Here is a 144179-nt window from a genome sequence, read left to right as displayed (position 1 = left end):
TGTTGTAAAATAGTCACTCAACCTCATGATTAAATCCCGTATCCCAGTGTTATCATGTTGACTGGTACAGAAACAACAGTAGTTATCTGAATCTACATATTATAACAAAATCTCGCATTACATGGTTTTGTTATGATTGAAGGGTCACAAAATTGAATTCGAGACCAATTTAGGTAATTATTTATAATATGACAGTCTATGAGATATTTTGCATTCGATACATAAACTTGCGCCAGGCTATTCCATATAATATCAACACTACCCATGTGGAAGATTTTGGAAATAGCTGTCACAGGGGAGTATGAAATTCAAATGGAATGAGCACATTAGCAGCTCCATTTAAAACTCATCCTCCTTCTGTTGAAGATTCAGGTTGAATCTTTCTCAGAGGGTGTATGAAATTTAAATGGAGCTGCCCAATGTGCTCATTTTATTTGAATTTCATACTTCCACTGTAGCAGATATTTCCAAAATCTTCCACAGGGGTAGTGTGGATTTTAAATGGAATAGCCCATTGGTACTGATAGAAATATTTTCATGACTATTTATTGAATACATACTTGTGATAAACCTCATTATAATTTTGAGTGCAACTGCATGTGTTCATGGTGATAATAACATTATTTTTGATTTCTCATAAATCGACCGTGGTATATTCTACCGAAACTGGAACAAAAAAAAAAAAATGAGCATCTTGGAATGAAATGCATACCTAAACACGCCTGATTGTTGGAACCAGGGCAACACAACATTTTTCCTTTAATCACTGTGTTGTCGTTTTTAAAGACATTTCTTGTTATATTTAATTTCCTAGGAACATCGAGAATGGATTGGTATTGCCTGAAAAGGACATTTCATTTATACCGTCCCTCAAGGATTAATGTACATCTTCACAAAACATATCATTTCACACTCCGGAGATACCCTACTTTCACCTGGTAGGTGTAACAAGTCGGTGCTAAATACCTCCAAACGTCATAACTAAAGCCGCTATAAAAGTACGTACCTTATGAAATATACACTGAACAAAAATGTGGTGTCATTTTCACACCAAAACTAGTGTAAAAAAGGGTCCTCAGGTGGCCACCCAAAGGTTAAGTTTACTATATTATAGATATAAGAACATCAATCATTTTTGTTTTCAATTTTATTTATCCATTCATCAAGCAAAAAGCAACACTATTCATCAAGCAAAAATATACAATGAGTTGTACAATTATGAAAATTAAGAAGATTAAGCTGAAAACTTAAGTGATTTGTCTTAGATGTGCGTAGGAGGGAATTTGGTATATTGCGAAATTATGTGTATTTAAGTTTATTTTCAGGATTGGGTTTAGCCAAGTATTGTTTATATAAATTTATCTTTAGTGAAAATTGACTTTATTAGGCCAGGTGTTACCCAAGGTGCTTTTTTTTTGGGGGGGGCTTATTAACTTTGCATATTTTTTTTTTATCGGACAATGCGTATTTAGTAACTCTGTTAGTTTAGTATCAAAAATATTATAAGCTATTTCAGTGTTAAATTCCCTAGGAATCCCGTTCCAATACGTTGAATAAGTTCATCAGGTTTGTTGGTTAAATAAACGAACTGCTTGACAAAACCAAGTGAATTATTACTTACTACAAGATTTCGTCCTTCGCATTGGAGGACTTCATCAGGTATGACTGATCTGGTCATCTGATCCACTTGAAACAAAACCGGAAACCAGTGTGTCAAGTGGATCAGATGACCAGATCAGTCATACCTGAAGTCCTCCGATGCGAAGGACGAAATATTGTGAGTAATAGTGAGTAATAATTCATTTGGTTTGGTCAAGCAAAATGTCAGTTCGTAGTTAACAAAAGGTCATAAGACCTTTGATATTATCGGGCTTTAATTCGCCATAGAAGTGACGTAATTAATCGAATTATCTACCATAGCAATAGATGAATGCCATTTTAAATATATCGCCCTGCACTACAACATTCGCGCGGTACCTATGCATTGAACCATAGATGTCAAAGAACGACCGATCACTCGCAACTGTAAAGTGGTGTTCACACGGTCGGGCTTAAGTCCCTTAATACCGGTAATAAGTCACTATTACCGGTTAAAAGTCGCTTATTACCGGTAATAACTCAGTTATATCCGACTGTGTGAACACGACTTAAGATTAGTATAGGTGATTAGTGCAATCTGCTTGTAGTACTTTAATAACAACTTAAATACAAATAAAGAGATTTGAATAGTACAAAGTCAGGAGAGGTTGAATAGAGCTCTCCAAAAATCACACACAATAATTAGATGATTTAAAATGAATATATTTTAAAACAAAATAATATAACTGAATATATCTAGATACAATGAGAATGTACAATTTGTGAAACAAATTGCGCAATGCCAAATGCAAAACCAAAATGACAATGAAAGCCAATGTGATAATTATGACCAACTTAAGTCAAGCTGGTTAAGGGAATGGGATAACTGCAACAGTGTACATCAAATAAGTCCGATAGCCATTGGAAAAAGAGTGGCATCTGATGAGGCGAGCAAGAGATGGAACCGAACCCATTTAGTATACACTGAGGCAATTGATTTCAACAATTTGAGGCAACATGACACCCTTTGGTGTCATGTTCATTTCACTTAGTGGCCACCTGAGGAGCCGTTTTCAAAATAAGGTCATTACACCCAATATGGGGTGTAAAATTGTCTCTCTAAGGTGTCATATTGAGATAATTTTACACCCTAATTCGGGTGTATATTAATTTTTGTTGTTAGTTTTTGTCCATGCTATCAAGCCCGGTAAGTACCAAACTGCTACATTTCCAGACATTTTTTTAAAATAATAATCATGATCTAATCCAAAAAATCACCCGATACTACCATTACATCACTTCTTGTTTTTGTTTTACAAACTATTCATGATTCATTGTAAGCTAACCAGATCAATCATGCAACTAGTGAGTAAGATTACCAAGACAACAGCCCAAAATCCACAAAATTCTGAGTCCCTAACAATGGGCTATTCCAGAAATTAATGGCACCCCCTAAAGAAGTTTGTACCATAAAATTATGAATATTTTTGGGAATCCCATGTCTTCTTGGGGGGGGGGCTTTAACTTCTGGAATAGCCCAGTGAAATTGTAATTTACTTCTTCATTTATGTGCGCAATATTAATCAAAGCTTACACTACGCTAATGTTATCATGATTATTATCAAAAATGTCTGGGAATGTAGCAGTTTGGTACTTACTGGGCTCGATAGTATGGACAAAATGGCGACGAGAAAGTAGAGAATGCGTTAATATGTTGTCAGCCACTCGAACTGTGGCAACTCAAAAAATTGTGCGCTTTTCCCGCCACCTTCTGACTTAAGAGTCATTTTAATTAATGTTACACTGGTTTTGGTGTAAATCACTAAATGATCACTGAAAGGTATCGGTAGGGCACTTACGGTGTAACCGCAAATGAATGTACAACGTATTATCATTGCCGATTACACCAAGTTTAAAGTCACCAAGTTTAATGTCAACGATTACACCAAGTTTAAAGTCACCTTTTTATACCAAGTTTAAAGACACCTTTGCCAGTGTCATTTACAGTTGACTCCTAGAAGGTGTCGCTATGACACCAATTTTTTTCAGTGTATACATAAAGGACATTGTTGTTTGTTGTTGTAACTTCATATCAATTGTGCCAGTGTGCAAAGTGTGGTCCTAGATATATATATCTGGTTTTTGAAAATTAATACAAACAAAATTGCTGAAGAATGGTTTTTATGTTGTCCAAGGGGTCCCAAAACTGTGCATTTTACCAACAGTTGATGTCACAGATTGATTCGCCAATGGTTTGCAGTTCTTATTATAAATACTTTTATATAATTTAGACCAACAATTTAGCCGTTATGAGGCCCAAAGGTTTTCTCAATTTCAGGATTAAGACCAACCTTGCAATATAGGTCAGACGATTCCGACGGCACTGGAAAGATTGTGATTATTATAAGACATTCTTGAAAACTTGCGAAACCTCTTACAATTGCATTGGTTCTTGATAAACATTTAAAAAAAAGTAACTAACCCCCCTTAAATAATGGCCATTATTCTAAAAGGGGCTATTGTATTACAAATCTTTAAAATGAGTTGGAAGCAGAAGTTATTTCTGCGCATTTTGACACCTCATTTGATACGATAGCCCAGAAAACAATAAAACACCGGTTAATTTAATGTAGTGAGGTCCAGAGATGAAAGTTGCACTTACATACAAATTTTTACAATACAAAAACACTCAGATATCATTACAGAGATTTTTTTTCCATTACACTGAATACAAAATCAATACAATTTACTGCAACTTTCAAATCTTGGGCTATGTTTAAATGTACGCTGTGCATGTCAGACGTCAATATTTAGTCAATTGCTACAAATGAAGTGTCAAAATGTGCAGAAATACTGCTTCCAACGCATTTTACAGATTTGTAATACAATCACCCGTTTATGAATAATGGTCATTATTTAAGAGGGGTTAGTTACTTTTTTTGAGATGTTTGTGTAATATGAAAACATGTATGCACGACGGTAAATGACTATCGATAGAGGCTAAAACAATAGTTTATTCTCTAAGCATAAGCGTAGGTATCTGAAGTGTTAACTACTTGAACATTAGACATGTTTTCATCCATTTAACATTTAAATACATGTGTTTAGATGATGATCACAAAAATAAACATTTAGGTAAATATAATGTTCTGCTTGCTGGTCATAGGCTTTCACATGAAAGTTTAAATTTTCGAGAATATCAAGAGCTATTAGAAGAGCCACTGAACCAATACTAGGCGCGTTTGAACTAATTTTTAATGCATTTTCATGCTAATTCCAGATACGGTCATGTAAAATTTTGTAATTGTTGAACTTTGAAAGAAAATTTGTCTGCAGTCGACAGCCATGTGAAAAGGGTTAACGCTGGTGTTACCAATGAGGCGTAGCTACCATCCCCTAATGTTTCGTCACCTGTTGCACTACAAACGCTACAGAAAGTAACCAACGGTCAAGCGGGTTAAGGGAATGGGATAACTGCAAAAGTCAGATGGCCATTGGAAAAAGAATGGCATCTGATGAAGGGAGCAAGAAATGAACCGAACCCATTTAGTATACACTGAGGCAATTTATCTCAACAATTTGAGGCAACATGACACCCTTGGGCATGTTGGGTGTCTTGTTCATTTGGACACCTAGGGTGTCCAAAAAAAAAGAAGGTCATTGCACCCAACATGGGGTGTAAAATTGGCTCTCTAAGGTGTCATATTGAGATAAATTTACACCCTAATTCGGGTGTATATTTTTATTTTTTGTTAGATTTTGTCCATGCTATCGTGCACGGTAAGTACTAAACTGCTACATTTCCAGACATTCTTGATAATAATCATGATAACATAATAACTAATCCAAAACCAACCGATACATCCAATGCATCATTTCATGATTTTTGTTTTACACACTATTCATTTATTCATTGTAAGCTAACCAGATCAATGATCATGCAATTAGTGAATAAGGGTTAATGACTGTCGATAGAGGCTAAAACAATAGTTTATTCTGTAAGCATAAGCGTAGGTATCTGAAGTGTTAACTACTTGAACACTAGACACTAAAAACGCTACAGAAAGAAAGTAACCAACGGCTAGCTAGGACCACCGTACTGACAACCCTACCGTACCAAGGAAGGAGTAGGGTGTGCTATAAAAGTCGAAGAGTAAGGGGGTCATTGTGAACTTATACTAGGCATGCTGCAGTTGATGCTGGTAATGTTTTTGGTATCAATCGAAAGTGGATAACCATACCTATACCTTGGTGCCAAATAAGTATACAACATCTCCCGAATATATCATAGTGCAGTTTTGTCCACGGCAAATTCACCGTGACCTTTTCATCCATAAACCCGCTTAGTGAAGATTAAACCGAAATATGCAGTACTAAACCATTATAGTAATCTATTGTCCAATGCAGATTTCTTACCACGTGATAATATTAATCCAATGAGCGATCGAATTGTCCGCTACGGTCGACTAATCCAATCGATAATGACGCTATTGACATGTATGGGTGGAGCTCCACTGACTGAGTTTTGGGGATTTTTCACTGGTTTGCTATCATTTACTCATCAAGGCGCTCCACCGTTATTATAAAGACTGTGCTAATAATTTAAAGATTGACATGTAGAAAATAAACCATACTTGATTGACAGAAAGTACTAAATTTGTACCTATTACGGTTTGGTGGCACTCATCTTCCAAATGCGACAAAGTCAGGGCGGCCCGGTGACGCAAAATGTGCATTGGATTAACACGGGAGTTTGGATAAGATGGTAGATTTCCTGTCTCATACAAATGCATGCTCCCCCGTTATTAAAGCTTGTACCGGATTAAAAATTCAGATATTTTGAAAAGAATTGAAACATAGAGCAAGTTCATCTCATATACCTACAGCACAGCGCTACTAGTACGTGTCAATTACCTATGTGAGTGCCCCTGTGTTGTGTACATACATGTAGTTAACAATAACTGCATGATGTATTAACTTTTTGGGGAGAATGACGTCACACCGCAATGCACATGGACCGTGCCATATTACTCACACAGCACACTAACTGCTCGTACACTTGAATGGTAAAACTTTTAGAATCCGAGTACAAATGTACTACTAAAACACAAATTTAAGTTGATAATTTTGAAACAGTGGTTAATATTAACATTTTTGAAATTCTACGATGCTTTTTTCTTAATAGATAGAGCTTGAAACTTAAGCTTGTAGTTAGGGGAAAAAGTTCACTTTGGTGACCACTCTCTGGCTAGTAAGGTTTGACGATTGATTCAACTTCTATGGACCATTTAGAAAAAAAATAGCCACCATGTCCCTCGCGAAAATCCCGGCATTTTTTGCTAGAGGCCAAAATCCAAAATGGCCGCCGCCACCATTTTGAAAATCTAAGTTTTGAACCAGAGCACCTATAATCATGCACAAAGACACTTTTTCGGATATGTCGAGTACAAGGATTCCGATTCTGACATTAGTTTGACATTACGGCATCATTTTCACCCAGAAATCCAAGATGGTGGCCGGCACCATCTTTAAAAATTTAGTTTTGAACAAGAGGACCTAAAATCATGTACAAAGACACTTTTTCGGATTAGTCGACCACAAGGATTTCAAATTTGACATTACTTTGACATTACGAACTCATATTTACCCAGAAATCCAAGATGGTGGCCGCCGGCGCCATCTTGAAAAAAATAAGTTTTGAACCAGATTACCTAAAATCATGTACAAAGACACTTTTTCCGGTAAGTCGACCTCAAGAAATCCGAATCTGACATTAATTTGACGTTACAAAATAATTTTTGCCCAGAAATCCAAGATGGCCCCCATTTGGAAGAGCGTAAATGTGATTTTTGAATGAGAGCAGAACCATAAGTGTGTCATTTCCGCCTTATCTGGGGTTCATGTCCCTTATATGGGGTTTAAACTGCCTTATCTTGGGTTTACATCCCTTATCTAGGTATAAGGCGCCTTACCTGTGGTTTAGACGGCCTTATCCTGGGTTTACGTTCCTTACATGTGGCTAAGATGCCTTAACCTTAGCATATCGCAGTCTAAACCCAGATAAGGTATCTAAACCCCAGATAATGCGCCGTAACCCCAGATAAGGGACGTAGACCGCCGACAAAGCAGTCCAAACCCCAAATAAGGCGCTTTAACCCTAAATGAGGAACATAAACCTAAGATAAGGCATCTGAACCCCACATAAGGTGCCTTAACTCTACATGAGGGTCGTTAACCCCAGATAAGGGTCGTTAACCTCAGATAATACATCTAAACCCAAGATAAGGCGCCTTAACCCCAGATAAGAGACGTAAACTCAGATATGGCAGTCTAAACCCCGATAAGGCGCCGTAACCCCAGATAAGGGACGTACACCTCAGATAAACCAGTCCCAACCCCAAATAAGGCGCCTTAACCCTAAATAAGGAACATAAACCTAAGATAAGAGAAGTAAACCCCAGACGGCGCCTTATCTGGGGTTTAGACTGCCATATCTGAGTTTACGTCTCTTATCTGGGGTTAAGGCGCCTTATCTTGGGTTTAGATGCCTTATCTGAGGTTTACGACCCTTATCTGGGGTTAACAACCCTTATCTAGAGTTAAGGCACCTTATGTGGGGTTTAAATGCCTTTTCTGGGGTTTATGTTCCTTATTTAGGGTTAAGGCGCCTTATTTGGGGTTTAGACTGCTTTATCTGGGGTCTACGTCGCTTATCTGGGGTTACGGCGCATTATCTGGGGTTTATATGCCTTATCTGGGTTTAGACTGCGATATGCTAAGGTTAAGGCATCTTAGCCACAGGTAAGGAACGTAAACCCAGGATAAGGCCGTCTAAACCACAGATACATGTAAGGCGCCTTATCCCTAGATAAGGGGTGTAAACCCAAGATAAGGCAGTTTAAACCCCATATAAGAGACATGAACCCCAGATAAGGCGGAAATGACACACTTATGCTTCTACTCTCATTCAAAAATCACATACGCTCTTCCAAATGGGGGCCATCTTGGATTTCTGGGCAAAAATTATTTTGTAACGTCAAATAAATGTCAGATTCGGATTTCTTGAGGTCGACTTACCGGAAAAAGTGTCTTTGTACACGATTTTAGGTAATCTGGTTCAAAACTTTTTTTTTTTTTATTTGACGCCGGCGGCCACCATCTTGGATTTCTGGGTAAATATGAGTTCGTAATGTCAAAGTAATGTCAAATTTGAAATCCTTGTGGTCGACTTATCCAAAAAAGTGTCTTTGTACACGATTTTAGGTCCTCTTGTTCAAAACTAAATTTTTAAAGATGGTGCCGGCCACCATCTTGGATTTCTGGGTGAAAATGATGCCGTAATGTCAAACTAATGTCAGAATCGGAATCCTTGTACTGACATATCCGAAAAAGTGTCTTTGTGCATGATTATAGGTGCTCTGGTTCAAAACTTAGATTTTCAAAATGGTGGCTGCGGCCATTTTGGATTTTGGCCTCTAAAAAAAAATGCCGGGATTTTCGCGAGGGACATGGTGGCTATTTTTTTTCTAAATGGTCCATAGAAGTTGAATCAATCGTCAAACCTTACTAGCCAGAGAGTGGTCACCAAAGTGAACTTTTTCCCCTAACTATTGAGCTAAATTTTAACTCTTAAAACATCAAAAGTTTTGAATATATACAGTCATTGTAATTCTTTAAGATATTTTCCAACATATGCCACCCCATTGAGCTTCTTTAGGGCTCCTTTCAAATATTTTGTATAATTTTGTTTTGTGATTGAAAATACAGCCGTACCAGTCACTGCATGCCATGATCTTGGCTAACAGGCATTGCTCTGCATTGATCATGCTGATGCAGGGAAGTCCCATGATTGATGTATGATGTAATTTTCCCAAAACGGTTTTAGCTATTCTGGAGATGATTGGTAACTGCAATTTTTATGAAGTCCAGATCCAGATAAATCTTTGAAAATCAGAGGGGTGATTACTACCCTCATCATGTTAAACGGCGCAAAAACAAAAGGCTTGGTGACAGGGTGAGATGGTTTTCGCCTTGAGATCTAAAAATGGTACTTTCACATCATCGTAAGGTGAACTTTGTTTTCAATTCATCAGTGCATGTAGATTGTGTACTAAGCAAGAACGGATAGAAAACAAACAAATCAATATCCGAATCTTTAAAGATTCAAGACAGGTCGTTATTTTCAGATTATACGCCTTTCAACGTGTAGTATTACGTTTAACCATTTTGATGCTTGTAATGGTTTTATATTCTATGAATACTCTGGAAAAGTTTTTTAGGGGTGCAAATTTGCCAAACTGCCTAGATTCTTGTTCACAGGGACTGTTCACAAACACTTGTAAGGGGGAGGGGCTGATGCAAAAAGGGGGGACCCTGAAAAGAAGACACAGTGGAATGAAGATACAACTTGAACAAATAAACACTGACAAAGACATGTAAGCTTAAACATGACAGTGCGAGACTTGGACTGCCTAAACCGGCCTACCGTTCATTGGCCCCACGGAGGCCTATCTCGCATAATGGCCTTCGAGTTTACATGTAATCTTTTAACCAATCAATGAACAAAAAATCTATTAATGAAGGATATAAAACAAATATACTGCCTTCATTCAAGGTTCTGGTTAAAACTGTGGTCCCTCGTTGAGATTAATAGTACTATTTTCCTTCGTGGCTGCGTCCCCCGAGGAAAAAGTTTTATTGATCTCACCTCGGGCCCATAGTTTTAACCAGAACCTCTCATGGAGGTATAATCAAAGTATTGGCTAGAATACTTTGGTATAATGTACTTTCATTGATACTGATCATACTTTTCATGACTATTTTACATACTTGTGATAAATATCTTTATAATTTCGAGTTCAACTAAATGCGTTCATCTTAATAATAACAGTATTTCTTTATTTATCAAAAATCGACTGTGGCAGAAATAAATAAAATAATAAATGTAGTTTGATTTAATGTGCGCTTCAGCTGGGCATGACCTAATTATCAGCACACTTCAACAATTCTTCCGCTGCCATTAGGATACATCATAATCATTTCCGCTTCACCAAGTCCGTCCGCAACTGATGCGCAGGTACTCTCAACGACTTAGATTGTGATTACCCCCGGCAGTTCCCCATTTTACACCTGGGTGGAGTGAAGCAATTGGGAATAAAGCAATCTTACTCAAGGACGCAACACACTGGCCGTGGTGGGACTCGAACCCGCAACCTTTCGATTATGAAGCTCGTGCCCTAACCATGGGCCACCGTGCTACCAAAACATACCCAAACACGCCTTATTGTTTGTTGTTGTTTTGTTTTTTTAAATTTTACTAGGAACGTCGTTACCGTTGCAAATTATTCTTAAAAGGAAATTTCGACGATATCAGTTATACCCTCAAGAATTAATGTGCATTTAATGTGCATCTTCCATTCTTTTAAAAACATCATTTCACACTCCGGAGATACCTTAAATTCACCTGGTAGGTATAACCGGTCGGTTCTAGATACCCTGACTGCTTACATCCATAAGTACCAGAATTGAGTCCTGTTTATCAGAGACAGTCTGTGTGACTCATTGCTTAGCGCGTTGGCCACACAAACCAAAGGACTGGGGTTCAAGTCCTCGCAAAGGCAGATGTGTCCTGAGTTTTTCTCTGGTTTATCTGCCAATATAAGGACAACCTTGTAATATTATGTGACCCGTTTCCTACGGCACAGGGAAGATTATAATTATTGTAAACCTAACAATTTTATTGGTTCTTAAGGGAAGGGGTATGAACGTTTGGACAGTATTTATTGTGGGACATTAGAGCACATCAGACATATCGAATTGCATTCTGATTACAAAGAATGTCCTTCTGATATCAAATAATTTTGATTTTTGAAATTCGCAATGTAATACACATTTTATGGCAAATCATTAAAAATTGATATTTTTGATATTTAACAGTACTCGAAGTAAACTTTATAAATCTGATGATTTATACTTAAAGTGTATGTAGGTGGGATGAAAAGCCGATGATCAATTGAAAATTTTGACCTTTCGTATTGAAGATATGAATTTTTTCCCCAAAACACCAAAAAAAAAATCAACATCTTCAATATAAAAGGTCAAAATTTTCAATTGATCGTCGGCTTTTCCTTCCAGCTACATACACTTTAAGAATACTTTGGGATTGAACACTTTATTCAAAAGATAGTCTAACTATGAGTAAAATGTTGTTATTACGCTCCTGTTTTTTGCAGTTGAGCACTTTCTGACTATCTCCGATAGACAGACTGACTCTGAATAGACTTTGGCTGTGTTGACACCATGGAATGTATATTCTTTCACATTCCTAAGAGATGGTAGTCCACCCAAAGCATTTCATCGTGTCGTCTGACGATTGCCTTTTAGGCATGAAACTCAGAGTAACGACTACCTATTCTGGAAGGTCTGTTCTTTGAATTTTTACACTTTAAGAATATATCATTAGATTTATAAAATTTACTTCGAGGACTGTTATATATCAAAAATTTGACATTTTTTAAAAATAATTTGTCATAAAATTTGTATTATATCGTGAATTTAAAAAAAAAATAAAAAAATAAAAATTATTTGATATCAGAAAGACATGCTTCGTATTCAGAATGCAATTCGATACGCCTGAGGTGCTCTCATGACCCACAAAAAATACTGTCGACTAACGCCATAAACGCTCATTCTAGATCCCTTAACCGGCTTATTAATATGTAATATGAAAACATAGATGGATGACGGTCAATGACTGTCCATACGGGCTAAAACCATACTCTGAGCATAAGTGTACGCATGGAGCTATCATATTCGTGGGCGCAAAAGATTACTTAACGCATTGTTCTTTTGTGTCGATTTGATTTACCGACAAGCTATTCATCGAGAGGTACCTTTTGTTCCGGACAAAAGAGTTCCGCCATTAAATCGGTTATTAACCTGACGTATTAACGCTTTATCAGGCAGGCTAATTTTAATAAGTGATCAAAAGAATGTCATGTGAAAGCGGCCCAAGGGTGTGACTGAGTCTTCGCCAGCACACAAAAGCACACTTTACCGTCGATGTACAATTATTTACCACCCACCTTAATTTAGACGCCTCATTTAAATCTTAATAAATTAATAAAAAACTGAGTTGCTGATCGATTACCCGTAACAACGTGGAGTAACTGCCAGATATATAGCTCTATCTGTGTTAATTTCTATAATTAACTATTTCGCAGTATATGTTGTTACCATGGTTATTATAGGCCTATTCAATAAAGTCAAATGGGTTTCTTAAGGCGATATAATACCCCGATTTTCATCAGTACCCCTCTTCTTTTTTTTCTTGCAAATTTATTAAGTACATATATATGTTTATCACCTCATGTCCTGAACTTATAAAATATATCTACATATAAAGTGAATTTCAACAATTTTAGTAAGTCATTTTAGCCCTATATATTTTTTTGTTTACTGTAACCTAGTAACTCAGATCTGTGTTTCATAACAAACCATAATTTATTCTTTTGAAAATGTTCAAGTAGGGTACATGAATAGAATACATTAAATCCTTTGTTATACTCTCTATAGAAAATCTATAGTGGTGCATGCAAAATACCTACCATGATATAACACTGAATAAATTAAATAAACACTTATACAATGGATGCATAGTCATTAGTTGTTAGGAGAAGAAAAGGCTATTAGGTCACCGTATGTCAGGTTATAGGTCAATTGGTTCAGGTCAAATTTAAGCATCAATTTTGAATACATGTGAGAGTCTGTGATATCATATGAGGCATAATTTTGATATTCTGTCTTTAACTGGATATATATCGAGAAGTGCATGGTGGATATACTAATATACCTTGGGATGTAAATGGTGAGTACAATGAGTAGAATGCCTAGTTGAGACGGATTTCACAAATAAATATAAAATAGTTACCAAAATCACAAAACTTAAGCTTACGGAAAACTACCCAATATGGTTGTATAGGTGACAAGAAATACAATTTTTCATCATTGCTGTAGTATGGTTGTAACCTGTTACCTATGGCTTAATTAAGTTTCAGTGCAATAATGTCGCAAGTTAAAAATGCAAAATATAGCTCAACATTGAAAATAGAAGCATTTTAACCAGTTCCTTTTTGATAGTTGTGGAGCACCAAGTTCATGAAGTCATAAAAGAAATCAGGAACCACTTATTCCCATTTTACATATCAACTTTATTTCCCTAATGTGTTAGCAACACATATACAAAATTTTAACGAAATCCGTTGATAGTAAGCTTTCCAAAATGAAGTGAATTTAAATCATCAGTGATGTACCTCCTTTTGGCTTCTATCTGTAAAAGCATGTAAGCTACATTGATACCGATACTACCAATAAAACGAGAAGATTTGCCCCTTCATTTTGCATACCACTTTGTCCAATTTTTTTTTGTAATTTCTTCACAAAATGCAAAAAAAAATCAATGGGTGCAGTACCCCCTTAATATCACGAATATCCATTTTCAAAGCCAAGGGCAAGTGAGGGAGTGAAGGAGGGTCAAGGAGTGAAAAGATGAGAAGTGGATGGGTGATCGAGATTTCAGCGGAAGGGAGGAAGACAAAAAGAAAAAGAAAGGAAGAGGGGGCCGGGAGAGGGGAAGAGGGGGAGAAGGGGAGAGAGGAAGAATGAGAGCGAGGGAGTGACAGATCCCTAAAGTGTAGGCATAAATAAGAGAGTGCAGAGAAAGGAAAAGAAAGGAATGAATAAAGAAAATAATAATTATTTTTTTATAGAAACTAAACATATAACAGCACTAGGCAGCCATTCGATAATGCCAAAACGTTTTGTATTTGCTGGGGTGTTGAGATATTTTCTAGATATATTAAATGCTGTTTCGATTTTTCAAGAACCACTGAATCAGTACAAGGCTTGTTTGTACTCATTTTAATGCATATTCATGCTGATTCCAAATACGGTCGTGTAATGTACAATTACACTTTTCGGCAGGTTATCAATTTTGGGTGTTTTACATATCTTAGACATTTTGCTCCACAACGCCATTTTCCCCATTGAAATCGGACATTCTTAAGCAATGTAAATATTAGCCTTTAAAAATATTATTGACAATGTCTGAAATGCCAAAATGCCAGTTATATTCCAGTCTGAAACTATCAGATACTAAAAACGCTACAGAAAATAACAAACGGCTTCTAGCTAATTGTAGGACCATCGTATGCGCTCATTTTGTGCTCAAATTGACAAACCTACCTTACCTTAGGGTGTGCTATAAAAGTCGAAAGTATTGCTTTTCATAATATCTTTCCAAAACGGGGGCCAGATTTGTTTCAGTTTTTACGGGTCATTTAGCCTCTTTCAGAGACAAAATCCCGATCGACCTTAGTTGGTTTAAAGTCACCGCTCCTACCTAACAAGGAGTTTCACCTTCAAAGTGCTTTATAAATTGTGATGCGATCAAGCAAAATCAGTAAGAACTCGGTAATATTGATTTTGAGATATGGGCAATCAAATGAAATATTTCCTTTTGTTTACTCTTGTTTTGGAAACTCCTTAATTGCTCATATCTTTGGAACTGTTTGTTTAATTATAAGGCGACGAAAAAGTAGGGTCGGTCGGTCGGCTTTTTTTTGTTTGTTTTTTGAAATGACCCAAAAAATCACCAAAATCTGTAAATAATTTGCAATTTGAGAAAATACAACAAAAAAATTGTTCCTGAAATTTCCGAAATTTGGGTCGGCATTATTTGTACAGGAACAGGGTTTTCTTTTTTCGTCGCCTAATGGGGTTTTCTGCAAAATGCAGCTTAGTAAATGCTTTTTTCTATGCTATAAGAAACTGAAAATTTAATATTTCCGAGTTCCAACTGATTTTGCTTGATCGCATCACAATTATGACAGTACCCATTTATTGTTTATACACCTGTTCTAAGCATGCTAAATAAACAACACGGTGGGCCCGTCGGGGTTCGAACACGTAACAGTGAGCTACTGTGTCCACTTTTAATCTTAATAAAAATATTAAAATAAATAACAAAAGTGTACGAAAAAGAACTTTAAGTAACTTACCGTTGATGACGTATCTTAAAACTCAGGATATAAAGTGAGTAGATTCCACTGTTCTTTGCTTGAAAGTTTTAAGAAAATAACTAACATTTTCTCCTGGAGCGTAAGACGATACGGTGCTACTGGTGTCAGTCACGTGGCGAGGTATATGAGTCGTATGTGTTTGTATATCGTGTTAAAAATATCATCCTAATAAAATACCGTATGAATATTATAATGGCATAAATGAAGACACGTGAAAGTAGCTCCTTGAAAGGCGTTTTTTATATTGTTCCCAGGGTAACAATGGTCAAAGTGCGACAATAGAATAGACGTGTGCTAACTTCGTGAATCGCTAGAGCTTAGTGTGCGTTGTAACGGAATAATTTCAGATGTAATTTTAGAATATTGCCAATATCTCAGTTTCTTAAATTGTCAGAAACGCCACGTCATAATTGTGAACGATAATAATAAAGATGAGACGAGATGGCAAGGTAAAATTTGTTAAGCTACCTGCAATCTTGAGACGAAATGTGCTTTGATCTGAAATTAAATTCAGATGATATCTGCGCAAACACAAGTATGTTTTTAAAAAGGGTCTAAAAAAGGTTTATACCAAATTTGATCAAAAAGTTTAAATTTGGGATTATGAAATAATCATTATTATTATTATTATTATTATTAAAGGACATTTCTATAGCGCTCTACAGATAACACAGCGCTTTTGCTCCAAAACAAAATACACAAGAAAAACTAAATAAAAACAACAACAAGAAATTACTGATTTGGAAAAAGATACGTCTTCAGAAGACGTTTAAAAGCAGCCACAGATTCCGCTTCTCTGACATAAACAGGGAGCTTGTTCCAGTGCTGGGGCCCGAAAACGGTGAAACAGCAATCCCCGGCTCTTTTACTGGAGCGAACTGTATAGAGCCTTGTTTTGTCAGATGATGAGCGAAGCCTGCGACTGCTTCTAGATGAATCTGCAACCCAGGAAATTAATAGTTGGCACACCTGCACTAAACAATGGAAATGCGTGCCCTATTAAAATTGGGGAGGCGAGGGAAACATGCATGCAATATATGTGAAGTACAGACTCCCCTATATCTCACCCTTCCCACTCCCCATCATTCAATGTTGGAGGGTCTCACGGACCTGTTGGCAACATTGCTTGGTCCAACATTGAATTGGGGGAGCGGGGGTAGAGATATACCAAAAGACAAGCAAACTGTGCCAACCTTTTTTCCTGGATTGTCCGAGTCAAATCCTAAATATTGCATCTGTTTTCCGTTTTACTCAATAACTTTGCAACGGAATGTTGTATTATCTTCATATTTCACACAAACACATATAAGTGATAGGGCTTTACGATAAATAAAAAATAGAAAAAATGTATTTGTTTATTTAGGGGGTGGTCATTAAAAACATCGCTAATGCCTGGTTTTGCGTCTTGGCTTGGGTCTGAATTACGCGAAAACTCTTTGACAAAAAAAAAAGAAAGAATGATTTTTAAATGCAGTATTACATCGAATTGCTTCTAATTCAAATGATAAATAAAAAGAACTGAATGAGCAATTTCCAATCAGCTATTATTACATCAAATTAATGTAATTGCACCCGTATCATAGATAGGGCAATTTTACGTATATATGTTTATATAAAAACATCAACAGTGCGGAAATTACGATGATATTTGTACAGTGCCGTAAAATATAGGTAGACATACAGAAATAAAAATTCCTTCCAAATGAATTGTCAAGATAAAGGTGTAGTTCCATATTAATAAGTCCAAGTAAAATAAAAAACATGTTTCACGTCCAGGTTTTTGAAAAAAAGGAGTAGGAGGGGCCTTTTTATTTTGTATCGCAGAATCGATGTAAATACCCATATTTAGAGCTATTTTAGCGTGAACAATAATGCCTGCAAAAAGGAGGAGGCCTCTTTTTATTTGTTGTTCTGAGGGGTATGCCCCCTCTAATGATCTCGAAACCTTCCAAATTGTTTCTTGTATATTGAGAAGGCTATAGAAAGCATCTCAACTCCCTAGACATAATTTTTAAAAAGTTATAACTGAATTGCAAAATATAAAAATATAATTGAAGAAACCTCCAAAAAGGAGGGAGGGGACGTGAAACATGTTTATTTTTGTATTTGGCTTAATGCAGTATTACTTCGATTATCACTTGTCATCATTAGCAGAGGAGTGAAATTTGGATTGAAAGAATTAAACTAAGGGACGCACCATTTGATACTGAGAGGGGGGTAGGAAGTTGGGGTCGGGGAAAGTTTTTTTTTTTATAGTTGGTGGGGAAAGTTTTTTTGCTCATGAAGTGGGTGAAGTTTTTTGTTGAAAACTTCCTACCCCACCCTGAGAATCTAATGGTGCATCCCTAAGAAGGTTTGTGTTTGAAGTTATATAAATAACGAACTAAGAGCAATCGAATTAGGACAACAAAATAAAAATATAAAAACCCACACCATAGGACTGTACGGTAAAACATGTACCAACAGGCTACTTTTTAGTCACCCACCTTTGTAGGACTACACAACAAAATAGCCCTCCACCATAGGACTTTGCGGTAAAATATTTAGAGGAGTATGCCAATTAAGGCCAAGTAAAAAAATGTATATGTCCGGACTTTTTCAAAAATTGGTGAGGGAGGTCCTTATTATTTGTTATCGTGTTATTGTTTTACCATTCATTTCTGTGTAAAATTGCAATGGCAAATGTTTGTCAACACATCATAAAATCGGGGAGGCCCCTAATATTTTTGTTATTTCCCCAAAGCCCTACCCCTAGCTTGAAGAAAGTGTTTGCAATGTGTTTATAAATGATAACCAAGAACTTCTAAACATGTCATTTCATCACAACAATTTTATAAACAAAGTAAGGAAGCAAATAGGAAAAATAACTAAAATATTTGAAAATCTCCAAAAATCGGAGAGGGCGGGGACGATATACACGTTATTTATTTTACTTGGCCTAAACAATGAATCACCACTCATGACTCGAGGTCAAAACCATTATGTAAATAAGATAATGTTTGCATGCGATGTCAAACAAGGAAATGTTGACATAAATTAATTGACTGTTTGGTTTCCACGATGCTATTAATTTAGCCCAAAGATTAGGAAAACTAGCAAAACTGGTGAACTGGTACTGTTCAAATAAAAACATCTGCAAATCTTGCTGCAATTTCCAAATAGTATTTCTATTACTTAAATAATAATTTTTGTTATTTCTTTTAATACAAACACATTTCTGCCTATGACGACTTTATCGTATTACTTACATATCAAAATCAAGTAATAATTACAAAACTCGCCGTAAACTATCACCTCTGTGGGTGTTTGGGATATAACCGGCACGAATATTTTCTCAACACTGCGGCATGTGAAAAAGTAGGTCAATAGTCAGAGAATACAGGGTGGGTGCGGCACGCCGCACCCACCCAAAAAGACGGACATTGGCTTATGACAAATATAATATGATGAAGAATATTGTAAAATAAAAATGAAAAACAAATCTAAATACATTCAGGGGCTCGAACCCGTGTTCCACTGCGCCTGAGGCAGATGCCGTATCAATTGCGCCACAGAGCTGTGTAACTTCAACAGGCTTAAACTATAATATAATGCTATTCAAGATGCATGTATATAAATATACGCTCTACAAACGGTATACAGTCCAAACAAGAAGAGTCTTTCAAAAAGACACAGTTCACGGATCAGGTGTATAGAAATTTGTTCTTCCATTTTCATATCTAACCTGCTCTGCACTGATCTTACAATAAATTAGTGATTTGAGGCATAATGACTCCTACATCCTCTGGCTATAACTCTCCATCCAGCAAGAAACTCATTATCACTATCATAGGCTTATTGAAATTCAATTAATATACCATGCAGATAATAACCTTGGCCCAATAATTATTTGGGATCCAATTAAGATAAGCAAACATTACTGGGTAGATAACAGGAATTAAGTTTTGTCAGTTGGCAGGAATTGAGTAAATCGCCTGTATCAAAATAGCAGTGTATTTTTCATATATGCAGTAATATTCTCAGCCTTATCACAAAATAAACAATAGCATTGACCTTACCCACCAATCAGTAAAGCCTATTATAATCATGTGATGGCTCAATCCAATAGTAAACATGCTAAGAAAAAAGGCGAAAAAATATTCCTGGCTGCCATTGTCTCAATACAAGATAACATGTGCTAAAAAGTCCATGTCATGTGGGGCCGGATTAGATAAAGGGATACAAACCTGGGTATGAGGCATTAGGAATTATTTCCTAGCCTCATAATCACAAGGTTGATGGCTACAATAGTTATTCAAGACACAGTGTATGTATGGGATAAACTGTGCATATGAGATATGGGTTCAAGTGAGGGAAATGTTCACTGCCGTGAACAAAAATTACTCTCTTACGGCATTTGTTTCATTAACTGAATATTTATCATATAGCAGGTGTTGGCTGACATTGTGCTTCACATTTAGTTCAGTTTTTGTCCGGGATAAATGACTACGGGACAAAATCGGACGCTATACACGTCTTTAAAGAGTAAAGAATTTAAATATAATATTACTTTCTTTTTTATTTATACAAACGTGTATATCGTTCGTTTTTGTCCCAAAGTCATTTTACCCCGGCCCAAAACTGAAATAAATGTGGAGCACAATGTCAGCCAACACATGCTATATGATAAATATTCAGTTAATGAAACAAATGCCGTAAAAGTGTGATTTGTTTGACTGTATACCGTTTGTAGAGGGTATATTTATATACATGCATCTTGAATAGCATTATATTATAGTTTAAGCATGTTGAAGTAACACAACTCTGTGGTTCAATGGATACGGCATCTGCCACAGGCGCATTGGAACACGGGTTCGAGCCCCTGAATATATTTAGATTTCTTTTTCTTTTCTTTTTGTTATTATTTTACAATATCCTTCATCATATTATATTCATCATTATATTAATTTTTGCCAATGTCCGTCCTTCTTTTTTTCTGTATTTCTACCTTTATTTTACGGCACTGTACAAATATCACCATAATTGCCGCACCGAGTTGTTTGTCAAAATGGAAACTCGGATGGCTTTCAAAACAGAGCATCACGTGTCCACGGCCATGATGACTGAACTGAAAAAAGTTTGAAATTGTCAATCACAATGCCTAATATGGCCATTATATACCATGAGAGATTTTTCAATTCAGAACAAAATATTTAAACCGTTTTTTACGAAAAATGTGAATTTTAAGGTGTTACAATCCAAACCGGAAACAAGTTTCGTTCATTCAGGTTGCAGGATTGAGATATGATGTGCATATAAATGGTAAAAAATGATGCTTTTATAGCACTTAGGAGAAAGTCATATTTTCAAATTACTGCAGATATACAGTTTTGTTGGTTGCGTAGGCCTATACAATTTAAACATTGAATATTGAAAAAGGATTTATTGATTATCGGGGCAGAGATATACCAAAAGACAGGCAAACTGTGCCAACCTTTTTTTCCTGGATTGTGGATGATTATAAAACGGGACAAGATCTTGTAGATATGCCGGAGCCGGAGCAGTACCTGGTATGCAGTTGTATAATGCAACATGATTTTGAAATTAATTCTTTCTTTCACCGGGAGCCAATGGAGGGTATTCAACAAATCGGCAGAGCACCTGTCTCGTCCACATGCAAAGATCAGCCTAGCTGCCTTATATTATATCATCAAGATGCTTAATTCGTACTACACCCCTGATAAATTTTGTGAATAATTAGTTATAGAGGCAAGGAATCCAATTACTTGATTCAAGACGAGTGGATCATTATATATGTTAAGAAATGAGGTACATTCAAGCAGTACCTCTTTTCTTATCATAAATAACGTACCGCTTGTCCTGAGTCACTCAAATTCCAGTGTAGTAACTGGATTCCTTGACCCTATAATCATGATAATAATACATAACAATTGTTACCAGTGTGCTATTATTTTTTGAGAAAAGTACAAAAATAGTCACAATAAATGTTGTCAACATTTAAATAACATAAGTTACAAATATTTTCTTGCAACATTGAAAGATATCTTTAAAATGTTATTAATAGGGATGCCCACTGTCCATACAGTTTCCACTAGAACGATTTTTCATTTACTGTGTGCGTGCACTCACACACGTATTGTCTATGGAGAAACTGATCGATACAAGAAATCCCAGGCCTGTTAAATGGCGTACATACTTGTTTTTGATCCAAATGTAGGCCTATATCAGGGTGTTTCAAGAAATTCCTGATTCCACCGGAAAACATTAACCAAATTTTTTCCTGATTGGTCAGTAAATAGAGAGGACATTCCTCCATGCAGAGATCAACTTTTTTAATGAAAAATTTAATGAGATGAGAACTACAACAGGTTGAAGTGACACCATTCCGCGCATCAGGTGTTCAAACGCAATTATTTCCGAATTTGGAGTGAATCAGACAAGCAAACTTACATAGTCATAAAATGTAACTATTTTTGAAGACAAAATGTACAGGATGTTAAGAAATTTAAGAATGTTTAAGCCTACTGCGGACCATCTCAAATCATGCCCTTCTCACTACCATGTCCATTTCATATGCTATCCATCATGGCTTCCATGCACACACAGTGTATTGCTCAATGTATTAAAGATAACCTTTGAGTTGGAGCAAATTTCTCAAAATTGGTAGTGATTAATATTACCAAACTTATGCCATGATGAAATATAATAATTTTTGAAGATAAAATGTGCTGACCGTAAAAGATTGAACAATGTTTAAGACTACCGCCATTCATTTGAAATAATGCATTTATTGTTCATCTCCTCTATGGAGATATTTTCCATGGCGGCCATCTATGATCATGCTTGCGGTTTCACCAAACAAACCATGGGTTTTGAGGTCTTATATTTTTTGTTGTATGTCAACAAAATCGATTAAATTTTCAGGATGATCTTATTTTCATGTTGTTATAAGCAAATATAATGTTCCAGATAACGCTAGTTAATAAATACATTAAGAAAAAGTACCTTAAAATTGCACTTTCTGTTAGTAATCCTTTTGGACTTTAACTTTTAACATGTTCTAGCAGCCCTATATAAAACCGTAACACTCAAAAGGCCATATCTCTGGAATGAAACGTCCGATTAAGATTATTTAAACGCCAAAATGTTTCTTTCATCAATTCCCAGCCAATAAGTTAGGTCTGAATCAATTTAAAAGTACTTCAATTTTTAGTGGACATGCCTATTATTAACACGTTCTCTAGCCGTTAATTACCCAACTTTTACGCGTGTTTGGCACATTCTCCGCTGAAGTGTTCAAAATGCCAAATCCGTGTCGCCCAAGTTTCATCCAAAAGAAATGACTTATAACTTATACTTAAAGCCATATTATAACATTTTCAAACAAAATAGATTAGCATTTCTTTGCCATAAAATGTTAGCTTTTACTATCAGATATATCCCCTTTTATTTTTAAAATTGGAATTTACTACCAGCGCACATGTCGCCAATACGTACCACTCCTTCGGTCATGTTATGGTACGACCCTTTGTCACCGTCCCGCACGCCGTGTACGTACTGCGTGTTATGAACATCGTGTATGCGTTCGACTAATAATTCCATCGTAATAATAAAGCGCCGGTTCCGTCGTTTTATTCAAAATCTCGGATTTGGACAATTACTACAGCACCTAGAGTCATGATTTTTGCAGGGTATACGGTATTGGAATAATAAAGTACAATTTAATCGTGTAAAAAAGAATTAAAACAATTCAGTAAGGGCGTCCTCCTCAGCAAATGTTATAATATGGCTTTAAGAGTTCGTTCCTGAAATATGCCGTGCAAGAGGGGGTTCTTCCTGGTTAAAGGTATACAGGGATGTGCCATGGTTTTAGGGTACCTTTTCAGCGATTTTGGTATATCGATGGGTGGGTTTTCAATGGAGACCGATGCAATGAAACGTGGTTGCTGTGATCACCACTGAGTAGCAGAAATTTTTCAAGGTCTAGAAAAATGTTATATTGTGTTACATGCTGGTCCTGGATTTTTTCCTGACACCTTTAATTTACAATGGAATTCCTCCCTTGTTCTTGAGAAGACCAGTTTTAATTATAGTCAAGCAGCAGTATATGATGCAGATAGGTGATGATGGAAATTATGTGAAGGTGATGCCCGATTACGTTTTATGCATAACATTATTCCGAGCATTATTTTGTCTTAAAGGGAGTCTCGGCAATCACAACATTATGCCTTATATGTAAGAAAAATAATTATCAAGCACGAATCACAAAGTTTAACAAACTCATAGTGACCATAAAAACGAATAAAAAAACACCCGTCTTTCAACATGCAATATTTAAAATTCCCGGGCGCTGAAATTGTCGAGTGCAATGACGTCCCAGTAATACAATGAAGGCTAACGACAACTGAGCACAAATAACCATTACGTCATTGCACTTAGACAATTTCGGCGCGGGAGTTTTGAATATCGCGTGTTGAGAACCGACTGTTTTAGTCGTTTTTATGGTCAATATGAGTTTGTTTTAAATAAAACCATGTGATACGTATTTTTTTCTAACGTATAAGGCAGAATGTTATGATTGCTGGAGACCCCCTTTAAACAATGACATTAAGGGATCTAAAATGAGCGTTTATTGCGTTTCGACAGTATTTTTTGTGGGACATGAGAGCACCTCAGACCTATCGAATTGCATTCTGAATACGAAGCATGTCTTTCTGATATCCAATAATTTTCATTTTTGAAAATCACAATATAATACAAATTTTATGACAAATTATAAAAATTTGATATTTTTCAAATTTTTGATATATAACAGTCCTCGAAGTAAATTATATAAATCTAATGACATATTCTTAAAGTGTATGTAGCAGGGAGGAAAAGCCGACGGTCAATTGAAAATTTTGACCTTTCATATTGAAGATATGGATTTTTTCCCAAAAAGACCTATTTTTTTTTGTGTTTTGGGAAAAAAATCCATATCTTCAATACGAAAGGTCGAAATTTTCAATTGATCATCGGCTTTTCATCCCACCTACATACACTTTAAGTATAAATCATCAGATTTATAAAGTTTAGTTCAAGTACTGTTAAATATCAAAAATATCAATTTTTAATGATTTGCCATAAAATGTGTATTAAATTGCGAATTTCAAAAAATCAAAATGTTCAAGCAATCGCGAAGACGCCATAGAAAAGATGATGACATGTTTGTTGTTGGTATTTATGAAGTATATGACCTTCGTTTCCGAAATTAGAAGAACTACATAACACAGCTACCGATTGGAGTATTGGGCATGTGCAATTTCAAAAGCTTCACAAATAGACTTTTTAATGAATTAAGGTGGTGCTTCACCATAAAACCCCTTTACAGTACCTGCGGTACCCAAGTGAAAGAAATTATTTTACCCACATGGCATGTTGAGCCATAGAAGCAGCATTGGATTCAAAGCATCTGCAACAACAACCTGGTGGTTTTTTTTCACATTGTGTCAGTTAATTTAGAAAAAAGTTCACATTGTTGAATTAAAAATAAAATGTATTTATCGTTTCGCCAACTATAATCTATGTTGTGGAGCACCTTAACATCACGGCTGAGTGATAAATTCATTTCAATAATTATCATGCGTGTTTTTAATGATTAATTTGCATTTTCTCATCACATATAAAGTTAATCAAAATAATATGCACCTGCGCATGGATTGTTACTTTATACAATTAATTCACCTTTGGAAAGATAGATTATAATTAAAAAAGTTTCGATATTTCGATCATTGAATCAGTTGTTGATGGTGGACACGAGTTTTGTATAATGTTGTATATGCTTATTAAATTCAGAATGCAATTCGATATGTCTGATGTGCTCTAATGTCCCACAATAAATACTGTCCAAACGTTCATACCCCAGCCCTTAAGATTATGGATTTCGTTCTTATTTCAAGTGGTTTCATTGGTACAATGTAAATTGAGTTTTGTTTAATACCATCTGAGAGCATATACTCAGACGATTTCAGAAACGATACAATGGGAGTCATTATACAGGGTGACCCATATAATATACAGGGTGTAACAAGCAAAATAAGGATGAAAATATTAATTCAGTTAGGGGTGTCACCCCTTGACATACATTGATAATGTAAAGTTTTGACACATGTTTAATATAGTTAACTTAATTGCCCACCCATCCATATGGAACTTTTAGCGGTCAAGTACATCAATTATGTAGATACAGGGTGGTCAAAAATCATCAATATTTATATGAATTTCTTCAAAACACCCCTTATCTGGCAGCGGATTGAGGCATCTAACTAGATGTAAAATAAGCTCAACAATCCAGTTTTGAAAGTTAAAAGAAAATTCGACAAAGCGTTTTCGTAAAAACGGACTTTTTGGATCAAAATTGAGCATGAGGGCGCTCTTTCAGATTTGTCGCAAACTTTCTATGTTTTACTAGTTTTTAGTTTACTGAAGTAAAGAGGATCACAACCAAGGTCTGCTTAAGAAATTTGAGCCATTTATCATGTTTCGTTTGTCCGTGGCACCCTTTTGAATGTTGCCTACATTAAATCCCTATTCAAATACATAGAGGTCAATGAACTTTATTAATGAAGAAACAAGTAATTAGTAATTTTTAATTGTCTAATGAACAAATACTGAGGCAATGAATACTAAACATGATATCACTTGGCTGAGATCAAATACAGAAACAAGTAGAAATCCATTGTACAGCATTGTGATCCTCCGCCACATGATCACCATTGTACAAAATTGTGATCCTCCACCACATGATCCTCCACCACTTGAGCCACCCCTGACTAATTAGACTTAATGAGTTACAGTAATTAGTACAAATGAAAATCATTAATTTTTGTTTCAGAAATTGAAAGACCAATGTCTAAGGAAAAAATAGTACTAAACAAGCTCATTATAAATATCAAATAAACACGCTACATGCATGTAAACACGTTTTGATGAGTAAGAATGCAACAAAGCCACCCAAGTGCCCAGTATAAAAAACATGACCCTAAATGGATTGATTCAAAAAAGTTTACGGTACCCGACGTTCTATGGCTTTTATAAAAATATTGCGGGAAAAGACCAAAATTTAAAAGAAATGGGGTTTCAAATTGAACTTTGGAATTAGACATCACTGTTTATCAACAAAGGCGAGGGACTCGTCTATCGATATGCTCGAACGAGCCGCTACACTGTTCAATGGCTTTCCTGTACTATATGAAATGTGGCGGGCGATTTAAAATGCACATGCCCTTAGCAGACTACGATGCGTACGCACACTGCAGGGCAAAGAACAATAGAAATAGCCATAATGCGCGCGCATACTGCCGGGCAATGACGTCACATGCCAAGTGTTTTTTTGGCTCTAAGGCTGTGCTAACACTTTTCTTTGATGACTTTGACCACAATTTTAAAATTTTTTTCCAATATCTTAAAAAATCAATAATCTAACCTAATTGAACAGCTTGTTTCATTAAAGCGTTATATTAACTAGTGAAGTTCCACTTCATTAACCTTCTACGCATTTCATCATTTATATAAGCTTTTATATATGGCATTGATACTCGTACAATAGAATATAGAAATATAATTATGGGTTAAAATTTTAGGTATATTCGGCTTCATTAAAATTTCAACAATTGGAAGCATTTTCTCGTTTCCTCATCTAATTAGCACACGCTCTGGTGATTTAACACTAAGTACTCAGGTCACGCTCGAACGCGTGATTTGACCTCGATTTGTTTTCTATGGAGTCATACGGGTTTTGAATTTAGACCGAAAAGGGGTATACATAATTGCATTATAATTATATCCTTTGCCGAAATACCAAATAGGCTGATATCATAATGTCAAATCATAAAGCCCTCGGGCATAAACAATCTTTTAGTCATGAAAATATATGAATGAACCCCTAATTTATGCCCGAGGGGCCGCTTGCGGCCCGAGGGCATAAACAACCGTTTAGTCATGAAAATATATGACTGAAACCCGTTCATACATACCAGAACATTTTGTGATTCTTATTTCATCAAAATATTAACAAAAATAACAAGAAACATCATTAAAAACCATGAATTTCGTTCGTTCTCCCTACCACTGCAATCGCACATCCGGGCCACCGGGCATAAACGCTGTTTATGCCCGGCTCTCGACCAATCACGCGCGCCGTTATATAGCGTGTATGTATGAATATCGTATAATTCACGATTATTTTACGAGGAATGTCAGTTAATCATTGCCACTCAGCCTGACAAAAACTTCGATGATTTCTCTTTTGATATCAGCAATACAACTACAGAATAAAACGGCAATGTTTAGCCGCTACCTGAAAAATACTGAATTCAACTTGTAAGCTGGCATACGCACAAAGGTTCCAGGCATGACGAATTTTACGCGCTCTCGCGTAACGCGTAGTCTCGCTCGCGTTCGCGTATACGCTACAGTAAAAGTGTGGGTTCATCACGGTTTAACAACGGTTGGCTCCTGTACAAAGGTATAGGAAGAGTTATTGAAACGTATTTATAAATATAGTCGAAGCATACTGTTATATTAGATATTGCTTCCAAACCTCGTAAAGATTTAAACTGTGATGGTGTGGAGGATGTTTGGACTGATATTCTGTTGTCCAAAACTAAACCCTTCCAACCCAGTCTGACTGTTTTGAAATGTTTGTACAAGTGCTCTCAGTCATTTGTTTTCTAAAAAAGACTCATCCTCTATTTCTCAAAAGTACTTTAACTTGATTTCTGCTGCAGGATTTAACTTATCAAAAATCTTACGCGGGTTTGAGGCGGCCTCATCACGTTCAATATATCACATATCGTTAGCCTCCTGCGATAATTGCCTAAGTAATTTTTTGTAATTTTGAGAACAAAGTACAACATACATTTAAACATATCAATTCACCAATCTTTGCACAAATTGGTAATGAGACCAATTAAAGGGAATAATCAGAAATAATTAGGGTGATTACGTAATTGATGCATGCTAGAACCATATTTTGTACTTTGTTCTCAAATTACCAAAAAAAAATGACTTTGGCAATTATCGTAGTAGGATGACGATATTAAATGTAATTCTATTAATAGGGTTTGCCAAAGTGAAGTTATTCCAATCGGTCTCCGTCAAAGTACGCATTGCAGTTCACATGATTATGCCGATTTAATTTGCCAACAGGCTATTCATAAAAGTTGTACTATTGTTTCGAACAAAAAGGTTCCGGCATTCCTCATCAGGAAAATCTTAACTTTATTTGATTAATTTAGCTAAGATGAAAAAAAAAGACATAAGTTAGAATAACAAAATGTCTCAAACACAAGTTGATGTATTAAAAAGACTACGTAGAAAAGTGCAACTTTCGTTTTAATAGTGGCTGTATTTATCAGTAAATATGAGTGAAAGCAGCATAAAAATCCACTCACTTTATATTTCATAAATAAAAAAAAACATTAATGTCTTTCTTATCATTGTTGAACAACATGACTTTTTACAGCGAGTCCAGGATCTCTAACCTTTTCAATTATATTAATTAGAACTGTATTTTCTTGTTATTACTCAGACTTACAGACATTAAATATGGAATATGTTTTCACGAAGTGCCAAGATAAGTCTGAAAGGGGTCTGCATAAATCAAACTGGCTAAATACTAATTGAGGTGAGTCTGGACATAGTGTCAAACAAATGTTTGATAGAAAATGTGCTTCTAATGATTTTGCCTAGAATTTATGTATATTGTTCTGTTATTATCAAATGTATTGAGGTTTGAGATGATATTTCCTATACTTTGTGTCAGCAATTTGAGACATTTTGCAGTTTTGAAGCCTCTGAATATATCACACATACTCACTGCACAATCAAGTATGTCTTGCGTGTAAAAGATTGATGTTTACCTTGTCAATTGACCTTTTCGGTAAATTCCATAAGCCTTTGCGAGTACACCTGAGAACTCGTCATTTGAGTCATGCCGATGCGCACATAGTTTATCGATCATCGAATACAGAGCATTGCAAGTCGGCGTGAAGTCAAATGACAGGTGTACTCGCAAAGGCTTATTGGATTTACCGAAAAGGTTGTCAAAATCTGTGTTCCGAAAAGTGACGAACATGTTCGCCTTTCTTTCCATTACTTCCCCTTATCATGCCTATTTTGACGTACCAAATAGCTGAGGCGTTGTTTAATTATCATGATCATGTTAATAGGAAAATATCTCTGCTGATGGAGCTAAATTAGCTGTAAATCGGTAAATCCCTTAAGCCTTTGCGAGTACACCTGAGATGTCGTCATTTGACGACAACTTGACGGCGACTTGTAATGCGCAGTAACGATGTTCGATAAGTGATGTGCGCATCGAAGCAGATCGGCGTGACGTCAAATGATGAGTTATCAGAGGCTTATGGGAAAGGTCGATTGACATTTCTTGTCCGCCATTTTATATGTGTGATGTATTTTAAGTTCAAATCAGCATGCATAATGGGCAAGAGGTAAATGGGGAATCGTTCAGATTTTGTAGATTTTGACGGAATTTCATTTCATTTCAATAAATTACATGTTCGTATGCTAAACAATAATGTAATTCCTGGATATCGAAACGTTTCATTTTGACCTTGGGTGGTTCTTTTATATCCCTACCTCAAAGAAATCTTTATAAAGAATATTGTGTTTTGTAACATTAACATGACTTTTATCACGTTATTTTGACTTACAGTATAACTGATTTGATCAAAGAGACTTTTTTGAAAGTATATGTCATGGTATAAAAACCAAAGATATTTGTGGTGTTTTGTTAATAAATGTATGTACACACACTCGCCATACATGATAAGTATTGCAACATGCCCAAAATGAGGTTTTCTGTTCAGAATGGATCGAGGATGTACTGCTGATATCGTAAACGGTGTTATAACTCTGGCATGCAGGGGTAGCTTCAGGTTTTGCAGGTCACTTAATTATATAAGAGATTGATTTTGTTTGAAAGGAAAGTATATTGAGTTCAAAAAAATATCCAATAGATTTATATCGTGTCTTTGTTTGTATCCGATTTCTAGTGAGTATAGTCCTCTTAAATTTCAATTTAGTATCGGCTATTAATCATTGTCTGATATGATATTCATATAATCTAGTTCAAAGTGTAGTATCACACATATCAAATGTTTAACCTTTAAAATTCAATCCACAACTAAGTAATTAACAAAATTAAAATATAATATCATTATAAAACTTTTTGGTAAACCTATCCGATGGATTAGGGGGCTAATATTTTCTTCAGATGGGGGGGGGGGTCCCATAATGGGGGTAGGGTCATACATTTTGGAAAGAAAAATAGGGGTGCAGTACTTTAACTTCTTTATTTATTATTTCTCTATTGTTTTGAACTATCTATTAAAGTAAATTACTTATATCAAAGTTTGAAATTCACTGTTATTAGAATTTCACAGTATTTTCATGGCCTTTCATTAAGTTACTGGATCATAATTGGTAACCGTTAACCGCTTTGCCCAGCAAACACAAAACGTTTCAAACATTATATATTTTGGGTTTTTGGGTTTGGTAAAAACGTTTTATACATTAATTGTCGGGTTAAAGGTCATGAAACTGTTTTAAAACGTTATGTATGAAAACACACTATAAAAAATATTTTTTAAATGCTTTCAAAATGTTATTGTAAAATATTTTTGCAAACATTTTTTGCCAAATATTTTGACAACACTCAAATAACATTATGTTAAAATATTTGCAAGAAGTTAGCAAAAATGTTTTATACCCTCTATATATATCCTTTAAATATTTAAACCCGACATTTAAACATTTTCGGCCAATCTTTTCTAACCTTTGGCGAATGATGTAAACGCTTTGTGTTTGCTGCGTGGTAATTTCCCCGGTAATTTCCCTCCGAACATTGACAAGATCGTGATAATTACGTCTCCCTTTTTTTTTATTTAATCATCTTTATTAACAAAAAGAAGAAGAACATATAACCCCAAGATCAACTGAGATCCATATCGATCTCAGGCAAGGGTAAACACAATTACAAACAGCAAATGTACACATAAACAATGAGGAAATACATCATGGCGGTGAGAAAAATGTTATATAACTTCTTGGACATTCCGATCCACTTTGGCTCATGTCTCATGTCTCGAGTTGAAGATTGAGTAAGATGACATGAGAACAGACTTGGTAATTTGCTCTTTCAATACCTTGAATTGTTTTGGGGTGTTAAGGGTACTTGCCCATCAGTTTCATTCAGGGTCGTGTTTGAAAAACGACACAGCGCATAAGTAAAAAGAATGAAAAATACTAAAATTTTCACCGGGGTTCGAACCGCTGCCAATTGCACTATGAATGCTAAAGATGCCTACTGTGCCACGGTGACTGTGGTTAACATTCGGCGATTTTCAAAGATATACATATCAACACGTTTCTAGTGTATTGAAAATCAGATTTTGGTAGGAATACGGTCATAGAAAGACATATGACTCTACTTGTCTGTTTGTTTTTCATTTAATACAAATTAATTTTGATGAATTGAGCTGGTACGACTCTTAGCACTCGTGATAAACGGCGATTAATTTAGTAATAATAAAATGAAAACGCTGGGTCATTCACGACGTCATTTGTAATTCATGTCAAAACCTGGGGAGGACCACACACATCCATGTTGCATGTATACGTGCGCAATCGATACTCAATGATCCAGACAATAGCGTTTGAATATACCGCCCTGCTTGACACATCCTGTCACTTGCGGGAAGATTATACTATAGGCCTACCCTAATAGCTTACAATAGATACCCCACCGTAAATAGCTCTCTTCATTACCTCGCTGTGCCACATTACGTTTAGGTTTTGGAAAGAACCTTCTGTTAAATCATGCATGACTCAATTTCAAATCTCTAAATCCCTTTCTTCTTATCTATTGATATTTTGAATAGTGTTTATCTTTCCCTAATAGATTATGATACTAAATGAACAATCAACTTGGACAGTTCGCAGTTCTCATAGGACAATAAATTTAGCGCCCTGGTCGATTCTTCCTGCATATCAATATGCTTCATTTACATTACATTACAGAGATCGGACACTAATCCCAACCATAACAAACCATGTAAACAATGATCACCTATATTACAGGTCTATATATTACAGGATTAGATTAGTAAACTATGATCTATTTGCATGTATTATTTTGATTGAGCAGGAAAGATGTGATACTGTTTTTTTTTAAAGTAGTCTAGTTGCCGGCGTCAGGTATACATAGAATGTTTTTTCTATGATGATGACATGGACGTACTGATCATTATGCATGATGCAAACTCATAGGTGTTGTGCGTTTGGCAATTTGGGAAGGGGTGGGGGTTCAAAATGACCCCATAGGATTATAAAATCAAAATTTTGAATTGCTCAAATACCTCTTTCAAATATATCAAATTATTTACATAAATAAACAAAAACAAATAAATAAATAAATAAATAAATAAACGAAAAAAAATTGAACAAATTTTAGCGTAGCATTAAAATCATAAATATAACCATTGCTGGCAGGAGGACTCGAACCAACGATATTGATATGAGCAGTCTGATGCTCTACCATTGAGCTAAGACAGCATCTAGTGATGAGGGTCGAGTTTTTAGCTTATACAGTGTTTGTCTGCGATAATGCCGCCTCGTGAAATAAATAAATATAAAATAAAAAAAGGCTGTATTAGCGCCATGTTTTGGAATCCCTAGCCAGCTTTTCAGGAACTGCTCAGGTTTGCAGTCCAAAAGCTGGAGATTTGAACTAGCAATAAATAAATAATACATCCCCAAACTCTTACAGATTTACAGAGCCAATAACGGATACAGAATTTGAAAACCAAGAAATCATCTCTCTTAAATTGGCAGATTGAAATATGTCAATCTTTTAACGATCGATGATAGGAATCAATCTAAATATATTGAAAAATATATTGAAATGGGTTATTTTTTTATTTTCACTCTAACTCTCTTTGTATATAGGTACAATCATGACAATTGTATCATCAAGAATACAACTTTTTCTTTTTCTAAGTTTGAGAACTATCACAAAGGTCCATTGATATATCCGATGGTGGCGAATTAACTCTCTTCACGCGGGTGTCGACTGCAGACGACAAGTTTCAATTTTTTTAATTAAAAAATTCAGATATGTAAATTTTATGACCATATTTGGAATCAGCATGAAAAATGCATTAAAATTAGTACAAACAAGCCTAGTATTGGTTCAGTAGTTCTTAAGATAGCTCTTGATATTTTGTGAAAATATTTCAAAACTTTAACTTTTTCCGTTGAAATGCATGGCTAGCATGCAGAGCAAAGAACTTCATGATTTGAAACACACAAATTATATTATGGTTTTATTAATACTCTAAATCCATTCAGTAATAGGCACTTAGAGTGATTCTTTTAACTTGCTAACATCGACAATGAAGATGTATAACGATTACTCAAAGAGAAAACAAAGAGAGTTTTGTGATTAGGTAAGTCACTTGAACTTGAGACACGTCGCTTTTAAATATCGGGAAAAAAGCTTCCGGGACGTCAAAGTTTGTATTTAATTTATAGGTATGCAGACAAGTGACTTATAAATAGCAAATCAAAAACAAAATATTAAAATAATATTATCTAATAAGGTGAAGAATCTTACATAATACTAAACAATTTATTAAAACCTAGCATTAAATTAGTATACCCCGGGCAGTACATCATTGTGCGTAATAACGTTATCACTTAAGTCACTGCCTCAATTTGACAATATATCGGTTCATTTATCATGTTTAAATCTTGATGCTCCGCCGGCATCCACTGCTCAAAATATTGGACCTGCCTGTCGTTTATCACACGGTAGAGGATAGTAATTCATATCGTTTATGCTCTAATAATCAGATAATATTACCATAATCAATGATTATTAATCATTCACCCGATCTGTCGCTTGTCTATACACCCGATTGATTGATTTTATTTCTTTAAATAAATACACATTAATAATGTTAATTCTCCTTTGTTGGGTCTATAACGACTGAGGCAATCAAACCACGAGCTCACTCATGATAAGCCATGATTTCTCACATTGACGAATATATTTACTATAAACCGTCCCTATATTAAACCACGAAGTGTTTTACGCGATTCGCCGAGGGCGAGTAGCGACCATTAGCGGTGTCATTTACGTGATTTTCGCATACGGACGAATACCACAATACTATAAACCATATCACTGTGTTCTTCAGAATACATCAAGAGTCTGATCCGTTTTTTTGAAGAGTCTTGTGAATAAGCCCAATCGCCATTGTAACTTCCGGTTTTGGAGACCAGTTTTGGGACACTTTGACCTCTGACATATCGGGGAAATTGCTGTAATTATTATTGACTTATTTATTATTGTCATAACGTTATCATTAAAAATATTTATATGTTCTATTTATTCAATAACAATGTTTTTTGGGTTTGTTTTTATTCTTGTAAAACATTTTAGATTATATTTTGTACACACAAAAACCATTTTGAATTTTTCTAATAAGTCAGAAGGCAAAGTGTCCCAAAACTGTAAAAACTGTCCCACAATGCATTGCAAACTTCCAATGCCGATTTGGCTTATCGATTTAGAATCATGATCCAACGCACCATTCCCACGCCCATCGAATCCATTTTACAATAGCGTATTCCTGAGTTTTCCAAAACACATCGAGTGCTTCATCGACTAAATCAGGCCGAGCTCCGAGTTCAATTTGGCGCCGGATTTCTTCTCTTCTGTTTAGAAGTCTCTTATTATCCTTAGCATGGATGTCTTCCCACGAGTCTGTTCCAGAGTTGTTAGCGGTTGACATGGTGTAAAAAAGTTATTTAGTCTGAATCCTTCTGGCCTCTAACGGTGGCGTCTGTTTTACCCACAATCCTTCACGTTGCACAACCCGATGACCGTGCGTAGTTGTTGAAAGACTGAAGGATCCAGTCTAGAAAAGTTAAGCAAACCCCTTCAAATTTGCTGATTAACCGATGTATGTGTGGACAAAACAAAATGGCGTTACAAAGAGTAGCTAAGGCATATGTTTCCAAAGGTCACCGTTAAAAGATACCCAGGATATCCTTGGTTTTATGACATTTTTCAGCAAACAATCTGCAAAGAAAAGAAAAACACAAACATGAGCTAACATGACAAAAAGACATTAGTTTCTGTTCGGGTGAATGGGGTGGGTGATTGGATTTATTCATGGAAGTTTACTTCCATGGATTTATAAGAGTATATATTGGTTATATCATGGAAGTAGTTTTCCACATAAAGCTGTTTTCTTAAACATTGTTTTCGTATATCTTATTCTTTATTAGTATCACCACCTGCAGTGGTTATATTCTAACTGGAAAGACAGTGATGTGTTTTATGTTCACTTATAAATATTAGCATGAACTTTACAATCAAATAGATAAAAATATCTTTAAAAAATAATAATAAATATATTATTTATTCCAAAGTGTTTATAAAGAAATAAAAGCATAAGGAACGGTTTTATTGGTTTTTTTTATTTTCTTGATACCACATGTATATACGATAACAATACATGTACTTGGTGCAACAAGCTTGATATCCTCAAGCTTGATATACTCAGTTGCTTATGTAACATGTGTAATTTGCTTGTGTTCATGAACTGTTGTCTGATTGCCATTTCACTTATGTATTTCATCTGTTTTATATGGTGACTTTATCATACTTTTTAATGATGTACTTTTAAGGTTGTGTGAATTTTGTAGATTCTGTAGCATACTTTTAAGGTATATTTCTAATCTTGTTCTGTAAAGCGCCTTGATGCCTTTGCTTTGGCGCTATATAAGTCTGGTTGTTATTATTATTAAAATTATTATTAAAAGCGATTGGCTTTTTGCATTAACAAAATATTCATCTGGTCTCAACAATAAATTTTCTTTTCGCGCATAAATCATATTTTGTTTTCTCGCATAAATCATGTTTTGTAATGCCCTTTTCTCCTCCTGGTGTTCCTCTCCCAAACCCCAATAGCAGTCTGTATCCGCAATCCTAGCGGACCTGACAGTGGCGTAGCGTCATAGGGGCACCAGGGGGGGCACGTGATGACCCACGCTGCGCCACTGCAACCGGAGCTAATATAATAGCATAATAGTATACTAGTTCAAATGCACACTCAGCTTAAACTCTCCCCTTCCCCATCCCCCATTTTTCAATGTTGGGAGACTGTAATGTAGAATTGATGACGATTTTGTCCAAATCAACATTGCAATAGGGGAGCGGGGAAGGATCTTGGCCAATTAACGCTCTGGTGTGGCAACATTTTTCGCCAGGATTGTGGATGTTTAGAGTGTGGATCATATTTCATAAATCGCATTATTTTTGTTACAAAAATCGTATTCAAAATTCCATATTATTGTACTCTTTAAAAGATTTTTTAATATATTTTCCTGAATTTTTTTTAAAAACAAACATGTACATTGTACAATCTTTACGTCATTTCAACATGTATGGAGAGCTTAATTAGTAGAGAAGAAAGGTGGCGACATTTCAAAAAACATCAAAATTGCAGACAAGTAATGACGATGAAACTAAAATCATTTACTCTTGCCAAGCATGGCTTATTGGCTTTACATATTAAATTAATATTATTGTTGCTGATCAAAGGCAGTATAACGTGTGTTGAGTCAGACTTAAAGAAGCTGACATGGCTGCATTTGAAAAGATTAATATTCTGAAGCAATGCTTTACCATGGATTGTAGGTTGTATAATTGAATGAGACAGGTAAAGGTTCAACCAAGTGAATGTTTGCAACCCACATTTGAACAGATTATTATTCTGAAGTAATGCTTTATCATGGATTCAGGATTGTAGATTGTATAATTGAATGAGACGGGTATAGGCTCAACCAAGTGAATGTTTGCAACCCACATATTAAATGATACACTCGAACATTCAAGTTAATATTATTCCATGCAGTAGTATTGCAAACCAGGAATCTACACTGTTATTACGATGATAAACAGACTTATTGCAGAAACTTGAACATACACATTTTCGACTTGAAAATCAAAACAAAAAGAATTAATGATATCGACAAACAATGTAAAATGTTATGTATTAAACCCTTAATACACGAAAACAGATTCGCCTAATGGCGCTATGGTTTCCTTGACATAATTGGAATTTTGGGCACAAACTAAAAGTGTCCAGCCGTAAAATCTCATAGGCACCGACGCTTAATTCTTGTTGCGATTTTCAGAGGAGGGATACCTGTATTTGTACGTGAAATCACAGATATTGTGTTCCAATATCTGTGGTGAAATTTACTTAAGGCAAAGGAACCCATGTGCGCCATTGCAATAGGCGAACAGTCAAATTTTGATTTGTTTATTCTTTGCCAAATACCCGGGCCAAATAGTCTATTATAAGTATTTACATTAGTCATTCATTTCATTCATTCATTTCATTTCATTTGTAAGCCAAACTAATCAGGTAAAATGAAAGAAAACTCACTATCTTAGCCGCTAACAATAACTGCGATGTGCTATTATTATGTGGATTTAAAGTCATAATTATAAATCTAATTCAAACTTGCTCCGTTGTTCTAAAAACACAATGAATTTGGCCGAATCCAACAGGTGTAAGTTGGGATCTGTGTAAACATTACAAGTATGCCAAAAACTTGACCAAACTCATTTTAAAAGTACATTATGGCTTTAAGCTAATCTTCGAAGATAAATAGCCTGCTTTAAGAGTTACATGTAGCCTACATCATGTGCTTTAAGGATAGGAATGATACATTTCAAGATATTAACCAAGTACATCATTTCCAGCTGCGAGTAATGATGCATGTAATCTATCTTGCATTTGTGTATTTTTAAATTACTAAACTGGTGAATTTTTTATTTGGTACATAGGGTTGTGACATGCGTTACTTAGATGACATTAATCTTAGTCCCATAATCACATCTTTTAGATTTACTATATAATTTTATCAAAGTATGATACAACAAACGCCCTGAACATACATGTGAAAGCAACAAAAATTCTATATTGTTTGGCAAGCATTTTTAGAAAATTTGTCAACACTTAATAACATATTATGTGAGAATGTTAACAGCATGTTTTCAAATATCTTTTCCGAAATTAAAACGTTTTTAAAATATACCCTTATAGTCCGACATTTAAATGTTATCTATAAAACATTTTTTTTATTTGCTGGATAGTTTGTTGCATTTATGCCCTATTATGTGCGTTTCATGACCAATCAATGTATATTAAATGAACGGTTTTAATCACGCATGTACTAAGATAATTACTTTTGACTTTAAACATCTTGTTAAAATATACATAACGTTCGATGTGCGTTATTAATTCTAATGGCTGGTGGACCGCGCCATGTCTGTCGTCGGTGTATGGCGGTAAGCTGGGGCACGGAGATAGCAATTATTCGCCATGCACGCAATATAGCCTTACGAACGACATAGTTACCAATTTTACTTACAAAATCTCACATTTCGTTTAATTTTTACCTTCTATAATAACTAAAATCTACCAATTAAAAAGCAGACACAAGTGACAAATTAATGAGTTCGTATAGGCTATGTCAGTTATTTCTTATAATTTCTTTATAATAATTTTACCAAATATATCTAGAGAGAAGCTGAAAAGAAGTTTTCTCACCTTTTTATCGTATCCTGTCACCTGGTGACAAATAATATCTTCCCAAACCGTCCCGCAAAATACGACATTAATGAATTGGTTCGTATGTAACTTCCAAGCTCTCGGTACTTTTATTTATTCACTTCAAAATCAAAGGGTCGAAATTAACCTCTGTTGCAATCCTTCATTATGTTTACTGTACATGTAAGGGATCCTCTTAAAATAGTCATGGCAGCATTGCTCATGTACGGTTAGTGAATCAATTTGATATTTTCTAATACGTGGAAATTGATCTTTTAATCCTCGTATAATTAACTTCAACCGAATTGTTTTTAACAATGTGACTTTTCCTTGATTACGAATTACGGTCAAATGCATATTTAGGAGAAGGAATATTATATTTTCGAATAATTGTATTCAATACTATAAAATAGCGACCCCTTTTGGATACCTATAATAAATTATGGTAAATGTCGACTCTGTTGATCTTTTAAGGCATCTCTTCCTAAATTATGATAAGTTTGGCTTCTTGTCTATAAATTTATCGTCTCGTAAATAAAAATACACCTTAACGCGTAGCGACTGAGGGACCAACTTTATTTTTTTAAATGATGTAAACGTTTGAAATTAAATCGGTATTGGCAATGAGCATTTCTAAATGTCATTATATGAACAGCGCGGCCTTCACAATAGTAATGGAACTGACATTCAAAGGAACTACCTGATATATGAAATAAATTGGGAATAAATGGGTACATGTTGTACGACTAAAGAATAAGGCAACAAACATTGAATTAGTCCAAAAGTCTCATTGCATTTAGACTGTTCAAAGGTGCCACAAATATTTGTAAATTTTTTCTTCAATATCTCATTTTAGTCGTTATATAACGCAGCTGATTACAATGGACAATTGGAAGCAAATAATTGGGTCGCATAATTTCAAAATATTATTTGCAATCTTCTTATTTCATCTTTTACATGGAAATTCTTTAAAGACCTAGTGTTTGTTGTTAATGTTATATTGTTGTTTCTAGTGTCAAATAACAGACGCTGTAGCATGTCGTAGGGTGTACAAATTAACGTCTTTTTTCGGCATTTCTTATTTGACCCATTTATTCCAAACACTTTATTAGTTGTCTTCGAACATCGGGTAATTGATTAACATATATGTATCTGTTTGAATATACGCTTTCAGAGGGAGGGAGTGTACAGCACTTCCTTCTGAAATTCTATATTTAAGCCCCTATGCTGTTAGATAGCTGTGGGTCTGGCCGTACGATTATCCAAAGTCATTTGGGCACGTATGAAATTGAGCGTTGTAGTGCACGGAGTGTGGGGAGAAACTATTAATGAGAGGTTGGTACAGCCACCACCGCGGTGGACCGGTACACTATTAAAACGACCTACTTATTTTTGAATAGAAATTTGTCAAATTTGACAAGGGAAACTATTCAGATGGGGACATAACAGATTTCTCCTCAAAATGACTCGGATATTCTCATTAAAATGTCCAGAAACACATCAGATAGCTTTGTCATTTAAAACGGCGATCTTATCAATTATTATGGAATGAATAGATTCTTGTCAAAAATGAGTTGGAGATCTTGTCAATATGAATAGCTACTTGTTGAAACAAAACGGAAACTATTCATTTTGATAAGATTGTCGGTTCAAACTAATAAAATCTAATCAAAATATATATCTCATCAAAACGAATAGTTACGGGATCAAAAATAAATGAGTAGGGATTCTTTAAAAACAAAATGAATAGTATGAAATTAGAGTGTGTGATTAGGATTAATATACATAGTACAGAAGTACAGGAGGGACTTCATGATCCATTTTGCCATACTTTATTTATTTTATTTGTTTTCAACATATTAATACAAAAGACTTAATTGATATACATGTTATCGAATATGATTTTAAGTATACACCAGTTTAATTGTTCACCAATAAATCTCCTTGGAAATTGCATCGCCATAATAGTATTGATCATTGAATCATTGCTTACCACAAGTTATAAGTAAATGACAACATAATTTTCAAATATAAATCTCGATCTGCTTGTTCGTCAAATTGAAGACCAACGAAGCTTGAAACGTTATAACATCACCATGGTTATACTGGTATTAAGGCGGACGTGTGAACGACATCGATATATAAATATATATATTCCTGGCATAATAGTTGACTTTTTTCAAATTTAATTGGATCAAATCACAAATACAATATTTTATGTATACATGTAGTTCGAATAAAACATCGACGTATACGCATATTGATATTGAATGATAATAATATTGAAAATTGCGTAAGTTATAATTTGTCGGTGAAAATAGTTTTTTTTTATCTTTACTAAATTTGTAATATATAAATGGATTGCGTTTTAATTTAGAACTTGTTTATACCGTACGCGCGGCCCTAATATTGTAAAAGATTGTTCGACTGCTCAGTGCCAGAAGTGGGTAAGTGCAATAGATGCCTTCTGAACATACACACAGTTGATCGTACTCATCTACACATGGCAGCTACACATTGCAGTTATTGTACTTACCCACTTCTGGCACTGAACAGTCGGTATCTTCGTTTTTACCGGTGCCGTGGTTGAGATAAACTTTTCTATTTGACTCATTTGGAAGACGGTTGTAACAAACAAAGATATTACATTAATGTTACTGTCTTTTGCCTTTGGTATGATGGCACATACTTTAGGAAAAATTATCTTCCTTATAGCCTTTACAAGTTTCAACCTTTTACAATGTAAGGATCGCCATTGGAAAATTAGGGCAAAACTTGTTATTATGACCGCGTGAATTTCAATTAACAACTTCATAGAGGAAATATACACCATGAAAATATCATCAATAATCACTCCCACGTCATCAGTGTTGATGGATGTGAGTTTTTTCTTAATAATGCTCTCGATTGTATATTAATAGAATCCAATCTCAAATTCTTTACTCTTTAACGTAAGGTAAATTAAGTTTAAATGTGGGCTCAGAAAAAACTTGCAACCCTTCAAAAGATGGGGACGTGAAGTTAAACTACATATCACCATGCATGTGAATAATAAGTATATCATGGAATAAACAAATTGTTCAATTGTATGGAATTAAGACAGCAAACTACGTGTAGGCTACGTGTGTAGGCTATAATAGTAATTTCATATAACAATTTATCAGATTTACACCAAATCACATGTCCCATCCAAATACAGACGCTACTGCCACAGCCTTCCAGAACCAACCACCTGAGACCGGTTGCTCATTTTTCACTGTCTCCCGAAATGTTTCCGGGTCAGAGGTTATTTCCGATCTATCAACTAACAAACCAAGTTCTTTTTGTAATTCCGATACGAAGCAACTGCCGCCATTTTCTTGTACGATATCATCAATCATATCTAAAAGTGCGTTGACCTGGGTGATATTCTCTTGGTCTGTGGCACGGTTGTTAAAAGCTAGGCAACGGTCGCCACATTTATTCACGAATTCCCGGATGTTTGGTGGAAGAGAGTCTAGGTATTCTTCAAAGGTCATTTCACCTTCTTCAAGGTCATCTTTACCCGTGAACAGGACGATCATGTGACTGCAATAGAAACACAAGATTAAGTATGTTAGGTACAACACCCAAGTAAAGTAATCATGTTAAACTTAAATAACAATGGTATTCCGGTAACAGGTAACATTACTTTAGTGGCAAAATTGTTCGGGAGATTCACAAGCGTGATGTCTGCTATGTAAATGGAGTATGTTTGCAAATTTGTATGAGATCAGTTAGTAACAATTGCTTTGCTAAATACTACAAATATGATATGATACCACAATAATTTGTTAGTTCAAACTGACATAAGGGTGAAAGTGTGTTAAAGCGTAGGTATTACACGCATTACACAAACGGATTTTCGTCTTTCCGCTATTGTAAACACTGGAATACTTGATATTGCCACAAGTGTCAACTTCCATCCCATTTATTAGCCTAATTTTACTTGTTTCATGCAAAGAACAATTCAATCCAGTAAGTCATGTGAAATTGACAGGACATTGGATCAACGTTCACTTACAGTTGGCGGAATTTTTTTCCAGCAATATTGCAATACTTTTGTGTCGTGTGTGTAGTATCACTACTTTTATTTCATCATTAGCTAAACATCTCAAAAAAAAGTAATTACCCCCTTTAAATGATGGCCATTATTAAAAAAATATTTAAAGGGGTAATTACTTTTTTTTAGATGTTTATTTAAAAATGTATACATCATGGACATTTGAAATCAAATAATTTAAGGAGTGATTATTACTCCTTGTTTTTTATCCTTGCAAAAATCACTCTAACTCTGGGGAATAGTATTTCTTTTTTAACGTAATTTTAAGACTCTTACCGTAAAGATTCGCCTAATGGCGCACATGGGCTCCATTGACATCACTGGAATTTTAAGTACAAACTATAAGTGCCCTCGAGTAAGAATCCCACGGCAAATATGGGTACGGACTCTTAATTCTTATTGGGATATGCAGAGGAGGTGTTCTCTTTTGTACGTAAAATTTACCCTTAGGCAAATGAGCCCATGTGCGCCATTAGGCGAATCTATACGGTAGTAGATAAATCATTACGACATACCCATATACATCTTCTTTAAACAACTTGACAAGTAGTTCCGCCGTCTGCTGAAACTCCGCCGTCATGCGGCCCACTCTCATTACCATAATAATAGCATGAGGACCCGGTTGCGTAAACAGAAGGAAACGTGTTAGCTGGGTCAGAACATCAATGTTCTTCCGCGTTGTGTCAAATAGTCCCGGCGTATCTACCACTACTACACTTCGACCAAGAACATCATTGCTACTGAAGTTGCATTCTTCAGTTTTGGATGTTCCGCCAACAGATGTCGCAAAAGGACGTTGACCTTTTATATCTTTCAGAAGAATATGATTGCCTGTTGTGCTCTTTCCAGTTCCAGTTCTACCAACAAGGACTAGGCGTAGTTCTGAAACAAGGAATTAAAAATAAATAAATATATAAACCAGCATAGTTCTTAGTGCACAAAATACAAAATAAGATACTTCTTATTATTGGATTCCACTTAATCATGTTAAGTGGCAGGTGTTATGAAAATAGTTAGTAAGCCATAAAATTAAGGTACCAGTAACGTTCACCCCCTGTATATCCTAAACAAAGGCAGATATGTCATAATTGGAACCTATAGCCAATAGCTTCATCTTTTAGCTCGAATTTAAGATCTCATTCGTTGACATTGTTTAAAAAATAAAGACACGACGATCCAAAAACCCAAGGAAGATGCCAAATTAAAAGTTGCAGTTTGCCACATTGCATGCCCTATTGATTTGTACACAAAGCGTTCGCGAACAAGATAACTAGCGCTGTGCTTTCATTGATTAGCATAAAAAACTAGCGTCGTGCTTTCATTGATTAGAACACAAATGTGCAACTTTTTATCCCGGCTTTTTATTTCGTATCTTCATCAGGTTTTGGACTACCGTTTCTTTAATTCTCAATCAATTTCAACAAATAAGGTCTTAAATCAGAGCTAAAGAGTACAGGCAGCGGCTGCTTGTTTTAATTTGACACATTCGTCTTTATTTAGGATATACAGGGATGAACACAACTGGTACCTTAATTTTTTGGCTTACTGTATATGTAATACCGTAAAGATTCGCCAAATGGCGCACTTGGGCTCCTTTGCTTTGGGGTAAAATGCATGTGAAAATAAAGAGCTCTTCTGAAATCCCAGCAAGAATTAAGGTTATGTGCCCTTATTTGCTGGTATGAATTTTATGGGAGGGCACTTTTAGGTTGTGTCTAAAATTCCACTTAAGTTAAGGGAGCCGGGAGTCCATGGCGCCATTAGGCGAAAGTTTTAAGGTATGTGATAAAACCACTACTTACACTGCATGCCAGATTCCTATTGCTGCCGCCCCAGAGGTACACTGCTGCCAAGCTACTTCATTGCTACTCTTAAGTACCCATGTGCAGTGATGTGGGTACCCAAGAGGACACACTTGTATCGGAATCACATAGTACAAGTACAGTATTCATACTGGCATTGGATTGGTACTGCACTCAGTGGTATGGAGCCACAAAGTAACTGCAGCATTGTACCTCTGGGGTTAGTAGCAATTGGTATCTGTTAGTGACTCAAGGTAGTAGAATGCGCAATAACTAAAATCGTACCATCGTGTTTAAATTAAATTGTATTAAAAGCCTTATACGATTTCGGTCAAATCTTACTTATTATTTGCCAAATATTATTAGTAACAACTGTCAGGGAAGTTTGCTGGTCATTTTAATCCAAACTAATGTGGTAAAATAAAAGAAAACTCGCTTAGTATCTTACCACTTAACTGTGGAGCTCCATGGGGATTCAAAGTCATAATATGACTTAAATTCAAACTTGCTCTGTTGTCCTAAAAATGCAGTGAATTGGGCTGAATCCAATTATATATGAGTTGGGGCATGTGTAAAATATAACAAAGAACCAGGTTTGAAAAAAACAAAACAAAATGATTTTATAAGGTCGTACATTGTCCTTCAACAGAAACTTATTAATATGGCTTACCTTGTTTACCAAAGAATTCTATTCCTTGGTGATACTCTTTTTCATCCATGTGAAGTTCAAGAAATAATCTAGACTTCGCTCGAGTTTCCAAATCTTTGGTTATTAATACATCTTGTAGTTGTGATTGTAGACTTCCATTTTGGTAAGAATTCCAAAACTTACGTAGTCTATTTCTACCCTCAATATTAAGAGTAAAGACAATCGAACCACTCCGAATATCAATGGGCGTGGCACCATGTGTTTCAAAGACATGACATATTCTCTTCAATAGATTATTCTGTTCCATTAAGAGTCCAATCATTGTAGTTTGAAGATCTTGCCGATGCGGTTGGGCTCCAAGAGTTGTTGGCAGTGAGATATCTTGGGGCATTGTTTGCTGTGCTATATCTGGACTCATGATGGCTAGAAGTACTTGGTTTTTCACTTCATCTATGATGGCTGATTTGACTTCGGAGACTATATCAGCCGTTACAGACACCTCTGAAAAAGGCAAAATAAAAACGAATGCTTGAGCGCGACGGCGATTTCCGCATAATGACGTATACACGATTACTATAAACCACCCTATATAACCCATTAAGTGGCTTGCCTCATTCGCCGAGCGCGAGTAGCGACCATGACAAATAAGGGTTTGCATTATTTAGAAAAAAATCGACAATGGCGCCCTCTGTAGTCAATACAAAGAGGTGCGAACGGTTTGTCTGCTATTCGTCGGAATGCGGTATTTTCTTCGCTTAGAATAACCGACGGATACCAAAGAGATATGAAACATGAATAATTCTGCTTATGGCTTTCTCTACATACTATAATAGATTCCAGAAGACATTGGAGTGTTGAGAAGAGGTTAAAGGTCATTGGACCTCGACTATTGTCCGAAATAGGTAACGGAATTAAGCGGCATTTTGATCTCCTCCTAACTGCATAGTGTGGAGTCAATGAGCACATTAATTGATAATAATACCTGAAATAACTCCCAACAGTTGTGGAACGTATAATAATATTATCACAAAGGTAATGGTTGTATAACGAGATATTCTGGTTTTTGTTGTTGCTTTAGGATTGTTTTTGTTGTTGGTGATGGTGTAATTGAAAAACAAGGTTATTTGTAGGAAAAACTACTTACGGACATGCCTCTGGATATTGACCGATGCCCCTGATCCTGCTTGAACAACCATGTTACCTTCTCCTTGGACCTCGACACGTCGAGATGTACTACGAAGCCCTGTGTCGACATCGACACCGTCGTCATCTGATGACATCTTTATTTAATAGTGGCTTGGCTGTTTGAAAATAAATCACCAAATTTGTTATATAACATATGCATACACTGTTCGCCTTTAATATGTTTAATATACCGTAAAAGCTCGTAAATTCGAATGCAATATTTCTTATCAAAACAATATTCAATAAATAATGAAGAAATGCATGTCTCACGTGCTTCAACCTAATGGACAAGTGCTGGGCCCTTTTGACATCTCCTATATCATCTCTTATTAAATTTTCACTTTTGCTCGGGACCTTGAACCCTCGGGGCCTCTGGACTTCGTCCATCCGCTTGCTACGCCACTATAATAAAAGGGCGAACAAGACAATGCAAGATATTAAAGGATTGGAAAAAAATAATGAAGTCCCAAGATAAATTATGATTTATAACTTCATGAGGTTCGGGATAAATGATATTTGAGATAATGCAAAGAAATCAGGACTGAAAGGGAATTGAACCCGGCCTCATATTACTATTACAACAGTCAAGAGTTTTACCACACTGCGGGTACCCATGGTACCGAGTATCATAATTGCATATACTGTCAATGTCTTAGCAACCAATTACCATAATATATAGCATACTATAAATATGTCAGATTTGCCACAAATAAACTGATTTAAGATGATCATTCATCCGTAATCCTTATTTTCATTATTTTTTACTGAATATTAATACTAATGGCAAATGTAATTTGAACGCCGTATTACCTATAAATACTTTCCCCTGCACTACGTATATTTATAAAAGCTTATAAAGGGGTTGATTTTTACGATAAATATTAAATCAGGTAACAAGCCAATTATATTAAAGGAGGTCGTGGTAGTTGAACTGGAATACTATGCAATTTCGTAGAGCTATTTGGGCGCTACATGCATTTCAAAACCAGACCTCTAATCTTTTGCTCAAAGACAATACTATTCTTATTTCCAAAAATAAGCCATTTTAATATACTATATTTAATATAGTATATTAAAATAGCTTATTATGATATGTAGCTTATTTTAATATGAAAAATACAAAGTCAAATCTTACCGTAATCCTGTAAATTATATGGAGATGGCCGACATATTGGATGAAAACCATGGATAATTATCTGCAACAAGCCGCCGTAGATGGGGTTTACTTGCTGAAAATCACGGTGAACGGATTGCCATGATTGCGGACGATGTAGTCCGGGGATAAAGAACTGAGGTGACTCAGGTGAGATAGAACTAAGGATCCGGGCTAAGGATTTGAGTCCAACAATACTATTGTTTGGGTTTTTAATAAAAACAAACAAACACACACGAATAACTAATCTAAGGAAAGCAACAAAATCCGATACTCTTGATATTTATGCATATAAATGCAGTTTATTAAAAAGTGCAACCATATTTTTATATTGCTGGTATTTGGTAAATGGATACATTGGGAGTTTTGAATAGTACTTCCATTGATAAATTATATCCTAACCGATCTGAAGCCTTTTAAATCATTGTTAATGATATAACAGCTATATATATATATATATATATATGCGTCGCCCTGCTATGTTAGATCAGTTACTTAATCACGCTATTCACTTCTGATTCTTCCTTTTAATTTGTCTCATTATCAGGCTTAGGCAATTAATGTAGCATGGTGACGTATGGTGACTTAAACTTTCCTCATTTTGTGATGCGATCAAACAAAATCAGTCTGAACTAGGAAATATTGATATTGAGATATAGCCAAACAAAGGAAATATTTTGTTTTATTTCTTCTTGGTTTGGAATTGCTCATATCATTGGAACTGGTTATTCAATTTCAATGGGGTTTTCTGAAAAATGCAGCTTTGTAAATGTTTTTTACTATCCTGTAAGAAACTCATGATGCAGTCATGTCTACAGTAGAATTCATCTCGACCTTTGCAGGACTTAACCCCATTAAAAGCTATTAACCCTCGATAGCTCTCATTGAAAGCGCTCAACTGATTAAATCGGATCTTCTCTGGCTGTGCACATGTGACTGTTTTCATGTGCGATATCGCAATAAAGTTTGCGTATTATAGCTTCAGTTGGGTAACCGATTATAAAGGAAACGAAAGGAAACAATGGTATGTGTACTTTTGTTCACGAAATGAGACAAAGACCTGCTTTTTTGTTAACCAGCATTCTTCAAAATGAGCAACATAATGATTGTTGACTTAACACGGTTTGGAAATAATTTCTTCACAGAAGTGCGACCCTCTCCAAACATCTAAATTAGCTAAAAATTTAGGACATGTTACAAAACTTTATTTTCTAGAACCTATTTAGAATAATTTAAATGTAGCTTTTACCGTTTTTTTGTGGCATCCTTCAGAAGTGAGCGGTCCGATACCAATATTTTCGGTCAAATCTCCATTCAATTAACACGGGGAGTTGGCTAGCTATGCCTTGCCCTCACTCATATTTTACAAAAGTGCGACCATTTCTGAACATCTAACCTAGCTGTAATTTTAGGTCATGTTAGAGAAATATATTTGCTAGAAGTTTTGGAGAATAAATAAAATATTGGCTGGTTATTTTTCACACAGTGATGTTAACTAGGCAAGTGTCCATTCTCCCAACATACATCATTTGTACAGGTCACGCGTCAATGATGAGAGCACTGTGTATTGTGTATAGGAAAACGGACAGTAACTGCAGTATGTGAACATTTAATATCGCCAAGTTCCGACTGATTTTGCTTGATAGCATCACATTGATTGAATACTCATCATCAAGTGAAGTGCAGCACAAGCCCAAAGTGTATTCTTTTACAATGGCGACTTGAAATTGAGAATATTGTCGAGCTTTCATCAGCTGTGATTCTTACTTTATCAGGACTGATGAAACTTGTGTGTCGTACGTGAATAATTATAAAGTTATAGCACCAATGTATTTCTGAGACATGACAACTTCCCGGCGTAAATGAAGTCTCTGGCAATCGCAGCATCATGCCTTATACGTTAAGGAAATTATTATCAAGCACGAATCACGTGGTTTTATTTTAAAGAAACTCATATTGACCCACTTAAAGGATGTCTCCGGTAATCACAACATTATGCCTTATGATTTCAAATCAATTATCAAGCAAGATTCACGTGGTTTTATTTGAAACAAACTCACTATCAACACGCGATATTCAAAATTCCCGAGTACAATGGCCTCCTGGTAACACAATGAAGGCTGACGACAGTTGAGCACAAATAACCATGACGTCATTGCACTAGACAATTTCGGCGCGGGAAATTTTGAATATCGCGTGTTGAGAGACGACTGTTTTTATTCGGTTTTAATGTTAAATATGAGTTTGTTTTAATAAAACCATGTCATTCGTGCTTGATGATTAGTGATTGTCGGAGACTTCCTTTGAATAAAATGGTTATTCATATACCATTATGAATAACGGACATATGTAATTTTGTCGGCTTAGACTGGATCTATGTTGGAAATAACATATAGCCTACTTAAAAGCTGCAAGTTTGCGTAGATACTGGCAACCAGCTTACTTTTGTTAATACTGATATCTGAATTCGACTATTTTGTTTGCCTAGCTGTATTTGAACCCTGTCCTCCTCAAAAGGGACCTCACAATATATAGAATCATATAGGGAAAACATTAAATATGTTCCAAATGCATATTAAATTATTCATATACATTCATTACACACATACACTAAAAAAAACAACAACATTTGTGCACGTAAGATATGTATAATGGAGGCAAATTGTTCTTCAAGTTCAAGGTATTCAGGAAAAAATAGTTTGTACTATCTGCGATATATATGCAGTTCAGAAGAAATGAGAAACAAACAAAGATCAATGAATCCTACTGATCAATTCTTTACTGGTTCACATGCTAACCAGATATCATATATAGTGCAAACTATTCTTTTCTGAAACCTCTTAAGCTAGACGAACAAATTACCTTCAGTTTTACTTGCTCATTTAAAGCTTTTAGAACCTTTGTCCAAACATGTTGCACAAACCTTCAAAAACACTTAAAGACCCATTCAGTGATCCTAGCGCAAGTGTAAAAAAAATTAAAATTGTTAATAAATTGCTTAAAAGTGAAGGACAAGTCATTCAAATTGTCATTTGGTATTTTTGAAATGACAAATTTGGCAAAAAACAAAGAAAACAGCAGTACTGACGCGAAGTTGAAGCCCCATTCAAATACATGTAGCTAATTTACATACTGTCAGTATCTAAATTACAGATTCATGTAAAATGTCTTATTTTGTCTTAATAAATACACAGCTTTCGGCTGAACCACTCGCAGGCTATGTTAGCACATCTATGACAATGACAAAGGTACCAAAATCTGAATTTTGATGATTTTTACGATCGTCCGCATGAGCAAATCACTGAATGGGCCTTTAAGTAAGGGGATGATTTAGATCATATATCACAGTATCATAAGTATGTGGATAGCGGAAATCTTTGAGTTCTCCTCCTAACCTGGTAGCTTTCAAGTTGATGGATGGGTGTCAAGCTATCACTTGTAGCACTGTAAAATGAGAGAAAATAAAAAAGCATGGTATTATGAGTCGTCATCGTCATCATCAAGAACAACCGCACCCCCATCCACACCCCCATTGAAAATTGAAATTGGCCCGGTAAACACTTAATAAAATTATGTCAGAATGTTTTGCAGCAAGTTTTAACTAACATTAAATAACATTAAGAAAACATTAAAATGTTTTCTGAAAGTTATTGAAATGTATTATCCCTTTATATAACTCGACATTTGAACGTTTTCAGTGACACGTTTTATGTTTGCTGGGCACACACACACACTACTAAAAGAAGAAAATACATACCACTTTCTTATATGAATACTAAGAACTTATCCCTAGGAATGTTGAACACTTCCGGTAGACAGCTGCGATTGTATCTGAAATAGAAAGATAGAAACAACGTAGTTAGTTCTGAATCCGTATTGAGTTTCAATTCGGCTAAAAAACAAAAAAACAAAACAAAAACAAAACAAAACAAAACAAAACCACAACAAACCATTTTATTTCTCGTAGGCAGGGTGCATTTCTTTTTTGGCATGTTGGGAGCAATTTTGCCGCATTCCGTTTTTCTACTTGATGTGAGAAATCCAAAACAAAAGGAATGATAACATTTTTCGAAATATTTTTTTCATTGAAAATAAACAGAGAAAATAAGATAGAGAGAAAAGGAAAGAAAGAAAAAAGAACAGAGGAAGAAAGGAAGAAACAAACAAACAAACATTAGAAGAAGAAAGCAATGAACTCAATAGGAATTAGAAAAAGAAATGATAAACACTTACTGCAATCTCTTATAGTTGTGTCGTCTACATAGCTGTACCAGATTCTCAAACCCACGTGTTGGTAGTCGAATCCTCACTAAATCAAGCCAGTGCAGATTCGCCATCTCATCCAAACCTTCTAGAAATGTCTTACACGCCAATTCGTCAGTATCTCCTACTCCCTCTGTATCCATCTCATCGTCGGTGCCACAACATCCAAGCTGTAAGTCTTCAACCTGACGCCATTTTGCCATCGACTGACTGACCATGCGCAGGAAAGTTGAACACAACGTCCAGTTTACGGTTATTTGTAACGCTTGTAAATCCGTGACCAATCTGAGAGATTCAAGAAATGGCGCGAAACATGATGGGTTACTAATAACAGATGGGGATACCGATACGCGTTGTAGACATCGCAATTTGGAAAGAGATGTCGTAAGAATGCCTAGGCAATCATCGTCAACATCATTTCCATCCAGATGTAGAGCATTCAACAGAAGTCCAAACTGAGGAATGTGACTGCACAGATGATGCATGCTGTCAGTGCTGGCTCCCATTAGAGATAGGTCAATCCAGCGTAGTTTCAAACCGGTGAAACCAAGTGAGAGTGGTACCAGACCATTATCGGCTTTGTTACTGAAGAGAATGATATCCTGTAAATGCGTCAAGTGTTGAATGACACCAGCCAGCTGCAGCACATTGTCGTTTGTTAACCCTGTATTGGCAAGGTCTAGGCGTGTAAGGGTACGAAGTCCACCACTTCCAATAATGTCAAATAATCTGTGAGACGCATCTGCAAGACGAAGGTGTCGAAGATTCAGAGTTTTCAATGCGACACAGTCCAACTTGTCCAACAAAGCAATGACCGAACTTGGGGTTTCTATCTCCCACTTCTCAAATGCTTGATATAACTGCGTCTTTGCTAAGTCGTCTATACTCGGAAGCTCCAATCCTTGAAGAGCTCTGTCCAATTCCATTACATTCAACCTGCTTGCAGCTTGGTCATACTTTTGAAGGACATTCTCCGACAATGTCTCAAAGGTACTATCATTAATGAAGTCAATCCCTCGCCGCGGGACACCATTAACGAACACATGTTCGATATCTTCTGGGTTCTTCAAATACTGTAGAAAATACCTGAAGGCGACGGCAGTTTGAGACGGTAACCCAGTGAATGCTACCTTCTTCCACGGAAAAAACTTCAACAGGAGATCATTGAGCTTTCCGGTGGCTTCTCCTTCAAGATTGCACTGAATGCATAGCTCTATAAACTGCTGAATATTTCTGCTTTCATCAGCACTAAGCTTGCCTCTGACAAATCGGTTCATATACTTCCAAATCTCAGCAAAGTATACCACGTTTAAACGATGCATAATTCCTTCAGCACACTTCTCGCTATTACCGCAAGCAGATAACAACACGAAACTAAGACTAAGTACTTCATTGGGTTTATGAAGTGAGCTCATCTTTCTCTCGAATTCTAGTGGATGCGAATCTGCAATATGAGCAAGGTAATGCCCCGCACAATGTTCTTGTCCTAACTTGTGGAAGAATTCTAACTTCTTTCTTTCCAATGTCTTTGTACGCAGATTGGAACGCGAAAGCGACCCTGAAGATCGGGCTTGTGGAAATTTCGCCTGGTTATTCACAATACCGTGTCGCGTTGTGATAATTCCCAGGTGATAGGCGTCAGTCACAACAGTTCTTGAAGTTTTCTGAACAACATCATCCTCTGTGAATACAAGCTGACTTGCAGGAGGCCATAGTGCATTTAAGGCGATCTTTCCTAGTTCTAAGACTATGTTATCTAAATCTATCTGTGATGAGGAGGTGCCCTTCGCTACGTAATGATCGTGCATGAAATTCAAAAGTGCATTGAGTAGTTTTGTCATTGTTGTGGGTGCATTTGTATCATGTTCGTTTTCGTCGCCATCTTGGCTATCCATATGTTTCCAATATAAACACAATAAGTGGGTTACTAAAGGTGTAGTAGCCATGCCAATTTTCATACTGTTAGACTCTATGAAGTCAAGGAGATTCCTTGCCTTTACTACGTCTTCATCACCAAAGAACTTTCGAATATAGCATCCAACTTCATCATCAGTAAATCCTGTCACTTCGTAATTCATGTAATGTTTCCTGTGGTCATCCAACGTACCGAGTTTATCTGGACGACTTGTTACTAAAACGAGGCATTTCCGTAATGTCCTACATGACAGAATACTGGCGATATTTCCTTCTGTTTCGGAATCGAGATCCTCGTAGCACGACTCGTCTAACCCGTCAAGAATAACGCAGCAATCCTCACCATGCTGTTCAAGGTATCTTCGTAACTGACTTCGCGTGATTGATGTATCTTCTGGAAGCAAATGTTTGATAATTGCATCTTCGATATTGGTTGATAAGTCCAAATCGCGCATTCTGAGTAGGAATAGAAGCTTCTTGTGTTTCAATAACGAATCCGTGCCTTCACAATTAGCCCAATCATAAGCAAACTTAGCAGTCAACGTGGACTTTCCCGTTCCAGCTTCGCCTTGAATGATAAGCCTGTTAGCTGGGTTGCCATCAGTCTTTTTCTGACTAAAAACCTCTTCATAAGAAGAAAGAGGTATCTTTAAGGCTTTGAATGGACTTGGTAGATCGAGAATGATTGACAGATTTGTGAAGACATCCTTGATATCAATGCAGTTTGATTTGTCCCATGGGTAAATGGGGAGGCGACAGACATCGTTGAGGTATGTCCAACATAGGTCATCACGACACTGGTCAACGTTGAGGTCAGCAGATGGTGAGACAATAGGAGTAGGAGAGATGCTCAAATAGGAACCTGGTACAAACGCAAAAAGTACAATAAATTATTGTATTAATTTTATTTAAACTTTCCTATAAATATTTCTTTACATACATGATAAGAGTTTTCTTTTGTAATTGGCCCCTTCCAGCCATTAATGGCGTTTTTTGGCTTGGCTAACTCCAATCAGGATTACCCATGCACAAATTAATATTTTTTTATGCTCAATAATATGTTAAGAGTCTGACTCATACGAGAGAGCCAATCTTGCAGTTGTTTTGAGTTTGTTTGTTTGTTGGTGTTGTTTGGGTTGTTGTGATGTTTTGGGTGTTTTGTTGTTGTTGTTGCTGGTCGTCATAGTTTTTGTTGTTGTTTGTTGTTGATTTTGGTTTGTTGCCATTCTTGGCATTGTTTTTGATTATTCGTTTGTTTCTTTGGTTTGGTTTGTTTGTTTGTGTGTTTTTGTCTTTATTTGCAATCGACTTATAACATGTTGCCAACATATTAAAACTGTATAAATGATTTACGAGATTCTGAATTAGCATTCCTAACCTGACGTTAGCAATTGAGCCAGATCAAGTCTATCACAAAGCTGCAAGGCATTTGCAAGACGTGATCTTTGCTCCTCCTCCGCATGACGTTGATTGCATGCAAGAAGCATGTCAAATATGACCAAGCTGATGTCATGATACTGGCGGGTGATTTTGAACTTCTGAATATCTGACGCTGTGCATCCAAGGAAAGTTGCCAGGGCCTCCCACTCTGCGCCCAAATCATTTGCGAGGCATCTGAGTTCGCTTTCATCAACAGGTGAATTTCCTATGGGGCAATAAAACAGTAAATCAATTAATCAATCAATCAATCAACAAATCAATCAATCAATAAATAAATCAATCGATCAATTAATCAATTAACCAATCAATTAAATTATCAACCAAGGACAAAATTAATAATGTCTTCAAATTACATTTCTATTAGGCAGAATATCAACATTTTAATTAAGGAAGATAGAAAGAGAAGGATACTAGTAGTATATTATCAATTACAATTGGCAATGCAACAAACAACTGAACAATTAAACAAAACATCAGCAAGGCTTGATTATAATCACATGGAATAAATGACACATGACAGTACGTGTTGTCAAATTATCGTTTCCGCATTTCAAGGACTTTGGACTATTCACTTTTAGCACAGTTGCATTCCTGTGTAGGGCGGATGTACAATGTTTGACAAATAAATGAGCTGTTGTACCCGGTTGTACAAGTTTTAGGGGCCTGAGCCCCTGACATGCCCAGTTTATTGGGGGGGTTATATTATATGCCCGCCGGGCCGGGCTATGGTACTTGCCCACCAGAACTATTGGAGAGGGACGGGCCCCGGCCGGTCCCCCGGTTATTGAGCAACTGCATTTTTTGTATGGAGGAAGCTGAGAATGTTGGCAATTACTAATACTAGGGCCTATGTGATGTTTAGCGAATATATTTGAGACCCAGGATTTAAACTGTGCATGCCTAGATAGAGTCATACCCTGTTTAAATATAAATTACCCCAAATTACGACAATTAAAATTCATTGTTTTAGGCTACACCTAATCTACATTTAAATTCAGTGTTGCATTTGAAAATTGAATTCGGAAACACATTATGATCAAGAATGGTCATGATACAGTTATAATCAGATTTAATTAGCTCAAAACACGTACATCACTACAACACGTACAGCACGTGTCATATGGTGTGTAGTTCCATAAGCTTCCATATGTAGGCCTACATGTTTGAATTTAAACGACATTAATTTACAGACTATTTATTTACCTGCCATTCTTAGTGTGTATAAATCGTATTAGTCCTCAATTATCATCATTATTTAACACACTCTGTTATCTGGTAATGTCGGACGGTACAGACCCGTGCACAGAAACACTGAAGCACGAAGAAGAAAACACCATTATTAATATATAAATGCTATAAATCAACTTTGTCCTTAACTCTTTGTGTTGTCAGGTCATATCAACGGGTTCAATGATTTCCGATTGGAAACTAAACACATAGAACGCTAGTCAGTCGATGGCTATTGTTAAACAAGACCCACTCAGTAATAGACTAGTAATTTAATACACGCAGATGCTTGAAACGAACTAATTCGGTGTTGAACGTAGCAAAATTTTTAGTTATACATGTACAGTATACACCGCACCTTTTTAATTTCTTTTTTAATTTTCTCGGTCAAATGGAAAGCAACTTGATAATTTTCATTTCTTCGGTAGGCCTAAATGTCGATCAGAACAAAACTATAATGCTTGCTACTGTATATTTTTTTCAAACCCTGATGTTAAACTTAGGTGTGAAATTTAGGCTAGTGTCAGATTTTCGATTTTCATAGGCTTCAAGTTGCTCCGCGAGCTTGTTTTGGGGTCAACGTTTTTGCTTTTCAAAGTAACATAATTCGCTAACGAAAGATCATTTCCCAATAGAAATGAAGTACTGGTTGGACATTTTGGCAGTCGCAAGTGAAAAAGGGTAAAATCAAAACGGATATTCTGACAAAACTATAATATATAGACCCACACGATGTGCCTTACAGAGGTGGGAAATATATTTCTGTAGCGAACTATATTAGTTTGAAACCCAAAAAAATAATTCCGAAAAAAGCTCGCGGGCGAAGTTGAGGCCTATAAAAACAAAAATCTTACACTAAGACTAATTTTAACACCAGGATTTTTTAAATATCCAAGCACTATGTTTTTAACTGACATTAATGAAGAAAAACATTATTGCTTTATATTTAACCGAGAAAATTAATTTCATAGCAAAAAGGCTTATCTCTAAAGTGTGCTGATTTCAACATGTAGGATCGATCGACTTTTATATTTCATAGCAAAAAGGTGTATCTCTAAAATTGTGCTGATTTCAACATGTATCGATCGACTTTTAGAGCGACTATGCATGACAATAGAAGCTGGGCAGTGACGTACTGAGTGTAAACCAAATAGCCGGGACAAACACTAGTCTAGACTCTCTACCAGTCATACGCCTTATTGACCAAAGGTAGGGGAGAGCGGGGAGTGTTCGCCCTAGGGGCAGGTTCGCCCACCCCTTGTTTCTCAGCACTACGGCTATCAGGGAATTTGGTGATGGCAAAATTAGGTGACATAGGTCATTATAACCTTCTCATATTAGCTACGCGACATATAGGGACGTGTTCATCGAACTGCAGCTAAAACAAAAAAATTACACCAAAACGTAATTTTTTCTTGCATTCATAATGTTGTATTATCATAGATACATAAATACAGATGGTTTTAATGGAAATCTGTATTAGGAACATATGGGATAACCTTCTCATATTAGCTACGCGACATATAGGGACGTGTTCATCGAACTGCAGCTAAAACAAAAAAATTACACCAAAACGTAATTTTTTCTTGCATTCATAATGTTGTATTATCATAGATACATAAATACAGATGGTTTTAATGGAAATCTGTATTAGGAACATATGGGATTTGTCAAAAATTTAATGCAGTTATAAACTCCTTATTCGATTTGTGTTTTGCATACCCCGAAGAAAATACAAAAAAAATGTGCACAAGGGGCTCGTTCGCCCTTTTGAGGATGGGGCATGTTCGCCCTATATCTTCCCCGGGCGGACTTACCCCAAACTGGAGGGCGGACCTGCCCCATCAGCGTATTATGCAAAATATTGATAATTAAACCATTAAACAAGGTAAAACTACTGAAAACATGTTTTTTTAAAGTTATGTGATATCGGTATTACTCATACCACCGTTTATGTCCTAATCCATTTCTCCCCGAAGTTGTAAACATGATACGTTTAAGCTCACTTTGGACCCCTACATTTTACCCTGACCCGACCCCTGCAACAAATTTAGTGACTCCCCAGAAGAGAATGAATGCCCTGTATACTCTTGCTAAATGTTTGCATTGAATATGTTATTGTTATGCAATGTTTAAACCTTTTTGTGATTAGGGTGAACTTACCCTCACCATATATGAACCTGCCCCAATATGGGGCAAGTTCGCCACTTTGCAAAACTTTTTTGTTTGCTCTATCCTGTTGCTATTGTAGGGCCTATAGTTCTGGGATTGTGGTCGTATATAGCTAAGACATAGGGCTTTCACATGGGCTAATCAAGTCATCACTAACCTTAAAATTGGCATCGCTAGGCTGGTCAGAAAAAAATAGGGCGAACACTCCCCGCTCTCCCCCATGTGCCTAAAGTTTGTATATTTAGTGAGTCAATAAAACGGATCGATCATGTCACTTTTCAAGAGGCCGAGGGAAGACCCGGGAAAAACATTCTCCTCTTTTGAAACTTATGTCTCAGTGGAGAAAAAAGTTTGTCTTTAAAGAAAATGAAAAAAAAAGGCAAGTGGGTAGGCCTATCATACATATGAAATTTACGGATCAGTGGCGTAACTTTGGGTCAGGGTGCCCGGGGGCGAAAGTAGATCAGGTGCCCCTTACCAAGGGTATGCATGGTGCAGAGAAATTCATTTTGGTATTGAAAGCCATATAGACCTACCCAATAACTTCACTTACAAATGGTGTTTCAGATTAAATTTATTCTATGTTTCAATGCGCTGTTTTATGATAAAAGAAATGTTTTTATCTTCTCCAATGTCTTTACCTTTAGACTACTTTTGAAGATTAGTCACTAGCTCACGTAAGGGTTGTGGCTCCAGGCAAGAATACAAAAGGGCGCGCGAAAATGTACATAAATAACACTAATTTGTTATAAGTTGAATTTCGGTCTTAAAACGGTCTTTCAAATGAGTGCGCGAAAAATTTGTGTTGAAAGGGGCACCCAAATGAAGAGTAATTCTATGCATAGTGGCTAAATGTTTCCACGTAGTCCTATAACAAAGTTGTCAAAAGGGTATCCAGGCCTGGGTGCCCCCTGGCCCAGGTGCCTGGGGCGCCCCCCCCCGCATAGGAATTACGCCACTGTTACGGATGTACATTTTCACAATCAACTCCTGCGGTCTAAGGACCGAAGATACACAACGGAAAGTCACATAAAAACGCAAACTCGCATGAAATTGCCAACATTTTGGTAAAATCATCAGCAATTCTAATATCGGCCAACTAAAATTCTAAAATCGTCAATTAATTCTAAAATCGCCAAAAATACAAGATCACAGGAATATTTTAAAATTAAAATTGAGTAAAATCGCATGAAACCGCCACAGAACTTGTGAAATTACAGCAAAAACTTATATGGAGAGTCAACATTTCAAGTTCAAAGTACACGCATGCACACGTTCCATCTTATCTATGAACTAATTAAAGGCACCACGTATAGCTTTTATTTAAATAGCAAATGTGCATTTTGTTTTATATATCATAATTTAGTAAATTATGATATATCAAAAAAAATTAGAGAAGGAAAAAAAAATGGTCCATCCAACACATTTTGAAAAGAGCAACAGGTTGTCAGAAAACGTTTTAAAATCGGTTACCAGAAAACATTTTAATGTCGGTGGCCATAGAAGTGTCGGGTTATAAAACGTTTTGTAAGTTTTAAAAAGGGCTAACAAATAATCTAGTTCAAGTTGTCCAAACTTTTGTTTCTTTGAAATTTTGTGTTCAAATTATAATGATTTGCCTAAAAACACCACGTATCTGTAAGAATAACATCCCACCAAAAAAGCAAATGCCTTTGAAGTTTGGTTCAAGCCCGGGCTCAAGACACAAAACCTATTAGACTCCCAGCAAACACAAAAATGTCTTTAAAACGTTTTAAACATGTTATATTTTGGGTTGTAGTTTAGATAAAAACGTTTTAATAACATTAAATGTCGGGTTATATAAAAGTCATGGAAACGTTTTGTATGAAAACACACTACAACAATATTTAAAAAAAAATTTCAAAATGTTATTGTAAAATGTTTATTTGCAAACATTTTGTGCCAAACATTTGTCAACACTTAAATAACATTATGTTAGAATATTTGCAGTAGGTTATCAACAAATGTTTTTGAATGTTATGAAAACGTTTTATACCCTTTATATGACCTTTATATAACCCGACATTTAAATGTTTTCAGGCAACCTTTTCCGAATGATGTCGAAAACGTTTTGTGTTTGCTGGGCTGGTTCTATTTTGGAAATATGTGCTTATTTAACCATCAGGCGGCAAGTTCGCATAAAAGATGGAAACCAAATCATTTTAGTTAATTCGGATATGCTGAATTCAAAAATTTGTCTGCCAAGCTATATTAGAACTCTGTGACCCTAAAAAGACCCCCTACATGCTAATATAGGGAAAAAATTAAAATGCTCCAAATTCACTAACAAACATGGCAAGTTAGTTTGGGTCTAATATTCAATCATATCTATTTTCGGATCTTGGAAATCCCTAGTCTCAATATGGCCATTGTAAATTTGTATTGCATCATATGAAAAATCATATCTGGGATTTTTCAGTTTTACTACTTTGGTATAAATGACTGAAGCAAGAGTTTCTCGTGGCAGATGTGAGTTAGAAAGTGGTTGTAGGCTTTCTGTGTTTGACTGTTTGTAGACTTGTGCCTTCAAAGAAAGGTACCTATGAGCAAGTCATTTTGCATAAACAATCATGTGCTATTATTCAAGATCGAAGGAGATTCCAAAGTGCAACAAAGTGTTCTTCTCTTCCCAAAAGGGGAATATATTCTTCTGTCGATTTGCTGAAGTTTGATTTATGAAACAACACATCTGTCAATGTAAGGGTGAGATGGCTTATTAAACATACTTAATTTTGTGTTTTATTTTGTTTTCTGATGAAAAATGAAGAAATAAGATATTCCGGCAAAATATTCCGTGTGCATTTTCACTGTTTACTTATTTAGCAAAATGTGAATACTAACAAAATGTAAAATTTTACAATTATTTTTCATTCCGGGGACACAAAAACTACCTTACTGTTATACAAAAAAAGCGTTTTTTTTATTATTAGTTAAGCATGTTTTATGTCCCCTGCAATTCTGCAAAAATGAAAATACCATCAAATTTGAAATTTTATATACTAAATATTGCCAATTTGCCATAATGTAACAGTGAAAATGTACACAGGAGGTTTTCCCTGACCAGGGATTTATTATCATATCAAAGAAGCTGTTACTCATATGTAATAAAACACATTTATTTATTTACAAAAACAAATGTAGACCGACACATAGAAAATAAAATAATACATTTCACAGAATAAAAAATACTGCAAACATGTGCCTTTACAGTCTTAAACAAATCACCATTCTTATTACATGATGATAACAATATTCATTCTTGATAATATTCATCTATTGCAAATTAAAATTAAAACAAACTTTGCTAGCAGGGTAAATGTGTAGCTGCTGCCACCTAGTCAAAAAAGTACAAGCCCAATCGGCATTGTAACTTCCAGTTTTTAGAGCAGTTTTGGGATACTTTGACCCCTGACATATCGGTTTAATTGCTGAAATTATTATTAATTAATTTATTATTATCATGTTATCATTAAAAATATTTAAATAATTAATTTATGAAATATTAATGCTTTTGGGGTTTGTTTTTATCCTATTTTTTGTACGCACAAAAAACATTTTTTCTGAATTTTCCCAATAGGTCAGAGGGCAAAGTGTCCCCAAACTGCAAAATTGTCCCACAATGCATTGTAAACTTCTAATGCCGATTTGCCTTATTGGAAGTATAATTTTAAGAATGTGTGACCAAGTATTTTTCAGTGCCTCCGAAAGGAGATTTGCCACGCTACCATAAATAACACCCAAAACAAAGAGTTTAAACCAGGTGAATTAGGTATACACTCAGCAAACACACTGAAAACATTTTTCAGAAAACATTTAAATGCCAGGTTTGAGATTATATATAAAGGGTATCTAAACGGTACTTTGTAATAATGCGCTATATTAATTGCCTGTCTAAAACATCTTAATAACATTCAAAAACATTTTTGAAAACTTGTTACAAAGCACATAACATAATGTTAGGTTGTGACAAATTATTTTGCAAACATACCTGCCCAAAATACTTTGCAATAACACTTTGACATTTTAAAGTTTTTTTTTTTAATGTAAAACGTGTTGATGAGTGATGACCATTATAAACCTGACATTTAAATGTTATTAAAACATTCTGACCAAAAACAAAAACAAGCTAAAACATGTTTACAATGTTTTAAAAATATTTCTGTGTTTGCTGGGTAGTCAAGTTTGATTCTGATAATTATATCAAAATAATTTTCCCATTTGCTATGTACTTGGCAGTGAGTGAATCTATTTATAACATTTCAGACCAACACAATTTGAACTGAATCTCAATGGTGTTTAAGTAGTATGCATGCACTTATTTCTTATAAACCGTTGTCAATAATAATAATACTGGCCATCAAATTATCATGACTTTTGTGACACTGAGCTTTCTGTAGCATTCATAAAATAGTAAATTTTCAAATGGCGATAATAAAAGTCAAATTTTAATGTTTTTTCAATTTGAGAGAAAATGGGCCAAAAACATGCAATTTTGCAGTCACAAAATTCAAAGACTTGGTCTATGCATTCAAAATATTAAGTATAGACTTACAGGCGGTTATGGCGAGCCATCATTGATGCCCGACAGCAAGAGTTGACAGAGTAAAATAAGTAAGAAAAATAACCCTAAACTTCCACCCTAACACTAACCTAAGAACTAAGAGCTAATCCAAACACTAAACATATTCCTAAATAACTCTTAACTTAACCTAGCCTAACACTCACCTTAAATCCCTAACCATAATCCTAACCTGATATGCCCTAAACCATAACTTTAACTCTTTTTCAGACTAATGACCTTTCAGACTATGGCCTGTTTAAAACAAAAAACACCCAATTAGTGCTAAATAATGAATAAGGATTGACCTGTTTTTTTTTTAAAGCAAAACAGGATATTATTTTTTAATCCAAACAAATTAGTGCTGCATTTTTCTAGAAACAGGAGTATACGTCATCAACATTTGAGACCCGACCCCACATAATGAGCGGAACGTCGCCAAGAAAGAAAATGACACAGTGGTTTATTGTACATGTCAGAAAACAATAGAAAACAAAATAATTATTCATTGACTTTTGAAGACCAAGGAGCAACCCTGACAATTTATACCTCAGTTTAAAGCTTATGATCCAGAGAATATAGATATAACTCAAAACAAAATTGTGTGACTTTGCTTTCATTTTATGGGAATAGGTCTCATTTACTTTTGATCATTACACACTTTTCAGATTCAATTCAGTGTGTGCAATACAATTTTCTTTCATGACAAAAAAAATTAGTAGCATGATATACAATGTGTATGTACAATAATTTACAACATCATATTTATTAACATGAATTGCATTCTTCTGTCTTCTCTCTGACTATGGTGAACAGAAACACATACAGTTGAAGAGCTTGGTTCCAAACCATGTTAAGTCTGCACAAACACATGTTTCTGATTTGCCTGTGCGATATTGCAATGGGTTGTGATGCTATAGGTGTAGTAATTTCAGTTGGATGCACCATTATAAAGCAAACAGTGGATGGATGCACAGTAATAATACTGTGTGAGGCCTTTGGTTCTCAGATGAGAACAATAGTCTGCATAAGGCAGCATTCCTGTGGTAAATAATGGCTTGTTGATGGTAAATTAACTCATTATTGCTAATGTCAAACTTGTCAAAGTAATTGTGATTGTATCACACAAGTAAATGAGAAACATGTGGTTGTGGACTTTGGAATCAAGTTCTTCAACTGTTCAAACATTAACCACAGTACCTGATCCATAGAGTAACACAAAAATTACTATATTGAAAATTCATTATCATTTTTTTGTAAAAATCAAATCATAAACTATCAAATCTTACATCAATTTCTAGCATGCTGGGTGAATTTATACAATCTGTATCCAGACCTTTTTTTTTTTTACGTTTGCTGATACATACATACAATAAAAGACAAAATCAAATCAAATGCTTATAAACATTACTTACTGCACACATTTTGAATCTAAAATAGTATATTAATTTCAAGTGATTTGCCCATTTTCAGGTAACATTTGATTTTTTTCACACAGAGGATGGCACTTTAATTGAATAAAATCAACCAACGTTGTTTCTTGAATAACTTAATATAGGCTGTATCAAAATGATTGGTACCCATGAGTTTTCATGTTTATTGACAAGCCTGCTACTTCCAAATGCAACATTGGATCATATCCAAATTGCAACAATTTAGAGTTGACATCCTTTCACAACATTTATCTGCAAATTAGATGATTCTTATTTTGATGTGGCAGTCTTGTCTATAACCACTAAAAACTGATGGGTACCAATCATTTTGATACAGACTGTATGCTATGCAAATGATTTGAACATGCATATGGTACTGGTAAACAATTTTATGCATTTTCTCAAAGCTCACCAACAGTCAAACTTATTATTACCATAAAAACAGCAATCTCTCAAATGAGTTGGATTCTCATAGTCAAATATATTGCTATATATGTGTATTCAGGCAGTTAATTGTCATTACAATAAATGAGACCTTTACAAACTAGTTGATTCTTTAAGCACTGCAACCAAATTTCTTTGACCATGATATTGACCGTTGTTGCTGCTTCGGTACTTGTAATTTATCAACTATCAACTAATAATTAAAATTTTAAGCAGAATGTAATCGGTCAATACATTCCATACAAAGATTAAATGTTATCACAATTAACAAGTCATTCATTGATATTTCATAAATGATAAGGGTCTACCAAGCTTTACAGTCGATGGAAAGATTGAACAAATTTGGCTCCATTGCAGTAACAACACAAGAAATTGGGCCATTCCATTTAAAATCCACACCACCCCTGTGGAAGATTTAGCTAAAGTCTTCCAAAGAGGGAGAATGAGTTTTGAATAGAATAGACAATTGGGTAACTTCATTTGAAATACTCACTCCAGGTGTGGAAGAATATAGGTAAAGCCATAATACAGGGGGAGTATGGCTTTCAGAATGATTAACCGTGACTAGTTACATTTGAAAAACATATTCCCCCCGTGGAAGATATTTCCAAAATCTTCCACAGGGGTAGTGTGGATTTCAACTGGAATAGCCCAATGGTTTGACACATAACAGGAGTACTTGTCAAGGTACAGGGGGATGCAAAGATCCATTGCTGTGAAACTAGCTCCCTCTTGGTATTTTTTTGGAATGTTTACAATGTTTACATCTGTACATATACTACTCAAAAATTTAAGGGCCAGACACTGAAAATTATGATATTATATTCTTCCCTTTCTGTTCACACATGGTGCTGACCAAAGAGTTTTCTTAGTGTCATCGGACTTCAGTACTCAGAAGTGCAAGTGTTCTGTTGGCTGAACTTAAAAGCCATATTATAACATTTCCATAAGTAATAGAATTGTATTTTATTGGTATAAAATGTTAGTTTTCACTGTCAGATATGTCCTCTTTTCATTTGGGCCCAAACAGACGAGGCAATACAAAGAAAATTGGTATTTCATACCAGCGCATATGTCGCCAATGCAAGCCACTCATTTGAACGTGAGCTGTGTTGACTCTTTTGATATGTCACGACTGCCCACACACCATGTACATACTGTGTTATGCACATTGTGTATATATGCGTTCGACTAATATTTCCATCGTAATAATAAAACAACTGTTCCTGTGGTTTATTCAGAATTTTGAAAAATATTGAGGGCGCCCTCATCAACAAATGTTATAATATGGCTTTAACTGAATGAAATGACACTCATCCGATTTGCAACATAATGTGTTTGAAAAATACTAAAAAAAGCATATCATATTTTACAGTAAATAAATACCTTTCAAATTCCACCATATTTCATTCAGTCATTAAAATATTAATATTTTGAATTCTTTTAACCAAATGAGATAAACAAATAATTATGACCGCACAAGGAGGTTTTTTTGTGTGGCATTTATTGGTGACATGATCTGATCCACTCAGACCGAAGTTTGACAATTTGAAACTTTAGTACAATTTCTAACTTACTCAGTACTTAAACTTACTGATGTTGAAATCCCTACATTCCAATTGAAATTATTGATGTTGTGAACTTTATATATGTTCATTTTCTTATGTTTTTATTGCATTTTGTCAACTTAGGTCCTATTGTATCAGATCAGGTCACATTTATAAGACAAGGTGTTAATATAGAAATGACTAGAGCTATCACAGTATGAGATGTCCTGCTAGGGCGATTGTTTATTACCAGGGACAAGCGATTTGCGCAGAACTTTTTTTCTGTGCAATCCCGCGCAATTGGCTATTTTTTTCCTATGGGCAGGGATACATGATTTGCACTGAAAAAAGTTCGCGCAATCTCCGCAAGCAATTTGCTATTTTTTTCACAAGAAATCGCCTGTCCCTGGTTATTACAGTTGAAATCCATACACCCTCTATGGAAGACATGACCTTAATCTTCCACACAGGGAGTATGAATTTCATATGGGTTTACCTGATAAATGGTAATTCCCTTTGAAATTCACACTGTCTGTGTGGAAGATTAAGGTTGTGTCTTCCATAGGGGATGTATGAAATGACTAGAACTAACACGGTATGACTTGTCCTGCTAGGGTGATTTAGGCCAATCTAGGGTTACCTGAATTGCAGAATGGGTGATTCCTTTTGAAACTCGCACTCCCTGTGTGGAAGATTAAGGTTATGTCTTCATAAGGGATGTATGGATTTAAACTGAAATAGCCCATTATAATTGCTTAGGTCTTGTTGCATCCAAATTAATCACCCACATCTGGTTTGCACGGCACAATCTTAAAAGGATTCACAAAAAAATTATAAGATTGACTTGGCCAGGTCCACCATATTGAAATGCTGTGAATCGAACAAAAAACTAATGTTAACCTAACAGCATTTAACTAAACTGACCAATATATAGGCCTCCTATATATTGCAAGCTTTAAGCCCAAGCAGCACAAAGGCAGATGTGAAAATGGAAGGTAAAACTGCATTCCATGAGTTGTCCTATGGTAGGAGTTGAAACTTGATTTACCCCCTTTTTTCCCTCCTTGCACTCCTATGGACTCTGGAAGAAGCGGAGCTGAAAGGTGGGGACTTAAGGTTTATTCTTCATGTAAAACTGCATGGAATTTAGCCTAGCACATAAATCAACGGAGTCTTTACACTAGTCTAACTCATGAATATCTTAAACCAAGTATACAGCAAACTATGTTTCAAAATTCCCTCCTTTCACATTCAATGTAGTCATGCAGGGTGAGTGGTCTATGAGGAAAAACTGGTCCTACATGTCAGACTAGCCATGGGTCCAAAATGAACTTACAATTGACAACATGCTTTACTGACACTCTTATTTCTATGGGAAAAGATTAATTTTTGGATGTGTATTCAAGTGGAAAGTACTATTCTTGTATTGGCTTTAGTAGTCATATGTGAATATGAGTAATAACTGATATATGTCACGTTTTGAAGTTGTTGTACATGCCGCTCTGGTGTACTGACCAATCAACGTCACCTCTTACGGGCTGCTCTAGCCTACTGGCCAATCAACTGTCTCCTCTAATGCATTGCTCAAGTATCCTGACCAATCTGTTGACTCCTACTGAGTTCAAACTGTCTCATACAGCTCTCTCTGCAAACTCTTGAGTGTTAAGTTTCACATATAGCCCTTATGCAGGCTCAAATCCATACATATATACATAAGTATTGATAATTATCATTGCTTTCGGCAAATTGTTCACCTATATCCGTGAGTGATATGTATTATTGTGATAGTACACAGTACTCTCTCTGTCTTTCCATTAACCATCACAACCCAATAGAACACCTTGTAAGGCCTGGTTATTTGTGCTATGACAGGCTGTACATATAGTCCTGATGACAGGCTGTATATAGTCCTGCAGGTGAAAGAGTTAGCTTCAGCTAAATTCCTGTGGTACAAATTTGCCTTCCTGATTCTGTGGAAATAAATTTTATAAATAAGAAAGGGAAACAAATGCAATTATATATTATACTCCCATCATACTTATATCATTTAATTAAAAACAATTGTCTCAGAAGACCATATGCATAGCTTTTAAAAATTATAATGCACACAATCACCTAAATGCATCTGCCAATACAATTCCTAAGATTATGTGTGATGTTCCTAAACCCATACAATCTATCTGAAGCTCTAATATAAGTTCTTTACAATAATTTCTGAAGCCATAAAGTATAGACGTTCTATTCCCATTCCCAAGCTATCTGGGGCCAGTTTCACATACGATAGATCTTACACTTGATTTTACTTACATTTGGTAAATCAATGGTAAGATTGATCGTAAAGCTTTGTGAAACGGGGCCCAGGTACCTTAAGGTCCTTAATCAGCTAAAGGATATGAAGCCCTTATCTGAAGCCCTAACAAAAGTTATTAAGGATCCTTAGTGAAGCCATAAAGTCATGTTCCCACACAAATCCCAAAGTATCTGAAGCCCTAATATCTTCAATCATTTATCGGATACTCACTGAAGCCATAAAGTTATGATGTTCCCACACAATTCCTAAGCTATCTGGTACCCTAAGTTCTTCATGGATTTTCAATTCATAAATTTCATATGCATATTTCATCTGAAAAATAATTCAAAACAGAGAACAAAAATGTTAATGGCAATGATAGTCAAATCTGAATTATTGTTAACAATTCCAGGGCTCTTTGGCTGAGTGTAATAAAATTGGTTATGACCACTTGAGTCAATGTGATAACAGTTGGTCTTAATTGAGTGCTACTTATGTCTGTGGCAGGTCTGGATGTGCTGGATGTACCTTGCCTTTCCTCACCATTTCTCGCCAAACTTGCCCAGGATCTGAGTAAGACTTAATTTAGGTATCTCAACCTCGCCATTCCTCACTTTTCTTAATGCTACCTCACCTTTCCTCGCTAGCCTCGCCATTTCTCACCAAAAAAGGGTACTTTCTCGTCTTTGGGGTTCCTAGTGACAGTGTACAATATCAGGGGTGTTCATACTTACTTGTTTAGCACATTTCTTAGGTGGCATACATCCTACTGAGGTGGCAAGCCCTGGACATAGTACACTACGAATTGGGATACACCCTGGCTGTGAGTTGTGTTTCTGAACTGTAAAAGATGAATACAATAAAGTGTATAGTTACTAAGATAAAAAGAAGACATGAATCTACAAACCTGGAAATTTAAGTTAATAAGATTTCTGAATGCTTGTCTTGAAGAAACTCCTTTACCTGTGCAGAGAATGGTTGCACCCATAAGGTCATCACCTGTACTCTTTTCCTACTCACCTGTACTCTTTTCCTAAGCCTTTTTAGAGTGTTTTATTTAAAAGGCTCCCAATGAATGTGTACCAAAAATCTTTTGCTCTCTCGGCTTACCAAAAATTGCTTCTCCCCCTTTTGGCCGGCCCAACAAATCCAGGGCTCATAATTATATTACACAGGCCCCAATAAATGAAAAAAAAAACCCCAAAAAACCACCAAAGACATTAACCCCATGAGAACTACCTGCCGATTGGCCAAAATGAATATTGTGTCCAATTTTGAACCAATCAAGAAGGGTATTAATAAGATCATCTGTAAATGCAAGTTTGACCATGAATAGTTTAAAGCCTAGTCGTAATTGCCAACTGAAATATGCATTTCAAGTTATCAATCAATCAAAAATGCTGTTAGATGACCAGGGTTAATATGAGTGCTCACCTGCTAATATGACTGCTCTGAAGGCTAGATACGCATTATTAGTATTGGACACGTCTTCTGGTACCCGCATGGTTGGTGCAGAGATGAGATATTTGATAGGACTACCTTGATTGTAACCTTCCCATGACGTTCTCTCCGTCTTCCCCCAGAATGTCTGACAGGTTGGAACTATAAGAGCATCTCCCTGTAAAAATTAAATAGAAAGATTAAATAAGCAAACCATGTATCTGGTGTAAGGGGGGGGGGTAGCATAGGATCGATTGATTTTTGTGATTTTTTTTCGCCAGGGATCACAGGTGCCAACGTGGCCCATAGGTTTGTGTGTAAAATTTTGGGCACTACCTGCCGAATAAGAACTACTTTGATTGGTTACAAAGAGGACTATATCATGTATTGAGACAATCAGAGATATATGGTAAGAATAGACGGTAGGGCTGAAGGGGTTAAAGCTTAAAAGTACCAAGAGGTCTGAAGAATCCCACCATTATAGGCAAGTAGCAGCAGGATTTTTTTGAGGCAAAACAGGCAAGCTCTAATTCATTGGATAGACAGCAATATTTAATTGGTATCACACTGACTTGACTTGACTCAGTTCCATAGGACCTTCTCCACGCCAGTCTTCATTGGGCCTGATGTTGAGCATCCTACAGCAGCATCCCTATGTTGTGCTGTACTTGGTCTTTCCATCTGGAAGGAGTTGCGACCTGTTGGCCTAGGGACAGTAAGTATAATTCTGGTAGGCTTGGAGAGGGAGCCGGTGGTTGGGCATAAGGACAATATGACCAAACCATTTCATTTGTTGTTAGGATATTTATTTATTTATTTAGTCGGGCATTATCATACTCACCACTAATAATTCACCACTTTTCTCTGTTAATATGAGTTCTTGTAGCCTATTCATTCTGTGGAATAAAAACCAAATTGCAACTTGGTTACCTTGATGTCTAACTAATCAAATGTTGTGACAATTCCTGTTAGGGCCCATAACTAAATTCCAGTGCACAGCTTTCCTCAGCTTGGCTGGTGAATCCCTCATTCAATGGGAGCCTAAGCATTGTGGCTGCAGTAAGCTGCAGCTTGGCTGGGAAGACTGCTCACTGGAAACTAGGTATGGACCTTTATATTATTCCATGTTATTTGAACTTTTCAAAGCCCGAACAAAATGTACAAAGAGTTGACAAGCAAGTCTATATAGAAAGTAACAAAACAAGCAATTGAAATAGCCCACAAAATTATTCACATGTAAAAAACTACTTTTACTACATATTATACAGCAGGTAAAGAGGCTCATACATAATAATACATTGGACACATAGACATTTATGCAGTACATTGTACACTCTAACTGCAAGATAAATGAACGCTTTTGGGACTCATGTCTTACATGTAACATAATTACAAACAAAAGTGGAGGAAAAAACATGCATTGCATACATTAAACATTGAATTGTCCCATTCTGGGACTTGAACCTGGGACCTTGTTCATGCCGTGCACATGCTGGAACCACTGAGCTATACACAATCTCTGATTTACTGGGCTTCCAACCATGTAGACTGCTCAATCATTACTTCATGAATAGAAGCCCTGTTTATCAGGGATCCTGTCTTTGTTTGAGGGATTTGTCTTTGTTTAGGATATACAGGGATGAACATAACTGGTACATGTACCTGAATTCTTTTGCGCACTGTATAATTATACTAAATTACTTACAATTGCCAACCAAAATGCCTGGAATATGCCATATCTATACCTCCATCCATGAAGCCAAAACTATTGGCTGGGGAAACCTGAAATGAGAAAAAAATCAATAAAAAAAAATGAAAGCAATAAGTTGCAAGCCCAAGTTAGAGCTAACCCACTGATAAAAGGTGCTGGAACTGACTGCAGTATACTTATGGTGGCAATTCACATGTTATGTTAATTTATTCTTTTTAAGGGAAAATTGAGGTAACTTGAAATAAGCACTTATCTATATTAAACAGGAATCTATAAATAAACTCAATAAAAAATTTTCCCAGTTGACCCATGACAACTTGGACAATATGGCCATGGCCAGGGACAGGCGATTTGCGCGGAAAAAAATTGCAAATTGTGCGGAATTGCGCGGAACTTTTATTTCAGTGCAAATCATGTATCCCTGCCCATAGGAAAAAAAATAGCCAATTGCGCAGAAAAAAAAGTTCCGCGCAAATCGCCTGTCCCTGGCCATGGCCTGAATTGATCATGTGCAATGCTGAAATGGTTATAGAGGCCCTACATGCTTTTATCGATTGACTCCAAGCAAAGAATTTGAACAGTGCAGTCCATTCAATCAAATGTTGTCATCAACCTATTGATCATGAGTGCATTTGTTATAAGTGTGAGACGAATTGTTGCGGTAGATTGCAATCATGCTTTTGTTGAATGCATTTGAGTAGTTCGCCATATTTATGGTATGATACGTCATATGCACAACCTTTATTAAGTTACCTTAGCCACTGCAAGTTTATGTTCTTTGACGCATAGAATAAGATAAACTCATCCTCTCGAACTGTACCGCCGCCTACACAAATACGCAGTCACAGGGTGCGATTTTGTTGAATCCAAATCTCACAAACTCATCTTGCGGTTATCAAGATAATAAAGTAACTTACTGCCAGTGGAATAGGCATGATTTTAGGGGAATCATTTTGATTCTCGCAAAAGTTTAAGAGAATTGTTGCCAGAATCAATAATCTGATTCTGGCCGAAATTGCAAACAAGCACATATACGAGGGGGTATCCAAAAGTTTTTGACATCACCCAGAAGGAAAAGAGCTATATTGATGAAATTTTGTCAGTGTAATCACTGGTCCTTATGTACATTATGGTCCAAAAATGGTCTCATTAGTATGTTTACTTTCTTTACAGGTGGCGCTAGATGGGCAGTAGGCGATAACCTACAAGATGGTGAAAATTGAGGCATGCAGCATGATTCAGTTCCTGCATTTGAAGGGTTAGGCCTACAATGCTCAGAAAATCTATGATGAAATGAAAGCTATCTACGGTGATGATTGCCCATCATATGGCACTGTTGCTTTTTGAAAAAGGAATTTCCAAACTGGCCACATGACCCTCACAGATAAGCCAAGAAGTGGACGTCCATCACTTACGGATGATGTGGCCACGGTGAAAAAACTCAAGAAAGTGGAGGATCTTATCATGAAAGGTTATGTGCCTACTGCCTATCTAGCGCCACCTGTAAAGAAAGTAAACATACTAATGAGACCATTTTTGGACCACTGGCAAAATTTCATCAATATAGCTCTTTTCCTTCTGGGTGATGTCAAAAACTTTTGGATACCCCCTCGTACATTGATGCACATATCACTGACTTACTATTGCATCTGCAGCGGGTGCATTTTTGAAAATATCACCTTCTGAAATCTGAAATCAAGAAAACAAAATGTATTACCATTGTTACATCTGCAATTTCTTATATAATAAAAAAGATCATAATAAGTCTACAGGCACCTAAGTATGTATATTGTATGTTATATTATTATTGGTTTTTTTTAGTTTGTTATGCAATGAAATTTCAACAATTGCTATAACAATTGCTAATAATTTGAGGTTATAGGGATCTTGCACAAGTTTGCAGTTGAAGACCACAAAACAGCTTTAAGTAACAATTCATTTTTTTTGGTAAGATTATTAGTGTCTATTATAGGCCTGGTGTGTTATTTCATTCAATGCCACCACACTGTTTCTTAATCAGATATTGCTTCAGCAACCTTTTTGAGTATAAGACAGATATGTAGATGTTTAGCCTCTTCCACAAAGAAAGAAAATCCTGACTTAGAAAGTATGTCCATCCACCCATAGAACTGTTTTTTTTATCACCTTATTAGTGGAGACAATATTGTAGTATTTATCATTTATTTCGTACCTGTACATTTTCATGATCTTTAAATTCAGCTCTCCAAGCAGCCACAAGATCCTTGTTGATATCTCGCAGTCTGAACTGCACTCCTATCGGTGTCACAGCTTGCGATGACGATTCTGATGCTGATGTCTCTGGTTTCTTGATCTTGATATCTTTACATCGAATACCAGCTTTGATGTCCACATCTGTGGAGAGTATGCCATCCATGGCTGGCAGGGAAGGATGTTGGTGGGTAAAGTTGAGATTACCACGTCTATTTTATGTAAAGCAACAGGAAGAAAACAAAAATCAATGGAAATATTAATTAGACAAATGCATACATGTACGCAATGTTCATAACACAGTACATTAATGGCGTGCGGGACGGTGACACACACATCAAAGGATGGTAGGGGCCTACCGTGGCGTAGTACGACCGACGGAGTGACATGGCGACATCGGCGCTGGTAACTAGTATTAAATTCCAATAATTTTCTTTACTTCTTTACCTGACAGTAGGTATGCCAGGCAAACCTTAGTTAACACATTGGACCAAACACAATATAGAAATTTCAATTTTTTTCAAGAACAGGTCGGTCAAGGAAACCTACATGTTTTCTATACTTCACTTGACCCAAATATATGATTTTTTATGGTGATGAGACACTCACACATGGAATTTTAGAGGATTTTGATAGCAGTTCCATTAAAAAAAAGCTGCTATCATCATGAGACTAAGGTAGTTCCAGTAACTGTAACTCGTCATACCTAGAGTTACAGTGCACACACTCGGCAGTCCACGCTTTATAATGCGTGCTGGTTCGAAATTCTGAAAATTGGTGAAAGCGTGGGGGTTTAAACTTTTTGGGTAAAAAGCGTGGACTGATATAAAGCGTGGGATTAAAATAAAAAGCGTGGGGCTTCTTCCAACTTACAGTATATTTTTATTGAATGATAAAATAATCATAGTTCCAAGAAAAATCACCAAAACTTGCACACTATGTCGCAAGATAAAATTCCATTTGATGCAGGCTCGCGCTTGTTTACGTGAATCCAGTGCAATGTACACAATATCCTCCCCCGGAAGCGCTGCCAAAACGCCTACGTCATATGCAAATGTCCGATTTTCCATGACGTGTTCTTTTTCTTTACATTGATCGTATATGAGTGACGTCATTAAATGCATAATTGATTGAGCGAAGCAGCACGGAAGAAGTAGGATATAGTCGCTGAACACAGCGTACGTCAAGTTTCATGACAAGAACAACATTTGAACACCATAAAAGTACAGTTATTCATTAAAATGCTTATTTTACAGTGCAGTAGTAGTTTTTCACATATAATTTGCATTGTTCACGTAATGTATCAATTAACTTATTGGAGAGAAAAACATCGGACTCGCACATGTATGTGAAATAGGTGCAGAATTCGGCGTACTTGATACTTCGAACCAAATTGTGTGCGACTTTGTCAGTTTACAAATAGCGGAAAAAGCAAAAAGTGGTGGGGGTCAAGAATTTTCAGTATAAAGGGTGCCTCAGTAAAAAGCGTGGGGGTCAGGAATTTTCAGTATAAAGGGTGCCTCAATAAAGAGGGTGGGGGTAAAATAAAAAGGGTGGGAGTCAAACCCCACTGCCGAGTATGGTGCACTCTATTGTTATCTATTCCACAAATAAGAAACATCACAATATGTGGGCTCATTTTTGGGCTCTAAGGATGTAGCTGAGGAACTCCAAGGACAGTTTGGGCATGCACTGATGATTTTAATCCCATTGTACCAGGGTTTGGGCGTGCTTGGATGATTTTAATCCCACTGACTGTACTAGTCTATAGACTATACTCACAAAGTTGAGGTAATTGATCAACATTGATCTCATCTTTTGGGTGGGTTCGAAATTCCCAGGGTTGGCAAAACATGCAATCTTCATGGGAGTAATTTACTTAGTGCAAAAGTGGTCAAAATATTGCTCTTGATGCTTGAAGTTTGGATTTCTTAAACGTACAGTGCATCCCTATGTACCGCTGCAAGACTTCAGGTCAGTAGATGTCATTATGTTTATGATAAAGACTGAAGGCAGGACTAGAGACTAAGGTCTAGAAACACCCCCGTAACATTTGCTGTTTTGGGGAATTTTGCTAGCATAATCTTTTAGATGAAAGTCGATCTTTGATAACTTTGCCACGGAAAGTGCTATACTGTGGACAAAAAGGTTTTCAGTTTTGGCTTTCTTTACTCAAGGCCAGGGGCTTTAATTTGATATATAAAATAATGCAGTTTGATGGCAATTATTTAAATTCACTGGCATACCTACTGTAGGTAACCTAGGCAAACCTTAGTTAACACATTTACTAGTCAGCGAATTCGCCGAGACCGGGGCCCCAACACAATGCATATTTACATAGAAATTTGAATTTTTTCGAGAATAGGTGGGTGAAGGAAACCTACATAAATTTGTTTTCTATACTTCACTTGACCCAAATATATGAATTTTTATGGTGATAATCAAGTCGCACATGGAATTTTAGAGGATTTTGATAGCAGTTCCATTAAAAAAAGCTGCCATCGCCATGAGACTATGATCTAGAAACACACCCTAATTGCCGTTTTGGGGAATTTTTCTATCTGAATTTTTTTGATGAAAGTCATTCTTTGACAAGATGTAACTTTGCTATGGAAAGTGCTATGAAAAAAAGGTTTTCAGTTTTGGCTTAGTTTACTCAAGGGCTTTAATTTGATATATAAAATGATGCAATTTGATGGCAAATTTGAATTCACCTAGGATACCTACCTACTGACAGTTGTGCAGCTGCAGCTCAAAATTAAAAGTGAACATCTTATAATAACAGCTAACATTTTATGGAAATCATAAAAAAATTGTGTAAATCATGATTCATGAATGATGATTTAAATTGTTAAGCTTACTTGTTATCTTTGTACTTGACGTCTTGTACTTACTGTTGTTTCAATTGAATGTCCTGTATAAACTGTTGGGAAAGTTCACAGTTCTACTCAAACGTGGGAAGGTTCTTGATACACAATTTACCCTTCTTTCTGTCCAAATTATCAGGCCCCAATCGAGAAAACAAGAAAATCTGTGTTTCACCTTTGTCCTTTAATGGGTCACCATTTCCGGGTTAATTTACGACGACATGATTTCTATAATAGGGGTGTCATATTATTTTTAAATTTTGACAAATAGATATAATTTTATATAGTCAGTTACTGCAATTACTATATTTAATTAAAATATATTTAAATTCATTTTGTGTAGATTTAAATTTTGATACATTTATCATACATTTTCTCATGATCTAATTGATCATTACAATTCTATATTTACCTCAAGCAGAAATGATTTCTTCCATGTTGACCTCTAGCTGTAAACATGGCTTCCACTTTGCATTTCGTTCGCACTGCTTCGGTAAGAATAATTCGGATTTTTGCATTAATTTTGTAAGAAAAACCTTTGAAACTAGCACCGAGTGTTAAACATTATATTGTTTACTGATGTCTTCAATTTTATTTGTCATGTTATCCTCTAACAATAGTTAACTGTATTTAGAGATTTCGTCTAGTGCCGAGTGGAGTCGAATTCGACAGCCTTTTCATAAGTAACATGTACTTCCATAAGTGAATGACATGTAGGTAACCCCCTATACTCTGATCAGCTTAGTACAAGGAACTTATACGATGTCCTCATTCACAAACTGATACTAACTGTCCATCGTATAAGGTTATTGCCGTACGGCAATGTGGTGAAGGAATATTACACAGTCAAGAATATAGGTATCCCAGGCAAACCTTAGTTAACACATTTGCTAGTCAGCGAAATTCGCCGAGAGCGGGGCCCAAACACAATGCATATTTACATAGAAATTTGAATTTTTTTCGCGAACAGGTCGGTGAAGGAAACCTACATAAATATGTTTTCTATACTTCACTTGACCCAAACATATGATTTTTATGGTGATAATCAAGTCGCACATGGAATTTTAGAGGATTTTGATAGCAGTTCCATTAAAAAAGCTGCTATCGCCATGAGACTAAGATCTAGAAACACCCCTAAATGCCGTTTTGGGGAATTTTGCTAGCAGAATCTTTTTGATGAAAGTCAATCTTTGACAAGATGTAACTTTGTTACGGAAAGTGCTATGACAAAAATGTTTTCAGTTTTGGCTTTCTTTACTCAAGGGCTTTAATTTGATATGTAAAATGATGCAGTTTGATGGCAAATTTGAATTCACCTAGCATACCTAAAGAATAGGCTCCGTCTCCGACTCCGTCATTTTTGTATTATGATCCCTCCCAGTCTCCCAAAACATCAAAACATCAAAAGCGTTGCACATTTACTTACTTTAGACTGTCCTTTTTCATATAACGCAGACAAAGTAGGGCCAAGCTACCTAGAAATGGTCAAATTTTGGCAAGAAATATCTCTGTGTAATCCTATGTATAAAGTCCCATATCACATCGTTATTTTTTTTCTTCTGAAGTTTGGCTGGTACCCACTACTACTACCCACTAGCGTCATGCACGTGGTGTGACACAGCTAAAATAATCGACCGGAAATCAGGGATCATTAAAACGTCAACAAATTTCAAAACACAGAAAGCAGTAAACTTAATGGCGAGCGGTCCGAATTTTGAGCCATACAAGTTTACGTGGTGAACTAGATCAGCTCTTAATTGGCGGGACTCATAACATCGTGGATTGATACAGAATGACGTACACACAGCTAGGCGCAGCACCTTATGTGAATGACGCGTGGTTTTGTGAATTTACCTGTCATGCATTTGGCATTGGTTGGGAAACCACCAACCAACACAGTCATGACAGTATACACAGAGCTGCTCACATTACAACCCCATGCACTGAACTGACCAATCAGGATTCAGGTGCATGGATTTTCAAGAAAATTTGTTCTGGACTATGAAAAATGCTCATGCATATTACTTTTGTCCATCAACATTTGACTGTCTCCACTTGTACTTCCAACACAAGTAGCTTGAATAAACCTTAAACATCCGTAGAAAAACTTTGAAAACCTCAGAAAAACTTGTAATTTCTACTTGAGTATTTACACCATGACTGCGGGTTGCATTGGTTTTTGTGGGTATTTACATGATGGTATGCATTAATTGCGCCATAATAAAATGAAAATTGAGCGAAGAAAAAAAGCGTGAAGAATAAACACAGGAATATCAATATGAATGAGGATACTGCATGGGTGCCATAAAAATTTAAAGCCATTATATTTTTACATTCTACAACAGGGCTGCAGAGTTTTCAGGTGGTATAAGACCAAATTCGAGCCCTGGTACCATCGATTGACAGGCCATAACAACTCCACATTTGAACAAGTTTAAAATTCAATGTTACGTACCGTATATGAATCCACATTACAATTAGCATCGACACCAAATTTAAACAATCATGTGACATACTCTGACTTAATAGTAAGAACCGAAGTGGTATATAAGCTTCAGCAAGATTATGGAGGCCCTGGTTCCTGTTTAGTTTTAACCTACATGTAACCAATTTACTTTATGTCTGGAATACGCTAATTGCTAACCTTACTGTTGTCTTTTTTCTCTCTTATCTATTTACATACAGCAGGTTGTGAATGCCAGGATTGCATCAAGGGGGTTTGCTACAGTGCAAGGCCTCAATGTAAGTTGCTCTTGAAGTTTATTTTTATGCTAATGTAGAATGTTAGAAACAATTTAATATTTTTGGAGTACGGTACACAGAATTGTTATTGCCACCCTTAGCCATGTACAGTTTGAACAACTGGCCCCATTCTTAGGAACTATCATCATCCTTTTCCTTTGTAAACTTCGTACTTGCTGTGCAATTGATTTTTATGTTCTTTTATTGATATACAGGATGTTGTCATTGTCAGTTCTGTGCGCACACCTATTGGTTCATTTAGAGGGACGCTGGCTCCTATGACAGCCACCAGGCTAGGCGCCATTGCAATAGAAGCTGCAGTTGACAAAGCAGGTAAGCTATCTCCAGATGTACTGACAATAGGAATTTTTCTGTGTCTTAAGGTTAGCAACTATTTTAAACTATTGCGATTTGGTAGTTCACAGCATCTTGTGAATGGTTAATAAGCTGGCAAAAATTACATTGATCATTTCATAGCGAGCATGTAGAACAAATCAAATATCACAGATATACTTTTGTAGGTCCTGTGGTTCTTGATTTATGTTGTAAAGAGGGCTGAAACAACAAGACATAAATGTAAAACGTACGTTAACAACAATACATCAAGCAAGTTTTCAAAGTACCGTATATGATTTTTAGAATGAACTTTTGCAAAACATTAAAGTGTTATTTTTCAATAATAAAAAGAAATATATTTAAATAATTAAATGAAAATCGATTTTTTTTTGGCTGCTTCGACCAACAATACACTACAAGATTCCTGGCGACGTAGTACCTCTGCTGCAATGGTACTTCGCGTCTACTACCGCTGCTACTACGTACCGAGTACCCTAGCTCTTTGTGGCCGACGTTGGTACTACACCAAAGTACCAGCGTCGGCCACCATACTGTAGATACCCCGTAGCAAAGTACTTACATCGATACTCCACCATGCGTCACCTTAGAGTCAACTGCGATGTACCGAGTACGTGTCTTATAGGCAGACCATATGGTCGGGGGTACTTCGATGGCCCTTCAGCGGAAGTACCTGCACAGTAACCGCATCCATGGGGTACCCATGCGTCAGCAGTGAAGTAGCAGTGAAGGTACTCAACCGCGAGGTACTCCGTCGCTAAAGTCCTTTGATCGTAAAGTTCATTGACTTCAAAGCGCGCGCGCCCGTGATACAACTACGCGGCCGACTGCTTGCGTTCAACTACGCGTTCAACAAGGCTTGCACTAACGCTGCGTTGTAGTGGAATTTTTAATTTGTTATGATCTGGATGCAATTGCTTGTTGCACAATGCAGTTTTTCCGTTCACCGGCGACAGTGTTATAATTCCGTTGTTTTTCTTTTGTTTTCCGTTTTGTTCTGTTAGGAAAATAACACGGTTGTTTGTTTGTTTGATTGTTTACTTGGTTGGTTAGTTAGCTGTTTGCTTGGCTGATGGTTGCTCAGTTGTTTTCATTTGTATTTTTTATCTTTAGTAAATTTATTATTTTTCAGAAATGTTTAGAAAAGATTACATCATGTATTTTATGTTCATATGTTTTTTTATTCATTAACTCATTTACTTGCTTTAGTTATTTTACTGATTTATTTATTACCTGTTTATTTATTTAGTTGGTTACTTATTTATTTATTTACTTATGTACTTATAAATTTACTTAGTTCTTTCTTTATTTATTTAATTGTTTTTATACTTATTTATTACCTTCACTTATTTATTTACTTACTCATTTAGATATTTAGTCATTTATTTATTTATTTAGTTGCTTATTTACTTACTTGGTTATTTTCTTATCTTCTTATTTTCTTGTTTATTTACTTATTTAGTTATTATTTACCTAATTATTTACTTATTTGTATAATTAGTTATTTACCTATCTCCCTATTTATTTATTTATTTATTTATTTATTTATTTATTTATTTACTTATTTATTTATTTACATCTTTGGGTTATTATTTATTTAATAACTTGTTTACTTGTTTACCTATTTCCTTATTTATTTACTTACTACTTTAGTTATTTACTTACTTATTTACTTATTTATTTACTCAGTTGCTTACATTATGTATTGTTATTTACTTATTTATTCACTCATTTACTAATAGGCCTACTTAACTTATCCGCTTAAAAATGCCCAAAGAATAAAATAAGAAACATAAATCAAGAACATATTAATCAATATAAATCAATATGGCAACAGAAATAAATAAGAAATGGCCTCACTTTTTTGCCAGAGTACCCATGTCGGTACTCAGCTGCAGAGTACCTGGCAGGTGAGTACCAGTGTCGGTACTCGGAGTACCTTCAAAGTACCTACGCCACGAGGTATTCGCGAGTTGCAGCCGGCTTGCTGGGCCACAAGGGTCTGGTGGCCGACGTAGGTACTCGAGAGTAGCAGCACTGCTACTCTCATGAGAATCCCGTAGTGTACGTCATGTCCCCAAAAGAGGATTGCAGGCCAATATTTTGAGCTGTGGAGTAGCAGAGACACTATGGGACAGGAACTGGTATCATCACACATCAGTCTGGTCCCTTACCGATTGAGCTAATGCCATACATTTGATTCAATTGTCATTCTGAAGTACTTGAAGTTCAACATGTGGCTGCCATTGCCATTGTTACCAGTGTCAGGCTGGGAAATAAGTGGGGGCCCAGGGCCATTTGGCTCCCATAAAGTCCGAAAGGCCTCTGGTTCTCAAGTAAATACCTGTGACCAGGGGCCACTTACTTTGTTCAAACTGGCCTAATGGTCATTTTGGCATTTATCATAACATTATTGAACATCAGTAATTATGTGCTTTCAAAATAGACCCTGTTTCATTGAAAATAGCCCCTAGTTCCCTGTAAAACCCCATGAACCAAAGTAGCCATTGTCCAGCCTGACCAGTGTGGTCTGTGCAAACAATTGTTTTAGACCTTCCACAATACGCCTCTAACCACCACAAATGAAACTTCAACCCAGCCCCTTAATTTCTTTGTTTGATTTCAAATGTAATTTAAAAAAATTATCTCAAATTGACTATTTCAACCCCCACAATGAAATTTACTAAAGACCACACTGATTGTTACTACCATTCCGATTGGTTTATTCCAATAGGGTCTATTGGATTAAGTAATTGAAGTAGTGTAGTCTGCACTCTTGGAGTTCTATTTTTAAAAAGTCTGCCGCAAACTAAAGTTTGTTGTTTTCTCTCCCCAGGTATACAAAAGGAGGATGTGCAGGAGGTGTATATGGGCAATGTCTTACAAGCAGGCCAGGGACAGGCACCCTCAAGGCAAGCAGCTCTTGGGGCAGGTCAGTAAAATCAATAGAGAAGAAACCTTTATCAAAATAATAATAATACACAGACTTCGAGAGCGCTTTTTAAATGAAGAAACAAAGTGCTATGGAAAAGGGAAAAAATGAAAGAGGGAGGAAGTAGGAAACATAAGATGAATAGGTAAGTTTTTAGGTTCTTCTTGAAGGTTTGGACATTGAGTCACGAATGTGGGATGGCAAGCCATTCCATAAAACAGGGGCAATGATGGAAGCTCTGTCACCATCTAGCTTATGGGATCTGGGAATGGAAAGGCAAGTGGCAGCAGTAGAGCACAATGAGTACTCAGAATGGTATTCAGGTGTAGATGAAGCAAGAACCTTATACACATGGACAAGAGTGCGGAAATGGACACATTTAGTAACTGGAAGCCAGTGCAGATGGTGAAGCAAAGGAGAAGTATGAATATATTTGGCCTCTCTGAAGATGAGTCTGGCGCACTTGTTCTGGAGAAGCTGCAAGCGGGTGAGGTTTTTCTGGGAGATGCCATTTAAAAGCAAGGAAGAGCAGTAATCAATCTTGGAAAGGCATGGCAGTCAAATATATCAAATCTTGAGATCAACCGTCTCAGCTGCATCAATATAATAAATGTTACTGTATGAATACATAACCTCAAGAATGTACACAATGCATGAGACCTAATCAGACTTATTTATTCACCAAAATGGGGTCATTCCCAAGTCCCTCTGAATTTGGTCCTTCCATCTGGTTGGTGGACGACCTGGTGGTCATTTCTTGCTGAAGTCATTAATGTAGGCTTGGTGGGGAAGCCGATGTAGAGGCATCCTGAAGATGTGCCCAGCCAGGGGTGGAATTTCGGCGAGAGTCCGAGAGTCAACTCTCGCAGAGACTCCCGTAAAAGTCCTATTGCGAGAGTCCATGTGGACTCGCTGGAAATGATCGGCTCAGCGAACTTACGTTTAAGTTCAACATGCCTTAAAACTCAAAGCCTGCAAAATATAAAGGAAAAGTCGCCAAAGATGCAATGACATATATGGAAGTGAGAGTATGATGACACATATATTAAAAACTTAACTTTGTTAGTTTATTTGTTAGTTTGTTTGTATGAATGCATTTTACGTAGGCCTACATATAATACCTTTTGGACTCCCGCAAGATTGTACAACGAGAATCCATTTACGGGAATCCATGGACTCTCGCAAAACTCTCTTGCGAGAATCCACTTGGACTCCTGTGGCACTTGACGAAATTCCACCCCTGCCAGCCCATTTCAAACGTCTCCGGCAGATAACATCATTGATGGAGCAGGTGATGTTGAGACTCTGTCTGATGGAATTGTTGCATATTTTGTCAAGTAGGGAAACCCCAAGCATTGCCCTAAGGCATCGCATTTCAAAAACATCCAGTCTGTGACGATCGGATTCACGTAACGCCCAGGATTCTGACCCATAGGTGGCAATAGGGAGGATGAGCGACTGATAGATCCTTACTTTCAGCGATCTGGCGATGTCATGGTTAGACCAGATGGTATTTTTCAATCTACCAAATGCCCAGGCTGCCATCTTTGTGCGACATTTAATATCCTCTTCTACTGAGGGCACACTGCTACCCTGAAAGACAAAGTTATTTACTTTGTCAATGGGCATTTGGTTCAGCATGATATCTCTTGGATCGTCAGACATGATCTTGCATTTTGTTGGGTTAATTTTCATTCCCCAGCTGCTGCATGCTTTTTCCAGTTCATTAGTGGAGATTTGCAGGTTCTCAAAGTCCATGTCCATGAGTGTGGTGCCATCTGCATATCGGATGTTGTTAATGCACATGTCACCCATCTGCACACCTGAGCCTAGATTTTGGATGTCCTTCATGACAAATTCCAGATATAGGTTGAAGAGGCATGGTGAGAGAAGACATCCCTGTCTAACACCAACTAGTACTTCAAACCAATCGGTGATCTTTCCATTTACCACGACTGAGCATTTGGTTTGCATTTGGTTCACCAATTTGGTGTCTACTCCTACTGATCGCACACATTTCCAAAGGGCCTCCCTCCATATGGTGTCAAATGCTGCTTTGAAGTCTACAAAGTTCCAGTGTATTGGAATGCATCTTTCTTTAGCCTTTTCATAGATTTGGCGTACTGTAAATACCGCATCTGAGGTGCCTCTGGAACTCCTGAACCCACACTGTTCCTCTCTCAGATGGTTATCTACAGTCTGTTGTATTCAGTTAAGAACCATCCTACAGAATACTTTTCCCGGGATTGACAAGAGTATGTAGTTGGCTGGGTCCAGTTTGTCGCCCTTTTTGTATACAGGGGTTATTAGACCTTTACTCCAGTCTTCAGGGATTTTTCTTTCAACCCAGGCGGTGTTGATGATCTTCAACATCATTTGTTTCAACATGGGTCCTCCTGCTTTCAACACTTCTGCTGAGATCTTATCCCAACCACACGCTTTGTTGTTTTTCAGCTTCTCGCGCATAGTTTAAAAAAAAGATAGATATACAGATGGTAGTAAACAAATTGAAAAGTGACAGTAATGAATGAGATTAATGACTTTGCATCAGTTTTTTTTTGGGGTATTATGACAAATCTGAACATTTTGCTTAGACATTGCATCCCTCAGGATATTCCCGAGTTCTGAAAGCAAAATGTTTAGATTTTTCACAATACCTTCAAAACAACTGATGCTGCAGGACTAAAAACAATACCTGTTGACATATTTCTTTTTGTACAAATCCAATAAAAATGAAGATGTTAAACTCACATTTTAGTGACGTTTCACCACTACACTAGTGGTTTCATCAGACTGGCAACTCATCACATCTGACTGCTTCCTTTTATAGGCAACAGGAACCGCTATAGAGGGCGTGATGAGTTGGTCAAAGATGTTGTTGAGTGAGTAGGCCCCTCGTCCTTGTTTAGAGTGTCTTTTTCCTTTTCGCTAATCCAGATGGCTTCTTTCAACCATCTGGTGGTCTTGTCAGCTTCTCTATCGATGACTTTTGAGTCCTCCCAATTGATGGTATGGTTTGTCGAGGCAACGTGATCGGTGATAGCTGACTTGTGAATGTCTGTAATTGATGACTTGCGGCTGGCTCGTGTGTAGGGCTTAGTTTCAAATTTCTCCACCTCTTTTTGGTGTTCTTTGAGGCGAACACCGAAAGGACGGCCGGTTTCTCCGATGTAAGTGCTAGTACAGTCCCCGCAGGGGATTTCATAGATCGCTTCTGCTTTTTGTTGCGGGAGGAGTTTGTCCTTCGGGTGAACAAGCATACTGCGGATGGTACGGTGGGGTTTCATAGCAGTAGAAAAACCATGTTTTTTGAAAACTCTAGAAACTCGCTCAGATAGTCCCTCTATGTAGGGAACTACCACCATGCCTTTCGACTTTTCACTGTCATCGTTATTCTTTGAGTTAGACTTTGTTTTTGGAGTGGCTCTATTTTGTTTGACTTTTTTAATTGACCAATCTGGATAACCGCAGCCATATATCGCTTCGCGGATATTTGACTCCTCTTTCTGTCTGTCCATTTCCTCAGTGACTAACGCCTCACTCCTGTCAAGTAGGGTTCTGACGACACCTAATTTTTGATGGAGGGGGTGGTGGGAGGAGAACTGAAGGTACTGATCAGTGTGTGTTTTCTTCCTGTATATACTGAGTTTGACTGACCCGTCAGGTTTTCTTGTGATCAGAGTGTCAAGGAAGGGAATAGAACCATCTTGCTCTTGCTCATAAGTAAATTTGACGCTGCCGGTAGGATCAATGGTGTTTAAATGATCAGTTAGATTGTCAACTTGTCCTTTATGCATGACGATCTCTAACACGCCATCGACGTATCTCTTCCAGAGACGTGGGCGACAGCTTTCCGGGCTGTAGAGATAGCTTTCTGCTCAAGCCACTCCATGAAGATATTGCAAGCAAGGGGGCTGAGGGGCTACCCATGGCCATGCCGAAACATTGTCGATAAATTTGACCTGAATAGCTTAAGTACGCAACCGTAGCGAGACAAAATTTAGTAAGTTCTATTATGTCATCAGTAGTGAGGAGGGTTCTATTTTTGAGATCTTTTTCCTCGTTAAGTCTTTCTTTGAGTATGTGAAGGGTGAGATCAATGGGGGTACTGGTAAAAAGCGCCACCACATCATGTGAATTAAGGATCTCATCATCCTCCAGGGTGACATCTTTCAGGTCTTCCATAAGACTTTTAGAGTTTAGAACATGGTGTTCAGATTGGCCAACGATAGGGCTTAAAATATCCGCAAGAGATTTGGCCACGTTATAACCTATGGAACCTGTAAAGTCCACTATAGGGCTTAAGCGGCGATCGTCCTTATGAATTTTGGGACTCCCATAAATTGAGGAACATTTTCCGAGGTGGGATATAGAAATTGTTTGTCCGCTTTCTTGATTTTTTCCTCTTTCTCTAGCCTTTGCAAGATTGAAACCAGCTCTCTTTTGTGTTTTGGAGTGGGGTCTCGATCTAATTTCTCATAAGTCTTTGAGTCGCTGAGGAGGGTGGACATTTTTTGTTGGTATTCTGTTTTGTCCATGACAACCGTTGCCCGTCCTTTGTCAGCCCCCAGGACCATGATGGACTCCTCTTTTTGGAGCTGGTTAATCGCAACTCGCTCATCTTTACCGATATTTGAGGGTGGTAATTTCGCGGATTTTAAAGTTCCTACAATCTCAGCACGTAACTGTGCTGCTTCAGGTTTGGGAAGTTTCCAACACGCTCTCTCTCACGCAACGATATGCTCATCAACAATGGACGAGTGAGTTAGATTATCTGGACTTACCCAGATCCAAGGCATGAGCAAGCACTCTATTTTGAGCATCTGACAGTTTGTATTTGGACAGGTTTTGACCCATCGCTAAGTTGAGTGCCACTCAAGTCCGGGTTCCGCATGAGAATTGTTCTTATTTGCATTATTATTAGCTGATTTGTCCTGTTTTTCCGCTAGCTCTTTCAGCTTCCGCGTTTGACGGGCGCGGACAGATTGGAAGTCGTACTCGCGAGAGTTTTCAACATGGCGCGAGATTTGAATTGACAATTGTTTGTTTACATCGCGGGACTTTAAATCGGTGTTCAGTCGGGTTTTTTCCTGCTCTAAATACCTGATTTTGTTGGAAATTACGCGAATTCTCTCATTCAACAAAGCTTTCTCTGCTTTTTTAACGATATCACGTTGGCCTACTCACTCAACAACATCTTTGACCAACTCATCACGCCCTCTATAGCGGTTCCTGTTGCCTATAAAAGGAAGCAGTCAGATGTGATGAGTTGCCAGTCTGATGAAACCACTAGTGTAGTGGTGAAACGTCACTAAAATGTGAGTTTAACATCTTCATTTTTATTGGATTTGTACAAAAAGAAATATGTCAACAGTGAAATCTAACAATCCAAATGAACTTGTTCAAAGATTTAAAAACAATACCTTTATTCTTGTTTCCTTTGTTTCAGGTCTTCCTTTGAGCACACCGTGTACAACAGTAAACAAAGTGTGTGCATCAGGAATGAAGTCTATTATGTTAGCGGCACAAAGCCTTATGTGCGGTCATCAGGAGGTCATGGTAGCAGGTGGTATGGAGAGCATGTCTAATGTACCATTTCTGATGGCAAGGTAAGTTAATCTATACAGAATTCTTCCATCAGCATTCTCAGTCACTCAGGGAAAATAAAAGTCTATTTTTCATTTAAACACAGACACATATATACATGTACGCACCGTGGGCCCCAACACTCTCTCACAAATACCTTCATTTGTATTGACTTCTTCACATGGCTTAAACTTCTTTGTTGCCGAAATGTCCAGGCTGTGACATGTGATACAGCCTGGATAAAGCCATTTTCACTGGACACTCAATTAATGTGATGCATGATAATCGGATACAAATGGCCAATTACAGTATTGTCTGTTTCCATTTTCAGGGCAGAACCAGCTTATGGTAGACACAAGCTAGAGGATGCAATAGTCAGAGATGGTGTATGTGTGTTTATTGTCAGGTCGGAGTCATCTTTTACCGGACACTAGATTTATGTGATACATGACAATCAGATATACATGGTCAATTGCAGTATTTTCTTTTTCTATTTTCAGGGCGGAACCAGCTTATGGTGGACACAAGCTAGAGGACGCAATAGTCAGAGATGGTTTATGGGATGTTTACAATCAGATACATATGGGTAATTGTGGTGAGGATACAGCTAAGAAGATGAGCATAAGCAGAGAAGAACAAGATGAGTTTGCTGTTGGGTCATACAAGAAGAGTCAGGCAGCTGGCGAGGTTAGTAGATAATCAGAAAATTAGAAAAGAGGTAATAATTCTGGTTTACCTTGAACACCATATGTGTTATATTATGGTTAGGGTTATAGTTAGGGCAGTGTGCGTGGTATTGCAGAATTATTTCGAAAAGAAAATCTGAAACTGGATTTCCATTTCTCAACTTATTAATATATAATTATGATAGGAATGAACCAAATCGGAACTGGGAATAGAACAGTGAGCCCGTGCATTGATATTTGTCAATGCATGGGTGTGCTACTTCAAATATTTATGTGTCACATATGTGATGTGATCAAGCAAAATCAGTCGGATGTCTGGAATATTGATTTTGAGATATAGTCAATAATAGTATTTTAATAAAGTTTCAAAACTTTCTTTGTATTTGATTGTTCTGAGCAGCACTAAAATTGCCATATCTCTGGAACAGTAAGTCTAATTAAAATAGGGTTTTCAGCAAAATAAAGCTTTTAGAATGGCTCATGTAATAAAATTGAAACCTGAAATTTGATTTTGATCGACATCAGACTCATTTTGCTTGATCGCATCACATATGTGCAAATCAAGCAAACTGGCTCGTTTGTCTGAATTTCCATTTACAATTGCACTTATGCTTCCAGAGGTTTTGTCATTTCTGTGTTGTTCAACCTACATGTACATAAAAAATACAAAGCTAGTTGAATACTGTATTTTATATATTTTCAACATTTGCCCGAGTCGCCCTGACAAGAATTAGGTGATAAGAAACACAGATTATACTTTTGCCCAATTCTCATATTTTTGACAGTTTTCTCACAGAAAATTTACTTACAGGATGTGTACAACTTGCAAGTCTTACTAGTGACTTTCAACTTTTCTGCAGAAATAAATTTTCCTCCCAATTTGAACAATTTTTTTTTTCTAACAGAGGCATATTTTAATAAAAAGATATAATGAAACATTTGTTTTCCTTACAGAGTGGGGTTTTTAAGAAGGAGATAGTTCCCGTCAATGTACCGCAGAAAAGGGGTGAGTGTGGAAAAAATGTAAATAATGCCATATAATTAAAAGGTCAAATAATGGTACCATTTACATCAGGAGTTCAAAACTTTCTTTGAAAAATAACCTCATCGAAAGTCTCACCACTCGTCAAATTCCGAAACTGGCGGAATCCTCATGCAAGATTCACAGATGATGTGTTGTAATATTAAATGTATTACCTATTAATTCAAAAGACTAAAATCAATATCATCAGCACCATTTTGCTTGCCAGGGGTACATGTAAGTTAAGTGCCATTGGTGGGTGGGCAGGGGTAAATTTCCTGCTGTTTACCTTTATATTATTGTTGGTATCAGAATGCTGACATTGTGATTATCTCAAATCTATACTTTGATCAGCTCCTAATCGGCGGGAATTGTTAGGCTTTTACCACTACGTCGAAAAGTAGACCAACGTTTAGTGTAATAAATAAATAAAATAAATAAGAGTGATAATAGTTGACCTGTATGGTTTACATTTTGCATGTTAAAGAAAGTAGAAAAGGTATAGGACTTCAATTAATAGTTTGTGATGCTTCTGGCGAGATGTCACAAGAGTGACAAGACTATTCTCAAAATAAAATATGTTGATATTAATCCACAATGATTTAAAGCCTGCTGATTACGAGCTGATCAAACTGCAAGATAAGTCTGTCTTTCTATTGACATCACACATTATTTTAAAAAGGGTGGCATAGTGGTTTACTAGGACTTAACATAGATCACTCGCCTTCCACATTATTGGGTGTTTTTTTAGGTAATATTAATCTCTTTTCTTTTGTTCACCTCTCATATTCTTGCAGGGAAAGCTGACATGGTGATCTCAGAAGATGAGGAGTACAACAGACTCAACTTTGACAAAGTCAAGTCACTCAGATCAGCATTTCAAAAAGAAGGTAAGCTTCATTAACCAATGAGTGCTACCTGCTGATTTGTTATAAGAAGACTATTATATTGATATATTGAGCCAGTTAGCAACATTGGTGGTAGGGCTGAAGTAGATTAAGTTTAATTTAATTGGCCACTCAGGTAGGGCACCCCCAGGGCATGATGGTTAAGTCTTGATATTAACCATATGCATTAGAATAGGATAGTATAACAAGACTCTTCAATAACACAACTACTTGATATATACAGAAGGGGGAGGGGGAGTACTTCTGAATTATTCTTTCATTCACCCAGGAAACTCTTCTCATATTTCTGCTAATTTCTTTGAATGAGAGTTATTAATTCAATTTGATTGCGTTTTCCATCAGGCACTATTACTGCAGCCAATGCTAGCACATTAAATGACGGAGCAGCAGCAATGGTATTAATGACAGCGCAAGCAGCAGAGAGACTTAAAGTGAAACCACTAGCAAGGATAGTAGGTAAGGGAAATGCTATATCAGTTTTGGGGGGGGGGGGGGCTGTGAATTTAAAGACTCCTCTTAATTTTTATACCCGGGTCTGTGATTTCACATACTTTTCACTTGTGTCAATTTTGGCAGCAAAGAAAACACTTTGGCAGTCTGTTTGGTACATTGTATAATTAATGAGCTTTTTTGCTTCAAATTCATCTGTGCAAATTAAAATTCTATCTGTGCATTTTTTTGTGACACAATAATGCAGAAATATTCAAAAAACTTGCAGCATAACTTTAATTTGTTCACTGTTTTTTAAAGATATTATTTAGTTGTACCACATAGGAAATGTTTAAACCACAACAATATGATCAACAGCATGTAAGCACCTTGGAACAACACTAACTTTGTTATTCAAAGACGGTCTGTGAATTCAGAGGAGTCTTTTGAATTCACAGTGCCCCTGAACTGATATCCAGTGACATCATCAGTTACAATTGGATCCAAGAGACAGCTTTTGTGAAAACACCACATTCGGAGTGATCTGTGTGCTGACGCAGAACGCAGAGCCAACTGAAAAGATCCATTTGAGTCATGCGCTGCGCAGTATACAATGTAAATAAACAAGTGCCGAAAAGGAAGTATCAACTAGACATTGTGCTCACAGAGCACAGCCCTGATGTTGATCTTTTTATGACCTTTGACCTAGAGTTGTTCATGCGACATTTGTACCACCAGCCTATGGTTCATGGTGGTGACGACATTGTAGGCCTACTATGTTATTTACGGGAGCAGCAGCATTTTGAAAGTATTTGGTAAAGAAAGAAAGAAGAAGAATCGGATAGAAAAACAGGACCTAGCTCAGCTAGGTAAATACACAGATGCCCTTGGAAGGCTCTGTAAAGATTGTTTACCTATCTTTACAAAGCCTTGCAAGGACACATAAATGAGGAATGATCCGCCCAATTATTATTATACATGGCTCATTGAACCACAATGGGCTTGTAAGGACTATATATCTTTGCTGTATGGACGACATATTTGTGTGCAAATCTATTGTGGGGGGTCATAGGCCCCCCTAGTCAATTTTAGTGAAAATTACGTTTTTGGTCATTGTCTGTAAGTGGAAGAACTTTGACCGCAAATGATCACATGGCATTTGTGGCACCACCCAATGGTCCTAGTGCTCAACTATGGTCAACATGGCAAAAAGCATATGGCTATGATGGCCGCTTTAAGGTATTTGGTTACATGCCGGAAATGACCCCTAAATGACCTTTGACCCCAATTCTGTGTACAACTTTTAGACACTGGCTATAGACGATGCATGTGTGCAAGTGATGTCACGGTGCTATGTAATATGGGGAATGAGTAGCATTTTAAGTGAAAAACACGTTTTGGGCTATAATGACCTTGACATGACATTTGCGCCAGACATTTTCACATGACATTTGTGGCACCCCCCAATGGTCATAATAACCAAATCAAATCAAACATAGTCATTTCTTTTCAATTTGCTTTTTGACAGAAAATTTTGACAGAAACTGCACTGTACACATTTCCTTGACCTTCATTTTTTTTCTCAATTTTTTCAGGATTTGCTGATGCTGCAGTAGCACCAATAGAGTTTCCAATTGCTCCAGCATATGCAGTGCCAAAGGTATGTTGTACTAACTTTAAAATGTGTACATCCATATCAAAACGATGTACTTGTTGGCAGCTACATATGTCTCTTTTTACGTACCGGTAATAGCTAGGAATAATAAATATCAGACTCATCTGAAGTGGAGGTCACTTCAAATTATAGGATAAGTCTGGTATTTATTCCTAGCTATTATGTGAAATGAGACGCATATAACAGCCGACAAGTGAGTGAAAGAAAGAAAGAAAGAAAGAAAGAAGGAAGGAAGGAAGGAAGGAAGGAAGGAAGGAAGGAAGGAAGGAAGGAAGGAAGGAAGGAAGGAAGGAAGGAAGGAAGGAAGGAAGGAAGGAAGGAAGGAAGGAAGGAAGGAAGGAAGGAAGGAAGGAAGGAAGGAAGGAAGGAAGGAAGGAAGGAAAGAAAGAAAGAAAGAAAGACTATTCCCCCCAAGTGCAGGGAAATTTGGTGTATTTGGGCCCCCGCCCCATACAGGGTTGCCCCCCTGGAAAAAATCCCAGCTACGCCGCTGAGTGCATCGTTTTGATAAGGATGTACAGTCATAATTATATATGCATGGAATCGATTGGCTCCCAGTTGGTGATCCTGTGCTTGGCATGCGAGGGGTCTAAGGTTTGAATCCCAGGGGTACCAATTGATTTCTTTCTCCATCTGGGACAAAGTGGAACAAAACAATAATTGCTGACTGAGATAGGTGAGGGTTGAGTCGGTTTGAGTTTGGAACAGTATCTTAGCTAGTAGCTAGCCACCCATCTGACCACCCATCTGGGCAAAATTAATGCCTTTGACAGATGCTACATTATAGTTATAGGTGTTGAGAAAGGCTATTGACCTTTTTAGTAGACCAGCTTTGCAAAACAAGGTTGTAGCAATACATATTTGAACTCTTTGAACCCCCAATGGGCTGTAGAATTCTGATAAATGTTTTAAAGGTCAAATTTGGATAGGCAATTTTATTCAAATGAGGGGCAAACCTCTATTCCTAGCTAAGACCCTGGTTGGGAAGTGAGAAAATAAAATCATGCCCCACTCGTCACTTGTTTATTGAAATACCATATCTTTAATGTTTATTGTTTGACAGGTTCTGGAGCAGACAGGACTTACAAATGATGATATTACCATGTTTGAAGTGAACGAGGCATTTAGTGTTGTAGTTCTTGCCAACATTAAACTGTTGAACCTTGACCCCTCAAAGGTTAATATCCATGGGGGCGCTGTTAGTATTGGACACCCTATTGGGTAAGTAGACACAAGATGTAATCAGATTGTAGCTTATTGTAATAAGCAAAAGATGGATGAAGTCCCATGAATGAAACTAGTTTTATTATTGGAGGGAGGGCAAAATGTTTATTACATTCTCATATGTGACAGGATCTGCACCATGGGGGCCAAAGGAGGCATTTAAAAAAATGGAGTTACTATAATTATTATGCAAATACCTCTCGACCAATCACACTAGAGTCCAATCATGCGATGTCCAAATACGGCAACCAGCAATGGCGTAAATTGTTCGAATGCGTTTACACATCGCTCAATGAGGTCATTGTTAAGGATACGATATATGATTTACCGACAAGTGACTCATTTCGGAATGCGATCATGAATTTTGAAGAAAAAAAAGTTTCCACATGCTTCGTTGGGACTCGAACCAGCGATTCTAAACTTCCTTCGACACGCGTCTAGCGCTTACCTTCGCCACCGTGGCAGTTGAGCGGAGGAGTGTAATGATAAAAGATAAATCTCATAATGCCATCTTTAGCCTTTTGTTTACTAAAAAAGACGCGTTTTGTAAAGATAGATTAGCCATTTTATGCATAAATAGCACCTAACGTTTGGGAAAGGTTTCAAACAAATAATAAAGACACTGATGTGATGATGAAATTGCGTGAAGTCGGGAATTATCTGCGTCGCAATGTTTTGTTTTGGTTTTAGGAATTTGACTTTAAAATTTACGACTTCATGACATTATCATTCGAAATCAACAAAAGATATTTCAACACTATATGTTCTCATTCTTTCTCTAGAATGTTTTGTACATGTAGTGTGAAATAGCTTCAACAATGGTTCGCTGCATAATGGTAAAAATAGCCTTGACCTAAAAAAGGGCGAGAGGTACCATATTTACGGATTCAGGCTAAATTTAAAATTGATATGAAACGTTTTGTTTTTTGATCGATTACAAAAATTAATTTTTGTCGTATAAAGAAATTGTATCTGGCGTGAATTACACTACAGTTTTTATTCCTAGGGCTCTTTGACTTCTTCAATTTTTTTAATGATAGAGTGAATCCCCTGGCCCTCTATAATTACGCACAAAAGATCGAGTCCCCTTAAGTGTACTTGATTATACTTTTTCAATAACCTGCATTTGCGTCCGATGAAATAGTCTTCTTAATTCTGTCTTAAATTAAGGAACATTTATTGGGCTTTATTCTATCTTTTGGTTTGTTTCATAATCTACTGTAAAGATTCGCCTAATGGCGCTATGGGTTCCCTTGACATAAGTGGAATTGATGTAGAACCTAAAGGTGCCCTCCCGTAAAATTCCCACCAGCAAAGAAGGGCATAGAACCTTAATTCTTGTTGGGAGTTCAGAGGAGTGAGCACTCTATTTACACATGAAATTTACCCCAAGGCAAAGGAGCTCAAGTGCGCGCACAGTGGTGCAGTGATTACAAGGTCTTGGATGTCTATTGTCTTACTCCACTCATTACTGTTGCATGCTGGGAAAGTGAAACGACCCAATATTGTGCAAGGAATGATATTCCCCTTCCCCAGTAAGTAAAAATGTGGTCAAAAAAGAGAATATACATCATTCTTCAAGATATGGTTGATTGTTTTATTGGTAATGTTGTAGATTTCTAAAGTAAGAATATTTATATTCTGTACACACCATGGATTTGGATGAATTTCTGTGAAAATTGAATGCAGTTTAAAGATGCAATTGTCCTAATGTGTACAGATCATCCATTGAAAAAGATTGAAATGGCATCATTCAATGTAGCAAAAAAGGTTCTTTCTGTTAATCCATTCTTAATTCCAAGAACCTATTTTTGTCATGTGTACACTTGATTCGTTTGATGAGTGATGCATGTTGAGTCTGACAGTCACTTTGCCCGCCGATTTTCAATAACCAATAACCAAGGTAAATCATCAAAAGGAAATGTGTACGGTGCAGTATCTCTGTTTGATCTTTGTTCAGTGAAATGCATATGAACACTTAATTAATCTTCATGGAAGGAAGATATTTAATAATGTTGCAGATGTCACAGTATCAGTCACTACTAAATACACACACTACTCAAGTGTCCATTTAAAATGTTCTCAGTACCGCTTATTTCAGGATAAGAGGTGTCAGAAGTGTATTTGAAACTTCAAATTGATTGTTATTTATCAGTATGATAACAGCTAGCATTGTTTTTTAATGATAGTCTCCATTAAAATCAAGGTTTAATGTACAGCAACCACATGTCTTGCCATCAATACTGCACCTGAAAGAAAGCAGAAAATATCTTTTAGATTTCTGAAGCACTTTATTCCTACCACATTTATCTAGGAGAGCAAGGCAGTTGTTAGGGTACTCAACTCTAGGGTTGTTGTCAAGTAGAATTTTCACTGTCAATCATCAAATCTCAAGATCCGGGGAATGCATCGATGAAGTCCGAATATTAAGTTCAGAGACCACATTATGTGTTGTTTATTAAACATCAAAATATTACTGTCAATTACACATAATCATATCGGTATAACTCACCATTACAAAATGAAGTCTAGTATTAATCCACCCTATCATTGTCATCTTGTTCAATTATTACATTCTTTTTATACCTAGAATTTATTTTATGGTTAATAATTGTAATCTTAAGCTTATCTCTAATATTTTTAATGGCTAGTCTTTGTTGGCAATTAATTAGTCCATGCTTGTCGACAATCAGGAAAATTGGGGAAAATTGCTTTGTCTACAATATTGTCGACAACAGCCTTGTCGAAGTGGGTAAGTGCAATAGCTGCCATGTGTAGATGAGTACAATATACTGTGTGTAAATTGGCATTGTTCACAGGGCAGCTACATTGTATTGTACTTACCCACTTCTGGCCCTGAGCAGTCGATATGGCTGAAGTTTGAATTGAATTGCTAAGATTTACAGATTAAATTCCTACTTTGGCTCTCCCCATGGTACACATTTAGAATGGGGTACATAAACCATGAGAATACTGCATCCTTCAGAGGGAATGTTAAGCCACCGGACTCCTGTCTCAAGTAAAGGCAATCATACCGTCCAATTATCCATGTAGTGCAAAGTTAAATTTCAAAATGAGTAGGGTGTACTACTAATTCACCCTGGTTACATCCAAATAAAATGATTATAGGAGTTATTTTCAAATTTTTTTGAAATACTGTAAGTGTGCCATTCAATACAATACTGCAGAATTCCGTCTACAAGCATATATGCCTCAAAGTGAGGTTTTTTGACGAAAGAGACGGAAGGCAGACACCCTCCACAAAAACACTGCAATAGATTGGTCTTAGAATTTTGTCTTTAAAAAAAATAGCCTGTATCAGTAGATGCTTAAACTGCAATTTTTGTGCGTGGAGAGTGTCTGCCTTTCATCTCTTTCATCAAAAACAAAACAATAAGCAAAAACACCCTCATTTAGAGGCATAATATGCTTGTGGTATTTTATGGTACTATACAATACCATGCAACAGGATGCAGAATAAGTCTTATGCTACAAACATATTTGAGATTATTTCTTATCCCAAAACCAAATTAGTCATTTAAAAAATGCATTTGTAGGGTTTTACCAGTCTGGCACACATTAATGTAACAGGAAACATTAATGCTCTGCATGCTAGCCATAGCCTTCAACATAAAAAGTTATGAGATATATTCTCAAAATATCATTATCTACCTCCAGAAATACTGAACTAATACAAGGTTTGTTTGTACTCATTTTAATGCATTTTTCATGCTGATTCCAAATATGGTCATGACAATTTACAATTCTGAATTTTTTTAAGTTTAAAAAAAATTTGAAACTTGTTGTCTGCAGCCGCATGGAGAGAGTTAATAGTACACAAAACAAACCTAATGTCTTTTACATACCAATCCTTAATCTATCTCAGCTGTTTCACTTTCGATATATATATGTAACATGTTCTTGCAAAACCTGGAAAATGCACCAGTAGGCCTAATTTGAGATAAAGGCTGTTTAAAAAATTATTATGCATTCCAGAAAAAATCGTTTGGAATTGAATTTCTTAATTGTTATAACATATTTTTATTTTGTCACCTAACGCATTTATACTTACTATGAGATGGGTATCGTTGTAATGCAGCCATCTGGAAGAATTTGATTAGCTATATCATGTAGGGCAACAGTTTCCTCTTCCAGTATGCTGTAATAATAATAACTTGATAATGATAATAATAATAATAATAATGATATTAGGAATATAAGGCCATCTTCATTTAATAGTTTGTCTCAAAGCCCTTGTGCGCATTAGTAAAATTGCCTGCTTTTTGCTTGTTGTTCCTGCTGGATTGAGTAAATTTATTTTACCGCTATGGTTTTTCCCTAAGGCCCCATGTCACATGGGAAAATTAGGAAGGGCTTTGAGACAAACATTAAATTAAGGTGGCCATATAAATAACAATTTGAGGATATAAATAGTAGTAAAATTATAATATATTCTAAAATAAACATTGGGGGAAAATTGAATCAGTCAATCATGCTAATTAATAATACTGCTAATTTATGCAAATTTGTTCAAATTCGTGCACATTTTGCTAGCAATATCCAAATGTTGCATACATTTTGATAGATTTGCATAGTTAGTTAACATTACATTTATTACCACTACATAAAGTAATATAATAGTAGCATATATGTTAGGGTGAAAAGAAATTTCCCCTAACCAGACAGCTAGGTTTGGTCAGTCAGACATTTTTTGGTTTTTTTCCCCAAATGACAAATCACCAACAATTTTTTTACTTGTTTTGCTCTCATATTTTTCAGTCAAATTGAATATACTTGTGTCAAATTATGGCAAAACAAAAATACAAAATCTGTATCAGAAGTTTTCTTTTTACCCTATTTCAAAAAACTATCATATAATCATATACAATTACCAATTCTCACCTTAATGTACAAGCTAATCTGACCAAAAAATTTTTTTTTTTTTTTGCTTGCCCTCCACTGACCGATTCAAAATTGGACAAAATCAGGGCGGCCCCTTAAATTTTTGTTATTTGTAGTTTCATTAGTAAATTTCATTTCAAAGCTAAATTTGTCCAACAACATTTTCTTAAGCTAAGAAAATCATTACTGTAAACCCATTATAACATTTATAACTGTCAATTCCTGCATCAATGTTTCCAATAAACTGTGTCTCATCAATTTCTATGGTATACCTTGCCTTTTGAAGGTTTGAAGTGATGCCATTTGCCTACAGGCCTATACAGTAGTGAGTCATTAAAAAAAAATTCCAACCGATCAACCGCTCCCCCCCAAAAAAAAAATCCACTGGAGGACAAGCAAACAATTTTTTTGTATTATAATTATATACCGTATTTCATCAAATAGTCGCCCCTCAAATAAACGCCCCACCACTTTTTTTCAACCAAGATGTTTCAAAAATGCCGATATTTCCATGCTATCTTGTGTAGTAAGCTTACCAAGTTCCCACATGGTCGATAATAGCATCACTTTTTGGTGAAAATCTGGGTTGGAAACCCTGAAGTGAACCAGAAGTCAGTGTTTCTAGTTCATAGTTCATCATATTAGCGTGAGTTTTAAATTTACCTAATGATTTTAACGGAAATATCGTTCTAAAATTGACCTTGAATAAACGCCCCCTTGGGAAAATGTAACGCTCGGGCGTTTATTTGATGAAATATGGTAATAATAATTATGACTGAGTCATAATAAAGACAAAGAGAACCTAGAAAAAATATCAGTTGATCATTCCCACAGAATCTGTGGAATACCTCTTTTTGTACATGGTTATGTAAACTCATTCATTATTCCAGCCTTAAATGGCCTTAACACCAAATTCATCATCACTTATGCCAACAAAGTTGGCCACTTTGTTGTAGAGCGTATTCATTTTATTAATTGCCCTTAAGGGCTCTGTAACCCACCTTTGCACAGTATTTCTGTCGGACCCGTTAGTGATATCGTCAGTTTCGACCCCCTATCAAACGACCAGGTCAAAATGTTCATTGATGGTTGACTTTCTTTCCCAGCTGCATATGCTATATCATTAGATTTATAAAGTTTACATTGAGGACTGTTAAATGTCAAAAATGTCAATTTTTAATTTTGCCATAAAATTTGTAAATCGCAAAAAAAAAAAAAAAAAGAAATCAAAATTATTTGATATCAGATGGACATTCCTCAGAATGCAATTTGGTGTGTCTGATGTGCTCTCAGGTCCCACAAAGGTGGGTGACCGACCCCTTAAGCAAACAAAGTGAATAATTGTTCATTGATACTTGTATTTTAAATATGCAAGAGATAATGACCGAGCTTGATATGTTTGGATTAAATTATCTGACTTTATTTGTCCACTTGAATTTGCCCTTGAGCAAACAAAGTATTTGCGTTCATTGTTGATAATATACATTTCAACTGATTGGATTGTGTTTTAAATACATGTATGCAAGAGACAATTGTTGTTAGGGTATAAATACTATAATGTTTGGATAAATTTTCTGCTCCACTGAGTCTTTTCTTTCAATACCATGGGCTGTCTGGCTCTCCTGATCCCAGAATAGAACAGGACTAATTTCTTCAGGGTTTGGTTTTTGCCGGCAAAAACTGGCAAAACTCATTATAGTCACTCAAGTAAACATCTCAAAAAAGTAACTAACCCCCCTTAAATAATGGCCATTATTCAAAAACGGGCTATTGTATTACAAATCTGTAAAATACGTTGGAAGCAGAATTTATTTCTGCGCATTTTGACACCTCATTTGATACGATAGCCCAAAAAACTTTCAAATTTTGGGCTACATTGATTTAAATGTACACTGTGACGTCAATATTTTAATAGTCAATTGCTACAAATGAGGTGTCAAAATGTGCAGAAATACATTCTGCTTCCAACACATTTTACAGATTTGTAATACAATTCACCCATTTTGAATAATGGTCATTATTTAAAAGTTAGTTACTTTTGGAGATGTTTATTAAAAAGTAACACAGAAAGTTCATAAACAGTAACATACAACTTTTAATGAATCATATTTTTTGTCTCACCAAGTCCTTAAAATGAAAACATTTTGAATTTGATACATTTTGGAAAGTGAGGAATGAAAACGTGTGCCTTTAATTTCTTAATATGTTACTTATTTTTATAATTACAAAATCTGGCCTTATTACACTCATTTTTTAAGGGTTTTTTGCCAAGCGGTTAAAACTGTGACTTTTCCACCTGCCGCAAAAAACCTGCCAACCCTGAATTTATTGGAATTATATGTTGGACAATTTTCAGAATAAACTCTGCATTATGTCAGGAACAAGTCATTGTGGATTTGAATAGATTGCTGAGGTCCTAGGATGTAATAAAAATTCCTTTAAAAGGAATAGAGCGAGCAAATGGAAAATTGTCAAGAGAAATGTATATTCTATCATGTCTCATAGCATTCCGTGTTCATGAAACATTGTATCACCGCCCAAAAAAACATTATTTTAATGAACGATATTATACTTTCAATAATAATAATTAAAATACCATTTAAACTTTGTGTCTAAATTAATTAAAAACATAACTACTTCAGATCCAGAAAAATGCAGCACTATTTTTTGGGCACAAAAAATATCCTGTTTTTCAAATGAATATATTAGGGAATCAAGTCCTGATTTTAAAATTTGGCAATTTTTTTTGGAAATAATTAAGGGCTATAAACATCAGTGTCTGCAATAAGTGAGTAGCAGTACTGTAGCAAAATGCTGCACAATTTTCATCATTTGCTACACAATTTTGGAATGTGTAGCAATTTTGTACCATTGATATGCATTTGCTCCCAAATTTGGTGAGCATTTTTGCTACACAAATAAAATTAATGCGGACCGTGATAAATTCACAGACTAAAGTCTAAGCATTTTTTTTAAAATTTTGAGTATTATAGGGTTTACTCATAATATTTTATGTTAGTTTCGATAATTGGTGATAAAAGAGATTAAAATTTAGAAACTCTTTTCCAAAACTGAGAATGCATAACTTGAAATTAATCTTCTTTTGGCTTGAAACACCCCAAAAAATATGTGTTAGTGGCCCTTACAGATGAAGTGGAAAAATTTGGGGTCTTTGGTTGACAGCTACATGTAGACCATGTGGTAAAAAAAGAATGGGGTCTTTTGATGACCGCAATGTTGACAAAGGGGTCTTAACATTCCTATGTATACATGTGTTGCCTCCAAAATGGGAGTGCCTCCCCCATGAGAAGGACTCACTCTCTGCAGTGATACACAACATCCTTTTTGGGTTAATATTGGAACTCTTGATGGGGATTTGATAGCCCGGGGGTGGCACTAACATGCATGACCAGAGATTTTTAAAACATACGCTAAACAGTATTTGCCATTTTGAGCAGAAAACACCCCTAAACAGATATTTATGGTTTTGCAACACATACAATGTACTACCCCTAAACAGGATTGTGTCAGAAAGGTACCCCTAAGCAGGAACTGCAGTTTCCACCTTTTCAAGATTTTGATAAACTATACCCCTTATTTATAATGTTTGGTTAATGGTGTTGATGTAGGAAGTCCTGAAAAAGAGTAAACAAAACAGGTTTTATGATAGTGGAATCACAAAAATGCCCCCTAAAGGCAGTCATTAGATAGGCATTTTTGATCCCCTAAATGCGATTTGCATTTATTTTCTGGTCATTCATTTGTACATTATGAAACTTTAATTCCCAGTTTGATAGGTAGGCATTATCTGCTGAATAGCCCTAATAACATTTGTGTATATCCATATCAAAACGATGAACTTGTCGGCTGCTACATGTGTCTTATTTTACATAAAAGTTGAGAATTAATACCAGACTCAGTTCAAGTGGAGATCACTTCAAATTATCCCCAAGTCACATAATTTAGGTATGTTCTCTGTATTTCTAACCCATGCAACTTGTGGATGATTTGAAGAGACCTCCACTTGAGATGAATCTGTTATTTATTTCTAGCTATTTATGTAAAAAGAGACACATGTAGCAGTTTCGACAAGTGCATCGCTTTTGATATGGATGTACACATTTGCACTTCATGTTTTAAGGTTAGGGTTAAGGTTTAGGATATGGTTTGTTTAGAGTCAGGGTTTGGGATTAGGGTTTGTTCAGGGTCAGGGTACGGGGACGTGCCGCAAATATGGGTAGCATTTTCGGCCTTTTGGTATATCAATATAATGACCACTTTTTCAAAGCCTATTTTGGTATATGAATGGGTCCTTTTTTCAAAATTATAGCCCAATTTTTCCTTAATCTAGCCAAATTTGTCAACATTTTCCCAAAATTTTGGAAAAATTTGTAAAAATTAAGACAATTTGGGTTAAATTTGGCTGAAAATTTTGACTTTTGGTATATCAATGGGTCCAAATTTCTTGAAAAATTGGTATATTTATGGGTCCACTTTCAAATTCTCAACTTGAGTACCCCCCCTGGATACAGGCATCAACATTGGAGGGGGGATACCGATGGGTTCGTACTCAAGTTTGGTTTGGGTAGGGATGTGCCACTGAGAATTTGAAAGTGGACCCATCAATATACCAATTTGTCAAGAAATTTGGACCCATCGGTATACCAAAATTCAAAATATTTGGCCAAATTTAATACATTTTGTCAATTACCGTACTGACGCGAGTATAGTCCCACCTTCGAGTAAAGTCCCACCCCAAATTTTCGAAAAATTTCAGAAATTAAAAAAAATTTGAATGCATTTTGAAATCATTAATAGAGTATGACATGAATACAAATTATCAATTTTCATTTTTTTTTTTTTTTTAGGTCAACCATGAATGATCCTAGCATTTAGGTCTAGGTCCTGGGACACCCAAAGCCGTAAAAAATAAATAACTTTAAAAAAAAAAAAAAAAATTCGAGTATAGTCCCATCCCCAATTTTGAAAAAATGTTCACCCAAAAACGGGTGGGACTATACTGCATCAGTACGGTAATTTTACAACTTTTCCTCCAAATTTTGAGGAAATTTCAAAAAAATTTGGCTACAGTGAGGCAAAATTGGGCTACTTACTGAAAAAATTAAAAAATTAAGAAAAAAGGGGAAAAAAAGATCTGAATGTGATATGATAAGACCAAGAAGTGCAAAAAAGTAAAATGAAATATATGACATACTCATCAAACATCCCACCACGGGTTACATCGCCATGTGAGTGTTCTCTCTGTACCGCTGCCGTCTTTAAACGTTGACATACTACGTAGTCATGCGCCATTATTGTATGTAAACAAATCGGTTTATAACACTGGACAAAATCCACAAATGACTCTATCAAACAATGTGCGATAGCCTGGGCTTCATCTGCATCATAGGGAATATGTGAAAATGCCAATGATCGTAGTTCGTTTTGCTCTGCAAGACGAAGTGTCGTAATGATAGAATTCTTTAGCAGTGGAGGATTTTGCATGAAGGAAATATGAAAAATGGGATTTGGTAATGAATCATGATCACTAGTTTGAGATGAATCGCCTTTTTTCGCAAATTCGGTTCCTATTGACACAGTATCGCCGCCTGGTATTCCGTTTAAGTCATTGGCAGTAGTCTTTTGTGAAGCGCCCTCTAGTGTCTTGTCATTGCTTGAGTTGAAGATAACCACTGCTTGTGCATTGCAAAGTTCACTCCCATTGCAGAGTTGTAGATAAACATGACGTTCTGTTCCTGGTATTGGGATAAAGAAATCCATGCTGAGGAGATAATATGGGATTCGAACCATTAACCTGAACTCTTCGGCTTAAATTCAGTACTTAGCAGCATCTATAAATGCTTTATTGAGTTTATCAGCAAACATTTGCTGTGTGTTTATGCTTAACTACATCAGATTCAAGCTACTTTATATGTACATAGATCCCGGGTCTCAGCATGTGCACTTGTCGCTGTATCTTCTGATACATGTGTAAATACCATTTGTCTTGCTTGTTCATGAGTTCAGTAGATGGTAGAGTGGGAATTTGGTGATGCTGTTATGTGGTGATGCTGTTATGTGCCCAGTTGTGTATAGCCCGGGTATGTAGCTATCCGGGGTAGCTATCAGCCCATATTATTATAGATGTCGATCTACTCCATATAAAATTGCGAGGCTGTTAACCAAGCTACTGTTTCATATATCAGCTTGTACACGTGTGTATGGTTTTTGTTTCTCTAGCAGGCCTACGTGTATATTAACCCAAGCTAAATTAAACAAGAGATTCTATCTGGGCAAAATTTGAGTTGAGACTGCCAAATCTATAGCTGCTATGTTTTCTGCCATGGAGTATGATTGCCTAGTATCATGTACATTTGATATCATCTTGTTTTCTTAGTTATCAAGTTCACCAATAGCTGCTATATGCTATTAACGTTAATGTTCATATCAGGGGCGTACATGTATCCAGCTATTTTGGTCGGGGGGGATGAAATTTCAGGGGCACAGACGAAAAAAAATTACAGTTGCATCATACAATACATAGAAACTGTATGTCTTTGAGCTTCAAAAAAGGCTTTCTTGGGACGATGTGCACGTGAAGCTTGCAAAAATTTGGTATTTTACACTATTTTCGGCCATTATGAGGATGGAAATGGCCTTATCTTCACAATGTGCGGGCGTAGTGCACAAAACTTTTGTATTTTACACTACTTTGGCCCATGATCGGGCTGAATTTTGGTAGAAACGGGGCTCCTTGCCCGTTTTCTTTTCCTTTGGCCTCCTGATTTTCTCTTTCATTTTTTGTCAGAGGGGCACTTTTTTCCATTTTTTATCAGGGGAGGCACTCTGCCCCCTTCCCCCCGCTGGCTACACTACTGGTTCATATATGTTAAAGTATCTCTAGACGTATTGACTATTGAGTTAACTCTCTGCAAATGCCAGAAAAGGCTTGCTTTGGAAACTTCAAATTAATTGGTACCTTGCAAAAACATACACAATCTTGAACAAATTTGTATCTTTACTCAAAGCATGTCAGTGCACATAAGGGGCTGTGCAATAACCTCCGGGGGGTGAATTCTCAAAGTGGTCTGTCAAAAATCACTTGCTCTGAAAGCGCAGCTAGGAGGAAATTTTGCATATTTGAACATGTTCCTAATGTTTTCCTACACCTTATTAGGGCGTAATATAGAAACGGTGCCCAAAATATTGGTGCCAAAAATTGCTTGCCCCCCCCCCATTTCAACCTGCCAAAAAAATTGGCTAGAGCATTGTGACATTTAATATTACATAGGTCTCAGGTTCAAATCCGGCCAAATGCAATTATTTGCACTGGCTGCTTCAAACATCCCATATTTCTGAATCAGTTTTCTAAAAATTGGGACCCAAAGTTGTACACAAAGTGTGAAAATGCTCCCCATCTCTGGCGCACGTCCCCGTACCCATGCATTTTCCACTTCCTGCCTTCTCCGGGGCAATTTAAAGTTGCAGCTGGCAGCAATATTGGACCCTATTCATAAAGACATTTTGAAATGAATCTCTTGGAAATCCCACAATTGGCAGCTTTTTATGATGTTCTATTCACAGGGCAACTTGCCATCACACAGGTGGGTGCCAATAAACAACTCAGTCTGGTCACACACTGGCTCATATTGATATGAGCCAAATTAACCTCATTCCTCATTGCAAAGTTCATATAGTCAAATCTTACAACTTGGCATCATGATATTGAGATTAAAGGTTTGGTTATACACCCAGTAGGTCTCTCGATGATTATCTATTCGATGATTATCATACATCTTTATTCATGTTCTAAATGATGAGAATTTGAAATCCTATCAGGTTCAAATTGTACTAGGTCATGCACTTTAAGTTGGGACTTAAATTTGGTATTTAAATGGGTATTTATTTTCCGTTTATTTTGCAGTATGTCTCCGGCTCCCCCGGGGGGGCCACTCAAATATAATGATGTAAGCATGCGTGACCAAAAAAATGTGTGAAAAGGGGTGTTTTTCTTGGTTGGGCACGTTACGCGTGTGACGCGTTAAGGGGGTAAAAAACGGCGATTTTCATGAAAAGGGGTAGTTTTAAAATCGTTTGTAACGCATTTAGGGTACCATTTTAATCCGCTTTTCAAATCTGCTGAAACTCCGATTCGAAAAAGTTTATTCCAGTGCCGAATCCAAACCTAAAGTGTCACTATGTTATGCAAATATATTTCATGACGTAAGTTACATGTGATTTAACCATGGCGTAGTACTTTTATGTAAAAATACCGTTTAGATTTTTAAAAAAAACGTGCATATTAATTATAATTAATGACGTCATATAAAATTGTGATGGGTATATAGTTCAGTGGACAAACGGGGAGACAAACGAAAATATCATGAATTTCAAAAAGATTTTTAGGACCTTTATTATAGATTCCTCACATTATTTACTACTCCTGCTGGTAGATTTGTGAGTTCCCCTTCTCTGGATTACATTAGGAAATTATATTTGCAGCAGAAAGCATGAAAAGGGTACACAATACCGGGACACGATCCCGGTGTCGTCACTTAACATTGACTATGTGTACGCATGATCGTTCCAAAAAAAAAAAAAAAAGGGGTTATTTTTAAACAATGTTCGCGAACATAAAATGTTCATGCGATGTTTAAAAATAGGGTTGTTTTTGACGACGGTGTACTCAAAATTAAAAAATAGGGTATATTTTTGTGAATCATGATAATGTTGAAATCTCAAGAAATCTTACTATTTCTCGCTTAATTTACTCCCGGATTTCACTTTTGTGAAACTGTTTTGCCCTCCTCATATCCCGGCCTAATACACGCTAGACTCGGTTTTATTTGTTTCATGGTTTGTTTACACCCATTACATCACTGGGGACTTACCCAGTTTGGCCGCTGATTCCATGGGACTTAAAAAGTTTGCGTCTGACGTCAGGGCAAAGGCGGAGCGTGATTGGTTGCTGACCTGCGCAGTACAGCATCTTTGGTCTGGTAATCAGGATGTTATCACAAACTAGTCTTCTTAATTTGGTCTTCAATTTTATCAGTGTGTTTAATTTTTTGTCAGTCAGTATGTATTGGTCACATTCAAACTTTATTTTGCAAAAAAAAAACGGGAGGAAAGATTACATTGTTGATAACTGTCATTGCTGTATCATAAAAAACACATGATGCATCCTATTGGATGTATTTGTATATATTTTCTGTTATTTTCCTCATTTATTAAAAGAACAACCCTCAGAAAAGAAAATGAATCAGAACAAGTGTTTTTGTGTGTGTTCTTGAAATGTTAAAAAAGGGATACTTTTGTAAAAGTGTACTTGAAATGCAAAAAATAGGGGTATTTTTTAAGGCTAATTTGTACCCGTTTTCGTGTAAAAGAGGGGGAGAAAATGACGAATATGTTCTTGAAACCGCGCAAAATAGGGGATATTTTTGACTTAGGGAGCGATCATGCGTTACGCCTTTGAATGTTAAGTGACGACACCGGGGACACGATAATCAACTTTAGGTGCCGAATTCGGAACCAACTACGATGTGAATACTGTTAATAATGTTGCCTCTGGATAACTTACGCTGTGTATTGGTATTTTATATTCTCACAAAACTTTACGAGAATCCAATCAGATTCATGTAACAAGCTACGAATCTGAAAGACCTCATGGTACGTATAGGCCTACACTCTGAATTCATTGTGTCAATGTCATTATTTATATTTTAAAGTGGTATGGTATACCGGATCGCCGGAGGGGGGGGGGTATATCCGGTAGACTTTTAGTGTTCAATGGCAAGTTTAGGCCTACAAAAAATTGTTCAATTTGTCAAAATCCATCAAAACTTGTAAAGTGGGTCAAATATAGACAAAAAACTTGTTTAGGGGGTCAAAATTAGACAAAAACTTGTTTAGGGGGTCAAAATTAGATAAAAACTTGTTTAGGGGGGTCAAATTTTTTGGGAAAGCGTGCTAAAAACTTGCTTAGGGGGTCATTTTGCTCACAGAGGAAAACTTGTTTAGGGGGTGTTCGAAAAAAATTTGGTCACGCATGCGTACACTCTCATATTTGAGTGGCCCCCCCCCCCGGGCCGGCTCCCTATCCTTCAGCTTCCTAGCCCCTACCTCAATTTAAATTATAGGCCTATGACAAATTAAATACATTTTGTTTTTTGGTATGGAAACAATGTTGATTACACTTTGCAATGACACCAAATTTATGACAATTTATGGAAAATATGACATCATGAAAGTGACTGAAAGTGGAAAAGTGGTCAAATCGATTGTCCCAACTCATGGCCGGGGGGAGGGGGTGCATTTGAATATGAAAGTGACGTACCTGTGCCTACCGGAGTACAAAACTAGGGGTCTATCGGTGGTGATTTTTGTCTAAAAGAGGGGAGGGTCATTCAGTGGGGTTCCAAGAAAATGGGAGTCATTAAGTGGTGAAATGCTCAAAATTGGGCATCATTGACCATGAAAAAGTAATTTTCTGGGTAAAAATGTGCAAAAAATTAGTAATTTTGCTGCTAAATGGCTACAAAATGTAAAATCTGCTAAAAATGTGTGCGAAGCATGCAAAAATGTGCAGATTCTCCAAGTAAAACTGATGAAAAAAGGGGGTCATTGGGAGGAAGATTTGAAAAAAAAAGTGGTTGTTGGGTGTAAGCTGATGAAAAAAGGGGGTCATTGGGTGGCAGATTTGCCTCAAAAATGGGGGTCTATTGACAGGCACATGATGTGTGCCAATATATGGGAGTCCCCCCAGGCTCATGGCACATTGTGACTTTGTGACACTAAAGATGAGAGCATTGAAACTGATAATGATCAGGCCAAGGCGGCTGAAAATACAATGAATGTTATCTTCAGTCAATACAGAAGTCAATATTTCATATCACATATTTATAATTTTCTTGTTAGGCCAAATAAAAAAATAAACATGTTTCATGTCCCCTCCCGCTTCCTTTTTTGAGGTTTCTTCAATTTTATTTTTATTTGTTGAAATTCAGTTATAACTTTTCAAAAAATATGTCTAGGAAGTAGAGATGCTTTCTATAGCCTTGCTAATATACAAGAAACACTTTTATAAGGTTTTGTGATAGTTAGAGGGGGTCTATCTCTCAGAACAACAAATAAAAAGAGGCCTCCTCCTTTTTCCAGGCATTATTGTATACGCTAAAACAGCTCTAATTATGGGTATTTACACCGATTTTGTGATAAAAAATCCGGACGTGAAACATGTTTTTTATTTTACTTGGCCTTATCTATGCCTGTGCAACAGGGCATAGATATTCTCCTTATACATGCTCTTCCCCTTTTCCTTCTCCTTCGCCTCCTTCTCCTTCTTCTGCCTCTTCTTTATTTGTCACTAGCTCAAGAACCAAAATAGCGTCATTATTATATCAGGGTCCATACTTTGTACAATGATGGCCCATGGCCCCTAGAAATTGCCTTCCTTCCTTCTTTCTTTCTTTCTTTCTTTCTTTCTTTCTTTCTTTCTTTCTTTCTTTCTTTCTTTCTTTCTTTCTTTCTTTCTTTCTTTCTTTCTTTCTTTCTTTCTTTCTTTCTTTCTTTCTTTCTTTCTTTCTTTCCCTTTTTACCCCTTTTCCACTTACCCCTTTCACATCACAAATAAATAATTATTTTTTTTGGTAGTTCCAGTGTATCTGTGCTAAATATATTGTAATTTCTCAGAAGGAACTTTAATCCTCTGTTGACCAATCTGCTTTGATTGGTATCTGCAGGCTCCCTCTATCCACCAGGGACAGATTCAGGTTTTTGAAGGGGGGACAATCATAAAATTGTATTTGAGATACTGTTGATATGATTTTTCCATGTGAGATTGTAATCGATAGTTCCACCCAAAGATTTTGTTTCAGTTACCCTTTACCCTAAAAGTTTGTATCATCTAAAATAATCTATATTTTCTTTATAATCATCTCAGCTTTCATTCTAGGGGTACCCATAATCATGTAATCAGTGTTACTACCATTACTAGCATTGCTATAAACCAGTTGCTTATACTTTGGATAGTTCCTTATTTAAAAAAAGAAATTTGCTTAGCAATTAGGGATGAAATCAAAACTCGACCGGTGGTCGACCGCCAGTTCTGGCCAGTTCTGTCCGGTTGGAGCCGGTTTCTATTATTCTAAACAATGGAAAGCGGTTCAACCGCCGGTTGACCGCGGTCGAGTTTTGATTTCATCCCTAAATGTCATCACTTGAGTATAAAATTGTCGTATCAGCAAGCAATACAAAGTCTAACATAGTACAAGTATTGAGTCTTCAGGGACTCCACATATTACACTTCAAAGTTCAGAACTTCAACTTTTATTATTTAAATTCACATATTTCCTTAGCAATTTGCAAAATTGTTCCTTAGCAATTTGCAAAATTGCTAAGGTCTGTTTCTGTTAAGTTCTTTCTTTCTTTAAGTTAGGCGGGCAGCCTAACTTATTTCTTTCTTGCCATTTCTTTCTTCTTTCTTTCTTTCTTTCTTTCTTTCTTCTTTCTTCTCACAATTTGCTACTACTTCCACATCCTTGATTGGATTTCGACCAAACTCAGTCACAAGCAGTATTGGATAGCTGGCTACAAAAGTTATGGGTTGTTTAACGTCAGAGGTCATCCAAGGGGTCACAGGGGTCAAAAAAGGGCATGTTAACCGAAAATACTCCAATTGAGCTGAAATTTATATGCAATGATCCTTATGACATTCTAAACATGCTTAAAATATTTTAATATTCATTTAAGGTCATTAAGGGGTCATAAAGGGGTCAAAGGTCAAGATTTTCAAAATGCTCCAATTGAGCTGAAATTTAAACGCATAATGATCCTTATGACATTCTAAACATTTAAGAAATATTTTAAAATTCATTTAAAATCATAAAGGGGTCAAAGGTCAAGTTTTTCAAAATGCTCCAATTGAGCTGAAATTTAAACGCAATGATCCTTATGACATTCTAAACATTTAAGAAATATTTTAAAATTCATTTAAAGTCATAAAGGGGTCAAAGGTCAAGTTTTTCAAAATGCTCCAATTGAGCTGAAATTTAAATGATATGATCCTTATGACATTCTAAACATGTTTGTAAACATTTTAGAAATATTTTAAAATTCATTTAAAGTCATAAAGGGGTCAAAGGTCAAGTTTTTCAAAATGCTCCAATTGAGCTGAAATTTAAATGATATGATCCTTATGACATTCTAAACATGTTTGTAAACATTTTAGAAATATTTTAAAATTCATTTAAGGTCATAAAGGGGTCAAAGGTCAAGATTTTCAAAATGCTCCAATTGAGCTGAAATTTAAACGCAATGATCATTATGACATTCTAAACATTTTAAAAGTATTTTAAAATTCATTTAGGGTCATAAAGGGGTCAAAGGTTAAGCTTTTCAAAATGCTTCAATTGAGGTGAAATTTAAATGCAATGATCCTTATGACATTCTTAACATGCTTTAAATATTTTTTTAATCATTTAAGGTCATGAAGGGGCCATACAGAGGTCAAATGTCAAGTTTTCAAAATGGCAGCTCTCCACGATCAATGTGTATTATTAAAAATGGCAATTAATTAAACAGTCTTATTAAAATTGATCTTATTCAGCACAGTATTGCTGCTTTATCAGATCGTCACAATCATCCGCCTAACTTACCTCGTGCCCTTGCAAAGGGCACAGTTGCTCTAGTTCTTTCTTTCTTTCTTTCTGTCAATCTTATAATGAGCCACTGTAGCCATATGCTTTGAGCCATGTTGACCATAGTTGGTCATTAGGACCATTGGGTGGGGGGACAAATGAAACATGATCAACTTCAGGTCAAAGGTCATCCACTTCCGGTCAATGGCCAAAAACGTGATTTCACTAAAAATGCTACTCCTTCCACAAATTACACAGCACGATGATGGCACTTTGGTACATGCATCAGCTATACCCAGTGTCTAAAAGTTATTGTCCAGAATCGGGGTCAAAGGTCATTAAGGGATACTTCCGTATATGACCAAATACCCTAACATGCTGCTGCTGTCGCAAAATATATATAGTACAACAATGTTACGTGGTCATCAGGACCAATAGCTGGTGGCACAAATGTCACATGACCAACTCAAGGTCAAAGGTCATGGAAAGGTCATTATGACCGAAAATGTTATTTCCTATTATTTTTACTAAAACTACTACTCCTTACACAAATTACACAGCAAGATGATGTCACCCGACACGTGCATTAGCCTTGAGGTCAAAGGTCATACGAAGGTCATTATGGCTGATGTGATTTTCTGTTCTGTTACTACAAATTCTAAGTCATTCCACAAATTATAATATAGCATGACATTACTTGCATACATCCATTGGGGTCAAAGGTCATTGGGTCAAAGGTCATTGGGGTCAAAGGTCATGTAGGTATTACTTCCACTATGTAGCAAAATACACTATAATAGCGCATGACCAAAGTTGCACAGAAATATTTACATGAATATATTGAATAATTTTGGTTAGGCCAAATAAAAAATAATCATGTTTAGCGTCTTCTCCCGCTTCCTTTTTTGAGGTTTCTTCAATTATATTTTTATTTTTTGAAATTCAGTTATAACTTTCTAGGGAATAAAGATGCTTTCTATAGCCTTGCTAATATACAAGAAACACTTTTGGAAGGTTTTGTGATAATTAGAGGAGGTCTATCTCTTTGAACAAGATATAAAAAGAGGCCTCCTCCTTTTTCCGGGCATTATTGTGTGCGCTAAAACAGTTCTAATTATGGGTATTTGCACCAATTTTACGATAAAAAATAAAAAGCCCCCTTTTCCTCCTTTTTTAAACATGTTTTTTATTTTACTTGGCCTTATCAAAATGATTTCACATACTGTAATATTATGGAAAATAATAATGTAATATAATTTATGATTATAATTATAATACTACAAACTAATAGTAATACATGTATATTCCAATGAATTATACATATGCTGGACCTTTTGAATTCAGACATGCTATAGGTGAGCTAACGAATTAACCTTGGTCTCTAGCCAAATTCCAAAGTTATAGTGCATTTCAAAAAAGATCTCTCAAAATCACCATAATATACTACTGCTTACATGCATTCATGCTATATAGCTGGGCTAATTAGCTATAGGCCTAGTTAATTAGCTATTGCTAAGGTCGCGTATATGTGTATGCGCAATTAGCTCTAGTTGTTTTCTATTATAGCTCCTGTCTTGAATCAGTAGTACGGTAAATGATTCATTTGAATCCAAAATAATCTTAACTTACATGTATTTTAAAGTAGAATGTAGAATACAACATTGGTCAATTGTGGCAATAGCCTTTCAAAATTTTTCCCTTCCCTTCTTTTTGGATTTGGTGGGGCGGTCTTAGAGGTGCTTGGCACCTGTTCACTCCAGCTATTCACTGGACCTTTTTAAACAAATTTTGTTCCTTTCATGATATTGTGTAATTTTTGATGTAACTTATGTGCAATATTATATATATTTTGTAATTCTGTGCCAGTGATTAAGTGTAATAAATAAAAATAAATAAATAAATAAAAGTCTAGATACACTGAACAGTTTCACCATTTTCTACAGCATTATTTATTTTATCGACTAGATGCATATTGCCATTTGACTGGAATTATTAGCTCTAAAACCCAAATTGTTTATCATTAAGAAATTATTATTAATAAATCGTCATGATTGTATGAAATATAAAGCTATATAACTTGTTTGAAATCAATTGTAGATAGCATTTTGAGATAAATATTGGTATTTATACAGCGCCTTTCACATGTGCACATGTACCAAAGCGCATTACATTTATTCCGCTGTCGTTAGAATATGTTAGTTGCCATACAATGCCCAAGGCATGCTCATACCTTCAATGGACAACATTCATAACAGCTCCCCATTTCACCCCCAGGTAAAGAGACACATGATGGCACCGCCAGGGCTCAAACTCGCAATCCAACGATTACAAGACATCGCCCGTCAGTGTCCGAAATAAGGAAAATATTGAGGTTGTCCCGACGACAACTAAAGCATAAATTCTGCTTGTCCCCAAAACATTTTGGTTGTCCCAAAAATGTGTCATATAGCGGTTGTCCAGAGGATAAGTACATATCTCAATATGGTTGTCCCCAGTGATTTTTGGACAAGAAGACAAGAGGATAAGTGCTTATTTCGAACACTGGCGCCCGTACCACTGCGCCAACATGCCCCATAAGAGATAAAGGGCATTTTTAGACAAAATTAATCTCAAGTTGTATTGTTATTATTTTCTGTGAATTCTTCTTAAGAAACTTCAATGAAAAATGTGCTTAAGTTCAAAATAATTGGCATAAAAAAAGCAGGAGTCATTTTCAAGGTGCGGGACGAAAGTGTTGGTCAGTTGTTGATGGTGTTTTTGTTGAAGATGTTTGCTGCATGTTGTTGATGTTACCAGTCACACTGACTCATTATTTATGTTAATGTGATGTCCCATTACTCTCCTCCTCACATGCACCGTTACCGTGCGGTTCTGTCTCCTCCTCAGAAGTCCTGGGAGAAAATAGATCAATTAATGAATAAATTAATATTAATTAATTATGATTAGTAGTACATGTAGTAGTATAACAAAAGTATATGATTGACTGCATATTGAAGGTCTCAAGTCATAAGTATATTAAAATGGCATTTCATGATCCCCAGCATCAACCCCCACTTTTCTCAAAAAAAGTTGAGATTTTTATACTACTGGAAACCTCTGGCTACATAATGTTTATGTACCAAATATTTCTTGCAGATTAATTTGTTTAGCAAAAATATCGTAGAATTTTGAATTACAACACATTGTCTATGGAGCAGTGTAATACAGATAATCATACATAACTCACAAATGCAAAATCGAAATCAACTGAAAATTTCGGAATAAGATTTTTTCGTGGATATCTACTGAAAAATGTCATAAAAAGAGGATGCTAGGATCACAAAATACTCACAAATATTACAGCTTTATGTAAAATGTGTTATTTTGTCAACGTAGTTTTCGATTTAACCACTATAATATTAGCACTTCTATGATCATACTAGCTAACCACAGCAGCTGAAAGGAGTATCCCATCATGCATTGCAGTATATCTGCTTGCTCCATAGCAAATGTATACAAAATATAAACAAGAGCCGCTTAGATATTGAGAGCTATTGATAGATTCACAGGCTATGGGTGATATTTTTTCAAATAAAAGTCTAAGCTTCCCTGATTTAAGAGAGTAATTAAAAGTTGAAGTGTGGGATTTTGTGTACATTATCTATGGCACAATCAGTTCTATAATGGTACCGCAAAGCATAATGGGATGCTCCCTTCAGCTGCTGTGCTAGCTAACAAAGGTGCTAAAATCTAAATTTAATTTTGTGTTTAACGATCCTATATGAATAAAAAAAGGTGAAAAAAAGGTAAAGGAGACGATCCTGTATAAACAGTAATCGGAGTGCCCATCTCTCTTTCATTGGTGATTGGGCCAGACTCCTCCTTGCAGGGGGATTGCTACACCTCCTCCACAGCGAGTCTGTTACCTTCCCAGCATTTAAGAATGCCGGTACCCATTTATACACCTGGGTGGAGAGGAGTAATCAAGATAAAGTGCCTTACTCAAGGGCACAACACGATGGCGTCACCGGGCTCGAACCCGCAACCTTCCGATTATGAGTCAGAGCCCGTTCCACTCGGCCACCGTGCTCTCGTAAACAAAATATGAATGAGCAAGTCAGAGCAACACTAAATGGGACCTACAGCGAGCTTACCAGGTATAAAAATAAAGGATGATTTCATAAAGGAGAAAGACATTTGAAAAAAGCTTACTGTTCTGGTAGTGTTGCAATGATACAGTTATCACAGAGTACTTTCTTTGCCATGTCATGAAAATGCGGATCCCTCTTCTTGTATGTTACACTGAAAAAGCAAGCAAAAAATCTTTTAAAGGGTTTGATGCGCAGATTTCATTAAATGTGTAAAAATATTAATTATTAATTGATTGACAACCTCATCTCCAACTTTACCCCCATCAAAATGCCGATTTTGGTATTAGGTGAAAGCTCATATTTTTCTCATTAACATATTGAAGTTAGGCATTCCAAATGAGTATATTTCCGAAGAAGTCATCAAAAAAAAAAAAAGTCTTGAGTGTGGTTTACATGTACCACATTTGATGATACCTTTGGAAATACACTGAGTTGGAACTTCTAATTTCAATATGGTAGTACTGAGAAAAATAGGGTCTTTCCTTTGAAACTAATAATATTACATCTTGATGTTCATTAATAAAAACACTGTGGACTACCAATATCACGCTTTGTAAATGTCATTAATTCCTTTGGAAATAGTCATATTTACATGTTCTTTTTGCATGAATGCTTGAAAGGGATGCAACATTGCGTACATTATGCAGTGTACGCAAAAAATCATGACGCTATATTAGGCTGTGTTCATGCAATTGAAATTTCTACTGTAAGCTCTTTGAGTATCCAGTTGCTCAAAACACTTGAAAGTAAATGTATCATACAAACAACATTATGGACAAGCAGTGTTATAGTAAGAAATTGAAATCAAGAGAAATTTGTTAACCTCAGTTTTAATGTTTACAAAGAATGTGGTGTTCAGGGTTGCCAAAAAATTCATCCCAAATCGTGGGTCAAATCATCGAAAAGTCGCCTAATTTTTCTCTTTACCATTGGTTTCTATGGGGCAGGAAACTATCAGAAGTCGCAGGAGCCGATGTTGAAAAGTCGCCCAATTTTGTTCTTAACTATTGGTTTCTATGGGACAGGAAATTGTCAAAAGTCACAGGAAAATCTTCAAAAGTTGCCAATTGGGCTACTAAATTGTGGGTTTGGCAACCCTGGTGGTGTTTTCTTCCAGTAACCTATACACACATATTTGCTTCTCAGTCAACTTTTCCTTTCATTGTTGTTGCTAGGCAACACTCTAATTAACCATGTTGTACATCCTGGTTATGTCATTCATTAACGCTTTCCGTGCCATTTACCACATCCACTTCATCAACCAAGCATACAGGAACCAATCAAAAGTTCCATAACATCCGTCCTATGAAACGGAATTGCTTTCGTTAGACTGACCCCCTCCATCCCTCCCTCTAACATAAGTTTGAAATGTTGAAAATTCCAGCCCGAAAGATGAACTTTTACTTTGACCCGTATTTCAACTTATTTTTTACATTATGTTTTGATGAATCCAAGTGTGTGAAAATATTGGATCCAAAACATAATGATAAAATTGGATGCTTTATGCCTAATATTAAGCCCAATTGATCTAATTTTATATTACACATAGTCAGACTTTTTGACCCCTCCCCCTAACGAAAGGACCTTTGTTTAAACGACGTCATCAAACTCTTGTCATCTTGATGTGTTCCCTTACTTTAAAGGGCATTTCGTGATCCACAGCCTCGATCATCACCCCACTTCTCAAAAAAGGTTGAGATTTTTATACCACTGGATATGTCTGGCTACATAATGTTTATATACCAAAAATTTCTTGCAGATTAATTCGTTTAGCAACAAAATATCACCAAATTTGAATTTCGTTCTGGTATACCAGAAAGAAATTAGAACTAGACTTAGCTGTGGTCTAAGACCACGAACACAGCCGTGTTGTGACCCCTTAATCACCTTTGACCCCAAAATATATGAAAACCCCATAGACATTGGTTAATGTCAATGCATGTGTCCACGTGGCATCACTTTGCTATGCTTTTTGTGGCAGAAGGGATATTTTGAAGGTATATCGTTTTATACCGGAAGTAACCCCTTACTGACCTTTGACCCCAAATGTGTGTACACCATATAGACACTGTGTTATAACAATGCATGTGTGCAAGTGGCGTCACTGTCCTCACGTAATTAGTGGAAGAAGAAGCATTTTAAAGATTTTCGTTTTATACCGAAGTGACCCCTTAATGACCTTTGACCCCAAATCTGTGTACACCCCATAGACACTGGATAATAACAATGCATGTGTGCAAGTGGCGCCACTGTCCTACAGAATCTGTGGAAGAAGATGCATTTTAAAGGTATTTCGTTTTATACCGGAAGTGACCCTTAATGAGATTTGACCCCAAATAAAAAAAATACCACATATACATTGGGTGACTGCAGATCATATGTGAACATACCGTTACTGTCCCATGTTTTACTTATCTAATAAAAATTTTGAAGGTATTTCGTTTTATACCGAAGTGACCCTTAATGACCTTTGACCCCAAATCTGTGTACACCCCATAGACACTGAGTAATAACAATGCATGTGTGCAAGTGGCATCTCTGTCCCACATAATTTGTGGAAGAAGATGCATTTTAAAGGTATTTCTTTTTTTTTTTTAGTGACCCCTTAATGAGCTTTGACCCCAAATAAAAAAAAAAAATACCACATGTACATTGGGTGACTGCAGATCATATGTGAACATACCGTTACTGTGCTATGTTTTACTTAGCTAATACAAATTTTTGAAGGTTTTTCGTTTTATACCGGAAGTGACCCCTTAATGACCTTTGACCCCAAAATATGTGTACACCACATAGACACTGGGTAATAGCAATACATGTGTGCAAGTGTGGTTGCTGTCCTACGTAAGTTGTGGGAGAAGATGCATTTTGAGTTGAAATCACGTTTTTGACCCCTGTGACCCCTGCGTGACCTTTGACCCCGCAAGTTTCATGTGACATGTAGGGGCATGGTCAATGATCATTGTGACCAAGTTAGGTTAAAATCGATGTAAGTATGTGAGTGCTAGAGCAAATGTAATGGTTGACAGAAGAAAGAAAGAAAGAACTAGACTTAGCTGTGGTCTAAGACCACGAACACAGCCGTGTTGTTACCCCATTAATGACCTTTGACCCCAAAATATATGAAAACCCCATAGAGTTTGGCTAATGTCAATGTATGTGTGCACGTGGCATCACTTTGCCATGTTATTTGTGGCAGAAGGGCATTTTGAAGGTTTTTCGTCTCAGACCGGAAGTGACCCCTTAATGACATTTGACCCCAAATAAAAAATACCACATATGAATTGGGTAACCACAATTCATGTTTGAACATACCGTTACTGTCCTATGTTTTTCTTAGCAAATAAAAAATGTTTGAAGGTTTTTCGTTTTATACCGGAAGTGACCCCTTAATGACCTTTGACCCCAAATCTGTGTACACCCCATAGACACTGGGTAATAACAATGCATGTGTGCAAGTGGCGTCACTGTCCTACAGAATCTGTGGAAGAAGATGCATTTTAAAGGTATTTCGTTTATACCGAAGTGACCCTTAATGAGATTTGACCCCAAATAAAAAAAATACCACATATACATTGGGTGACTGCAGATCACGTGTGAACATACCGTTATTGTTCCATGTTTTGCTTAGCTTATAAAAAATTTTTAAGATATTTCGTTTTTTACCGGAAGTGACCCCTTAATGACCTTTGACCCCAAATCTGTGTACACCCCATAGACACTGGGTAATAACAATACATATGTGCAAGTGGCGTCTCTGTCCCACATAATTTGTGGAAGAAGATGCATTTTAAAGGTATTTCTTTTTATACCGGAAGTGACCCCTTAATGAGCTTTGACCCTAAGTAAAAAAAAATACCACATATACATTAAGTGACTACAGATCATATGTGAACATACTGTTACTGTCCAATGTTTTTTTTAGCTAATAAAAAAATTTGAAGGTATTCCGCTTTATACCGGAAGTGACCCCTTAATGACATTTGACCCCAAATCTGTGTACACCTTATAGACACTGGGTAATTACAATGCATGTGTGCAAGTGGCCTCACTGTCCTCGTAATTTGTAGGAGAAGATGCATTTTGAGCTGAAATCACTTTTTGACCTCTATGACCCCTGCGTGACCTTTGACCCCACGAGTTTCATGTGACATGTAGGGGCACGGTCAATGATCATTGTGACCGAGTTAGGTCAAAATCGATGTAAGCATGTGAGTGCTAGAGCAAATGTAATGGTTGACAGAAGAAAGAACGAGATCTGATTATGCGTTACGCCTGCATCATGAAAGCATGCACAGCCAGCAGTGACAAATGAGTTATGACCCCGAATCTGTGAGAACCGGAAGTGATCCCTTAATTACCTTTGACCCCGCAAAAATATTACATAGTGCTTAGGATGTCATAAGGAATATTCATGGTGAATTTCAGCTTAATCGGAACTTATACATGGATTTTGATTTTTTTAAATTTATGATTGACCTTTTGACCCCCTTAATGACCTTTGACCTCAATGGAAAAAAACCTTATGTACAACGACAAAATGCATTGTTCCAATTTGAATAAAAAAATTCTACTATGTTTATTTGTCGAGATAAAAATTCTTAAAGTTATTTAGCTAAAAACAGGAAGTGACCCCTTAATGACCTTTGACCCCAAAATAAAAATACCATGCATACATCAGGTAACACTAATTCATGTATGATGATTATATTACTCTCGTCTGTTTATATTTTGAGATAAAAAATTTTAAAACTTTTTTGATCATTTTGATTTTTGACCGGAAGTAACCCCTTAATGACCTTTGACCCCAAAACTGTAGGCATCCTAAAGACCCTAGCTAGTAGCAATCCATGTGTGCTAATGGCGACTCTCTGCTATGTAATTTGTAAAGACAGTGATTTTTTGAATATTTTTTACAAATTTTTCAGACTTTTACCGGAAGTGACCCCTTAATGACCTTTGATCCCAATTCTGTGAGGAACTTTTAGACACTGGCTATAGATGATGCATGTGTGTAAGTGACGCCACGGTGCTATGTAATATGTGGGAGGAGTAGCATTTTTAGTGAAAATCCAAGTTTTGGCCATTGACCGGAAGTGGATGACATTTGACCGGAAGTTGATCATGTGACATCTGTGGCACCACCAAACGGTTCTACTGACCAAGTATGGTCAACATGCCTGAAAGCATGTGGCTACGATGGCTGATTATGATGTTGACAGAAGAAGAAAGAAAGAAGAACGCGGTAAAAAGAAAGCACAGCGCCGATGGCGGCTGTGCAAAGAAGAACCTGTAAGAAAAAAGACACAGCCGTGACTGACGTCACGGCTGTGTAAAGAAATTAGAAAGAAATTACAACAGTGGCCTATGGAGCAGTGTAATACACTAAATTGTGCATAACTCCCAAATGCATAATTTGGGATCACAAAATCCCCCTTTCAGTAATATTCAATCCCAAGTAATATTACAATTTTCATGTTAAATTCACTAAAACCAATATTAGTGGAACAAAATGAAACATCACACAAAAATTAACTTCATCGATATCTGCAATCAAGTTACTCTTGAATGAACCATTCCATTGTGTCCTGTTTTGTCCATAACATAGAAAGCACCTCTTGTATTGTGTGCCAAAAATACCCCCACACACACTTACTGGCTGCCCCAAGCACATACTAGTACTTTGACGTGCTATTAAGCCTGGCCCCCCAACTCAACCCAAAATTGGCAACCATGAGTTACCAAATAGCACGGAAAAGGGGTAATTTTTTTTACCAGTAGCAAGGACCGCATGAAATAGGCAAAATAGGGGTATTTAATTTGGACTGTCCATGAAATTTACCTGTGAAATCAGCAAAATAGGGGTATTTAATTTGCACTGTCCATGAAATTTGGATAAAAGGGTACTTGAGAAAATCCGTAATTTTATGGCAATATTTAGTGTCATTGAATAAGGGGTGTTTGAAATTCTAATCATTGAAAATAGGTGTTTGAAATTCTAGTCATTGAAAACCACAAAAAAGGGGTTGTATTGGGCCAAATTTTGTCCTTGATTTTGTATGAAAAAGGGGGGTAAATTTGATGAAAAATCATTGCAAAGGGGGTCTTTGAAAGATTTGGTAACTCTCATGGTTGCCAACTTTTGTGTTGAGTTGGGGGGCCGGGCCATTAAGGCACAAACCTATCGTATCGCTCAAAAGACCCTTAGTTTAATTCTGTATAGATTTGCTTTGCTTTTTTCCTTATATGGACATAGCATGGTGAATATTTTTATTATTTTACTACTGTTGTGTTGAGAATCTGTGGTTGTGGTGACGTATTGTTAATAAAAATAGATCAGATCTAAAATTGACATGCATACTTTGGAATTGTGCCTTGTCACTTACTAACCACTCATGCGGCAAAGGTCATGTGCCATAAAAAAATTATATGATTTAATTCAGATTTTCTTTAAAAATTAAGTTTAATTTCTAATTATATTTCTTCTCCCAATCACATAAACACCTCTAAAGTCAATGAAAGTTTGCAATTTTATTTAATTATGTAATAAAAATCCAACAAAATTTCATTCAAATGCAAAATTTTAAAGTAAAATATAATCATGTGGAAATTTGTAGTCAATCATGGTGGTTCCAAGTGACTAAATCCTAACAGGTATAAAAAATGGTGAAGCAGATGGTTTATTAACTAAAACAGCTGTGAATAATGTTCGTAATTAATACAAATCACAAATTTAAATTGCTTAAATTTTTGATGAAAAAGATAAATTGGTTTAAAATTGTAACTTAAACCAGTGATTTAAATCAACCATCCCTTCTATGTGGGTAATTTTGGAATCTGTTTGTGTTTCTTGTTCTTCAAATGAGCACCATGCACCATGGCAACAGAGCTATTGAAACAACAAAATCAAAATTGAATTGTCAAACTCAAAGATCAAATTGTGCAAGACATAATTACTGGTTCATTCTAATATTTCAGTTTTAAAATTTGATGCACAGGTTTTGTGTCGCAAGAAAAGAGGGACTGTAGCTTTAAGGTTCCAGGCTATGAATTTGAGTTTTAAGGGATAAGTGTTAGAATTAGGGTTATTAATATTATTATTATTTTTTTTGGTGGGCCCTCAGGTTAACGGTTAAGATTAGTATGTTCAAATGCCCCCCAGTCAGAACTTTTTCCCCCCAGTTCCCTCAGTAAAACCCCAAAATTACAGAAATTTTGACTTTCTGCAGCAATTTTGGTCAAAATTTGTTGATTCCTCCCCCCTGACATTCACTCTACCCCCAATTGCCCCCCCCCAAAAGTTCCTGGCACTGCCACTGAGTATGAGGGTATATGTCATTATCTGATTATTTTATACTTGCTCCATTTCCATGCTTTTACCTTGCAACTTGTAGAAAACTTAGGTCAGCAGTTTGCACTCCTGGATCTTTAGGTGAAAACTGCACATACTTGACGCGATGATCGCACACCAAAACTGAATTCAAGTAAGCTGGTTTATCACACGTGATAAAGTCAGTGATAGCTTCTATCAGCCCTTTTGCCATGGCACGCGCCTTTTTGTTATCATCTAGGTAAATGAGAGGAGAGAATGCAACGGAATGGAATTGTTCGTGTTCGACAGTCCGAAGAGCTGCGATGATAGTTTCTTTGAACTTTGCAACTTCGTGCGATTCCTCAATATGAAGTATGCACTTGCGGTGTTCACTCTTTAGGTTACCAGCGCCAGTCATGATGACATCTTTGACTGCGTTCAATTTCTCTCGATATTCCTCTTCTACTGCGGCCGCTTGTAGCACGGTAAAAGACTTCCCCACCGTTAATCCGTTTTCAACACGAAACGTGACCAAAGCGTCAACATTCTCAAGGGTTATGTCGCATTTACGAATTTCAAGATGAACCCTGTTGGTAGAGCCTTCCACCGGTATGATAACATCCATACTTAGTCTCTGTGTAGGTAAATATCCAGTGATTCAGATCTAGGGTTACAATGTAAACCCTGTCGTGCTGTGTTTATGTCAATAGTTGCCCTCGCTGGATTAAAAAAAAGAACTATTTCCTACTTCCAAATCCAATAGTAATCGAAAGTTGGACTCTATTTGTGCTACTTCTTCACAATGGTGTTACTTGTTGGATAAAGATTTTATCACCAAACTGCAAATTACAACATGTAGCCACTCATGTATTTATTTCCTCCTTGTACTTATTTGTAGCATAATAGTATCAAGCAGTGATTCTAGAGTAAACATGTTTGGGTGAAATTATCAGGTACAGTTGAATAACCAAGTATTATCTAGGAATTTAGCAACACTGGGTTTAAGTTAGCAAGTGGTGTCATTTCATAGATTGGATCCTATCCCATAATGCACCACAAATTGGAAGAGAGACAAAAAAATAATTATTTTGTTGGGTTTATTGGTTCAAAGATACTGCAATGGATTTGCAAGCTAATGAAAATGGTTCTTTTTTTATTTTATTCAATCAAATAATAATTTTCATTAATTTGCAAATCCACATTTGTATTTTAAACTAAAGGCACAATTATTGTGCTAAAAATGTAAAGTCTGCACAAAATGTAACTCAGCTGTTATAAATATGCCTATAGATTCAGAACTAATAATTGTTTTCACAATATTTCAACATAAAACGAAGGATGATTTATTTACGCACATTTTAATACCCCATTTGTCCAATTTTGTTCAATATTGACAATACAGCAGTGTTTCGAAAGAAAAATACCCCAATTTAAAAGTTGCAGTTATTTGTATTGATTTGAAGTAAGCGCGAATATAATGGCGGGCTTTACGTGATTACAGTGCTGGCATTATAACCATTGATCGCTGTAAACGGCAACTTTTAAATTCGGGTATATTTCTGTAAAAGCACTACTGTGTTGTTAATATTGAACAACATTTGACGAATGGGATATCAAAATGCGTGTAAATAAATCATCCTTCTCTCTATGTTGAAATATTGTGAAAACAATTATTAGTTCTGAATCTATAGGCATATTTATAACAGCTGAGTTACTTTTTGTGCAGACTTTACACAAACAGTCTGATTTGCAGAATGTTCAGCCTCTGTGTTCCCATTAATATTTGGTATTAGGCAAAAAAAAGAAAAATTTTCTGGTCTCACAGGAAGTTTCTTTTAATGATTTTTTAAAATTATTTTCGGACTTTGTGTTGATTTTGCTGGTTTATCTCTTTTCAAAAATGTTGGCTACACAATGAGGCAAAATTGGGTTATTTTCCAAAAAAAATTGAGAAAGAAAAAAAAAGGACCCATCCATATCTACAAAAAGGTTCATTGATATACCAAAAGGCTGAAAATGCTACCCGTGTTTGCAACACATCCCCATATGGTCATATCTACTGATCCCCCCCCCCCCCCCCCGGTTTGAAAGCAGTGTGATTTTTCCAATGTAAGACACTACATTGTATTTGCAGTGTAATGATTTTAAGGAAAGTGAATCATATTGCATGATGGGAACAGTGTCAATTCTCCTCTGGTATAGCTGCACCTAGCGCCATCTATTATATGATGCATGTCTAAATATGGGGTTATTGTGGTGGTGCACTCAGCTGAATCACACTAATTTGACATTATCCTTTTTATTGCTTCCTGAAAGTTTTTGGTTCATAATATAGTAATGATGTAACAATGACAGAGCAATTAATATTTATTCCAAGGGGGATTTTTGTGGACGAAACATTCTGGAATACTTACATTGTACCCCTGACCAGTGGTGGCGCAAGGAATTGTTTTTTTTTTTGGGGGGATTAGGTGGCAAAGTGAATATCAGGTGGGGGGGCAAAATCAACAAATTTTGTGCAAAATTACTGCAAAAGGTGGACATTTTTGTAATTTTGAGTTTTTACTGGGGGGCATTTGCCTCATGGTGCCACCACTGCCCCTTACACTCAAGATGTTGGTACCCCCTCCCCATTTCTCCAGCTTCTTCATTTTGAAATCTGGGTTCTCCATGTTTTCCTCAGAAAAAAATTTAGGAATTTACACATTTTTTTTTTTTAATCTGGCAAGAAAATTTCATTTTCCCCCATAAAGGACTAGTCCCCTAAATCCCCAATGAAGCAGTCCCTAAAATAGGCAAGAACACTTCCTCACACATCACAATTTGCATTTACTTTGTATCAAGTTGTTGTTTTGAAACTGAAATTTTAATGGTAGTGTTGCATCATTGCATGACATCAGCTTTTTTTTTTAATAGTTGTTGACTAGTCAGACAACAAATAGTTAACAACTAGACAATTATGGTGAATCTTTGGTGGTCAGGATATGAATAGTCGCTCAAGGCCAAGGCAACTTTGTATTATAATATAGTGCTCGAAATGCACAAAATAAACATGTACAGATACGGTTCGGGGGACAAATATGACAATTTGGCATGTTATATACCTAGTGTCTCAAAAAAGGTTTCATGTAGACAATGAACTGAATTTTGCGAGAATACAGCAAAATGATTTTTTTCAGATATTATTATAGATCTTTCGTGTAAGTGTCTGCAAGATGGCTTTTCAAGAGTGACAACCTTCAAAATATCGCATATCGCTTTTTTCTTCTTTTTTCATGGGTAAACTTATTGAAAGAAAGAAGCAGTTTAATGTTGACAGATTTTAATTTTTAAATAGTGCTCATCTTGTATTAAACAAGTTTTATTCTTTGTTTGTAAGAATAAAATACTGCTTTTGCAGTAATGCTAAATGTATGATGTTAATAAAACTTGTGTTATATTATGTCACATAAATAGGTTGCTCAGGAAAGTTGTTAACTTGACATTCACAAGGGTACTAGCAGAGAATATATAGATTATGTTATAAAAAAGCAATTTATATTTGTTAATATGAACTTGGATTATTTTCAAAAATCTACATATATGTAACCTTTTTGGGGCACCCGCTACGGCGGGCCCCTTATATTTGGCTTGACTTTGCAAAAAGCTTCTAATTTCGGTCTTGCTAGATTTACTTCGCAACTGTTTTGCTTAAAAGTAGGCCTATGCCCAGCTTAGAAATAAAAACACAACTTGCTTGGTTTTGATTTTATTATTGTTTACTAATATGCACGGGAGGAAATTTTGTGCGTCTAGGCCCGTTATCCTTTGTTTAAAATACAAAATTAATAAACTTGTAAAAACACAGATGCTTTTCAAGAGATGGCGCTATTACGACCGCAGAGTATGATCCAGGGATGGATGGTCTCTTATATCTGGAAAATCTAGCGCGGTAGTTGCAATTGACATTTTGTTGTGTTATTTAAAAATTTACCTTTAAAAAAATCCTTGAAAATCCTGTGCGTGTAAGGCTTGTCATCTTTGTTTGAAATACAAAATTATTGAGTTTATAACAATCACCCAATACACCGTGACTTTTGTGTCGCTTAAACATGTTACAAGTTCAAATGCTCCTAAAACCTGATATCCGCGGCGACATTCCGTTAAATCAATAACCAGGCATGCAATATTGTCAGGTATTACAAGTGACAGTTATATTATATGTGCACTTGGAAAACAATGAAGAATTAAATATATGCAAACCTATATTCTAAATTAAATAATTCTGCACCAACAACCCTGGCCCCACAACATGATTTCCTAACAATAGTATCCGAAATGGTAACCTGATCTTTATTCCTTTTTATTTGAAACCAACAGCTTTCATCCCAATGCAGTATGATTTTATACCTCTCTCACTGAATATGCTTTACATCTTTCTTTGCTTACTATGCTAATGTTACATTATTGTTTTAAAGAAAAAAATTGTATCCAAACGGTTACATTTGCACCTGGGGTGCAGGGTTCGAATTCGGCTGTATCGCATAGCACTTTGCTCCACATTTTGAAGTAAATGCTACCCAATTTTGCATTTGTATAGCACTTTTTGTAGTGCTTTAATATATGGAAGTATCCTGATTATGATGAATTAGCCAAAAACTGCTACACAAAATTTTTTAACAAATTCTAACCCTGCCGGGGTGGCACTTCAATATGAAATGGATATAGGTGTAGGGCTGTGCAATAAGGGGCATCCGGTGAGAGCAAAATATAAAAAATAAGGGATCATTGCAAGGGTGAGAGCATGATGTTTGGCATTCGGTGATGAGAGCAAAATGTACAAAATATGGGGTCATTTGATGAGAGAGGGACCGTTTGGATCTACATTAGGGGGAGGGGCATTGGGTAAGAATATGACGTTTTTTTGAATGGGGTCTTTGTGTGAGAGCATAAAGAAGCCTCAAAATTGAATTCCTATAGTTCTAAATGGCTTTGTTATTTCAAAAGAATTAACAAAATCAGTGATAGATGAGGCTCGTTGCTGTTCAGATGGAAATATATCGGTCAAGGTCTTTGGGTGACAGATCTAAAGGCAAAATATGGGGACTTTGGGTGACAGAGCATGCGCTGGTAACGGGTCTTTGGTAACAGCGATGGTGAAAAGGAGGGTCTGAACAGCCCTACATACGGGTTACCTCCAAAGTGGGAGTGGGGGCCTGAAATTCTAAATGTGGAATGTTTGGTTAAAAAAAAAATTAGAGTTGGGATGGATATGCCTTAAATCACACATTAATATTTATTGCCAAATATGTGTAAAGTAGTTTAGATATATAAATTGAAAGTTTTTGTAAAATAATATTTTGATTTTCATAGGATATTTAGTTATTTCATATTGTTTGTAAACAACATGTTTGAGAAAAAATGTTTTGATAAATGTCATAATTTTTGGCTTAAAAATATATTGTGATGATCCATAGTTTAAACACAATAACCGATCAACTTCTAACTTGGTATTGTGATAGTCTGTGGTGGCCTGATGTGCTGTATACTTTTGTGTCATGTTATTTGCATATATATGAATATTAATGAGCTTATTTACATATTGCATATTCTTTGTATTTACAAACCTTTGTTATTTACACACCTTTGTGTGGGGGCCAACTTAATTACAATTTGCGTAATTCTTTTTCTATCTCCCAACCACATTAACACCCCCTCATTATTTTCATAACCAAACTGCCACAGCCACTAGACAATTGTGCCTTGTCAATGAAAAACATTTTTATCAGAATCAAAATTCCAAACTATTGATGTAATTTCTTGAAAAAGAAGGGTTCTGTCACTTCACAAATTAATCTTTTGCACATTTCTTTCTTTTCTTTTTCTTTTTCAGAATGTCCGGATGTCGCATCACAGGACATATGGTTCACAATCTCCAGGCAGGACAGAAGGGATTAGCCGGAATCTGTAATGGTGGTGGAGGTGCATCTGCTATCATCATTGAGAAATTATAGGGAGATTGGACTATTCCATCTGCCATAACTCTGTGGAAGATCTAAGAAAAGTATTCCACAGAGGGAGTATGTTTTTTAAACAGAATTGGCCAGGATTAACCCATATACTCCCTTTGTATATGGTTTACCTATATTCCACAACTGAAGCGAGTATTTTAATTGGGAGTTACCCAATTTTCTATTTTATTTGAAACCCATACTCCCTCTGTGGAATACTTTAGCTAAATCTTCCACAGTGAGAGTGTGGATTTCTAATGGAACAGCATATTGTATAGCTGCATAAGCTGCCTTCCCAGCAAACACAAAACATATTTTCAAAAACATCATTTATTTCCGATCCTGCATATAATTGTGTCTCACATTGTATTAGAAAGAAGCAGAAATATTTTGCCAGATCTGAATGTGCTCTGTTCATTGGGATACTTGTTGTCACTATCGACCCATGTTGCGCTACAGTTTGATCAGCTCGTAATCGATGGGAATTGTTAGGCTTTTATTACTACACCAAAAAGTAGACCCACATTATTAGTGTCATAGTTGATCTGTTTGGTCTCTATTGTGCTTGCTAAAGAAAATAGACAACGTATCGGACTTGAATGAATAATATGTGATGCTTCTGGCAAGATGTCAAAAGACAATGCGTGAAATAAAATATATAGATATTAATCCGTGATGTTATAAGTCCCGCCGATTACGAGCTGATCAAAGTATACATAAAGCTAGATAGCAAATCTGTACAGATAATTGAAATGGAAGAAATGCATTGTGGGAAGTGTAGGATATCTTCTCTGACTAAATTTGGGTTTTATGCCAATGGTCACATCAAAATTTAGGATAATTTGGTTGCTACCACTTGGTAATTTTCAGTACTTTATTGTACACTTGGTTTATACTCAAATGTGGCAGCGTTTGCTTTTTTTGGAAACTCTTTAATTGCTTTAGAACTGGTTGTTAAATTTCAATGGAGTTTTCTGCAAATTGCAGTTTTGTAAATGCTTTTTATGATCCTATAAGAAAATGTAATATTTCCGAGTTCCGACTGATTTTGTTTGATCGCATCACATATGTCCTCACATAGCAGTTCCTAGCACTTGTTTAGTAAGTGTGTAGGGGACTGTGATTATTCTTCTTTTCTGAAAGACAAACAGAAATTGAAAGGGAAATGATCAATAGAAGCAATGAATAGTTGCCCTATGATGTAGTAAAGAAGTTGTGCTCCAGGAGCACACCATGTGGAAGGAAGCTCATATATGCCATGTACATCCTTGCTTGTTGTGTATTCATACACTCTTGGGTAGCGAGAACCAATCAGAGCAAACGTTTAAGAATATGAACCATGCACTGATTGTGTATATATGCACAGGTGTGCACTCCGTGCAGTGCTTTTGGACACTTTCATTTTTCTTGTGGTTGATGCATTTATATTTTCTTGTATTTTCCAACATTTTAATGATAATTTTGTTATAAAAATAGCAAAAATCATGGAATTTTTTTCTGGTGTATGAAATAGGTTAATGCATATCACTTGTTGCTTGAGAAATTGTACAAAATAATGCACTTGTACTGATCGAGATGTTGATGTGTGTAATGCACTCCCCTCTTCGGGGCTTGTGCATTAGATGCATCAACATATCAGTATGTGTGCATTATTTAGTACAATTTCACTCCCAACAAGTGATACGATTTATTAACCTACATGTATAATTCATTAACCATCAGGATTGAAGGTGAATTAGATTCACCATCTTTTCCTATAAATGTGCGGTTTGTTGTTTTTCAAAAACACATTTTCTTATTTTTCCATTGAGCATTGCAAGATGATTTGTGGATTATGTTTACGGTTAATAATGTGGTGGCACCAAAAATGAATTCTGCATAAATGTTCCTAAAATGGACATTGTTTTTTAAGTGGACATTTTTCCAATTTGTTGTTTTGACTGCACTTTTCACCCTTTTTATAACCCAACACTTAATTGGATTTTTGGCTACCTTTTCTAAACTTTTGCAAATTGTTTCAAAACGGTTTGTGTTTGCTGGGCTGCATTACTCTGTAAGCTAATTAGAACGAGTGTTTGTACTTTTCTGGTGGGCTTGAGAACTGACTACTGTAAAACAATATATTTTCACAGCATTTAAATTTTGTGTTTGGGAGAGAACCCATGTATCTGTGACATGAAATGTTACCAAATTTGTACATTTTCTGTAAAAAATCTATAGGAAATCAAGAAATAATTGCATGCATGACAAGTGTGCTATCAACCGCACTCGCAAAATTCTTAATTTTTTATGTACACAGAAATTTCATGCTTAACAGTATGTTTTGTGGTTAACAGTAGCAAATATCATATATTTAATTTAAAAAGTCCCTGTTGATCTCATCACATATTTAGTGTTTACTGAATATAACAAAGTACAGTTTAAAAGAATACTTAATGGGTTATTCCATATGCCGTTTGTGGAAGACATGACTTTAATATTCCACACAGGGAGTGTGAATTTCAAACAGGGTTACCCAAATGGGCGATTAAGGTAATGTCTTCCGTCCATAGAGGGTGTATGGATTTCAACGGGAATAGCCCATTGCAAGTAGCAATAAATGTAAATGCATGAGGTCTGTTGATATCTAAATACTTTTTCACTAAACTTGTTCAGGGTGTGTTGAAAACGTTCATTTATGTGTACAATAGATAACATTATTATGTTTTGATGAATCCAAGTGTGTAAAAATATTGGATCCAACACATAATAATGATAAAATTGGATGCTTTATGCCCAATATTTATTGGTCTTGCTATGAGTTTTAAAATATTGGACTTGACTACTAATATTTTGGGACAAAAAAATACCAACCTCTTTTGCCACATTAAGCGTACCCTTGATCGGAATCCTTGGAACTAACAGCTGTTAATAACATTCAGATCTATTTTATAACCAAGTATTAAAATGAACATAATAATATGTGGTGTGATCAAGCAAATTCAGTCTGAAATCGGGCATAATTATTCAATTGTCAGTTTGCTACACGATTGTATAAAGCATTTGCAATTTTGCAGAAAATCACATTGAAATTGAACATTTTGTTCAAAAGATATGAACAGTTGAAGTGTTTCAAAAACATTAGACAACTAAAGAAATATCTGGAAATCGATACTTCCGACTTCCGACTGATTTTGCCTGATCACATCAAGAGTATAGAGGTTACTTTTATTGCCAGTTGTAATTCCAACCAAAGGATTAGGATTGGGCATTTTTTCATTTGGCAAAATAAGATAATATTTTTGTAATCCCCAAAATAGTTGGTAGTTGTGACCAACCTGCACTAGAGATACAAAGCAAGGGCAGATTTTTAAAACAGATCATGTGGCAGGGTTGCCAAAACGTTTTCATCCCGAATTGTGGGTCAAATCATCGATAAGTCGCCCAATTTTTCTTTTAACCATTGGTTCCTATGGGACATGAAAGTATCTGGTTTTCTGAACTTCTCCAATCGTGATTTCAAATGAACTATTATTGTAGATAGAGACAGTTTATAATAACTTTGAATTCGACAATATTAAAATAGCATGATGAATTTACTCAGAGGCGTATTGTGGGTCATCATCTGGTGGGTGGGGGCACCGACCATGATTGGGGAGGGGGGGCACTGGGTCTGATGGGGGCGCAATCCATTTTCTGCAGTTTTCCTACAGGAGTTTCTAAAATTTCAGATAGATGGGGGGGGCAGCACATGCCCCCTCTGTGCCCCTATGACAAAACGCTTCTGAATTTACAAACCAAAAACAGGTCAATTTGGCAATAAATATATGAAGCAGAAAGAATTATGTATTTAAAGATATTTAAAGAAGACATCTTCATATGAATGTCTGAAATATTATATTTTTTGTGAACACAACAAGTCTATAGAAATAAAATGTCTTGATGTGTAATACTTCTTGATAAAGTGTTTATTTTTAAGTTTGAGAATTGAATACCTGAGTGGAAGAAGGGCCCAACTCCATTTTATTTTCAAAAATGAGTTAGACCCAGCATTTTATTATCACCCTCATAACCAAAGTGCCTAAGTCATTATTACATGTTTCTCATTTGCAATTTTGATTTTCTGAGTAATAAACCCATAATTAATCAAATTTCGAACAGCATTATTCATTAACTTGTGGAATTCATCTCTTTTCATGTATTCCACAAGTTAATGAAGAATGCAGCTGAAATTTTACTAATTATGTGTTTACTACTCAGAAAATCAAAATTACAAATATGAGAAACATGTCAAAATGACTTGTGCACTTTTCCTCACGTGTGAAAGAAGGGACCAAATTCACTCTTCAAAATTTATGTAGCTATTTATAACACATCTGCTTTAAATACTGAACTAGCATTTGTAATATATTAGTGGAAGAAGGGCCCAACTCCGGCTCATATTAAGCCCTGTACCGTTGTCATGCAAACATTTTATACAATTTTACACGTATTTAACAATGTATGTTCATGTATTAAAGGTCCTCTGAAGATGAAAACATTATGTCTCTAAAACTTGTCCAAATATTAATTTTTTTCTTAATATCTCAAAAACAGTTTTGATGGAGTTGGGCCCTTCTTCCACTCAGGTATTCAATTATTATATAAAATGTAGGCCTATATGTGACGTGTCATGTCCAAACAAACACTTTTGGGCAGGTTATCAATTTTGAGATTTTGACATATAAAGATATATTTTGCTCCACAACACTGTTTTCCCCAATGAAATTGGACATTCCTAAGCGAAGATATTGAGTTTGTTGTAAGTTATGGTATTATAAAATACTTGGAAAATGAGATATTGGCCTTTAAAAATATTATTGACAATGTTGAGAGTAGGAATTACCTTGAAAAATGTCTGAGTTATTCCGATCTGAACCTATCAAACAATATTTTGAAAATTATTAACATCACAAATTTGCAACAAACCCAAATTGAGAATAAAAAGCACCCCGGTCAAATTTTTTGCTATTTCTCCATTTACGATCCTGCCCAAAATTGTCTCCTTTCGATATACCACGTCACAATTATTATACAAAATGATTACGCAACAAAATTAAAAGATTCAGATACAAGCCTAACCTCTTGCCCCTTTGATGCAAAACACTAAGTGGGTCAAGTTTTGAAGTAAGATAATGGCTAGTAACGCGAGTCAAAATCGACTTTGAAGCCCTTCAATTTTGTAAGTTGATATCATCACAAGTAGCCTAATATCCCTACTTTAATATAAACCTTTTCGACATTAATTGGTGGTTTATTTCACACAAAAACATCTGTAATTCTTACTTATACATAATGCGGTTAGAGTCGATCATATTTTTTATATTGATACAGGGTGGGTAAAAATATATATGTTCCACTATCAGCTACTATCTACTAGTTCATTTCGAACGCCTGCTGGTATCTTAATAAAAATTCCTTTAAAAGGAATAGGGTGGGCAAATGAAAAATTGTCAAGAGAAATGAAAGCATGAGTAAGTCTTCACAATTAAAAACAGGGAAAATATGACACAACATCGATTTCAAATGGGGGAATAACACAAAACGTATAACCAAAGTTAAAAGAATTTTTAACTTTATACGTTTATACGTTTGTTATTCCCCATTGGAGGTTGTGTCATATTTTCCCTGATTTTAATCTTATCTATTGCTTATCCTTTGTTCTCTGCTGGTCAGTTGGAACAGATTTTCCATGTTTTTATATTAACCCTTCACATCATAACAGAAGACGTTTTATGTTAACATTTTATATAAAACATTGTTATAAAACTTTTGTAGATAATAGTTATTTAAAACATTTTCGTAATCATACCTAGAGTTTTTTTTATCATCAGATAGAAAGACTTCTGCTCATCTTCTCTGGTGAGACAACAGGGCTCTTTCCATATCAAAGTTTAAAAATCTGTCATATCAATTTCTTCAATATGTTGTTTTGAAACAACTTATGAGGGGAAAAATTTGATTTTGCAATATTTCGATATTTTTTTTAACTTTGTAACTTTATTATGATTAACATAACTGTATTTCAAAGCGTCAAATTATATCATTATTTTGTCCCAACAAAAATAATCCAGGGAATAAAATATTCATTCATATGTTTATTTATTTTATTCAACCTGGGCCATTTCTACTGGTGCACATGCATTCTAATAATTTGTCTATAATACCTTATACAAGCATCAGCAAGATTTGAAAAGTAAATAGCCTATGTACACACTGAACACAATGCACAGCTGTCAGTATAAAATGATATATATGACCTTCATGATGCTATTAATTTAGCCCAAAGATTAGGAAAACTAGCAAAACTGGTGAACTGATACTGTTCAAATAAAAACATCTGCAAATCTTGCTGCAATTTCCAAATAGTATTTCTATTACTTAAATAATTATTTTTGTTATTTCTTTTAATACAAACACATTACTGCCTATGACGACTTTATCGTATTACTTACATATCAAAATCAAGTAATAATTACAAAACTCGCCGTAAACTATCACCTCTGTGGGTGTTTGGGATATAACCAGCACGAATATTTTCTCAACACTGCAGCATGGGAAAAAGTAGGTCAATAGTCAGAGAATATAGGGTGGGTGCGGCACGCCGCACCCACCCAAAAATAGCCTAAACGACCAAAGCTAATCGTAGATCCATCCTCTGCGCTCATTTTAGTGATAAAATTTGTACTCCAACACCTTACAAGGGGTAGGACCGGCCATTAAAAAGTGACCATAGACGGGGGTGAGGTCCACCATTGGTTTCTACAGTAAAATCCACAATTTTCATTTCACCATTGTAAAATTATTCCAAGAGATAATGACGTTTAATAATTGGTAGATATAGTCATTTTCTTTTATATTTTGGAGAAAATCGAATTTTTAGCCGAAAATCAATTTTGTCTGTCACACTCAACATTGATGTCAACTTACGCTGTTCTTAGAGGCTTGGCAGCATATCGACCCGTGGCGCGCTTTGAGGTCTGAGTATCCAGAAAGCGTGGATAAAAGGCGTTTTATAATAATTATTATTATCCCATTTCATAGGAAATGCTTTTCGTTGTTAAGATTTGCATCCAAAATTGGTGCAATTGACTTTAATTCCACCCTGTATAGTAAGTAGGTTAAGAAACACAACCATTAAACGGGTATAGTGTGCGGATAATGGACACGTGTCAAATTGAGAAATGATCAAGTAGGTGTGATAAAGTATTTATGAATTTAAATGGACAGTCTTGAATATGTAGGTTAAAATCTCTAAAAAATAATACGAATTAAAATCTATTGTGACAGCAGATATTATTACATTAATAAGATGATAGTTGTTTTGTAAGATGAGAATAAGGCGGGCGTAATGAGGGCAGATAAGGTAAAAGTGCCTAGCCTAACCTCCTCGGGGCGTTAAAAAGACCATTGCGATGAAGACTTACTAAACTAATAAATCCTATTTTGCCAACTCTTTAGCTCAGAAAGTGGGAGATCTCATTGTTGAATTTAATGGCTAAACGTTATACCTTATACAAAACATTTGGAAAATGTGTGGTAGCATTAGTGAATGTTGTCACAACTTGAACATGTGATTTTCTGAAACAAAATTATTGACAGTTAAGTAAAAAAAGAATTGGGACATGTGCCATCTTATACTGAATAGACAATAGTTCAGCTCAGGCGAAAGTTACTTTCTGGAAAGCTGGTCTGCACACGGTCATATGACGTAACGGATTTCCCACCTGTTGGAGACTTGAAACGAATTTCTTTAGTAACTAAAGCTTCAAGAAAAACTGCTAAAAAACAGACGGACCAGTAGGGCGACCTTTATCTTCCACACATAAAGTGTGAATTTCAAATGAAGTTACCTGAATGGTTGACTAATTGGAATCTACATCACCTGCGTGGAAGATTAAGGTCATGTTTTCCACAGTGTATAGATATTAACTAGAATAGCCCAATGGAAAAATCTGGACTTTATGAAGACAAGTTCTATTAAATCAGCATTTACATAAGTAAAAGATAAGCATTTTCAATATATAAAATGTGTGAAATCTTTTAATATTTGTACTGGGGTTTTGAAGAAGGGAATAATAACTTTCTGGTATACCCTGCGCAGAAGAATAACCCTATCCCCAACCCTAATCCTAACCTAACCCTAATCCTTACCCTAAAAAATAAGATTCGCAGGGTAAACCAGAATTGTACCTGAAGGAGAACAGAAAACCGAGGAGAAAAGAATTATCAGGAAGGAAAAGAAATGAATACTAGTATTTGAAAATGAAAAACGGATATTAAAGATTGAAAAAAGAAAGAAAAAACTTTTCAAGAAGAAATTTTGCCTCGTAGTTTTCTCCATCCATAAACTTTTCAAATGACGTCAATTTAACGTCGTATTACAATAAAAATATACTTACAAGAGTTACCCTTGTTACATAAGGGACTTTCCCTTTATTACGGCATTGCATGCGAAAATAAACTGCCACATTTTGGACATGTAAAGTAAAAAAAAAGTTGGTGCAGGAGATAATAAGATAATAGGCATTTCAAATCAGAGTAATCCGCGGCTAAGCTCTAGTTTCACTTTAAAACCAAGTAGCAGTCATTTTACATTAAAGCGTAGATATGTATTAGTATTATCAAGTTCTGAATCATCCTGATAATCTGCTCAAGCGATTTGAAAATATAGGATGTAGTTATCGTGGTTTTAACATGTGATTTTCAATAATAGGTTTTCTATCAATCAAATTGAGAATACATTAGGGCTGTTTTTGTAATTATTCAATATCACATCCATAATTTTGTGATAACCGTGTGGTTCTTTTGAAATCCCTTTGAAATATGGGAAGTTGTTACGTGGGTAAAGCCTGGTTCAGACTTCTGAAATATGGGATGTTGTTACGTGGGTAAAGCCTGGTTCATACTCTTGAAACATGGGCTGTTGTTACGTGGGTAAAGCCTGGTTTATACTCTTGAAATATCAATGTAGCTTACATGCTTCTAAAGGTATAGGTAGAAGCCAAAAAGTGGTACATTAATACCGATGCCACCAATAGAACGAGAAGATTTGCCGCTTCATTTTGTCCATTTTTGTCTAATTTCTTCACACAAAAAAAAATACAATGGGTGTTATACTCTCTTAAAGTACCACACTCTGATTCTGCCGCAAGGCCTTATGGGAAATACTTCCAGAATTGGAATGTATCCAGAAAAGGAAACTCTGCCGAACTGTTATCGGCGAACGAGGTGAAAAATTATGTGTATTTTATATATTTCCCGTCGATCATGCCACTGTTTTTCCATGTTTTATTTCCTCTACAGGGAGGATGGCAATTTACTTCTCGCATGTACGGCTTAGCTACTAGAGAGATTGCGGAGAGGCGTTCACTGGAAACGCCATACGGGTTACGGATTTCTGCATTTTGCGGTAGAACGTCGTAGTCCCGTTCACATCCAAACTAGCCTCCTACACAGCCAGTTTGTGTCGGTCCTAACGCTCGTCGTTCCTAGTATGTTCGTGATAGCCGCATAGAGTCTGAACCAAGACTACGTGTAAACGCAATTGCAATCATGATGGCGCTATGCTGAGACAAATAATCTAAAGGTAATAGGAAGCACCCATTGATTCACCTTGGGTGCATCGAACCAGAGAAGATTATCTTCTTTCATCGAACTACTTTCCTCGGTATTGATATGCAAATACGAATGGCTGTATCTATAATGCTCTAAGCATTCAGTCCAGATTAGCGATATTTGAGTTTTGCGGGCTATTGGAAAATGAGTATAGGCCTATGTTCACACGTGTATGCTATTTGTCTAAATAATCTAAACAGAGTTTGGTGTTGAATGCCTAGGAAGTCTTGGTATATATTATTCGAATAACAAGAAACAAACTCCATTATCATATAAATAATACCCTGTTTACTTTCTAAAGCAAAATGAAAATAGATAATCTAATATGCCTAGTTACTACCCAGCAAACACAAATATATTACAGAAAACGTTAAATGTCGGGTTAAAGGTTATGTGAGGGTCAAGGGCATTAACAGTTTTAATAACATTCAAAACCCTTTGTTCTAAACTTGCTGATAAACGTTCTAACACAATAGACACTTAAATATGTTTGCCAAATGATATTTTACTATAGCATTTCGAATTTTGGCTTGAAATGTTGTTGTATTATTTTTTTCAGTATAACACACGAGTTTTCATGATTTTTATATAAACATACATTGATATGTTATCAAAACGTTTTAACTAAAACCAAAAACACATGCATTATCATGTTTTAAAAACATTTTGAAGTTTGCTGAATAGTATCCATAAGCAAAACACTTTGACAGCTGTTTAATGCACAACGAAAAAGCAAGGCGAAAAATAGCGTTGCACGAACTTCTGTTCCCCGTCCCAAACAGACAATTATACCGCATTTATGCCGTAACACGACACAATCTTGCCTAAAACGCCTCTTCGCAAGCTGATTTTTGGACGGCATTTTCCACACACAAGTGAATAGGCAATCTACCCGTTCGAATTCGCGTCGAAAAAAATCGAAATTTGTTCACTTCTTCTTGTCTATACGAGATCAAATTTTAACCCGCAAAATGGATTTTATTACATGTCGGACTCTACTTGTTCTATTAGGATACTTTGATTCGTTTCATAACATGATAAACATAACATTTTTCTGCATTTTATAATGCGTTTTTTTGTCATTTTGGAACGTCAATTTTTGCTACCAACCGCAACGTAATCGCCTTACGGTAATTCCACGATTGACCAATTCACAATAGATTTCACCCTCTAGAGGGCATAATAACCGATTTTCGACTAATGTAGCTTGCCGTTCGCGTTCCCGTGTCACGTTTCGCAATCTCTCTACTGTCTGAGCCCCGTACAGAAAAAAGTTTTCGTCATTGGTATTTTTGTGCACCACAATGTGTAATAGTACCAATGCATATAGATTCATCCATGCCTTCCTTCAGCTGAATAACCTGTTATGGGGCATCGGGCCCTTTGAGGCTACTGTCTGGACCCCTGTACAGGAAAAAGTTGCTGTCATTGGTATTTTTGTGCAACCCAATGTGTAATAGTTCCAATGCAAAAAGATTTACGCTTGTCTTCCTTCAGCTGAATAACCTGTTATGGAGCATCGGGCCCTTTGAGGCTACTGTCTGGGCCCCGTACAGGAAAAAAAAGTTGCTGTCATTGATATTTTTGTAAACCCCAATGGGTAATAATTCCAATGCAAAAAGATTCATCCATGTCTCTCTTCAGCTGAATAAACCAGTTATGGGACATTGGGCCCTTTGAGGCTACTGTCTGGGTATTGCTGTCATTGGTATTTTTGTGCACCCCAATGTGTAATAGTTCCAATGCAAAAAGATTCATCCTTGTCTCTCTTCAGCTGAATAACACCATATGGGCGGGCCCCTTTGGGGCTACTGTCTGGGCCCCCGTACAGGCCAAAATTGCTGTCATTGCTATAGGCATAAAAAGTATCCTCCTGGGAGTGATATCCAACAAGTTTTGTCCATGTCTCTCTTGAGCTGAATAAATGCATTTTTTGGCCCCCTATTTTGTGACCCCCCAGGCTCCACGTACAGGCTGTGACCCGGCAGCAATATGGAATATTGAATCTTGGGCCTATACTAACATAATCAGACCATCAAACCTTTTGTCTCTTCTGAGCTGAATAAATTGTCTGGGCTCCTAGTCTATTAGCTGGAAATGGGCCTCTGTAGTTTTTGTCGAAACCTCAAGTGTTCCCTTCATCCAATCAGATTTTTTTTTATCAAATGAAAGCTAACACTTCCCCCTAATAAAAATTCCCTTTAAAAGGGAAGGCCGGCATCAATGCAGAAGAGGTCTTGTAAATAGTTTGGGTCACCGTGAAAGGCATTTTTTAGGATCACGCTTACATCCATGTTACATGACAGTTCACCAAACCATCAATGCTGAGAACATGCACACTGAAACAGCAAAAAGCATTAACTCCTATAACTCCTGTCAACTCGTAATTCATTACTCCAAATTGTTCTGTATTTTTGTCTTTACTGCTTTTTACCCATGCTTATTATTAAAATCAAGAAATACACTGCAGTTGTTAGTTAATTCGCTATGTAAACTCAACTTACATGCACATTTTATTTTAAAATGATTTTATATTATTTCGCAATGTATAGTTTACTATAAAGTAGATAGTGGCAAGCACATGATAAAAGGACTGATCATTCACTACAATCTTCACTTTTAAACTGTATTTTTTGAATGTGTTGATTGTTAGTCCGAAACTCCTGCAAAGGTATGGACATGGCATCTTACCTACTCTATTCTGTAATAGTCTGCATTGTGTGTTTTCTCAGTCTTCAATCATTTTGTTGAATGTAATTTTATGAATCAAATAAAAAAGATAGAAAGTGGCCTCACTTTAGTTATGTGTCATTTTACAGTATTTATAATTTATAAAGTAAGACAATAATTTATTTTCTATAAGTGCATGCCAAAATATGGGATTTATTGTTCAATATTATAGCTAACCCCTAAAAACTTTATTTTCCATCGGATTTTTCCCGTTGAAAAGACAAAACTAATGTTAAAGATAGCAATAATATCATCAATAACATTTGAGTCAATTTTATCCATAAAACGACACAGGATAGGATAGATAATTACTTTGACTTCAATGTGGTCCATATAATGAAGATTTTGATTCTACAACATTATTATTAGATCTGTTATCAATATCAATTATGCACTCACAGGCAACCAAACATCATGCTATGCTCAGTAGTCCACTGATATGACCTTGTTCCAGTGATCATTCCCCGCTAATTACTAATTGTTGACCATGTCATATTTTTGATA

The 144179-nt window shown here is 36.1% G+C and overlaps 5 protein-coding genes across 7 annotated transcripts; 1 reads left to right on the top strand and 4 right to left on the bottom strand.

Annotated features, from left to right (window-relative positions):
- Window positions 1-42418: 42418 nt before the first annotated feature.
- On the bottom strand, window positions 42419-48244 carry LOC140140268 (GTPase IMAP family member 4-like). The gene is made up of 5 exons (XM_072162058.1): window positions 48205-48244; window positions 47029-47185; window positions 45906-46385; window positions 43949-44315; window positions 42419-42919 (listed from the first exon to the last, which is right to left on the bottom strand). The coding sequence occupies exons 2-5, from the start codon at window positions 47162-47164 to the stop codon at window positions 42529-42531; spliced, it is 1374 nt and encodes a 457-aa protein (XP_072018159.1). The 5' UTR covers window positions 47165-47185; window positions 48205-48244; the 3' UTR covers window positions 42419-42528.
- A 1586-nt stretch (window positions 48245-49830) lies between these two features.
- Window positions 49831-57206, bottom strand: LOC140140943 (uncharacterized). The gene is made up of 5 exons (XM_072162705.1): window positions 57043-57206; window positions 55778-56044; window positions 52456-55261; window positions 51980-52053; window positions 49831-51666 (listed from the first exon to the last, which is right to left on the bottom strand). Exons 1-4 carry the CDS (start codon window positions 57047-57049, stop codon window positions 51987-51989), a joined length of 3147 nt encoding a protein of 1048 aa, XP_072018806.1. The 5' UTR covers window positions 57050-57206; the 3' UTR covers window positions 49831-51666; window positions 51980-51986.
- Window positions 57207-67645: 10439 nt separating this feature from the next.
- On the bottom strand, window positions 67646-77961 carry LOC140140942 (uncharacterized). Of its 2 annotated transcripts, none has more exons than XM_072162704.1 (9): window positions 77773-77961; window positions 74874-75123; window positions 74324-74371; window positions 72677-72753; window positions 71813-71867; window positions 70966-71149; window positions 70266-70372; window positions 69763-69864; window positions 67646-69211 (listed from the first exon to the last, which is right to left on the bottom strand). In XM_072162704.1, the coding sequence occupies exons 2-9, from the start codon at window positions 75075-75077 to the stop codon at window positions 69173-69175; spliced, it is 816 nt and encodes a 271-aa protein (XP_072018805.1). In that variant the 5' UTR covers window positions 75078-75123; window positions 77773-77961; the 3' UTR covers window positions 67646-69172. The 2 variants fall into 2 exon arrangements, with proteins under 2 accessions (XP_072018805.1, XP_072018804.1); XM_072162703.1 differs by having other exon boundaries at window positions 77806-77961.
- Window positions 77962-78205: 244 nt separating this feature from the next.
- Window positions 78206-132634, top strand: LOC140140939 (acetyl-CoA acetyltransferase, mitochondrial-like). Of its 2 annotated transcripts, none has more exons than XM_072162700.1 (12): window positions 78206-78271; window positions 80464-80520; window positions 80736-80853; window positions 83711-83806; window positions 89256-89415; window positions 89893-90079; window positions 91033-91084; window positions 91897-91989; window positions 92350-92463; window positions 94032-94096; window positions 95175-95332; window positions 131192-132634. In XM_072162700.1, exons 1-12 carry the CDS (start codon window positions 78236-78238, stop codon window positions 131310-131312), a joined length of 1257 nt encoding a protein of 418 aa, XP_072018801.1. In that variant the 5' UTR covers window positions 78206-78235; the 3' UTR covers window positions 131313-132634. The 2 variants fall into 2 exon arrangements, with proteins under 2 accessions (XP_072018801.1, XP_072018802.1); XM_072162701.1 differs by having other exon boundaries at window positions 78226-78271; window positions 80467-80520.
- On the bottom strand, window positions 116619-126264 carry LOC140140940 (uncharacterized). The gene is made up of 3 exons (XM_072162702.1): window positions 125388-126264; window positions 118069-118158; window positions 116619-116768 (listed from the first exon to the last, which is right to left on the bottom strand). Exons 1-3 carry the CDS (start codon window positions 125942-125944, stop codon window positions 116696-116698), a joined length of 720 nt encoding a protein of 239 aa, XP_072018803.1. The 5' UTR covers window positions 125945-126264; the 3' UTR covers window positions 116619-116695.
- Window positions 132635-144179: the final 11545 nt, after the last annotated feature.

The sequence above is a fragment of the Amphiura filiformis genome, chromosome 19 (assembly GCF_039555335.1).
Source record: "Amphiura filiformis chromosome 19, Afil_fr2py, whole genome shotgun sequence".
In the NCBI taxonomy this organism is placed as follows: Eukaryota; Metazoa; Echinodermata; class Ophiuroidea; order Amphilepidida; family Amphiuridae; genus Amphiura; species Amphiura filiformis.
The sequence above is the reverse complement of the archived record's forward strand: the minus strand, read 5'-3'. Positions and strand labels throughout refer to the sequence as shown.

Coding starts and splice junctions, on each gene's coding strand:
- LOC140140268 (XM_072162058.1), bottom strand. CDS start 47,164: ATGTCATCAGATGACGACGGTGTCGATGTCGACACAGGGCTTCGTAGT. Junction 46,386..47,028: donor CAATATCCAGAGGCATGTCC/GTAAGTAGTTTT, acceptor TGCCTTTTTCAG/AGGTGTCTGTAACGGCTGAT. Junction 44,316..45,905: donor AGAATTCTTTGGTAAACAAG/GTAAGCCATATT, acceptor TCCTTGTTTCAG/AACTACGCCTAGTCCTTGTT.
- LOC140140943 (XM_072162705.1), bottom strand. Junction 55,262..55,777: donor GGCTCAATTGCTAACGTCAG/GTTAGGAATGCT, acceptor CGTTTGTACCAG/GTTCCTATTTGAGCATCTCT. Junction 52,054..52,455: donor CACAACTATAAGAGATTGCA/GTAAGTGTTTAT, acceptor TTTCTATTTCAG/ATACAATCGCAGCTGTCTAC.
- LOC140140942 (XM_072162704.1), bottom strand. CDS start 75,077: ATGGATGGCATACTCTCCACAGATGTGGACATCAAAGCTGGTATTCGA. Junction 72,754..74,323: donor CACCCGCTGCAGATGCAATA/GTAAGTCAGTGA, acceptor TTCTCATTTCAG/GTTTCCCCAGCCAATAGTTT. Junction 71,868..72,676: donor AGGCATTTTGGTTGGCAATT/GTAAGTAATTTA, acceptor TTTATTCCACAG/AATGAATAGGCTACAAGAAC.
- LOC140140939 (XM_072162700.1), top strand. CDS start 78,236: ATGGCTTCCACTTTGCATTTCGTTCGCACTGCTTCG. Junction 80,854..83,710: donor AGCTGCAGTTGACAAAGCAG/GTAAGCTATCTC, acceptor TTCTCTCCCCAG/GTATACAAAAGGAGGATGTG. Junction 83,807..89,255: donor GCAAGCAGCTCTTGGGGCAG/GTCAGTAAAATC, acceptor CCTTTGTTTCAG/GTCTTCCTTTGAGCACACCG.
- LOC140140940 (XM_072162702.1), bottom strand. CDS start 125,944: ATGGATGTTATCATACCGGTGGAAGGCTCTACCAACAGGGTTCATCTT. Junction 118,159..125,387: donor AGTTTTCTACAAGTTGCAAG/GTAAAAGCATGG, acceptor TTGCTTTTTCAG/TGTAACATACAAGAAGAGGG. Junction 116,769..118,068: donor ATTGCAACACTACCAGAACA/GTAAGCTTTTTT, acceptor ATTTTCTCCCAG/GACTTCTGAGGAGGAGACAG.